Raw genomic sequence first — 123,110 nt, 5'->3', positions numbered from 1 at the left:
AATAGATGAGGTTTCCCAATTAGTGTTTAACTAAGAGACCGTCTCTTGTTAAGTATCATCTTGATGAATAGATGAGGTTTCCCAATTAGTGTTTAACTAAGAGACCGTCTCTTGTTAAGTCTCATCTTGACTCTTCTAGAAGCCCCATGTTTCCCAAGTCAAATAGGTCTCCTTTATTGACTTAAACAACAGAAAAACATGTTTAGGTTCGGATTGGGAGTTGGAGTTTCAAACTTAGTAGTTCCGGATTTGGTGTTCATAGTCAGGAGTTGGTTCTCCGAGCCTACAACTCGAACTAGATCCGAACCTCCAGTTTTTCGAGCCTACTACTCTAACCGATTCCGAACCTCCAGTTCTCCGAGCCTATTACTCCAACCGGTTCCGAACCTCCAGTTCTCCGAGCCTACAACTTGAACTAGATCCGAACCTCCAGTTTTCCGAGCCTACTACTCTAACAACGTTCCAAACCTCCGGTTCTCGAGCCTACTACTCCAACCGGTTCAAACCTCCAGTTCTCGAGCCTATTCCAACCAATTCGAACCTCCGGTAAGAGGATTTGGACTTTAGGTATGTTCGGTACTTTCTACCCACACCAAGACTATATCCAAGCCTTAAGAAGATACCGCCACGTGTTACATATCTATTTGCTAAAATATGCACACACAGATGCCCCCCTTTTTTTTATTCATGGGTTGTGAATCAAACCCTTAAGGAAAAAGGCTGGATAAAAATGTAATCGACGTCTTACACCTCGATTTTCTCTGTGAAATATATTGGTAAAATTTTGCATTACTTCTGCGCAAGGAACTGTAAATTCGGACCTGCTATGACCATGCCCCGAACCTTGTATTTTAGGCCGAACTTGGTGAAAACCGGTCTTGCCATGCCTTGTGATGATCCGGACTTGGGATTACATTCTGGAACTAAACTTCGTTAAATCCGAACGTGTAGTGCATTGTGATGACCCGGAACTGGTCAGATCAATCCGAGCCTTACCAACTCCACTCTGAGTGTAAGTTAGCATTCCATGTTTCACAAAGATCTGGAACTAAACTTCGTGAAAGCAGCACCTATCATGCTCCGTGTTTACCCGGACTTAAGTTGATTTCTAAATCACCTTGACTCGGAAGTGCAACTTGGAACTGGGCCTGGCGAAACTTGAATTGGGCTTTGCCTAATTGAACTGTTCAACATAACAAAATAAAAGATACCCTTCGCTAACTTGCTCAAAACACCTTCTTCTTTCTTCTTGTTCGTACAGGCTACTCCAAGAAACTCGTTGCTGTCGTCGGTAAGAATTGATTAGTATTTTCCACTGAGTGCGATGCTCATGATTCCAAAGTAAAATGATATCAACAAGCTCCTAACTCTTTTCCTCCAACAGCTCATGTTTCCAACTTAAAGATTCAATTTTTTTTTTTTTAGTATCACCATTAATGAGTGGTTGAAGCTTTTTATCGCCATTGACAAGGTTTGGGAGTTGTGGGATACTGAAAGTAAGTAAGTAAATCACCGGTTCCTTTTATTTCCATACTTGAGTCTCAGAGTAAATGCCTTGGCGTAAATGGTATTGTGATCGTCCCCCGCCGAAACCTCCTCCTGCGCTTATGATAGCAGCTGGCTTATCAGCCCAACAATTTGGAGGTCTGGATGCCCAGTCAATCGCATTCTTCAGTGGAGGGAAAGAGAGTAATTGTACTCTGGAGAAGCAAATAGAATACTATCAGCTTCAAGAATTTTTTGTCGAAAAGCCTCAACAACTGGAGGATAAGTTCCATTGACTTCAAGATCCATGTTAATAAATGGTAAAGGCTCAATTTCAATAAACTCTATTTGCTGCCCCGGGATTGACTCGTTTGCTATCTGAACTGCAGAGTTAACGAGGCCACGGCTGTAAGAAGCTTTGCGAAGTGAACCACAAAGTGCCGCAACTTTGATCATTGGTTGAATGACTGCTGATGCTGCCATCTCGCTCTTTTCTTTCTTAAACTTCTCAGAGACACAATGGTTCGTTATAAAGAGTGTTGATTAGTTGAAAAGAATAGTTCCGGTGTTGGTTGGTATTGATGTATCGGGTGTGCTAGCGAGCCTACACGTCTAGGTTGATCAAGTCAGTATCGCGCATTGCTACTGCGTATATAATGTCTCATCAATCAATGTCGGGCTCTTCAATCCACAAAGCTGTTCCGAATCCAGTACTGGGCAATGCAATTGTCGAGGCATGCAATTCCGGATATGTCAAGTTACAATGCAATTCAGATAGGCCGGGTACTGTAGTTGACAATATAGTTTTGGATTCTTTCGTCCACAAAATAGTTTCGGGTTTGTTACTCGAGAGAACAGTACCGAACTTGGACTTTCTGTGTTCCTTATTAGTTAGGAAGTTGAGTTCCAAACTTAGACAAGTTCCGAACGTGGAGTTCCAGGCAAGCTAGGAAGTGGTGTTCCGAACTTGGACAAGTTCCGAACGTGGAGTTCCTAACTAGCTAGGAAGTGGAGTTCCGAACTTGGACAAGTTCCGAACGTGGAGTTCCTGACTAGCTAGGAAGTAGAGTTCCGAACTTGGACAAGTTCCGAACGTGGAGTTCCTGACTAGCTAGGAAGTGGAGTTCCGAACTTGGACAAGTTCGAGCGTGGAGTTCCCCGACTAGCTAGGAAGTGGAGTTCAACTTGGACAAATTCCGAACGTGGAGTTCCAGATTAGCTAAGAAGTAGAGTTCCGAACGTGGAGTTCCTAACTAGCTAGGAAGTGGAGGTTCGAACTTGGACAAGTTCCGAACGTGAAGTTCCAGACTAGCTAGGAAGTGGTGTTCTTTTCTCTTTATTTGCATAAATATGTATACACAGATGCCCCACTTTTCTCTCAAACGATGGTTGCACATTCGACCGTTGAAGGAAAATGACAAAAGTGTCGAATTATATTTTATACAAATTATTATTCGAATCTTAGAAAAACAAGGTTTTGTAGGAAAATAAGGTTTGCCCCCATTGTCAATTCCTCGTAAATACCTTTAGTTTTGTTAAGAAATAAGACTTTGTAGGGCGTAGGGTGTGCCCCTCAGATTATTTCCTATAAAGTACTTAAATGATTTGATATCTAATGTATAAACCGACACTTATAAGCATAAGGCATTAGAACTGCTTGTAGGAGGATAAAATCCAAGTTAAGTTAAACTTTCTCCATCACACGGGAAACAACACATGAGATCTTTCACTCATCATCTCGAAAAAGCTTTCTAAAGGTTCTGATACAACTTTGGCCAACATATGGGATCTCTCACCCAACATCCAAAAAGTATCACAGCAGAAAATTATAAAAGAAACAATGCTCTGAAAAGAGAAATATAACTTTTATTGAGAATTGATTGGCATAGATCATGCCCCCAGTATAGCGGAAGCAGATCCAAATTTGTGAAAATTTTGTCTCTTAGAAGCTAAGAGTAGTATAACATTACTTGGAAACAATACATGTTAGCATCGAGATTCACCGCTGGAGGATCTTTCATGAACATCTTGTTCCTAGTTAACTTCAAAGATGTCCTCATAAGGTTAAGTTAAAGTGGTAAAGTCCCTATCCTGTGGGGGTAATTTATTACTTCCGAACGTGTCACTAGTCTTCTGTCTCTTGGACTTATCTTGATAGGAATTCTCGTCGACTAACTTGTGCTCATTTGTGGTTCCTCGGACTTCCTATTATTATAATGACTAGCGAGAGCCCTACCAACAGAACGGAGGTGACACCGGTTATCACTCTTTTATGAGAAGATTCCCTATCCAATTGGTCTTCTTCTAGTTCCGCATACTTATCGATCCGAGCCTACAACTCATCATGTTCAGAGGGCTCCTCTTTCTTCAAGGACATGTATAGACTAGAAGTGGGATCTAACCCCTTTCTAAAGGCCACAATGGCGAGGGTCTCATCGACATTGTCAATATGCAATTGCACCTTGTTAAATCTTTTGGTGAAATCCCTAATATGCTCGTCCTTTCAGATCTTCATGTCAAATAGTGCATCAGTGGTTTTAATGTAGGGTCGTTTGCAACTGAATTTCACAATGAAAATGATGGATAACACCTTAAACTCGTGAATGCTGCCCTTGGGCAGTTTCGTGTACTAGATGAGTGCCGAGTCTGTCAAACTTGAAGCAAAATACCGACACGAATAATGATCTTTCTTAGAAAGACCCACCATTGCTTGACGATAAACGAGCACGTGAGAGACCGGATCTCCTTTGCCATTAAATTTAGAGAACTTCGGTGGTTTATAATAATGGGGGATGTATCCACTCATAACATGCCGTGAAAAAGGAGTTCCAATGTCTCCCTCGATTGCTGACTGAACAACTGACTCATCCATCTTAGTTGGTTTCAAACCTTGCAATTCCTTCAGTATTTGCGCCTTAAGCTGTGTAAGAGTAGTCGATTAACGAATTTGAGTTCTCTCATTGTTATACCTCAGACCTGGACTCTCGTAGTTCTCATCTCGATGATAACGTGGTTCCGGATCCCAAGATCGAGTGGAGGAGTTTGCAAAACTGGATCGGGGAACTGAGGGATTCTGAGGCAATGAAGGTTCCCTTGGAATTGAAAGTCTTCTTCGTACTGAGGGTGACCTTGATAGTTGTGGATTCCGGGAAAACACATTCGGACGTCCACCCCTCGTACCTCTAGAACTTTGAATACCAAGAGAAGTCAGTTTCGTGTGAACTCGAGTGTCGGGTTGGATCCAATTTCAGATTATAATCCGAATTTGGTTGGTCGCTATGATACCCAACGAAGTAAGGGATATAAGGCGTAGGGACGTAACCCTCACTATGGTCAAGACTTGGTGGCGGAAACCGCCTCCCTCGAAGTTTCCATCAAGAGGGCAACACTACGGTAGTAGTCTTGTAAAAAACGTAAACGAGCCTCTTGTCGACCACGTTTAGCCATCACGGCATCTGAGGCAATGAAGGTTCCCTTGGAACTGAAAGTCTTCTTCGTACTGAGGGTGACCTTGATAGTTGTGGATTCCGGGAAAACACATTCGGACGTCCACCCCTCGTACCTCTAGAACTTTGAATACCAAGAGAAGTCAGTTTCGTGTGAACTCGAGTGTCAGGTTGGATCCAATTTCAGATTATAATCCGAATTTGGTTGGTTGCTATGATACCCAACGGTAAAGGGATATAAAGGCGTAGGGACGTAACCCTTTACTATGGTCAAGACTTGGTGGCGAACCGCCTCCTCGAAGTTTCCATCAAGAGGGCAACACTACGGTAGTAGTCTTGTAAAAACATAAACGAGCCTCTTGTCGACCCGCTCGACCATCACAAAGATCCATGATGGCTTGGTTGGTTATGGCAGATTAGGGAGTATCGTTGTTAGGCTCATCTTCTTCAATTACCACGTCCAAAACGATGATCTCCTCTACGTTCAGATTGTCTTTGAGAAGTAACATGTGGGTTATTGATCTCGTTATTCCCCTCGTTACTTTGATTCACATTGGCTCTTGTAGTAACTATGATTTTGAATCAAAGTGAAGAAAAAAATATTTTTTTTTAAAGAACAACAAACCCAAAAAAAATTGGTGGGTAGAACCTAGAACTGAAAAAATTTCGACCAAGAAATCAAATCAATTCTGTATAGCGTTTCCCACAGACGGCGCCAATTGTGTGATGATTTTTCCTAATCAAGAAACACAAATATTTTGTTGATGATCAAAGAACAACTAGAAGTATTGAATCAATAAGAAGAAGAGATTTATAAGATGATGAGTTGAACCACGTTCTTTAATGGCTGCCTACGTATCCTGTGTATAGGAATCCAACTCCAAGCGTAGTTCAACTATTCTATTTATAAGAATAGATGAGGTTTCCCAATTAGTGTTTAACTAGGAGACCGTCTCTTGTTAAGTATCATCTTGATGAATAGATGAGGTTTCCCAATTAGTGTTTAACTAGGAGACCGTCTCTTGTTAAGTCTCATCTTGACTCTTCTAGAAGCCCCATGTTTCCCAAGTCAAATAGGTCTCCTTTATTGACTTAAACAACGAAAAAACATGTTTAGGTTCGGATTGGGAGTTGGAGTTTCAAACTTAGTAGTTCGGATTTGGTGTTCCTAGTCGAGGAGTTGGTTCTCCTGCCTACAACTCGAACTAGATCGAACCTCCAGTTTTCGAGCCTACTACTCTAACCGGTTCGAACCTCCAATTCTCCGAGCCTACTACTCCAACCGGTTCAACCTCCAGCCTCGAGCCTACAACTCGAACTAGATCCGAACCTCCAGTTTTCCGAGCCTACTACTCTAACCGGTTCCGAACCTCCAGTTCTCCGAGCCTACTACTCCAACCGGTTCCGAACCTCCAGTTCTCCGAGCCTATTCCAACCAATTCCGAACCTCCGAAGTAAAAGGATTTGGACTTTAGGTATGTTCAGGTACTTTCTACCCACACCAAGACTATATCCAAGCCTTAAGAAGATACTGCCACGTGTTACATATCTATTTGCTAAAATATGCACACACAACAACCCTTCTCACAAATGTTGAAACACAAAGAAGCACGGAAGGAATTTCTGAATTTCTTTGGTTCTAGATAAAAGTTTCCTAGATTCTTAGAAGTTCGTTGCCTTTTGGGCAGAGGTATTACAAGACATTTCCTTTCTAATTACTTTTCATGCTAATATGTTTGTTGTCTTAATTGTCTTAGAGGCCAAGGTATTTCAAAGACACAGTATTGCATGATGGACTCGAAACCTCTTCTCCCTATGTAGTATTCAGGGCTGGAATATTTGTTATTCATAAACCTGTTCTTAGTATATAGTGTGCGTGTAACACTTTTACAAAGAAAAAAAATATATAGCGTTCATGGAGATCCAACAGGAACGTGATTGCAACCTTTGAATTGGTGGTGACAAATCTGTAAGTGACCGAATTCTCTGGTGATGTAAGTTACAAATCCATTTAAAGGAATATGTACTACTGTTTGGATTGCAATGGTTTTGTTGATCATGAAAACCCATGGTCTATCTGCGATTGAGGTAATTGAAGTGGGTCTAAGGTTTTAAATTTTATTACAACATTATAACTTCGATCTATCCATAGTACAAAATATCCTGATATATTGTGATATTTGGAGATATTTATCCATATTTCAAAAAAAAATAAAAAATATCACAATATGTTCAGAGATATATCGACTGCAAATATCGGCGATATTTGTGATATTTAGGAATATTTTGTAATATTTGGAGATAATTGGTGATATTTTGTACATATAACAATTTTATTTAATATTTACTATTATATTTCAAATAAATGTAAATAATGTATTATGATATATCAAGAAATACCTATAATATTCATGATATTTATCGATATTTTGAATATATCTACGATATTTTCATGTGAAACAATATCAAATATCTCCAAAGAGTGGAATATATTCAGAATACATATCTAGAAATTGAATATCGATAAATATCCATATCTTGATATTTTGTACTATGGATCAATCTACACTTAAGATTAACATGAGTAACAACTTTAAGTAACCGATCAAATATATTTGTTTTTCTTTCTCATTAAGTTCAATTTTCTCTTTCACTTTAACTACTTGTTGTCCTTCTGTTAAAGAAATACACATTGTTTGTACTACTCTGCAATTATAACTTTTGTAAAACCCTCGTTTTGAGTTTAGATGGAAATTTCGAATGGCGCGAGAAAACTGAGGTGGCATGAGAGCGGTTTGTTTTTTGTTTTTTCATGATTCGGTGGAAGGGTGTTGAAACGGGTCAAACTTTGTTCGGGATTTGGGCTTAAGCTTTCATGGGTCGTGTTCGGGTTTTGGGCTTCCACTTTTAATGAAAAGAAGAGTGTGCGGTGTAACCGGTGTTACTCTGTTCAAGTCAGTTGGGTTTCATTTCTCAAACAATTCCGTTAGCTCAAAATGGGGATGTTAACAAGGAGGGTTTCTTCTTCTGGTACTCTCTCTCCTATCTTGCATTCTCTTTCCTTCTTTTGTTTCAAAACTACTACTACTCCTACTACTACGTATCACCCACGTCAATCATCAACCACTTCTGCCGATAAAGACCACCTTCATTTTCATTTATTAGACAAATTGGTTAGAGATAGTTGTAAATCTGGAACCCTTGAGCTTGACGAGGCATTGGGTTTCTTTAATGAGTTGATTCGGTATCGACCCTTGCCTTCCATTCACCCTTTTACTCAATTGTTAGGAGCCCTTGTCAAGACCAAACACTTTTCTATTGTTTTGTCCATGTACAATGCAATGGCTTCCGCTGGAGTCCAACCTGACATTGTGACGCTTAACACCTTGATCAATTGCTACTCTTATTTCGGTCGGGGATGGATTTTGGGGAATTTTCTGTACTGGGAATATTTTAAAACGTGGGTTTCAACCGAATGGGTTGACCGAATTTTTTTTGTGTTTCAGTTCTCTTCTCAAGGGTTTGTTTCTAGGGTTTGTTTAGGGAAAATCAGCACCAATTTTGGAATTGTTCAACAAAAATAGCCGCAAATGTAGTCATTTGTGGGGTTATCATCAATTGGTTCTGCAAATCATTAAATTCAGATACTGCCCTTCAATTGATGAGCTCAATGGAAAAGGAAAAACTGAAGCCGAACATCCACATATACAATATGATCATTGACTGTATTTGCAAGGAAAACCGGGTGTATGATGCCTTCAATCTTTTTCAGGAAATGGTTGGTCGACAACGGAGTTGTCCCAGATGTTGTAAGTTACAGCTCTTTAATTCATGGACTATGTAGCATTCGTCAACTGAAAGGCGCCATCAGTTTGTTTGAAGATATGTCCAAAAGGAGCATCTCACCTGATGTAGTAACCTTCAACATTCTCGTTGATGCCCTTGGCAAAGAGGGTAAGACCAGTGAAGCACTTCAAGTGTTTGAATTGATGCTTCAAAGAGGTATAACACCTAATGTCATCACATATAATTCTTTGATTCATGGCCTATGCATCTCCAATAATTGGAACAAGGCAGCTGAATTGTTACACGATATGATCTGTCGAGGAATCTGGGTAGATGTGACAACATACAATATTTTGGTCGATACTTATTGCAAACAAAGGATGGTTAGTGAAGCGCATTTGCTATTAGAGGAGATGTTTCAAAGAAATGTGGCGCCTGACACATTCACATACAATGTGTTGATGGATGGTTATGGTTTGCAAGGTCAAATGCAAGAGGCCATAAATGTTTTTGATTCAATGGTGGATGGTGGTGTGGAAGCTACCGTTGTTAGTTATAACATTTTGATTAGTGGTTACTGTAGAGCTAAGAGAGTTCATGAGGCTATACTATTCTTTAACGATATGATCTACAAGGAAGTGAATCCTGACGTTGTTACATATAACACACTTATTGGTGGCCTTTGTAAGGTTGGGAGAGTTGTGGATGCGAAGAAGATTTTTGAAGACATGCAAACTCATGGACAAATTCCAGATATTGTCACATATAATACTTTAATAGAAGGTTTGGGTGCTAACGGTGGTCTTTCTAAAGCAATGGAATTGATTCATGCGATGGAAAGAAATGGGTTAAGAGCCAATGTTGTGACTTATAGCAGTATTATTCACCACTTGTGCAAAGAGGGAAAATTGATGGAAGCCAAGAAACTATTTCAGAACGTCTTTACAAAAAAGGTAGAGCCCAACACCATAACATATAACACAATGATCAATGGCCTTTTTAAGGAGGGGATGCTCAATGATGCTCGAAGTTTGTTCATTGAGATGGAAATGAGGGGTGTATCTCCAAATGACTATACATTCAATATCATGGGTAAGGATTTCTCAAGGAAAAAGATACTCAAATAGCACTCAACTTTCATGAAAAAATGATTGGTAAGGGTTTCTTGACGACTGCAGAAACTATGTCTATGATATTGAATTTGCTTGTGACAGATTAACCGAATGAAGAAGATAGGGAGATTCTTTGTAAGTTTTTGTTGAGTGACAAATAAATGCGTTAGCATGCATGTTGATTGACGGCTCAGTCTCAGAGGACTTATTCTTAAAAACATATCCTTGTCAAGATTCCAACTAATCCCACCAGGATGATGACGCACTCTCCATTTGCAAGCTTACCTACTGCTCCATTGCCTTCTCCAAATAAACCAGTTGGAGTAGAGAGTTGCACGATTTTCTTTACTTCCATTGGACTCAACCAAAAATTTCACCACTTTATTGTATAATGTATGATTTCCAATCTTATACATATTTATTTTTGATATTTTTTATCAGGACATTTCTTTAAATCTGTCATTTGATTTAGTAAGAAACTGGAAAATCTAGCAGTCTTCAGGCATGCACGTTTTTTTTTTTCATTTTTTCCGTATAAAACCAAATTACTATATTGGGTTGATCATATATTCATTTCTCATTTCTGTAGTAACAGGCTAACAGCTCTCTAATCTCTAATTTTTCACCAAGAGTTCTGCAGGGGCAGCAGCGAAACGTACTACTCTTGACGGGCCTTAACAAACAAATTGAAGAGCAGAAAATCATCTGCCTAAACAACATTTGACGAATCCCAACCCCCAAGCAAGACCTTCCATTAAGTTTTAATGAATTTACTCATTGTAACAACTAAAATCTAAACTAATTTCATGAGATTCAATAGCTCCTTGAACACTTCTGATCTTACAAGTTACTCTTGTTAAAACAGAATTAAACTGAAGATCAGCACATCAAATCACAACAATATCGTGTCTCTGAACATACATTCCCCAAATATGCACCCCTCGAATTACAAGTAAAAGTCATAAAGGCACAGAAGGAAATGGCACCATAAATGGGGAAGAGGTAACAAGAATCAAATTAAGTTTTATGCGGGTACCAAAGCCAAAGAACAAAAAGGCTACAAGAAACTAATAACTTCAACAAGAGTACAAGACTCAACCCCAAGGATCAGCTAATGTACAGAAAAAACCTAAACAACTATAAAGTCGTATCTCGCTATATCAGCTCCGAAGGCCACAACGAAAATGATCTGCTTTTCTAGTCAATCAATCATAACCCTACTGTTATCCAATTAATCAGATTATGCCTAGTAACCGTAGTTTGCTCCATAAACTGCACCATACCCTCCGGCATTGTGCCCAGGGGGCGATGAAAAATTTTGTGTCGAATAAGAATTGTAACCAGGGTCAGCAGCACCCCCGACTGGGTTTTGTGATGCAGCTTCAGCCATGAAATTCTGCCAGACAACAAAACGGGCTTATCAGTGAAGGTAAAAAAGAGAAAAGAGTTGATCTAAAAACTAGTGAGTTGCATACCTACCACCTTACCAAAAGGCCATTACCTCTTTTGACTCTAACTTCCCCAATCACTTTTTAGAGTTCAATACAGAATGTATTTTAGTGATGTGGCACTTATGCAACTCTTAATACCAGTAAAGTCTTTCAGAAATAAATACAGGCAGAGGCTAAGCAAGAATTACACAAAAAAGGTCAATAGGAAATAAGGCATGCCTGTATCAACTGCTGCGCAGTTTGGGCTTGTGAAGCAGATCCATTTATCTCAACTGTCATTTCCCCTGGCACGCCCCTTGTTTCCTGTACTGTAATTGCTGCTCCACTGACCCGTCGAATATAGCTAATATTGGCACCCGCATTCCCAATTACCGCATCAGCGAATGAGAGAGGGATTTGCATATGATGTGTGATCTGCAGAAAATGAAAGCAAAACCTCAATGACAATTCAACTGGCTAAGGTGCCAGAGAGGAGTGACACACTCAGCATTGTACACAACATTGATATTAACAGAAAAAATGCCAACACACACCCATGTCAATACGACTTGGGTTATATCTAAACATCCTATTTGGCACGTTGATATAGACTCTTAAATTTTCGTTTTTCTTTTTTACGTACCAATCTAGACATGACATTTTCGCAAAGGGTGCTGCACAGCAGTGACACCCTCCTTGCTTTTATCTAAAGGAGCTCTTTGGGCTGCTGGGCCCTAGTTTTGTATTTTTCTCTTTTTAAGTGCCGACCAAAATGGTACATCATCGATTGCTGCAGATGGTAGTTAGCCATTCTGTGATATTTCATCTTTCTTTTGATTACTTCAGTAATAGACAATCAATCAAGCCATCCATAAATCAATTGATCTTACTACAAACTTAATAACAGTGTACACAACATATTTTTCGATCATTAAAGTGTTATCATGATATGACAAAAGAAATAACCTTTTTATTAATTTTTTGAGATGTGGGAAAAATATGGAGAGGGCAAAAGGATGAAGAATAAGACACAGGAGGGATGAAAGACAAGGTTTTTGTCCTTTGCTTTTATATAGATATATATACATTGATAAGAAACATCCACCTTCTGAAAGGTAGGGTTGGCATGACATGATGACAGTAAATTTTCATTGGAAGAGGATATACAGGACTTGTAAATTATTTCGTTAACATATACCTAGTCACACACAGACACACACGGACACAAAAAAAGTTGCCATTTTGGTAAATCAATGTACCGGTGTCATCAGAGCTGGGGGAGGCTGCACATTAGCAGATGGATGGAACCCCATGGGTGCTTCTCTTCCATACATAGATAGACCCTGGTGAGGCTGTTTATCCATAGGAGGATGGTCATGCTGTGGATAATAATTATCGTGCTGCCTGGGAGGCGGCATATACTGAGGGTTGACCCCAAAAGCAGGACCTGGACCAGCATTTGGGGGAAAACCATGAGGACCCCATGACTGGTGTGGTGGCATGTTTGGCTCCATCTGTGAATTCAGCATTTGCATCTGCAAGACAAAAGTACCAATACAAGAACGAAACTAAATATATATCTGGTTAAAAAGCACAGTGAACATAAAATTAAGGGTAAGAAGAAAATATTCCATCTTAACCATGTAATCAATGATTGAGAGAAAATTTAGACTTACATGCATCTCAAATAAACCAATCACACTACGGTCAACCAAAAACTTCCTCAGATGAGCAGCAATTAGTTCAACTGCTTTGTGCACACCAGCAGGTTCACCTTGTACCTCAACAATTCTGTCATCTTCCAGAGCAAAAACAGGTAGATCTTCTGAAGTAAAACAAGGGATAAAGATTCAAGTGAACAATGATTCAACATATACACAGCATATGTGATTTCATAACTTAAGAAAGGCACATATAAGCACATAAGATTTCACAAACACATTTGTTAGTAAAAAACAAATTTGACAGAGTGTATATACACTGCTAAAAGAAAAGGTTATAGTACCACAGTTGTAAATTCTTATAGGTTCTGCATAAGCAGACTAACTCAATCTTCCTCACTCCTCAAAACCCTTCCAAAAGTATTTTGGGTTAGTTGGCTAACGAATCAGATACGTTAGCAGCAGTAATAATTGTTTTTATACTAGCACTGTGAATGACTGAATGTCTATATCCAAGAAGACTCACAAAAGCCTAAGTTATAAATGTATACTGACGTAGCTAACTTTGATCCAAATTTCATTCTCGAAGAAAAGGAAATAAGATTGATGGCTTTTACATCCATATTACCTAAGAATGTCCAAGTCTTTTATATCAAACTATTCTTCTGTGAGTGGAAGACGGAAAAAAAAAAAGACCAAAAAGAAAAGAAGTACACCAATCCTTTCAAAGAAGACTTAAATATATAAATAGCTAAAAGAAAGACAAAATGAATGATAGCAGTTTAGCATGTGTACTGGGTATGGATGGCAACTTCATTCACTGATTAAACCATGTTCTCGAAGTCTCTCACATACTTACTCAAACTATGATCTCAGGAGTAGTAATTGTGCCCCACGGATGCACGTAGAGTGGATACAAACCAAACATACTTAATAATCTTAAAATTTAAGAACGATTGCATGTCCCTACTTGGTAAAGATTGAAGCACGTCAGGAAAAATAAATCTCACTTGTGAGAAATATGTACCAAATACATGAATTACTTGAATAAAATAAAATATAAAATACATTGGAATTTGAGTGAACCCAAGCTTTATGTCTGTTGAATACACACACACACATTTTGTGGTATCAGGTAAAAGATGCCCGTGATTTGCTACTGAATAATTGAAGGACAATGGTAGAGATGGTTATCAAGAAGATGAAGCAAAAAAAACAGTATTTGTTTGTTACAAATAAAACATGCTTATTACAAGAAGCATAAGTAAAAAAAAAAAAAATGGTTCTTATGAATACATGATCCAGAAGCAAATACAACAGATAAAATTGAAAAATAAAAACAATGAATACCTGATCCAAGCACTCGAACAATTGTATTTGAAGCTTCTTGAATAGATTTTATGGTTGCCCCCTGCTTTCCAATCAAGTTTCCAGCTTGTGTAGCCACCACTAGCAGCCTTGATGAAACTGTCAAACCAGAATTTGGTGGAGCATGGGCAAGATCACCATTTAAACCATCAACAACGCGACTATGAACTCTCAGAAGACCATCAATTGCAGGAGGTATAGAAGCATCGGGCTCCTCCTTTGCTGAAACCATCACCTTTCATTGAGCAAGAAATAAAATTAGTTCAGAGTTCAATTTTTTTTTTAAGGTTTTAATGCATCAATCGGTACTAGTAATAATAGGAACAACTAATGGAAAAATTGAAGGCTTTCGAATCTGTGACTTTTCCAGTTTGCATAATTAAGTCGAATTTATATGTTACCATCAAATTTTAGGTCAGCGGAACTCCTCTACATGCTAACTTGCCTCCACCGTTGCCTCATGCAAACGATGCACATGCTATTCGCTCTGGTCTGAAAAACTATTAACACAGAAATCGAAGAACTTACAGCTCTTTCTTGAGTGCCTGGGGGTGCATCAAGAATCTTAATACGAGCCTTTGTCTCCTCACACATCTTTTTAATTAATTCTCCCTTACGGCCAATGATACCACCAACCTTCTGAACAGGAACCAACATTCTGTAAACATTTTCACCAGGCCATCCAGGCCATCGTTTCTCAGCAACTACAACGCCCGCAACATCATTCTTTTCTTCAATCTGCTGAGTGGGTGAGTACCCAGGGGCAGTAGTAGTTTCTTCATGCTGCTGAGTGGGTGAGTAGCCAGGGGCAATAGTAGTTTCTTCATGCTGCCGAGTGGGTGAGTACCCAGGGGCAGTAGTAGTTTCTTCATGCTGCTGAGTGGGTGAGTACCCAGGGGCAGTAGTAGTTTCTTCATGCTGCTGAGTGGGTGAGTACCCAGGCGCAGTAGTAGTTTCTTCATGCTGCTGAGTGGGTGAGTACCCAGGGGCAGTAGTAGTTTCTTCATGCTGCGGAGTGGGTGAGTACACGGGGGCAGTAGTAGTTTCATTTTCACTAAAAGTCGTTGAGGATGTGAGTTCTTCAGGTGCATCCATAACGTCTTTCACTGAGCTGAACAAGATTGATGTATGTTCATAAACAATTTTGATGAACAAAACTGTAATTGAAGATTAAACAAAATACAGGAAGACCAGTCTACTTAGTTCTTAATATAAAGACAATTAATCACCACCATGTGATAAAGAAATCTACAAACTAAGTAGAAACAAAGCAGTCAAAGATAAAATCAGCAATCCATTAAGTTTATAATAGCTAGAGATAATCAAAATTTACTCCATATGCCTTTTTGGTCAGATTGGCTTCAATCGCAAAATGTGGTGCCTTTTTCCCCAGGCGTACCATCAGTTTGCAATAAAAGGGTAAGATTTTCCAAACTGCACCATCCTAAGGTGCAAATATTGACGATGAAATGATTAACCTGGCTTAACACCCTCACAAATACAAAGTGGTGGTGAATTCTATAATTAAACTTAATGACAGTTATATTCTGTGTTGAATTTGCTCAGGTTTTCCAATTAAGTAGAGTAAAAAGATGTCGGGCAACGAACAGTGAACTTTAGAAGAATAAATCATCTCATCCTAATCAGACTATGTGTCTATGTTTGTATAGGAGAATAAAGTTCACAGAAGATTTCTACTGATTCCAATAACTGCTCATACTTTCCTAAAACAATCATTATAGCAATTCCTAAGCAGATATAACAAGAACTAAAAGATTTAACTTGTATTGCATGACACAATCTTTAACAAATGAGTAACCACATTATCCATTTCAACACAAATGCATATATCTTTAAACCCTAAAACACAAACACACATCTCCCAATTAACTTAATCACAACTAAACCCACAATTAAGGGTTTAGTGAATATTAATTCATTTCTAAAACCCTAAACCCTAAAACCCAACACAAACCAAACTAAAACTACTCTACCTACAAAATTATTCATTACCCATTATCAAGGATTCAATACATACTTACATTAACATCAAGAAATCAAACATGACCTATTAACCAACACAAATAGAAAGAAAGCTACAAGACAAAAACATGAACATGACAAAAGAATTAAAGTATAAAGAAATAAGTAAGAAAAAGGGTGAATATTTACTTACAGTATTAGTGACGTAAGAGTGAGAAGGTTTGATGGAGAGACGAGAATGGCGTACACAGAGAGAGAGAGAGAGAGAGAGTTTTGAGTAGAGAGCTAGGTGAGGGGCTTTGATTTGATGATGACGCTCTATTTAATGTTTTCTTATTTACGGTTTGGTCCTATCTTTTTTTTATTTGACGTAAGCACCCCGGGTTATGAACATTTTTGTGGTCAGTAGGTATTTCAGTATTTGACTATTTGTAGCACGTGAAATTAGAGGCGCATCCTCATCGAGGATTTATTAGTCCGACGAGGTGTGACCATTTAAACTTTTAAAGAGGTACGTAGCCCAGTAGCTATACACAATTGAATTACTAGACATATTCTCTTTTTATTTCTCTGTTTAATATTTTACACCAATTTGTCAGAGGTTTGAAGGTCAGACCGTTACTATCCAAATTACAAAGGAGTCGTATTAACTCTCGACGAAGGTTTTTTACTTGTGCAATTTTCTCTTTCTACCATACTGACTAGTTTTGGGAACACTATTTGAAGTCCCAGTATGGCTCTCCACTTGCGTCATTCTCATTCAAAACAGCATAGCTCCCAGTTTTCGCATTTGGTTCATCTTCTTTTGGGGCATCAACCTGATTTGTGGTCACTCACTTTTGCCTTCTCAGAATTGGGAGACCCACAAACTAGAACAAGAATGTGAGCGTTAGCCATTCATTAGCACTTGGGAAGAAATGCGTGCATATGCTTTATTGAAAATTGATTAACTATCAAATCTCTATTAACAACATGTCTACCAGAACCTAATGCTATTCGCAAAAAATAACGGAACTGATACAGAAAAACCAGCCATAAACCTTCGCATACCCAGCAGATCCAGATTCTACCTTCTTATTGCTGAACTTCTCACCTTGTGCTAAGCATTTTTGAGCTTCTACCTTCAACTTCTGTCATTCAGTCTTCCTAACCACCTCTTACTGCAATATAAACCACATAGATATCTTGGAACTTTACATAAATTAGCAGTTAACCGTGCTCTCTCGTCCCCCCAACCCAGGCTTGACAAAACACACAAGCACAATCAAACAAAAACAAATACAATGGTTCTGGAACATTAGTCGTTATCAGTTAATGCTTTTCCGAGGCACACAATGGGTTAAAATGATACAAAATAAAGATCATTTGTGTATCATTAGATCCTGTCAAGTGTGTGCTATCATATCATTGTCCTGACAGTCATCTATGCAACTATGCCTTACTACGTAAAGAGAGAAGCTCAAGCAAAACCCGAGCAGATACGACATGATGACATGTAGCAGTAAAGAAGAGACAGTACTACTTAACCAAAATAACAGTATCCCAAGAATTTACTGGTTAACCAGAGTCGAAACTCAGCACATTACCTTCGGCATCTGTTTGAGAAGTTAAGAAGCATTTCCCATTCTGTACAATTTGGTTCACCTTCTGCAAGCATGTTCACTAGAATCAATGCAGTTTCTGCATTTAGTTAGAAATCCCTCTCAATCAGGGTTTTGAGAGGTTGAATTGCTTTATCCGTATCATTTTTATGGACTAGGAATCCTTGGACCATGATACTGAATGTGAAAACATCTGGAGCAAAACCATTCTCTTGGATCTCATAGAACAAATCTTGAGCTTCTTCTAAACTCCCTTCTCTGAAAAACCCATTAATCAATGTGTTATATGTCCTAGAATCAGGCTGCAACTCCTTAGCTGAGAGACAATAAAATTGTTCCTTCACCTCACTTATTTTACCTTCTTTGCGCATGCCATCGATGACAACAGTAAACAAGAAGATCAGCTTTCATTCCACTATTTCCCATCGGATAGAACAATTCCATTGCTTCAGCAAAACAACCATTATTGACCAGTCCATTTGGTAATGAACTGTAAGTGAACAGGTTTGGTCTTTCCCCACAAGCCATCATGTCTTTGACAAGCTCTTTTGCAACCAAACTTCTCCACTCTTGCAAAAACCCACCTATCAGGGTAGTATAGGTAATAGTGTCGTGCTTGAATTCCTTACATTGCACATATCCTTGAAAACCTGAATTGCCTTGTCCATCCTCCTAGACTTGCAATAGCCATTGATCAAAATGCTATAGCTAACTATGTCAGGAGCATGACCTCTAGCGAGTATCAAATCAAAATTATTTTTGCCTCATTCATCCGCATTTGCAAACAATATCCATCAATAAAACTATTGTATGTGATTTTGTTCAGTTCCTCGCCTCTTTCAATCATTGTCTGGAATAGTTCAAATGCTTCATCGACCATCCCGTCTTTGCAAACAGCATCAATCATAAGATTATATGTGTGTGCATCTGGTAAAACTCCCCTACCTGTCAGTTCAGTGAACAATCTTACTGCTTCTTTCCCTTTCCCTGTAGTGCACAAGCCATCAATTGAAGCATTGTATGTGAAGACATCAGGTTGTAGACCTCTCTCAGACATTTCCTCTAATAAATAAAAAGCTTCGGTTGTCCTACCTTCTTTGCAAAGAGAGTCAAAGTTATGACATCCAGAGAGATGTTCTCTGTAAACACTTTGTGCAATAAGGATTCCTTCCATCGAACAGATCTGCAGAGACCTGGAACTAAACAATTATAAGTGAAATATTCGGCATAAGCTTTCTCGCGGTCATTTCCTGAAAACGATTCAAGGCCTCATTCACCAAATTCCCCTTACAAAGAGTGTTGATAAGCATACTGTAAATATGAACATCACGAATAATGTTTTTATTTTCCATTGCCCTCATGAAACCAAGAGCAGCAGTAGAATTCACAAATTCCAAATCCCATTCATTAGTATCCCATATGTTACTTTACCCCCGACGCAGAGCCCCTTAAGGAGAATACCGAATGTAACAGCATTCAGTTCAAACACACATTTTAAAATACTCCCTCACACAGAAAACCCGAAATCCACCCGACCCATACGGCAGAAACAATTGATTAAGGTGGCCTGTGTCCTTACCCGGGCATCATAATCTGAGACCTATCATCACCTTGATCTGTCTACTACTATTAGCATAAGCTTCCAAACAATACTAGTTGTTGTCCATACCCCATAGGCATTTGGTAGATCCGATGGTTCAGTTACTCAACCGCTGTGCCAGTTTGCTATGGGGAACCACAGATATAAGAAAAATAAACTTTAACATGGAAAGTGAATTAGGAAATTGACTTTTGGACATGTCACTTTCATGAAATGTACAGCTTGTACCAAGAAATTGAAAAGCATTTTTTCTTTCCGGAATTTTGGAATTTAGTAGAGAATTGCTACTTCTGAAAACCATATCCACTACCAGTAACTTTAAGAGGCTCATCGGCATATCAAAAGTCAAATTTCAGGTGCGGCAAGCTGCTTCCGCAACCAACATTTACACTTTCATACGCCTATATCATTTACGTATCCTCACCGTGTCCATGTCCTAGGTTTTATCATATATGATATAACTTGTGACTATAGGTGAATTTTCTTAGTTCATAGTACTATATAATGGTATCTCACATGCATAGACTTCCCTGAAAACAGATGGAAAATATTCTTAACAAACTATGCATACACATAAGACTGCATACATATTACTTTTAAGTTTTGTTTGACCAAAACGGTACTCCAATAGAACATCAAACACGTCAATGCTCTTAAACAATAGCTCAAGAAATAATGCATAATAAAATACAGCAAACCATAGACATCAAACACGTCAATGCTCTTAAAAAATAGCTTAAGAAATACAAAGAATATGCATAATAATATACAACAAAGTGAGCAAACCATAGTTTAGCACAGAACTCACATTGTGTACGAGCTAATAGTATCCTACAAACAGAAATAAAATCTGGTAAATTCTTTCTTTAACACCTATGCAGAAGATTACTATGTTGCGTGGACACACCATATATTAATAAAACTTTGTGTTGGATACGTACCCGATGTCCGTGTCGGACAAGACACGAACACATATTGTATGTGATATACCTTAATTTTTTATATTTTGCCGTGACAGACACTTCGTATCCGTGTTGAATATGGACACACGTATCCGTGTCAATGTAACTTAAAAAATTAGGCATCCTAAACTAGATCCAAGTTAGTTAGTTTAAGAATTACAAGCACACCAGGTAACAAATTTAATATAAATAATAATTAACTTAGTAAAATCCTTTAAATTGAAGGTAAGATATAATGGATAATACAAAATAAAATAACTTATTAAGTTATCTATTAGAAGAATTTAAAACTTACAAAATTCAAGAACATGGCTAGACGTACTCGTTACAAGAATAATTGCCAACTGATTTATCACGATAACTAAAGGTTGTTTGTCACAACAAGTCATACAGAACAGGATTTGCAACTACAGTCCCAACTGGAGAATATCATATGCAGCTCACCCTTACAACAAGAAATTACGAAGTATATCCAAACTCTCATGATTTGGTTCTTGTGTTGCCAGCAAATTTATAATCATTGACATAGTATTTGCATCTGCTGAGAAACTCCTCACATGCATTGCCTTAAGAAATTGTACTGCCTTCTCAAAATTTCTGTCTTTGAGAAATCCTTGAACCATGATATTGAATGTGCGGTCATTTGGTGCAATACCATTCTCTTCCATCTGTGTGAACATATTTTGAGCATCGATTAACATGCCCTCCTTACAAAATCCATTGATGATTGTATTATATGTTATGGTGTTCGGCTCTACCTCTTTTGTAAAGAGGTTCTGAAATAGTTCCTTGGCTTCCATCAGTTTTCCCTCTTTGCACATGTGGTGAATAATACTGTTATAAGTCACAACATTGGCTCTTAACCCATTTCTTTCCATCGCATGTATCAATTCCATTGCTTCAGAAAGACCACTGTTAGCACCCAAACCTTCTATTAAAGTATTATATGTGACAATATCTGGACTTTGTCCATGAGTTTGCATGTCTTCAAAAATCTTCTTCGCATCCACAACTCTCCCAACCTTACAAAGGCCACCAATAAGTGTGTTATATGTAACAACGTCAGGATTCACTTCCTTGCAGGTCATATCGTTAAAGAGTAGCATAGCCTCATCTACTCTCTTAGCTTTGCAATAACCGTTAACCAAAATGGTATAGGTAATAATGTCAGGTTCCAAACCTCTATCCACCATTAAATTAAAAACATTTATGGCCTCTTCCATTCGACCTTGCAAACAGTACCCATCCATCAACGCATTGTATGTGAATGTGTCAGGCGCCACATTTCTTTGAAACATCTCCTCTAATAGTTCATGTGCCTCACTAACCTTCCCTTCTTTGCAATAAGTATCAACCAAAATACTGTATGTTCTCACATCCGGCCAGACTCCTCGACTGATCATATCATGTAACAATTCAGTTGCCTTGTTCCAATTATTTGAAATGCAAAGGAGGCCATGGATCAAAGCATTAAATGTAACGACAGTAGGCATTATACCTCTTTGAAGCATCAATTCTAAAACTTGAAGTGCTTCGTTGGTCTTACCCTCTTTACAAAGAGCATCAACCAGAATGGTGAAGGTTACTACATTCGGTGAGATGCTCCTTTTGGACATATCTTCAAACAAGCTGATGACTCCTTTCAGTTGACGAATGCTGCATAGTCCATGAATTAAAGAGCTGTAACTTACAACATTTGGGACAACTCCTCGACCAATCATTTCCTGAAAGAGATTGACGGCGGCATTCACCCGGTTTTCCTTGCAAAGACAGTCAATGATCATACTGTATATGTGGATGTTAGGCTTCAGCTTTTCCTTTTCCATTGAGCTCATCAATTGAAGGGCAGTATCTGAATTTAATGATTTGCAGAACCAATTGATAACAACTCCATAAGTGATTACATTGCATGGATATCGATTTGCCACCATTTTGTTGAACAATTCCAAAGCTGGTGCTGATTTACCCTCCGTAAACAAACCCTTGAGAAGAGTATTGAAAGTAACCGCATTCGGATCAAACCCACGTTTCAGAATATTCCCCAAAACAGCAAACCCGAAATCCACCCGACCCATAGAACAGTAGCAATTGATCATGATAGTTAGTGTCACGATATTCGGTGGGACTCCAGCAGAAGCCATTGTTTTGTACATGGACAAAACAGTAGAATAGTGTTTGGTCTTGACAAGGGCTCCTAGCAATTGAGTAAAAGGGTGAATGGAAGGAAAGGGTCGATACCGAATCAACTCATTAAAGAAACCCAATGCCTCGTCAAGCTCAAGGGTTCCAGATTTACAACGATCTCTTACTAAATTTACTAATAAATCAAAATGAAGGAGGTCTTTATCGGCAGAAGTGGTAGATGATTGACGTGGTTGATATGTAATAGTAGTTTTGAAACGAAAGAAGGAAAGAGAATGCAAGATAGGAGAGAGAGTAGCAGAAGAAGAAACCCACCTTAACATCGCCATTTTGAGCTAACGGAATTGTTTGAGAAATGAAACCCAACTGATTTGAACTGAGTAACTGGCACACTCTTCTTTTCATTAAAAGTGGAAGCCCAAAACCCGAACACGACCCATGAAAGCTTAAGCCCAAACCCCGAGCCACCCCAGTTTTCTCGCGCCAAACTAGGGTTTTACAAAGTTATAATTGCAGAGCAGTACAAACAATGTCTATTTCTTTAACAGAAGGACAAAAGTAGTTAAAAGTGAAGGAGAAAATTGAACTTAATGAGAAAGAAAAACAAATATTTGATCGGTTACTTAAAGTTGTTACTCATTTTAATCTTAAGTGTAGATAGATCGAAGTTATAACGCTGTAATAAAATTTAAAACCTTAGACCCACTTCAATTACCTCAATCGCAGATAAACCATGGGTCATGATCAACAAAACAAACCAAATCAGTACTGCCATTGCAATCCAAACAGTAGTATTGTAACTTAATGTAGTAACTTAATTGGTGCAGCCGATCCAAAAGAGAGCGAGAGTACGAGTAAATTGAGAGGTCGCGGTAATGGATTACGACAAATGGCGCCGTCTGTGGAGAAGTCGGGACTTCGGCTGAACTGATAAACTATTTTCAAAGTCAAATACTCGACTTGCATTCGTGCGTGGAGGATGAGGAATCCACCTGACTTTGTCTATGAAAGCAGTGGATCCGGCTGACTTTGCTGATGAAGACAAAGAGAGAACACATAATCAAGGATCGAACCAACCTAAAACAAATGGGTTTGGTTTCAAGTTTCAAATCTCAACTCTCAACAACCGATCGATTCATGGTTTCACGCGGAAGTAGGGAAGAGCTGTTTTTTGTATAATAGGAATGGTAAAGATGGAGTCTTTTAGAGTGGGAAAAACTGGTTCTGCACCATTTTGAACAAAACAGCCTTTTAGTAAGGAATACCCATTTCAAGTGTGTGTCTGTTTCTTCTGCTGCTTCAGTAGTAGTTCGAGCTTCTTCTTCTTCTTACAGGATTTTTCCGTTGAGTATCAACTTTGGAGATTATTTCTTCGTGTGTACTGGTTTCAACAACTTGGCCTTGCTTAAGAACAACAAGGGTGTATCAACATTTCTTATTGTGCAAAGGCGATGAGCAACAACTACAGTTGTTCTTCCCATCATGAGGCAGTCAAGAGCTTCTTGTACAAAGCTCTCTGAGCCTGCATCAAGAGCACTAGTGGCCTCGTCAAGTAGAAGAATTTATGGGTTCTTCAACATAGCTCGCAATGGCAATCCTCGCTTTTTGACCACCGGAAAGTCGGACTCTCACCCCACGAAAGTTGGAGTTATCCCTCACATGAGGAGAGAAACAGAGCTGGAGAGAAACGGAGCGAATTCGGCATCGAGAATGTCGAGAAGGCGCCGCCAGGAGAGCGCTGACTCGCGTGAGTTCCAAGACGTAAGATTTCGCGCCACAAGCCAGCGACGACCAGCCTCGGTGTCCATGTCTTAGCGCGACTTCGCCAGAGGGCGCGCCCAGCCGGTCTATTTTTCGTGGGCTTTGCTACAGTACCCGCGAAATTTGGTTTTTGGAGATAAAAACCAAAATCAAGGTTTTGGAAAACCTAACCAAAACAAGTCAGAAGGATTGGAATCCAGACTAAAACAAAGAGAGAACCTTTACAGAGATACAACCCTGTAAAGAGATAAGAGTGATCTAGTAAGGTGAGAGACTGAAAGGAGAGATTGTAATCTTCCTTCCCACTTTATTAAGAACTGGCTCTTGTGGAAGTAGGCATCATTGGCCGAACCACGGTAAATCTTTGTGTTGTGGTTTGCTTTTACTGCTTTACATTATTATCAGTTGTTAATAGTTGTTTAGCGAGTTGGGCATGTTAGTATAGGTTGTAGTTGATATTTAGATTTTGTCCGGAGTTGAATTGTGTTCAAATACAAGTTATCTGTGTAGTGGGGAATCGATTGGTATTGATATAATCCCCAACAAGTGGTATCAGAGCCTTGGTTAGAATAGCCTAGGGTGTTATCCGAATCTTGGTCAGAAGGTGTTTGACGAAATTCCTGAGAGAAGATTTGAGGTTAAATAACTTGTAGAGATGGACCATTCCGCGGAACACTCATTATGATGAGTCTGAATAGGAAGAACTACACCATCCGAAAAGCCAAGATGGAAGACTTGCTATACTTGCAAGGACTTGGCACTTCCCATTGAGAATAAGGGGAGTAAAACCGAAAAGACGGTCGAAATTTGAGTGGAAAAAGCTTGACGTAAAAGCCGATGGATACATTCGACAAATGGATTGACGACGTTGTCTTTCACCATGTGGCCCAAGAGACTACAGCCTTCAGTCCTGGAAGAAACTTCGAAGACCTTTATGAGAGGAAGTCGGGTGGAAACAAAGTGCTAGTCGTTAAGAAGTTTGCGGACACCGCGGTACCAAGAAGGTTCTTCAATGTCCGAGCATCTTAATGAAGTCTGAGAATATCATCAATCGGATGCATTTGATGAAGATCAATTTGGGAGACGGTTGAGGCTTTGTTTCTATTAGGCTCTCTACCGAAAGTTGGGAGACATTAGCGGTTTCTCTACATGGAGCGCCAAGGATGGAATTGTTACCATGGAGATGGCTACCACGCCTTTGTTGAATGAGGAGACTAGAAGGAGTGCAAGAAGCGGCTCTTCTCACTCGAGATCCTTTTCACAGAAACGGGGAGAGGTCGAAACGTAAAACCATCTCGCTCTAGAGGTGATGACGTAAGTAAATCTAGGGGTGAAGCTAGAACTCCTAAGCAGGCAGAGGCAATGTTACTATTGTGCCCAAAAGGCCACTTCGATATATGAGTCACGAATCAATCAAGAGGGATGAGAAGAATAACCGTGTACATGAAGACATGGTGCGAGGAACGGAAACACAGCAGAGATACTACCGCACTAGTCGGCGACCTAGTGGGAATTGTGGTCGATCATGTGGTGTGTCTTTGCCTTAGTACCTCATGTCGATACGAGTGGGTGATAGATAGATACAGAGCATCCTATCACGTCACACCGCGACAAGGGATTCTTCACTACCTACAACCGTGGTGAATATGGTGAAGTAAGGATGGGTAACGATGGAGTCTCAAGATTATAGGCATTGGAGATGTTCATGTAGAAACCAATGTCGGCTACACCTTGACACTCAAGGATGTAAGACATGTCCCCGACATACGGTTAAGCCTAATTTCGGGCCGGGAAATTAGATGACGATGGCTTTGTAAACTCGTTTGGTAACGGGATATGGAAACCGGCGAGGTTCCATTGTAAAGCCGAGGAAAGAAAAACTTGCTCTCTTTACAAAACACAGGCTAGTTTGTGTAAAGCGCGAAATCGCGGCGAAGAAGCTTCATCCTAACCGGTGGCACAAGAGACGTGTCACATGGGCATAAAAGGGATGGAAGTTCTTGCTAAGCAAAAGGCCATGCCGGACATTAAAGGTACACATTTAAATACATGTACTCATCAATTGTTTGGTAGGAAAGCAACACAGGGTGTCTTTCCAAAGATTCCCGTCTCACGAAAAGGACAACGCCTTGAGCTAGTGCACACAGACTTATGTGGTCCTATGAGAGTGAAGTCCCACCGGGGAGCCGTCGCACTTCTTGACATTCATTGATGATCGTCAAGAAAGATATGGGCCTATAGTCCGAAGACCAAGGATGAAGTACTTGGCGTGTTTGAGAAATTCCACAAAGATGGTGGAAAGAGAGACCGGGAAGTTGTTAAAGTGTATTCGCCGGATAATGGGGGTGAGTACATTGGGCCATTTGAAGAGTATTGCCGAGTCATGGGATTAGTCATGAGCGCACCGTTCCCAAGACACCGCAATGAATGGAATAGCGAGAGAAATGAACCGCACCATTGTAGAGGGATGAGATGCATGCTATCTCACTCTAAGCTACCTAGAAGCCATTGGGTAGAAGCAATGCGTCTGGCCGTGCATGTGATCAACATGTCGCCGGCAAAAGCTCCGAATAGTGATTATCCGCAGAGTATGGTCGGTGCAGAGATGTTGATTATGGATACTTGAGGGTATTTGGGTGCGGCATTTGTGCATATTCCGGCGATGAGAGATCCAAGCTTGATGACAAAGCCAAGCGGTGCATTTTTCTGGGTTATGGAGATGAAAAGTTTGGTTACAAACTCTATGATCCGATTAACAAGAAGGTAATCCGAAGTCGAGATGTTGTGTTCTTAGAAGACCAAACCATAGCAGACTTTGAGGGTGGGGTGAGAAGCTACGAGGCTTTCACCAATGATCTTGTTGATTGTAACCGAAGTTCCTACCGTGGAACGTCGCGAGAAGGCATTGAGAATGCAGAGAACCATGAGTTTGAAGCTCATGATGAGAATCCTATTGCTCATGATGGGATAGAACCTATTGGTATAGAAGATGCGGATGAGATGCATGAACCACCACCGAGCAAGTAGAAGTGCATCCTCCCGAGGCACCGCCAGATGGGGCAAGGAGGTCCGGCGAGAGGAGACTAGCTTCAACCAGTATCCACCACATGCGTCGTGCTACTATCGGATGGTGGAGAACCTATGTACTATCAAGAGGCACTTGAAGGTACGACAAAAAAAAAGTGGTTGAAGGCCATACATGACGAGATGGATTCTTTGCATAAGAATCACACTTATGAAGTTAGTTGAGAAACCCACGGAAGAAAAAGTTCTCAAGAATAAGTGGATATACAAAGTCAAGCATGAGGAGAACAATCCTCACCCAAGGCACAAAGCTCGCCTTGTTGTGAAGGGATTCGGTCAAAGGAAAGGGATTGACTTTGATGAGATTTTCTCTCCTGTAGTAAAGATGACTTTTATCCGGGTGGTATTGGGTATGGCCGCAAGTATGAACCTAGAGGTTGAGCAGCTAGATGTTAAGACAGCTTTTCTTCATGGAGACCTTGAAGAAGATGTCTACATGGACCCGGCCCGAGGGTTTGAGGTCAAAGGCAAGGAGCACCTAGTATGCAAGCTGATAAAGAGCTTGTATGGGTTGAAGCAAGCACCGAGACAATGGTACATAAAGTTTGACTCCTTTATGGCGAAGCAAGGATACAAGAAGTCTGCTTCCGATCATTGTGCGTTTGTTCAAAGATTTCCAGATGGGGATTTCATAGTGCTATTGCTGTATGTGGATGATATGTTGATAGTTGGCCCAAACATCAACAAGATATCCAAGCTAAAGAAAGACTTGAGTAAGTCCTTTGAGATGAAGGATTTAGGTCAAGCAAAGCGGATACTTGGGATCGCGGATCACTTCGTGACGAAAAGAGTGGAAGTTGTGGCTTTCTCAAGAAAGCTACATTGAAAGGTGTTGAAGAGATTCAACATGGATCAAGCGAAGCGGTCGGTTGTCCGCTTGGTGGCCCGCCTCGCATGACCAAAGAGATGTGTCCTAAGGGTGAGCATGAGCGAGTCGGATGGAAAAGATTCCTTATGCATCCGCAGATGGGTAGTTTGATGTATGCCATGGTGTGTACTAGACCGGATATTGCTTTTCGCCCGTTGGTGTTGTAAGCAGATTTACATCAAATCCGGGTAAAAACATTGGGAAGGTGTTAAGTGGATATTGAGATATCTCCAAGGCACTTCCAAATCATGTTTGTGCTTTGGTGGAAGTAAGCCCTTACTTGAAGGCTACACCGATGCGACATGGCGGTGATGTTGACTTCATGAAGTCCACCTCCCGTTATCCGGGTTACTTTTGCGGGGAGCAGTTTCTTGGCAATCTAAGTTGCAAAGTGTGTTGCCCTCTCCACTACAGAAGCCGAGTATATTGCAGCCACTGAGTGTTGCAAAGAGATGCTATGGATGAAGAGATTCTTCGACGAACTAGGGCTAAAGCAGAAACAGTTTGTAGTTCTATGTGACAGTCAGAGCGCTATCCACTTGAGCAAGAATCCGAGTTTTCATTCTAGATCCAAGCACATACACGTGCGTTATCATTGGATTAGAGAAGTACTCGAAGACAAGCATTTGTGTATCGAGAAGATCCATACCGACAAGAACGGGTCGGATATGATGACCAAAGTCTTACCGAAAAGGTAAGTTTGATATTTGTTGTGCTATCGCCGAATGGTAGCATACTCCTCCCCGTTGATTTGGAAATTGCATGGAGGTATTCCCCTCACTGTTCGGGAGGGGGAGATTGTTGGAGTTATCCCTCACACACTACAACAGAAGGGGTTTTTAGCAACACACCCTTTTGCAACACCAAAAAATTGTTGCTAAAAGGTCACCAATTGCAACGCCGTATGGGGCTGCTAAAAGTTTGGTGTGCTATTGTATAGGTTGTGCATGAATTTATCTATTGCGGCGCCTCTTTTGTCGCAAATGGATGTAAATATATTTTTGAAAAAAAAGAAAATGTAATTTTTCGGGAGAGGCTTTATCATTTACAATGCTATTGGTGCGGGTAAAGTGAATTTGACCTTTTATGCGTCACTTGCGTTGTAACAAATGTTTTACTTAATGATTTATATTATTTAGTATAGCATTTGTTGCGATGAGATTGGTGTTGCTAATGGGCTTCTTTAGGCGGTCTTATTATTTTAGGAATTGAACCCGATGGGGCGGGCCTATTTTTACGTTAAGCGCTCGAACTAAAATCTAAAATGTGAAAGCCCTAAAAGACTTTCTCTTTCTTTAACTTTCCCTTGAACCACCGCCAACTTCCCATCTCCCACCGCAACGTATCTAACCACTCTCTCTCTCACAACAATGCAACCATCGGCAATAAGCTTTAACTTTTGGTTACTCCTCCACATCCGACCGAGCTTTGATTTTCAAGGTTGGTTCTCCTGCTTAATTAGTTTTCTTTTGTTCTCTGTGTGTTTACTCTACAAGCTAATTCTCTCAATTAATTTTATCGGTTGATTTAAAGCTGGAACTACTAGACAAAGAAAAAATGAATCTTCAAATTTTAAGGTTGGGTGTTTTTGTTTTTTTTTTCCCTTTAGTACTCATTTAGATTTCAGGTTGGTTTTCTTTAGTTTGTTTGAATTGTTTACTATAATTTGGTTTCAGGAAATGAAATAAAGTTTGGTTTAGGTGTTGGGTTAGTCAAAGCTTCAACTTTTGGTTAATCTCCCCCTCACGTTGGTTAGTTTTCTTAAGGGATTAATATAATTAATCGACTGTTTGGAATCTAATTCTTATACATATATATATATATGTCTGTTTAGGTCTTTTGTTGTTGGATTTTGGCTACATCGACCTCGACAAGTGATTCAATTATTATTCTTGTTTATTTGTTTCTTTTGTAATTACTATATATTTCGAATTCTATTGCATATTGAAAATTTTAATCTTTTATTTTCTTATCTGGAACTTGTGTAATGGGATGTGCTAGATATATATGTAAGGGGGTGCGAAAAGTTCAATCAATCCCATTACGTTTACTGACAGCTAAGGTGGTGGTTTTCTCTCGTGCATCCCCTTTGTCATAGAAATCTTGTATCATGATGCAATGTAGAGTTTATGATTCTAGTCTTGCAAGTGTCAGTTGATAGTTTGTTAATTCGTTTATGATTTCCTTGGCAGAATAAAGAATTGTTTGGAAGCCTTAAAGCTACCGTTTCACTTGGTCAAGTCTATTCAAATGTATGCTCTTCTTTTTCGTCTTTTGGATTCTATGTGTTTGTGAGTTTGCACGCATGTTAGCTTGTGACTATAGTTTACGAAGTGACCAGACTTCATTTTGAGAATCTCTTTGATTAAGCTAGGTAGCTCGATCTGTAATTGATTGGAATTGTAAATAGGAATGCATCTTTTATGAAATAGTTACATATACTTTGCCGCTTGGGCATCTCAATACAACATTTTTTATTGGTTCTCTAGACAATTTAAACCTGACACACAAACTTTAACTTGGTACTTGGTGGCTAACAGCTTAGCACAATGGAACAAACGTACATGGCTTTCATGTTGTAGGACCAAGTTTCAGAAGTTTGTCTTTGTGACCAGCTGGGCACATTTACAATTCTTATGTTATGTGAAATCTTTGTGGTAAGGTTGAGGTTGCTTAAGGGGTTAAAGTTACATAATTTTTTTGTTAATGTTAAAGTGCTTTTTAGACTCCCTTTCAAACTTTGTGGAGAGATTTTTTACGTCCATGCATTTTCCTTCCTACTTTTTTTTTTGGGACCAATAATTTCCTTTGTACTTTGAAGATATTTGTTTCTTTTCCGTGTTTTATTAGCAAACATTTGAAGCTAAAGCTTCCCACCTAAGGAGGGATATACATTTTGTACAAATCTTGAAAGCATGATCAATCTACAATATGTGTCCGTGTTAGTGTATATTACAAATGTAGTGTTATTCAAATAGTTCATGCTTATCTTATGTTTTAACAGTTCCTTGTTTCTTATATTTTCACATAGAGAAACGTCCAGTCTCATCTTATGTTTGCCCGCTACACCTGATCTGTTTACTTACTTACTCTTACGCCGCTAACTCGCCCCTTTGTCAAACAGAAAATTTGTGATTAATGTTTTTCCAAGAGAGATTTGTTTCATGGGATTTAATCAATTTCGAGATAACTATATGGTCGACAGAAGAACTCTTACTTGTTACTAGATGAGATATCACTGTAAGTGAAAAACCGAAACTAGGCCTTCTAAACAGGAACTAACATGTTAAAGCTAAGTTACACATTCTATTGGGGATCAGAAATGACTTGGGAATGGAAAGCAAAATGAAAGAGCGAAGTTGAAGAATTGAATTGGCTACCTTGCTGCCTTTACCGATTTATAGGTATTATTCGTAAAATTACTGAGAAACGCGACTGGGTGAAAGTTCTAACAGCAGGAGATAGTCATTTTAGTTGTGATGTTGTAAAGGAATTTATAGAAAATTAGGTGACAAATTGTGGGACTAGGTTCATTTTTATGGAATGAATTCGAAAAGTGGCTCAGAAACACGTCAATGGAAGCCATTATTTTAAGTACATTAGCCCATTTTAGGCATTTGTTAAATTATATGTTTGTTCACAAAGGCTTTTGATTTCACGCAGCCTTGCCTGGTTCCTGATTTGACAAGGCTTGTAGATCTTCTCAAGGTGAGTATCAATACTAGATTTGTAGGCCTCATTTTCGAATTGCCAAACTATTTTTTTGTTTAACTTCCCCCAATAAAGAATCAAGTAGAAGCAGATTTTAAGTAGTAGCTAATCCATAACCCCAAAGTCCCAATCACGGACTTGATATTCTCGGTTGTTTTTAGAAATGTTGGGGCGACAAGCATGTAAAAGAGATGGCTGAAGATAGAATCGGTGCTCTAATCCATTGCCATCTTCTCTTCCAAAATTTCTTTGAAATAGGCGGAGATATATCCGGGTATCTAATCTTTATATTAACCTCAAGCATAATAAGGATGATAACGATTTGTGGCGGTGTAGATGATGTTGTTCATGATAAGTACTAGCAAGAAGCAAGAGAAAAATATATGGCTATTTTTCACAACGAATCTTTCTATAAATTTGTCCCACAAGGCATACAACGTTGTTTGCATTCGCGTCTGTGAACAGAAATTCCATCTATCAAAATGAGCACAACACTCTTTTCTATGCAGATCGATTTACAGATCAGAGTGAATTTTCATCACATAAGAAATTTCTGCATGATGAAAGTAATTGTACTGTAGAAGTGGAGGCAAAGTTGTGCATTTGCTTCGATTTTGATGATGGTAGTAAAAGCATAAAATGAGGTATTTGAGTTCTTTTTTCCAAAGAAAGTTGTGCGGTTTGATTGAACACTCAAGACATTAGTTTTCTACTTTGGCGAGCTCCAAATGGGATGAAGAGTGGTTGGGTCATGCATGAATTCCGCCTTGAGAATCTGCATATGCCTCCCAAGGTATGATTTTCCGTTGTTTCTTTTCCGCTTTTGTATGTATACATCAAACACCGCACAAGAGATACTAAGCACGCGCGGTGTGCTATGTTTGTAAATGCACATTGGGATCTTGCTTTTCTACTTTCTAATATGAATGTATACACTGACAGGAAGAGTGGGTGCTATGTAGAGTCTTTCACAAAGGCAAGGAAGACCTAAGCTCGAAAAAGTGTCTAGAATATGACACTGACGATGCAATAATAGGTACCTCTTCTCCAAATTATTCTTCGTCTCCTCCTGCGGACAAAGTGATGCCAGCTGGATCTCAGCAGATCAACTCAGTCCCACAATGCTTATATCGTATTTTTGTTTTTATATCCTTAAAAGGATGTTGCCCATTGCCCTTAATTAACTAGTCACATTTGTTAAGGTCAGATCAAACCTTCGCCTGGATTGAAGCCAAGTAATAAGAAAAGTTGAATAAAGACGTATGGGAACGTCTTCAGTGCATTCCTGTTAAATTGGCACTTTCGGGCCAATATTACAAAGAATGCAATCCTAAGCACATTTTTCTCCATACCGGGTCCCATTAATAACATTAATATAGGTCTTAAATGCCGATGATGCCAAAGAACCGACCGAAATTATTATGGGTTTATGAATGTAGGACGAGAGAGACAAGTGTATTGAGAATTGTGGACTGAATTCTTATATATTACAAATTGGGTGAGAGAGTCTGACGCCAATACATTACATGAGAAGAAAAGTAGTAGCGGCAGCAGGGAAATAGAAGCAGCAAACGGGAGGTTGAGCACTCCAGAAGACGCAGGAGGTGGTAGCGGTGGAAGAAAGCTTATGGCAGCGGTCACCGGGGCATCTTTGGTGGCAGCGGATTTTAACAAGGGAGCAGGGGAGTCCCGAACATTCCTAAAGTTTCTAAGTTCAGCGCTTGAAATCCCTTCAGGTAAGATATGCCCCCTCTAAACCTCTGATATTGATGTGCAGATAAAAAAACAGTTATTTCAAAAGCACTGACAAGCAAAACTCTGTACCTAGCTATCTCAAAATGCTATTAGGTATTTGCAAAGATCATTACCAGACGACAATTGCATAATGTTTAGGAGCACGCACGCTCTGTAAAAATGACTGTCACCACGATCTGCACTAATGAAACTTTTATCAATATAGGTTGCTTATTAGCATTTCCCAACACGGGGCGGATCAAACATTATCCCCACCATCCCCATTCCCCACTAAAAAGCTAGTTGGTATTGTAGGCTTTGGGCTTGTAGGAGATAATGTTGGTATATTAGGAGAGAGGGAAAACGTTTTGCTAGAACGGAATTCCTTAGGCACCGGTAAACTTGGTTTCTGATTACAAAACTCTGGCTGTTTTAGTGGCTTGAAGGTGAAAAACCCAAATGATAAAATATCGCGTTCCTTCCTTTCTACCCTTCAAATGGAATGAAGACGCCAGAGTGATGAGGCGACCGCTGAATGGTTCACTGCTTTTAATTAACTTAACCGAGCATCCTTTGATTCCTGTTAAGATGTTTGCTCACCTGCAGTAGGTAAATGAACTTCAAAGACTCCATGTTCATTAGTCTTCACTTCCTTGTTGAAACTTGTTTTGAGTTCCTACCGCCACACTTCACCGCAAATGGTAAGCACCGCATAGATAACTTTTAGTAAGTAGGTGAAACCAAACCAAACCAAAATTATTTTAATTCGAGATGAACACGAAATGAAGTGGTTGGGTCGAGAGAAATCTCGTTGAAAACATGTGTCACAATTACCACGATCCAACAACAATTGCGGATGGAAGCCGCTTCCCATGTTTAGCTTCCGAAAAGATCGATGAAGAGATGACTTAAGGAGAATATCGAAACCAAGGTACTCTACACTCGGCCATTCTCGACTCGGTGTAACAACCCTTGGTGAGTATTATGCTTTATAGTTTATATTGAATGGGTTCGCTACTATTAGTGGTTTTGAAGTTCTCTTGCTTAACTCTGTAATTTATTGACAGTACATGCTATCATAATTTCGTGCTTAAGCAACATGACCCACCATATTCTTTATGTCGATCATGCAAAAACTAGTTAGAAAACCATGTGGTTTTGTGCAGCTTTTGTACAAAAGCATGTTATTACAACTTTCGGGCAACCCTTTGTTCTTGATACACAAAGTAATGGACTACTTGAGTATAGAACAGTGTCTCTGATGTATATGTTTTCTGTAGAAGGTGAGAATGATGGGAACCTAGGGCTTACGGGACATGTTTTCCGGCCGAGGGTTGCGAGAATGGGACGTGATGTTGAATATTACAGTTGCAAGGAGTATCCACGACTTAATGATGCCTTGCATTATAATGTTTGTGGGTCATTGGCATTACCTGTCTTTGAACCATAAAAAAAGTCATGTCTTGGTGTTGTTGAGCTTATAATGATGTCGCAGAAGACAAACTTTGGTCCTGAGGTTGATAAAGTCTGTAAAGCTCTTGAGGTTGGTTTTACTCTATCTATCTATTTTACTAGTGTTTCAGTGTATGGGGCAAGTTTGCATGTGAACAACTGATGTAGCATCCTATGTAGTAGATGCTGACATGTGGGGTTTTGGCGACGCCTGGTCAGAGCATCACTTACAAAAGGGGCAGGGGGTTGGTGGGAGGGCATTTTCATCAAAAAGCTCGTGTTTCTCTAGTGATATGACACAGTTGAGCAAAAGTGAGTATCCCTTGGTACACTACGCACGCATGTTTGGGTTAAGTAGCTGCTTTGCTATATGTTTTACGTAGCACTTACACTGGATTGTCTGGATGTGATGATTATATTCTAGAGTTGTTCCTGTCACCAGGCATGACGGCCTTAAGCAAACATCTGATATTTCTGGACTCCGTCTTGGTGACAATGAAGCAACATTACCGGAAGAACCTCCATTGTTATCCGTTCAAGTAAGATATGCCCCCTCTACCACCTTCCACCAACCTCCATTGCTAATCATCAGGCATAAAATAGGGGTCTTATCAGTTGGTTTCAAGTTGAGCTTGTTTGCTTGATTTACTTGATGTTTAGCCTTGCTTATTTTATTGTTTCATTGGTGATAACTTTATGACACGAGGTTTTTTAATGGTTTGACATTTACATGTACAATTTAGTTCAAAATCTATTAGCTTTTGGCTATTTTGGTCTTCTTATTTGATCTGTACCTTCATGAATGTGATCGAGTTATAACTTTGATAAGTTCTTTCTAAGCTTTTGGTCATGGGCACCAATTTATGCATATAGGAGGTGCATAGTTTCACATGCATTGCCAACTTGTGTATATTAGGTTTATTACTGTTTCTAATAAATTTACTAAAGTGATTTTTTTTTTTTTAATTTGTTGTGCCAGATTGGTCGATTGGTCGCCAGAAGTAGTAGAATCAAGAAGAAGCTCCGAGTGGATGCTGCTCAAATTAGCATGCTATAGACATTATTTGTGGAAGTTTAGTTTTGAATAATTCGTCTAAATTTAGTTGAACGTTGTTAAGATTATGTGAGATGATGTTTTTTCGAAAAAAATAGTTATGTGAATTCTTTAAGATCTTTTGTATTAAATGATTTAGTAATGAAATTCATTTTGTTATGATTTGTGGTGAATTGTTATAGGGTTACTGTGTTCTATAAAAATTGTTTTGGGCAGGATTATGTAAATGAAAATGTACAGGTATATGTATGAATTGCACCATTTGTAATGCTAAATGCGTCATAAATAAAGTGTGTGCTTTTCTGGAATTTATATCATTCGCAACAATTTTGGCGTAGCTAAAAGCTTTGATTCTACCGTAACGTAGACACCTTTTGCCACACTTGGTGTGTCGCTAAATTTATGGACGTCTTTTGCCACGCTAAATGTACAGCTAAAAATTCAAACTTTCCGCACTGTGTAGCCAAATATTTAAACTTTCCGCAACGGAAATAGTGTAGCAAAAGGTTGCCTTTTGCGACGCCTAGTTGTGTAGCTAAAGGTATCACTTTTGCAACGCCATCCTAGTTGTTACAAGCTCTCTTTTGCGGCAAGCCCGCAAATAGTTTGAAATAAATTTGCAATTAATTTAATTTTCATAAATGAAGTAGCAACAGAATTAATGTATTAGCAGCGCCCATAGGCGTCGTAACAAACTAGGAACATTTGCCACACCACTTTTGGCGTTGCATTTGAGTATTTGAGTCGCACTTTTTAGCCACGCCTTTGCAACGCCATCTGGTGCGTTGCGACAGATCTTTTGCCACGCTCAAAGGCACCTTTAGGGATGGGGTATGGCGCTGCTAAAAACATGTTCTGTTGTAGTGACATGAGGAGAGAAACAGAGCTGGAGAGAAACGGAGCGAATTCGGCATCGAGAATGTCGAGCCACCCAGGGGGGCGACTTCGACTTCCGAGTTCGAAGATGTGAAGCGCCAGGCCAAAGCGCGACCAGCCTTCGGTGTCCATGTCTTAGCGCCGACTTCGCGCCAGAGGGTGCGCCCGCGCCCTGGTCTATTTTTCGTGGGCTTTGCTACAGTACCCGCGAAATTTGGTTTTTGGAGATAAAAACCAAAATCAAGGTTTTGGAAAACCTAACCAAAAACAAGTCAGAAGGATTGGAATCCAGACTAAAACAAAGAGAGAGAACCTTTACGAGATACAACCCTCAGAAGAAAGAGATAAGAGTGATCTAGTAAGGTGAGAGACTGAAAGGAGAGATTGTAATCTTCCTTCCCACTTTATTAAGAACTGGCTCTTGTGGAAGTAGACATCATTGGCCGAACCACGGTAAATCTTTGTGTTGTGGTTTGCTTTTACTGCTTTACATTATTATCTGTTGTTAATAGTTGTGTAGCGAGTTGGGCATGTTAGTATAGGTTGTAGTTGATATTTAGATTTTGTCCGGAGTTGAATTGTGTTCAAATACAAGTTATCTATGTAGTGGGGGAATCGATTGGTATTGATATAATCCCCAACACTGAGTATTATCCCCATTCTCTAACAGACTAACACCCATTTCTCATCCCCTGAAACTAGAAAATTGGAAATGAAGAAAATAGAGAGAGAGAGAGGGCGTGCATGTCTTGGGCAGGAAGAAAAGTAATAAAAAAAATCAAGGGGTAGCTTTATTGGGGCTTGGAGAACATTGTGTGCACAAGGAGCTAGCTGATTTTCGTTTTTGAGTTGAGGAATGTCTACTTGGATTTTTGAGTTCCAAGACCGTGATTTATGTTACTAATCAAGTTGAATTCTTACCTAGCTTCTGCTGACCTTATACTGGCACTAAAAGATGGAATGATTATACAATCAGGCAAGTATGATCAGATTCTCGCCGTCTGTACGACTTTATGGAGTCTGGGGTGCACATAAGCGAGCTTTCTCTGGCCAAATGGATTCAACAACAGAGAGAGGGGTAGTAGGTGCTGAGAATGTTAGAAGTATAGATCAAGAAAATGGTGCTTTAGAGGAAAATGAGAAACAAAACATTGATGGTACAGATGAAATGCTTGAGATTAGTGCACAATTTGTTCAAGAAGAGGAGAGGGAGAAAGGAAGAGTTGGTTATAAGGTGGACTGGAAATATCTTACTACATTATATGGAGGTGCTCTTGTACCACTGATATTGTTGGTACAAATTATAGCTGTGTTTTTTCATATTAGAAGCCATTACTGGTTGGCTTTGGAAACTTCCAAGGATGCAAAGACTTTCATATTGATTTATGTTGCTTTGGCCTGTGGAAGTTGCGTTGGTGTGTTTGTGAGAGCTATACTTGTTCTAACAGTTGGGTACAAGACAACCACATTACTCTTCCAAAATATGCATTCATGTGTTTTCCGTGCTCCAATGTCTTTCTTTGATGCAACCCAAGTGGACGGATAATAAGTAGAGTTGCCGGTGATCAAAATTATGTGGATATGAGCATTCCATTTCTATTTGGGACCTTTTTTGTTGTAAGTATACAGCCCCTCGGAGTTATTAGTGTAATGGCGCGAGCAATTCTGCATGGGTGCCGGACGAGAACTGGTATGGTTGGCTGCATTAACTAATGCCTCACTCATTCAGCATTTCACAGAATCTCTATCCGGATCAATAACTATCAGGAGCTTTGATCAGGAGGCAATTAATACTTACTCACAACCTGCATTCCATTATTCGGTGGCACGGGAGTGGTTAGGATTGCGGGTTAGCAGTTACATATGGTCTTAGCTTAAACGGTCTACAAGCATGGGTAGTTGAGTATTTTGGTCACCTTGAAGGCTTGATGCTATTCGTGGAGAGAATTCTACAATACACACGTACTCCCAGCTTGCGCTCTATGCATTTGAAGCCCTTATTCTTTGGAGAGAGGCAAATGCAATCAGTGAGAAGGTGGGGAACTTCATTCATTACTTACCCACATTTCTGGCGGGATTGGTCGTTGGTTTCATATCAACATGGAAACTGGCACTACTGAGTGTGGCTGTAATTCCAGGAATCACTTTTGCTGGTGGCTCATACACTTATACTCTCACTGGTCTTACTTCCAAGAGCAGAGAATCTTACGCAAATGCTGGCATTATTGCGAAACAAGCCATTGCGCAAGTTCGACGGGTTTACTCGTATGTGGGTGAGACCAGGGAGCTTAAATCGTATTATGATGTGATGCAAAATACACTGAAGCTTGGATACAAAGATGGAATGGCGAAAGAACTTGGAATTGGGTGTACGTATGGGATTGCCTGTATGTCGTGGGCCCTTGTCTTTTGGTATGCTGGGGTTTTCATTAGGAATGGGCAAACTGATGGTGGGAAGGCCTTCACTGCAATTTTCTCTGCCATTGTTGGTGGAATGAGCTTGGGGCAAAATGAGTTGCCTCTAAGCCACAAAATGGGGGGATGAGCCCTTCGTGGACCGCTGTGTCCGAATCAAGTTTGGGGCAAAATGAACTGCCTCTAAGCCAGAGAGCGGGGGAGATGAAGTCCTTCGCGAACATGATGTAGAGTTTTACAGAGCGCCGAGGAGAATGGGATGAGACTCTTGCAGAGATGTTGAGTGTTACTAATAAGAGCAAAGGGGTTGAGATCCTTCGGATATATTGTTGAGTTCTACAAATGAGAACATAGGGGATGAGACCCTTTGCGGATACGTTAATGAGTTTTGTGAACGAGAGCCGATGGGTTGAGACATTTTGCTGGCATGGTGCGGAGTAAAAAGAGTGAGAATGAAGGGGATGAAATCCTTCGTGGAGATAGTAGTGAGTTCTATGAAAGAAAGATGGTGGCTGAGGTTAGATACTCTGCAGACATGGGGGCAAGCTAAGCCGTCCTTGGATATGCTTTGCGCTTTCCGAATGAGAACGGAAGGGATGAGACCTTTCCTGGATACAATGCTGAGTTCTACGACAGAGAAACGAAGGGGACTAGACACTCCACGGACATGATAGTGAGTTCTATTAAAGAGAGATGACGGCTAAGGTTAGATACTCCACGGACATGGGGGCAGGCTAAGCTGTTCCCGGATGTACATTACGAAGGAGAGCGAAGGGGTTCGAGAAGACCTTTCGCGGATATGTCGCAAAGCTATCCGAATGAGTGTGGGGGGGATGAGCCCTCTGCAGACCCTCGTGTCCGAATCAAACATGGGGTAGGCTGAGCTGTTCCCGAATGTGCATTCCGAAGGAGAGTGGAGGGGTTCGAGAAGACCCTTCGCGGATATGTTGTGGGGCTATCCGAATGAGTGCGGGGGGAATGAGCCCTCCGCGGACATGAGATCCTAGTCAAGCCTGGGGGCAAGCTTAGTTGCCCCTCATCAGACTCCACTCCAGAGCAGAGACAGCGGGGGGGTGAGCCCTTCGTGGACATGAGATCCGAATCAAACTTGGGGGCAAGCTGAGTTGCCCCTCATCAGACTCCAATCCAGGGCAGAGACAGCGGAGGGGGGGGGGATGAGCCCTCAGCAAGCCGGAGTTCCAAATTGCAATTGGGAGCAAGCTACATATCCAGAAGGAACAATACTATTTAGGTCTACAGAAGAGAAATAGAGGGATGAGGCCCTTTGCGGACGGGATATCGAATTCCATGAGTAAGTGCAAAGGGGGTGAGACCTTTGGCGGATACAATGTTGAGTTATACGAAAGGGTGAGACACTCCGGAAATGGTAGTGAGTTCTAAGAAGGAGAGCATATGGCTAGGCTGAGACATTCCGCAAACATAGTAATAAGTTTTGTGAAGGAGAGCTTATGGCCGGAACGAGACACTCTGCGGATATGGTAGTGAATTTTGTAGAGGAGAGTGGATAGCTGGGTTGAGACACTTCGCTGGCATGAGGATTGAGTTTGAAGAGTGAGCGCGAAGGGAAAGAGACCCTTCGAGGAATGGTAGTGAATTCTATAAGGAGAGCTAATAGCAAAAAGAGAATGAGGATTTTGGGTCACGCGACCAAGGACGTTTAGCAGAGAAAACACCGCGAAAGTAAGACTTCTTCAGTTCCGGACTATCGAAAGATGGATCGCGGAGTAGAGTTTATTTACGGCTGACGCCCGTGGAACTATTAGAGGTTTGCAAAAGAACCATAGCAAAGAGGCTAGAAAGATAGAGAAAGTTTAACCAAGGAAAGGGGTTAGTAGAGATGTAATGTACCTGCATATAACAAAAGCCTATGGAGATCTGAGATACACATAGTTTATCGACTGAGGTTGGAGAACTCGGGTAAGTAGTGGGGAAGGAAGAGCGAGATGAGGGGAGGCCGGACTATAATACAATTTGCGGCCAACAAAGTCACAGAGTCAATTAAGAAAGATGAGAGTGCAAAGTGCAAGAGTACGCGGACAAAGAGAATAAGGACTGAGTACTTTACAGACATACGATCCAGTAGCAGAGTACATGGGTATGAAACGTCCTGAGGAGAAGAAGACTGCATATAGTCTCAGGATACTGTGGATATCTAGAGTTCAGAGAGAGAGACAAAAAGGTTCAGAGACTTCTCGGTCCCGTCGTCGTCATCGCTGCCGAACCCGAGAGGGGGCAAATGTAGTAGCCGTTTTCATAGATGGGCCATAGCATGTATTGGGCCAAGAGATAGGGTCCAAACCACAGTATGTATTGGGCCAAGAGAGTGGGCCCAAGACCACACTGTGGCCCATGAAGTAAACCTAAGAGAGGGATATAAAAAGGAAGAGAAGAGGAGAGGAGAGGGGAGAGAAAAAGGGAGAGAGTGGAGGTGAACTACGATGGCTTGATCCCGAAATGGGTACGTAGGCAACCTAATTGGTGCAGCCGATCCAAAAGAGAGCGGGAGTACGAGTAAATTGAGAGGTCGCAGTAATGGGTTGCGACACTTACATCACCAGAGAATTCGGTCACTCACAGATTTGTCACCACCAAAGGTTGCAATCACGTTCATGTTGGATCTCCATGAACGCTACATATATTTTTTTTTCTTTTTAAAAGTGTTACACTCACACTACATACTAAGAACAGGTTTATGAATAACAAATATTCCAGGCCAATAACCAAATTTATTTATTGTTAAGACGTGTTTTGTCACACCCTCGAATTTAACAATAAATAAATTTCCCAATTACAACATTTCCAATTTGTTAAGTATATCACATGCTAATAAAATCTATAAATAATTATACTCATACATATACTATCATCATCCAAAAACCTTTAATTTATTCTGGTATCAATATACGCTCTATACATACAATATTCATCAAACAATTATGCATGCAACTCTTATTTCAATACATGTAATAGAACTCTTTAGACAAATAAAATAATTACTCCTCCAATCAATACACATTTATTTGAAATATTAATACGATACAAATTTCATGATTATTACATTTTTTCTTGTACAACTAAAACCTACACTAATAAGTTACGTATATTGTTCTATGCATGAGAAATTGGTTAGGACAATTTGACCTTTGTCCATTTTAAAAATTCTAGAGAATTCATATAATCAAAGTTTTGAATTAATTATATCATTCTGAAAATTAGACAAAAAATCCATTTCAATACAAAAATTCTTAAATACTAGTTCGTTTAGTATGTACCCTTAACTATGTGATGGAACAAACCCAACAACTTAAATTCTGCTATTCAATTTTCTGAAGCACTTTCTTGTAAAATTCACATCAAATAGAATATAAGCTGGAATCAGTCAAGGCCAATTGGAAATGAAAGATGACTCAGAGAACTAAAATTGTTTAGTTATTTTGAAAAACTAGTTACATCATCTAATTAGTCGAATTCAAGTCACAAGTCAGTACTTGTGCAGAATTCTGCAAACATATCATCGTTCCAAACGACAATTAAAATTTCAAAATAAATAGCAAACGTTCATAATTAAATATGGAACTTTAATAAAATGATAATGAAGCATTTATGAAGCAAACAAGATAAAAATCACAAAAAAAAATATATATATATATTTGAGAAAAATATATCTACTCACCTTTTGTTGTTGCCATTGAAAGAACAATCATAGAAAAAAATCAACGCCATGTAAAATCCATATATAGCTAGTAATTCACCGTTTAATTTGAGAATTATTCACGTATTATAAGGATTTCCGTATAAAACGAACAAGACGGCGAATATTTGAAAGATACGATTTAATACACGAATTTTTTGGGCTGGGCTTATTATTGCCGAATTATAATGTCCGAATTATTGGAATTAAAAAAATAGGGATTTTATTGTAAAAGTTGGAAACTGGAAATGGAAACTCTCATACTTTAATACTTGGAAAAACTCAACCGACTAAAAAAGTGAAGTTTAAAGAACCCCTAAATGGTTAGATTAAAGAATAAGAAAAATATGTGTTTAGTTCTTGAATGCTTTAAGTCATAGCTAGAAAACAAATTCCACTATTTTTTTAGTTCATGAAGATATAGCCTTGAAGATCAAAACTCAAAAGCAATCTTGTTTACCAATAATGGATGTGTTGGTTGTACGTTTTTAATTTTGTTTGTGTTAGTAATAGTAAGTAGAACTAAAAATTTGACATTTGTATTATTTTTTCATGAATAAAATTGTAAAAATAAAAACAAAAACGTTATATACTTATATTTCAAAGTTTATATATCAAAGTTTTTAATGTAAAATATATAGTCGAATTTCAAAGGAATGCATTCGTATTATACCCGTTTAAAACACGTATATCATATTTTTTCCATTAGCGTTTGATTGGACCGAATATTTAAAAGTTTTATTGTTAAACATTTCAAATCTTAGACGAATAATTTCCGTATCGAACTTTTGCCGTCCACGAATTTACTAGCTGACCATATCACCAAACAATATAAATACTTCATTTATTCATTTTTTTTTCCTCTTATTCTTTTTATTCATTTCTTGTTTTTCTTTCTCTATTTTGTTTTCTTCTTCTTTCTTTTAGATCTAAAACAAACTCAAGACATTTTCATATTTATAAATTCTCTACACATTCTTTTCAAATAAAAACTTTTCTCTCTCCACAAATTATAGACATTTTCTTTCTCATCAAAGTCTTTCCATATTTTCTCTCATAAATTACGAAATTTTTCTCTTCATATTTTTTTATTAATAAAATCTCTACACATTATTTTAAAACTTAAAAACTTTCCTATTAAACCATTTTCAAACTAAACAAACTATTTTTTTTTCAAAAAGTCAAACATACATATTCACTTAAATTAAATAGTCAACTTAAGACATATTCAATAATAAATTAAATGTTGTGAAATAATTAATTTTGGACATTAATAAAAATAGAGGTGTTACATGTTTGATGGCTAAATCAGATAGATTAATTAGAAATATTTGTAATGTAAATCAAAGTGTACGTATGATTTCAATGTGACATGACATCCTTGAAATGCTATAAAAATATTATGGAGTATGTTTAGATCAATGGTGACATAGTGTTGTATGTTATAATTGTTGTTATGTTAAATGATATGATATGTTATGATATCTATTAAATGCGATATTTTTCAGAAATAAAATGTAAACGCTCCATTATTATATTGGTGAGATGCTAGATGAGGTATTATAGTCTTTGTGGATATTTCCAAAGGGATTGTGGTTTAGTACAATAATTTTATTTGGCACGTAAAAGAATAAAATTGTTATGAGATGGATGGTGATATTTTTTGAAACGTTTGTTTTAGTGCAATATATTTTATTGGCACATGATAAAATGTAGAATGATTACGAGATATAATGAAAAGATATTTGAATAAATTATGTAACAAAAATCCTAGAACCTAGCTACCACAACTCATGGGATTAGCCTTTATATGGAACATAGTAATATGATTGGCCCTTGTATATGCTGTATAAGATGCTGATTGACCCATGTGTAGGGCAATCATAGCCGAATAATGGCTTGATTATCTCGTTTGCAAAATTTAGAACGAGACGCGCGATATTTTATGCTTAATAGTAGCAGTACCCACATAATGGCGTTCATGTGAGGGTTACCTGGTATGCAATATCCCGCTTAGGGTAATTACACACGGAGTGGTTCATTACGTGAATGGAGGCATGTGGATGTACATGTTGGGGAGCGATTGTGGTAGCCAGGAAAACTAAGTAAAATATAGAGACGACGTGATTCTAGAGACACTTGAAGAAACTCTAAACAATATATAATTGAGATGATATATCAAAGTGTACGTTAAATCTATAATAAATGATTTATTGTGGTTATGAAATTGGTCATTGAGATTGTTTTTGTTGGTTCAATGAGATGATTGGAATTATGTATATGATATGTTTGTTTTATTGTAATTTATTTTACATTCACAATGGTTTTGCAGAAGGGTAGGTTGAATTGATTATTTATGCAGGTGTGATCCACTCTGTGATTAGGCCTATACCAGTGTAAATATAGAGTAAGTTTTAGTTTTGTTATTTTATTAGATGCAGTTGATCTAGTACGGTTTGAAGCTAAGACGCCTCGGTGGAGGAACTAGCTGCATTTTTTTCCAATAGATATATATATACGCATACAAAAATACGGCAGCTTAGTTCCTCCAATCGGTATGCCTTAGCTATATATATATATATATATATATATATATATATATATATAAGTATGATTTGTATTTTATGGCTACTCATACCAACATTGTTTATAATGTTAACCCGATTTGCATGTTTGCTTATTGGGTGTGTTCATAAAATGAACATAGTCGATAAGTCTTGACAGGATTAGTGTTGAAGAAGGTTGATTACGACTTGTGGTTTGCGTTAGCGTCTCATTACATAATATGCTTTGTTTTCCCTTAAGGTGCAATAGATTTTTAGTTGAGACAATATTTTGTATTTTTAGTTGTAATTATAATTAAAGCGTTGTTGAAAGGAAATTTATAACTTAATCATATTTGTAAATTTTTGTAATGTAGATGATTTTTGTTTATTAAAAAAAAATTATTGGTTTCAAATTATTGGAATAGTTAAATGGATAATGGGTTTTTGGAAGTTGAGAGTGCATCACACCTCGAAAATCGAAGAGTTGGGAACAAATATTGTTTTTGCGATTTTGTCGAAATTCGTGGTGTGACAACATACCTACCATGGCTCCTCTTCTGAGACCGAACATGGACCGTGATATCGTCCCACAGATTAGAGCATGGATGAATGACTTTAAAGATCGCCGAAGTGGTCAATTCAAGGACGCCACAATATTCACTTAGACTGTAACCAACTCGAGACTAGGTCGGCATTGGCGATACAGTGGACACCATGGTTGCATACTCGATATATGCAATTAAATGTTGATGATGTGGAGGGAGATACCATGGATGATGTTTGGTTACGTGAGGCGATTCACTGTGTACGTTGTTCGTATTAAAGGTATAATACGAGGTGGGCCGGGTCAACTGCGGGTCAAATAATGATGGGTCGGGTTGGGGCGGGTCTAGGGGATACAAACCTAGTGGTTACCAACGGGGAGGGGCGGGGCAGGTTGAAGTGTCATGTCTTAGTACCATCACCCAACCTGTTGGGTCAGCTTATGGGGCGGGTTTTAGGCGGGTCATCCGGGTCGAGTGGAAATTATCATTTTAACCCAATTTCACCTAGAAAAACACTTTCCAATTCTGCAAGTAATATATTTCCAATTCACAACATAAACAAAAAAAATATATAATCAATCAATTAAAAAAAAAAAAACTTGAACTAAAACCCAAAACCATATCTGTAAATTTGAAACTTTTTTATCGTGATTTATCATTTGTAAATTGATTATTTTTCATAGCATGATAAAATGAAAATGGGAGCGAAGATCTATGGTACAAAACAATAAAATATAAATTAAAAGAATTCGAAATTAATACAAAGATAAATGATTAATCTTCTTTAAATTTGAAAGTTGAATTTAAACTTTTGATATTTGTCCAATGTTCAAACTTGAATATTTGAAATTGATGTTGAACTCATAAGTCTGTGTTCATATCCCAATGTTCAAACTTGAATATTTGAAATTGATGTTGAACTCATAAGTTTGTGTTCATATCTCTTCAAATTCCTACAAAAGTTAAAAGAAAAAATAAACAAAATACAAAAATATTAGAGTTAGAGTCTTGAAATTGTGCGGGTCAACGGAGTTTGGTCAACGGCTTTTGACACGGTGCGGGTCGGCGGCTTGATGGGTCGGGTTTAAGCATAGAACCTACACCCATATCCCGACCGCGTAAAAACGGTGGTGGGACGGGTTTGTTTTCGGGTCGGTGCGGGTTTGGGTGGCGGGTGAAGACCGGATGCCCTACCGGATGATGGGTCAACGGTTTTTTTTACACTCCTAGTTCGTATGATCTTACAATGCGCCAAATCGTCTTTTTGTTTGGAGGTATCATCGTGTGGTACCTGGGCGATAGGTGTTGGCACCAAATCGTTGGGACACCTTTCATCTCACACACTTTTTCGGAGAATATGTGCCCATTGGAAGAGCTAGTCAGTGGAGGTCCTATCTTATAATGCATGAAGACTTGTGGCCACAAGCTTATCTATATTTAGATGTGAATGGTGACTACGATAGTTACTGGGATCGCATCTTAAGGGGTCCTATATTGCTTGCTAACATGGACTTTGTGGGATATAAGGCTATTAGAAGTGATTTGCATATCCCACACCCTGTTGGCTGTTGAGCCCTACTCTTCATCTCAACGTCCTTATGAGGCTTTTGCTCTAGCTCTTTCCGATCCGGATAACCCATGGAGCTATGACATAGTTACATCTCAGGGAATGCATGTCACCATACCTATACCTCTTGTTGATTAAAGTTATCTTTCAAATCTTGTCCCGGATTTTGACACTCTAGATGAGGTTAGTATTTGGCTTATATTTTGAAACTTGAATTATATTTGGTTTATAGTGACGATTTTTCTTAAAGTTATTGATTTTTTTGTAGGCTACACTTAGAGCGCGATATGTCGAGTCGCAACTAATGATGCATAGGATGCGCGATTCGGTTATGACTACAACCGACGAATACTATCATTATTTGCTGGCCGAGCGAGAAGAGAAACAAAAGTCACATGATAGAGTCGCAGAGTTAGAAGCGCATATTCTAGAAATGACATTGTCAGAATCACAGCGAGGGAGTAAATCAAAGAAAATGCAACTTGGCGAGGGTTCGAGTTGAAGTTAGTTTATTTATTAAGTTTAATGAATTATGTTTATATGAATTATGTTTGTTTAATGAATGAATTTTGGTTAGTTGAATGGATTTGTGGATTGTTGAGTTGTGGAATGAATGGTAATGGATTGTAGAGTGAGTGGAATGGAATGGATATGAATTTGTATATGAAAAGAAGAACAAGATTTATCAGTTTTTATGTCTGCCAGGTACAGATGGCAGAGTTTCTGCCGTCCGTCCATTTAATTAAAACGGGAGACATATGACATAGTTTATGCCGTCTATACATAAATAACTAACAGACGGTAGAAACTATGTCGTCCGTCTCTCGGAACTTATTATAGTAGCTGCTATCGAAGGTCTTAATTTTGGGTGAGTTTTTTACTCCTTCCAAATTTAAGACCTTTTTGGCAGCCCCATTAGAATGACATTTTTGTAGTTGAAATGTTATATAACCCTTTAGTAGCACATATAACACCCCATTGAACTTGCTATTGGCGTATACCTTTTCTTTCAAGGAGTGATATTGGTGGACTCAATTTAAAGATCTAGAAAGCACATCCTATATTCAGATTGTGGATTAGGCATTAGTCAAAGTGTAATATGAAGCATAAACTTCTTTAACCTTTATTAGTTTTCCAAACAATCACTAGTCACAGAAAAACTAAACCAAAAGCCAATGAATAAAAAAGCTAAAAGTAGCTTGCCTGTTCTGGCAGTCCATAGTCAAACACACACAATAAATAACTGAAATCTTCCAAATTAAAATCAATCTGTGTCTTTCATCAGCCCGAAAACAAACCTTGTATGTAAATGCCATTCTTTACCAGAAGGAGATAATAAACAAAGAGAGAAAAAGAAAACTGTAATTGCTGTGAGCAACATGAGATCATGGTTTTTTGGGTTGGTTTTGGTAAGTTTGTTGTTGGTAAATAACCATGTTTATGCAAATCTTGATAGTGCAAACCCTGGTCATCGTTATCCCAGAATTGATCGATGCAAACGTTATGGACCAACATATCCTGGATGCCCGAAAGCTCCACCGGATCTTAGCCATCCTCCCCCGCTTAATTGTCATGATATACATCGGTGTAAGAGTATTATTAACTGATGATGGTACCGATGGAATCAGCCAAACATTGGATAGATGGCGAAATAAAATCAAGCCATTTCTCATCTAACCGACTCTAATATAGTTATATAGATAAAATATATTGTGTTTTAAAATTGTTATATATATATCACTGCTTTTGTGTTGGCTTGACTTCCTTCCTTCCAAAATATTGGTTAAGAATATTGCCCAACTCTATTTGTGCAGACAGCTTTTTTTTTTCCGTGCTCTGTTTATTCCTTGCGAGATTATCATTAATTACTCATTATATACCGTCAGTGTGATTCATGTAGCAACACGAGTACATCACTAATTTCACTCACAATGCTCCACGGTTTCACCAGAACAACTATAACCTTTATCGTTCTTTAGTAGAACCAGTAATAGAGAAGCTCATGAGCTAGCTAGCTAAGTGGGTATCAGGATTTCTGAAAGTGTCCCACCGCATCAAATACCTTCCTACGACTCCTTTTGCAATCCATACACACAAAAAAAAAACCTCGATCCAGCACAGCCAATTACGCCTGAGATGCCTTTCGAATCCCTTCAAACAGAATCTCCAACTCGCCGTCTTTTTCCATCTGCATCACTTTCTCTCCACCACCTATAAACCTTCCTTTCACAAATAGTGCCGGAACTCTCATGTTCTCCCCCAACAACTCCCTCAGTTCCACTGCATAGTCTGGCTCTACCCAAGTGTCGCGCTCAATTATTTGAATTTTATAAAACTGCAACGTCGAACGGACCATGTTGCATTCCTCAGTGGTTCTTTTGATTGCCCCCATTGAAGTCGTGTAAAGAATAACAGATTTTTCACCTCCATGAGGACATATTTTTCCGAATTGTTTCAGTCTCATTTCTGATTCCCTTGCTTTACTAGTTCTGGAAGGTTGCGGCTTAGAACTTTCTTTCAGCTCTTTTCCAGTTAACTCAGATGTTTGAGTACTTGTGAAATGTGGAGAAAGATAATCCTTCTTAAAACGTTCATTGAGCTCGTTCTGGATTGATGCTTTAACATCTGAAGAGCTCTCTCCGGAACCAATGTTGACTATATTTCTTTTAAGATCAACTGGATTAATGCTCTGAAGGTCTGGAGTACTACTACTCGAAACGAATTCCTTATGGTTCGAATTCTCTTCTCGCCCTCCAATTGTTTTCTCCTGCAGGCTGAAAAAATGAAGGGCAATTATTAGTTGTTATTTTGCCTGTTTTGCACAAAATAAAATTTATGGATAGTTTTATATCACATGAAATTCACAATTTATCATATCACCTTTACTAGTTATTCAGAATGTTTTTCTTTGTCATGTGCCTACATAGTATTTGAACTTCATTTTACCAAATAACTTTGGTGCTCGATCAAAGTCAGATTGAGCATCCATGATTAATTTCATACAATGAGAAAAATCTCGTAAGTGTACCTTTTATCGGAGGCGGCCAACGTTGGTAGAGTACGGGTTCTTCTGGGACCACTGCTCAAGCTGCTTTCACCGGAAGACGAGTCATAATACGGAAACGGGTTTATTGTTGGCGGCTGAGGTTCTATATAACCCTCAAGCATCTTCACCACAGTGCTCATGGAAGGTCTCTCTTGCGGATTCCCTTGAGAACACATCAATGCAACCATAGAGAGTCTCTTTGCTTTTTCTTTGTTACTTTCCGCAATGCCACAGTTAGTTAGGACTTTGTCCAGTTGTCCGTCCACAAAATATTCCCAAAATTGTCCTGGAAACCAATCTTGGCCATCGTGATTCTTTTTCCTCCTCAAGATTTCAAATAACATCATGCCGAAGCTGTAAACATCACATTTGTAAGTTATTACTCTTGCTCCCATACACACTTCTGGGGCAGCATAACCCTCGGTCCCTCTGAATCCGCTCTGAGCGACTTGACTTACATTCAAGTTACAAAGCTTAGCCAATCCAAAATCTGTAACCTTAGGAGAAAGATTGGCATCAAGGAGAACATTAGCAGCCTTTATATCATGGTGAATTATTTTCGGATTGCAATTCTCGTGCAAATAAGAAAGCCCTTTTGCTGTATTAGTTGCAATATCATATAAGTCCAGCCACTCTACACTGTGGTGGTTCTTATACAAGATCTTATCCAACGAACCCTTCTCCATGTATTCATAGACAAGTGCCTTCATGTTGGCATCGAAGCAAAATCCGTAGAGTTTAATTAGGTTTTGATGGTAAGTCCTGCCCATTGTGCTCACTTCAGCCATAAATTGTTCTTTTGTTACATCCCGCTTTTGCATTACACCACCAGTCATGTTGTTTTTCAGTACTTTAACAGCAATTTGTGTACCGTCAGGAAATTGACCTCTATACACATCTCCAAACGCACCAGAACCTACGTTATCATCGAATTTTGATGTAAAGATCTTAAGCTGCTCATGTGAAAATAGTTGTGGTTTTTCTTTTGCTAGTTCACTCACGATCTTATTAATTGCTTCCAAGCTGTCATCGTCTTCTTGTAGACTTCTAGAATTCTTCATCTTTGGTGATATGATATAGCTACGAGTATAACTTTTGAACCAAGTCTAAGGCAAGAAAAGCAATGTATGAAAATGAGAGGGACTATTGGACAAATCTTCAATAGTAAACACTGAAGAGAAATCTTTTCTTCAAGGATGTGTTTGATAGCACAAAGAAAGTTTTTCCTGTAAATTCACTTTTTAGTAAATGAGAACGGTGAAACTTTCACCACCTTCAGGAACTGCTAGGCAGGATTCTCCTACTGAAGTTCTCTATGCAATTCCTATGTTTATATCAAAATTGTTCTTGAGAGGTCAAAAAATTTCGTTTTTGATCCTATATCTTATGAAACATACACACTGTAATTTATAGGAGTATGGGACAAAGTTGAACTCCTTGAGCTACTGTTCTGCGAATGAATATTTAGAGAAGGTAAATTCAATTTGAAATTAAATTGCAGTGTCATATGAAGAGGAATAGAGTTGAACTTTTTACGAGGGTGAAAGAGACCAAGTCTCTAAACACAAAGGATCCTAAATAGCTCTTATGAACCTTGAGTTTAGCATGATCTTCTGCTCATCTCACGGATAGCTTAAGATCTACTGACCCATGCATAACTATGTTGGTCAGGTGAACTTGATATACTTGAAGCCCAGGGAAGGACTGAAGGTACCTCTCTGCTAAGTATCTGGTATGTAATGAGTTTTACAGGGGACAAACGTGTACCTGGAAGGATTGACTAGATCAGCTACGTTTCAACAACCATGTCTGCTCCCATTTCTTCATACCTGTTAAAGAAGAGACGTTTACATTTTCTCTTACTGTAACTTCAGTTCATAATAATGGATAACAAATGAAGGCTTGCATAGTTGCATTCACACCTAAGAACCATTTCTGATCTCAACTCTAACGTCTCTGAGATTTGTGTGTTTTGTTTGGAATTTCATTTGTTCTTCTTTCACTTTGGACTAATAATTCCTCTGCAGGTTTGGAATTGAAGCAGGACAAAAAAAGCTTTGTGTATTTTTCTGGTTAAACCAACAGATTGTAAAACAAATAGGAGAGGCACGAACATATCGCCTAAACATGGGTTGTTGGCAATTGGAATAAGTTGAACTTGTTTATTTAAAAACACAAGACGACTTTTTAAGTCAATCGATTCACATCTTGAGTTTTACCAAGGAGTAAGGAATGGCATTTCTTTAATCTTACAGGCATAAGAGTTGGTATTAGTTGATTGAAAATTAGAACTAATTGCCGCTTTCACAAGGCTTCGTTCGTTATATATAAATCATGCAGAATGACCAGTTCAACAGTCCGTCTGTCAGTCTGTGCTATACTCGCGTTATTGATTTAAAGATCTAACATCGATTGAGATATTACGATTGTCCTTAAGCTCAAATGGGTTCTTGGTGCGCAACATATGGGAGGCTAATAATTCATTACGAGTATTGAGACCTCTGCTACGCGCTGGTTGTATTAAGGAAGTAATTATTTAATTAATTCAGGGAGGTACTTATGTATATATTTAACTGAGGGGGCATATTATCAGTAAAATACATAGACACTGTACGGTTTAAAATTTTGGCTCCGAAAGGTTCGTCTATCTTGCAGTGTAGAGGAGTTTTAAATACACCGGACTAGAGTTTTTCTGAATGTTTTATTATGTGGGGTATCGCAAAACCAATCTTCAAAACAGGGGGCAATCGCTAATTTACCCTTATTTTATCGATCCTGTTGCATTGAATTAGTGTGCCTCACTCGTCACAGAACCATCAAAACTAGTGTTATCAGGTGCTCCTGAAGGAATTATATAATATTACTGTTGAATCTATATCAGATATATAAATTCCTTCTATATTTTGAAGTAAAATTACAATCATATATTGAGACTCCACGCAATAAAAACATATTTGTGAGCTTGTTTCCCAATATATTTCTACAAAAATAAACCCTTTCATCCCAAAATCCCAAGAAGAGATTTCAAAAGGTGCTACTTTGGTAATCACTCTTTCAAAGCTTTAGTGCCAAATCACAAACAAAAGTGTGACACCGTGACATCATTTATGGCTGCTCTGTTCTTCATTTTGATAATTGTTGACTCACTGTAGACTAAACAAATTCTCAAAATAAAGTATTTCAACATTTTCAGCAAAACCATGTTCAACGTGCAGAAATATGAAACAGAAGTTAATTGTACAGCTCGTGTAAGACCCAGTCTTAAGTCTTGGAGGCTCGGGCAGAAGGTTTAATTTTGAGTAGTGATTGGAGAACCCTGACAATGACGCTCATGCTCGGCCGGCGTATTCCACACACAATGCTGCCGCAACAGCTAGCTTAAACAACAGTCAGCCACTAGGAGCCATTAGTGGTTTAACGGAAGAAAAACAAAAATGTAGTGCCATTTAGTATTTGAAAACCAACAGGCAGAAATAAAGCACTTCAGTTTTTCTCTCTGACAGTTTGACTGTATTTAGCTAAGTTAGAACAATAAGCTGCTTTTCCCTCGAGTTTAAGGTTTGGAATACACACATAAACTTCAATACGTAGCTTAAAACCATCTACATTTTAGTTCTAGCAAGCTAAGTACATTGTCTTTCAGCTGCTTTTGATGACTTCTTGGGACTAGAAATTACATGTCGTGAACTGCTAAACAGTGGTGTTGACTACAGTTCTCTAATATTTAAATGGTAAGGGGAAGTTCACATGCATGCACCTTATCCATGAAGGTAGGGGAGATGACAAACTTCTTGGCAGGATATCCAGTTAAAATCTTTACAGTGCAGGTTTAGCATGTACGTTATATTTATTACAAATTAATTGAACGAAGTCTTTCATTGATTCAAATAATACTATTAACAGAAATAGTTATATTTCTTTCAGCACCAACAATAGGAGTCCTTTTTCTCACACATTACACTTCTAATCATCTTGCTCTCTTAATTTGCAACTTTTTAAGTCCGTGTTGTTACTGAAACTGCAAACAGTGGCACATTAGCTCACCCAAGTGACAAGGCTCTGCTGCCCCTGAGGCATTGTAAGATCAAAAGGATTCCTCCCGCTCAGAAGCTCCAGAAGAATAATACCGAAACTATATACATCTGTCTTTTGCATTAACTGGGGACTGTGCGAACCTGAAGATTAAACATCAGCTTCGTCACGATAAGTCACAAAATTTGAAGAATCGGCAGAATATTTTTATACAATCGATACACCAATTGGTGTGATATTTTTTTGCAGTTATTGACAGAATGACCAAGATATGATTTTGAAACCGAGTTTTAAAGCCTATGTCGATTTAAGGGATTGACAACCTTGTTCCTCGCAAAGAACACAAACTTTCGCACAAGATTTCATAGAAAACCTTTCAACTCTAAATGGGCAAAAGGCTACAACTCAATTTATAACTTCTACAACTTCCAAAGTAGAAACCTAGTCTAAAACCAATTCTAATTAAAATAGAAACAGGTACATTACATTCGAAATTAAAATATACCCAAAGTAGAAATAGCCTAAAACACTTTAAAACATTAATTAAACTTTATAACTAAAATCCCGAAAAATAATAATATTAATAGTAACTAATTTGGGGATGATCTAGGGGCTGTAATACATCAATATATGTCGAACTTTCAGGGTTGCTAATTAAAATAGAAACAGGTACATTACATTCGAAATTAAAATATACCCAAAGTAGAAATAGCCTAAAACACTTTAAAACATTAATTAAACTTTATAACGAAAATCTTTATTAATAGTAACTAATTTGGGGATGATCTAGGGGCTGTAATACATCAATATATGTCGAATTTTCAGGGTTCTAACTTCTAAGTAAAGAGGCATGGTAGTCAAGGAGCTCATACTGAATGTACAATCTTGAAGACTCCTAAGTTGAAGGTGGAAGAGCATGATATGATGTATGACCTACATAAACTAAACAAAAATTAATCAAAAGTCAACCACATTCTAGCTAGGTAGATGATTTCTATGATATAGACTATGTCAATGCCCTTTCAGTTGATTGTTTGCATTTCCATAGTTGTGTTTCTGAACGTACGTAATATCACTGTTTCATAGAAAATTATAAAGTTTCCAAGTAAAGCTTTGGAAAGAATCAAAATGTCAAACAAGAATGGGTTTTAACAGCATACTCAGGTGCATGATAGCCATATGTTGCTACCACTCCAGAGGAAAGCAGACGAGGCACCATATCAGGAGCTAGGCTGGGGTCTGCAATTTTGGCTTTGAAATCTTCAAATAAGAGCACATTGCTTGATCTGATTTTACCATGTATTTGATTGCTCTTGTGCAGATATTCCAATCCTCGCTGCATCAACGGCAATTGTCACTCTCTGCATCCAGTCAAGCACAGGACCTGGTTGTGTACCTCGAACTCCTTTCCGAACCAGGTTCCAAAATAAATATTATATATGATATGCAATGTCAGTAAAGAAACTGGGGAGGGACAAAACAATCACCAAAAAGCATACCATGCAACATGTCATGTAAAGAACCCCTGGTTGCAAACTCATATGCTAAGACACGAATATTGCCTTCCACACAATAACCAAGCAACTGGACAAAATTGTCATGCTTCAACCTTGACGCCATGGAGACCTAAAGTCGGACAAGAAAGTGGAATGCTAAGTTGTATATTCAATTAAAAAAAGAAGGGTTCCACGGATATAAATTTGACAAGTAAACAAACTTTTCATCGTTAGTGCACTTAGAAATTCTAGGTTAGGTCTATTTTTCTATTTCTTTTCTTGTGACGATGATCTCTTAACTATAAAACCGGTTTTTAGGTTTAAGCCATATCGCTAATAGGGATTTTGGCTTAAGCCCCTTTTAGGTATTAATAGGTTCGGTCCTTTCTGTCTGTGGATGGAGGTTGGTACTTTTTAATGGCTACATATCCTTCTCGTGCTTGTCACATGATTTGGAAATATCACAATCTTATTTTAGGGGACATGTGATGTCATATCAACCGTCCAAATAAAGCGATCCACCGTTGTCTACCTACCTTCTTGGTCAATACATCAACCACCCACTACCACTATCCCACCACCACTGCTAATAACCTAAACCACTACCAGTTATGGTAAACCACAAGAACAAATCCTCCAGGATTGGCTGACATACCAAAACAAATTACAGCCAACAACAACTAGCAAAATACCCATTTCTCACTTTTGAAGGAATGGTTTTTGGTTTTGGTGTAAGAGAAGTGGTTTGGCAAGTGTCAGCGTCGATAAAAAACTTATCCACCACCTTTATCCCTCGTTTATTTTGATCACTTTTAAGGATGAGTATTCACTGTTTCTTCACTCATTTTGTTGATATGTCAGGTGCTAGAAGTGTTTTACTCTCAGTCAAGTGTTAGTCTTGGTACTTTACAGGGTTTTAAGTCCCACAATTAGTCTTGTTTCTTATTCCTTCCTTATTTAGTGAGAGTGAGTCATTGGTATTTGTTTACATAGCTAACAACAATATATCTAAGTGGTTTTAACTCTTTTGCTATTTAATTTTAATTTTTGATTTTTGTGGAGGGAGATTAATATTGTGAAAAAATAATGCCTAAAACAAACAAAAATAATAATAATAAATAAATAAATCTAAAATTTCTTAGTAACAGAGTCATGAGTTGGTTTATGTGTCAAACTAATGTATGTTTCAGAGTAACTACAGTGAAATTGGCAATGTACCTTGGCCAAAAACTAGAAGTCGGAAATGGATGAAGGATCTAGCTTTTTTATCGCCACAGCTTTTCCACTGTCTAGTTTTCCAGAATACACTGAAGCATAACGCCCTTCACCAATCAATGACTTCGACCCAAAATTGTTAGTCTTCTCTTTGAGTTCATCTAAAGTCAAAACTGTGGGAACTTCATTACTAGCTGGAGTGAGCTTCGATCCTTTCTGAGAGCTTCCAGTTTTTGGCTGGCCCCAACGAGGTATAAACAACAAGAGAGAACCCAGATTTGCGGCGTGGCACGTTGGAGATGACGGATTCATCATCTAACAGAAAAAGGTTTAACACAAGATTTATATTTATTACATCTAAAGGCTTTTAGCAGCATGCAACTTGGAATAGAGTTTGGCCCTGTACTTGCATAAACAATAACAGAAACTTCAACCCCGGCAGGACAACTCTCTTCCACTGATTAGAAAGTCGAATTTGATTCCGGTTCTTTGCTAATTATGGGTGGCTGCCTTGTAGCAATAACGACCTCTTCATCAGGTATAGAACTCATTACTTCAACTGTAGTGTCCTTAATAGGTTGTCTCACTGTGAGGTGTGAAGCATATTCCTTATGGGTTGAGTCCTCTTGATTCAGGCTGACATAAAATGATCAATTTAATTGTACATCAAACTAGAAAAGACCAAAGGTGATGTATCTTGTTGGTGGAAGCTTCAACAATTGATAAACATTAATAAGATTTAATAAATCAAACACCTAAAACTAGGGTTTATACCTTCAAACTAGAAGAACAATTCTCAAAGAATTAATATTCAATAATAACCAACCTAATAATGAAGGCCTAGATGATATAATAAACTCAAATTCTAAATCTGATCGGAATCCAAATAGGAAACCATCCTAAATCCTATTCCTAATTGAATTAGGAAACCAAATAAAATAGAAAGTACTAAATAACCTATTACTGATTTAATTAGACTACTAATTAAATGTACTTCCATAGTTACATGCTCATGCATCATAAGGTCTAACACAGCTTGCCTTTTATCAAATAAACGCAGCTTGCCAGCCACAGGATTAACTTTGTACCTCTCATCAAAGGTGGGTGAGACTATGGGGGGTACATTGCGAGTTCTCAAACTGCTTTCACCAGAAGAATAATCGTTGTAAGGAATGTTAGAGTTTGGCACTGCACTTGCGTAATCAATAACGGGATTTTCAACCCCGGGAGGACAACTCTCTTCCACTGATTCGAACATCGAATTTGATTCCGGTTGTCTTGTGGGAATAACGACCTCTTCATCATCTATAGAACTTATTACTTCAAGTGTAGTGCCCTTACGAGGTTGTCTCACTGAGGCATGAAGCATATTCCTTATGGGTCGAGTCCTCTTCATTCAGGCTGACATAAAAGGATTACTTTAATCATACATCAAACAAGAAAAGACCAAAGGTCTAACGCAGCTTGCCAGCTACAGGATTAAGTTTGTACCTCTCATCAAAGGCGGGTGATTCTATGGGGGGGGGTACATTACGAGTTCTCAAGCTGCTTTCACCAGAAGAGTAATCGTTATAAGGAATTTTAGAGCTTGGCACTGTACTTGCGTAACCAATAACAGAATTTTCAACCACGGGAGGACAACTCTCTCCCACTGATTTGAATTTCGAATTTGATTCCAGTTCTTTACTACTTATGGGCAGCTGTCTTGTAGGAATAACGGCTTCTTCATCATCTATAGAACTCATTACTTCAATTGTAGTGCCCTTAAGAGGCTGTCTCACTGTGAAGCTTGCTTCATATTCCTTGTGTGTATCCTCTCATTCAGGCTGAAAATAAAATGGTTTGTTGAAGTCTTACATCAAACAAAACAAATAGATACTGTTTATTAATTAATATAATATAGTGAGCAACTGAGCACCGGATTCACAAGAGAATCATCAACGGTCATAGGGTGAGTTTGTTTTGAGCCAAAACAAAGACAAGGAAAGGAGATAAGGGAGTGGTCCACTTGTGTGTGTGTGTTCATGCATGTGTTTTGGTTGCAAGAGCAAGGATGTGAGGTTTTTTCCAAATAAAGAGCACCTGACGCGTTCATAGAAGAAAAACTTTGTAAGTACCTGATTGTACCTTTTACCATATGCAGGTAAGACTACGAGGGGTAGATGCTGAGTTCTTGTGGAGCCACCGCTTATGATGCTTTCACCACAAGAAGAGTCATAATATGGAAACGGATTTAGACGTGGCGGCCAAGGTTCAATCTCACCCTCGAGCATCTTCACCACGGTGCTCATGGAAGGTCTGTCTTGGGGATAGCTGTGAGCACACGATAATGCAACCATAGATAATCTCTTTGCTTTTTCTTTATCATTCTCCATAATTGATAATGCCACATTCAACAAGAATTTCGTCCAACTGTTTGTTCTCAAAATACACCCAAAAGTTTCCTGGAAACCAATCTTCCCCATCGTGATTCTTCTTCCTCCTCAAGAATTCAAATAACATCATGCCAAAGCTATAAACATCGCATAACCTTCTGTTCCTCTGAATCGGCTCTGTGCGTGCGACTTGACTTACATTGATGTTACAAAGCTCCGCCAACCCAAAATCTGTAACCTTAGGAGAAAGATTCGAGTCAAGTAGGCTTTTATGTCATGGTGGATAATTGTCGGGTTACAATTCTCGTGCAAGTAAGGGATCCCCTTTGCTGTTTCAATTGCAATATCATATAACTGCACCCACTCTAGACGAAGGTGGTTCTCCATGTACTAATTGAGACAACAGATTTTAATCAAGTCAACAGTCAAGATTTAGACAATGATTAGTTATAATTAGTTTACAATTCTGTTTTACTTTAGTTAATCAGTTACAGTGACGTGTATTGTAACCGCCACATTATAAATACTCTAGCAATGTAACAGTTCATTCAATCAATCAATAACAGATTCAGTTTTTCATTCTGTAAAATTATCTTGGTATCGGAGCCAAACACCTTCAATAGGTGACGATCAAATTTTGAGGTGAGTCCTCATTATCAAAATCAATCTCTAAGGTTCAAATGGCACGAACAAATCAAGTCAATGTTCCTTCTTCATCGATCATCGATCGAAATCAACAAAACACCACAACTCAAATTGCTGATGCTTCTATTCCAGCTGAAACTACAATCAATGCCGCATTCGATGCTCAAATTCCGCCTTCAAGCACAATCGCTGATGCTCAATTCTCGGCTTTAGCTTCAAATCCAAATCGAGTTCAAACTCTCAAATTCATCCATCTTCCTTTCAAGAATTTGGTGGTTTTAACAATCAAAATCAACAAATTAATGGTTTCTTTAATCAGAATTATGGTTATAATACTCAGAATCCAAATATTCTTGGTTCTAATGGTGTTCTTGGTTCTAATGGCGTTCTTGGTTCATATGGCGTTGGTTCACATGGTGTTCTTGGTTCTAGTGCTGTTCTTGGAGCAAATGGTCAAGCTAATTCTTTTAGTAATCAAGCTGCAAGTCCAGTTAACATGATGAATATGAATATTCCTATGGTTGCACCACCACAACAATCAGCCTCATACTCTTTTCAGAATATTTCAAATATGGTGCCAATCAAGCTCAAGAAGGAAAATTATCTTCAATGGAGGTCTCTTTTTTTACCAATTTTCAATACATATGATCTTCATGGTCTTATTGATGGTACGATTCTTGTCCCTCCAAATTTTTACTCATAATAATGGAAATGGTAGCTTCACGAATGTTGTAAACCCAAATTTATATTGCCTCGGGTGAAAAGAGATCGATGCTCATGATTTGGCTTAATGCCACATTGTCAGAAGACTTACTTCCATATGTTGTTGGTTTATCCGCCTCAAGGTCTTTATGGTTAACTTTAGAGAAGAGATTGTCTACTATATCAAGGGCTCATGTTAGTCAACTGAAAACAAAGCTGCAAAACATAAAGAAAGGATCAACACCAATGAGTGAGTATCTTCAACGTGATCAAAATACTCACCGATAGTCTTCTTTCTTTCTTGGGATTCACTTAGTTGATGATGATGTTATCTTTCATGTCTTAAGTGGATTAATCGACGAGTATAAACCCTTTGCCACATCTATCGTAACAAGGTCTCGAATGATCCAGTTCAGTTAGATGAGTTACATGGTTTGCTTTTAAGTGAAGAATTAACTCTCAAAACAAGTAACGAGGGTTCTCGGTATGAATCTTGAACGATTCATCAAGCTTTTGCTGCTATGAATCAAGATCAAAGAGGTAGAGGAAATGGTCAAGGTAACAAATGAGGTAGAAGTTACAACAGAGGAAATTATAATGGACACAACTCGTGAAATGGTAGAGGCTATAACAATGGTGGAAGAAATTTTCTTGGAGAATATAATGGATCTAATGGCGAGGTTCCGAGGAAATTCAAATCACTACAATAACAATCCTTCAACTTCCAAGAACAATACAAGTAACAATACAAGGCCGCAGTTGTCAAATTTGCAATAAATTTGGACACATGGCTCTTGATTGTCACAATGTAATGAATCATAGCTATGTGGGGAGAATTCCACCAAACTAAATTAGCCATGCTTGCCGACTTTAATGAGACTTCTAACTCGATAATGGAGGTGCTTCTTCAAGCAATGCAACTCACTCTATCACGAATACAGTCATGACTCTTATTGGTATGCTGACACTGGAGCATCGACACATCTTACACCTGATCTTTCCAACCTTAATCTCCACACTGATTATAAAGGTTCAGATAAAGTCATGGTCGGCAATGGACAAGGTTTGCCCATTCTTAATACTGGTTCTTCATTCTTTCAAACTTCAAATTCTAATCATTCATTTCATCTGAAAAATATCTTACATGTTCCTAAAATCACTCATAATCTACTGAGTGTTCATAAGTTTGTTAGTGATAATAATTGTGTTTTAATCTTCTCTCCTAATGCTTTCTATGTCAAGGACATTGCATCGGGGAAGATTCTTTTCCAAGGGCCAACTGAAAATGGTCTTTATCCTCTTCGCTTTTCTCGAGCAATGAGTTTCCTTTTGCTTTTCATTCCAATAAAGTCATTTGCTTCAACTTGGCATATCGCGGCTTGGACATCCAAATCCCTGCCATTCTCGAGCAAACTCATTCATGGAAAGAGTATTCCAGTTCAAAGTTTAAGCAAAATATCTTTTTGTAATGCTTGTGCTTTGGCAAAAGCACCAAGTTACCTTTCTCTCTTTCTACTTGTAAAAGTGTAAATCCGTTTACAACTTTTACATGTTGATCTTTGGGGCCATCTCCTATTTCTTCTTGTAAAGGTTATAGATTTTTGCTACAATTGTTGATGACTTTACAAGATATACATGGTTCTATCCTATGAAATTCAAGTCTGAGTTTTTGTCACATTTCAATCTTTCAAGTCTATCATTGAAAATTTTCTTTCATTCAAAATAAAATGTGTGAGATCTGACAATGGAGGTGAATTCACAAGTAATGATTTTGAAGACTTTCTTTCTTCTTGTGGTATTATGCATCAATTCACATGTCCACACACACCCGAACAAAATGGTGTTGTGGAACGAAAACACAGACACATTCTTGATATGTCTCGAACTCTCATTGCTCAATCTTACATACCTTCAAAATATTGGGTAGAAATTTTCTCCACTTCCATTTATTTGCTGAACAAACTTCCTTCAGTCTCCTTGCATCATATATCTCCTTGGGAAAACTGTTTAAACAAACTCCGACATTATTCTCTACTCAAAGTTTATGGTTGTAGATGTTTTCCTTGGCTCAGGCCTTATACAGCACATAAGTTGGAACTTAGATCTAAGTCATGTGTTTTCATTGGATATTCTCTTAATCACAAAGGCTATAGATGTCTTGATCTATCAACTGGAAGGGTATATATTTCAAGACATGTGATTTTTAATGAGGCAGAATTTCCTTTCCAAACTCATACTAACTCCAATTTTTCTACTTCCTCTAATGATTTGCTTAACTCTTTTCACAAATTTCCTTCTGATAATATTGAGTCATCTTCAACTTTCATTTCTCCTTCTCAAAATTCAGACAACATTGTTACTACTTCACCGAAGTTACATCATCTTCTAAACTATCATCTCCTCGAAGTTACACCACCTTCCCGAATTTCATCTTTACCTTCGGTTCCTTTAAATGTTCACTCTATGAAAACCGTGAGCTAAAGATGGAATTTTCAAGCCCAAAGTTTTATACAAGCAAACATCCATTACCTCATGCTCTACATGCAACCTTATCTCAGTTACCATCTACTCCTACTTGTCATACTCAAGCAATGAAAGATTCTAAATGGAGAGATGCTATGGTTTCGTATCACAATGCTCTTTCGAAGACAGTACTTGGATATTAGTTCCACCATCTCCATTTTATAATCTAGTGGATAACAAGTGGGTCTTTAGATTAAAACAAAAGGCTGATGGTTCTATTGATAAGCATAAAGCAAGGCTTGTTGCAAGAGGGTTTCATCGAGAAGAGTGGAGTTGATTACAATGAAACCTTTTAGCCCAAGAGCTAAGCTACCACAATAAGACTTGTCTTCTCTCGGCCGCTCAAAGATAACAATTGGGACATAAAAGCGGTTAGATGTCTCTAATGCTTTTTGCATGGTCATTTGAAGGAGGAAGTATATATGACACACCCTAAAGTTTTATAGATCCGGAGAAACCTACCTATGTATGCAAGTTGTTAAAGTCTTTATATGGGCTCAAACAAGCTCCTCGAGCTTGGTATGAGGAGTTGTTTCAAGCACTTCTTAGCATTGGATTTCATACTTCACAAGCTGATCATTCACTGTTTATTAAGAAGGAGTCTACATCAATCACTTATCTTCTAGTATACGTGGATGATATACTTATTACAGGAAATTCCAATTCTGATCTTAATCAAGTCATAACTCAGCTCAGCAGAATATTTTCTATGAAATACTTGGGGTCTGTTCATTATTTCTTAGGCTTGGAAATTCACAGAAATCAGGATGGGCTTTTCTTATCTCAAACCAAGTATGTGTATGACTTGCTTCAGAGAGCTAATATGGTAAATTCTAAGCCAGTATCAACACCTATTTCTACTACATGCCGATTGGACAACACTGCAGGAGAATTACTAGCGATCCTACTACTTATAGGTCCATTGTTGGAGGTTTACAATATCTCACTGACAAGACTCGACATCTCTTTTGCATTCAATTTAGTGTGTCAATTTATGCACAATCCACGAACTTATCATTTGGAAGCAGCTAAGAGGATCTTAAGGTATTTAAAGGGCGGTATAACTCATGGTGTCTGGTTTAGAAAAGGATCACCGAATATTCAAGCCTATACTGATGCAGATTGGGGAGGATGTCCTATGGACAGAAGGTCTATAACAGGTTTTTGTATTTTCTTAGGTTCCAATTTAATATCTTGGTCTGCTAAGAAACAACACACCGCGAGCTTCGTTCCTCCAATCAAGCCGAAAACGATCATTGGCACACACAGCTGCTGAAATTTATTGGTTGTGCATTATGTTTAGAGATATGCATATTCCAATATCTCAATCTCCAATCATTCATTGTGACAACATCAGTGCAATATCTTTAGCCAAGAATCCAGTCTTTCATGCTCGTACGAAGCATGTCGAAATTGATTATCACTACATAAGGAGCTTGTTCTCAAAGCGGTTGTTCTTGAAATTGATATCTATGCACTAAAGATCAAATAGCTGATCTCTTTACCAAAGGTCTATCTGTACAAAGATTTGGTTTCTTACTTAGCAAGCTTTCAGTTATTTCAAATCCCTTCAGCTTGAAGGGGGGAATTGAGACAACAGATTTTAATCAAGTCAACAAATAAGATTTAGACAATGATTAGTTATAATTAGTTTACAATTTGTTTTACTTTTAGTTAATCGATATTCTGATGGCGTTGTAAAACCGCCACATTATAAATACTCTAGCAATGTAACAGTTCATTCAATCAATCAATAACAGATTCAGTTTTTCATTCTGTAAAATTATCTGTACTCATCTTATTAATTTGTTCCAAGCTGTCATCGTCCTCGTCCTCTTCTACTCTACTAAGATTCGTCATCATCTTTGATAACAGAAATGTATTGTTTCGTGTATTGTAAGTTGCAACACTTTTTAGAACTATTTGAATAGTAAATGAAAGCTTGCACGTACTTACCGGATGACCATTCTCATCTTCTCTCGGACTATCAAAGCTTTGCAAAGTCCTCCGGTTTAACCGGGCCCAACATGTTACAAAATCAAGAGAATATCACATTATCGCCTACAAAACTTGAAATTGTGTTATACGATGCAAGCACGAGACGACTTTCCAAGTCAATTGATTAGCTCCTTGGAAAAAAAATATATAGAGAACCGGCTCTATTTGTTGATTTTCAATATGTACTGAAACTATCTGTGAAGGTTAGATTTTTCGAGAGAATATGGGAAAATGGGGGGTTTGGTGTGGATTGACCAGTTCTCCGGTGAACTGGAATCAAGTCTGCCGTAGTTCCTCTTGATTGGTCATTTGAATAGTCAATGAAGATTGATCGTGGAGAAAAAATAATGCTCAGAGTCGAGATGATGATGTTCCCTCATCATTTATATAGCGTGTCACATTTGGTCATTTAATGCAATACAGTGCACGGCTGCTGTTAGCTGCCTTTCCATCTTAGTGTTACAACTAGATTTTGGACCCGGACATACGTCCAGGATCTATTAAATATTTTGTGGGCTGAAAATGTTTTACAAAATGTCTCACACACATTTTCGAATCAGAATATATTTTTATTGAAAATAAACCAAAATACATTAATGACCAACGATTATGGTGCATAAGTACTTGGAAACTAATTAAGATATCAAATTGAGATAGCCTCATCACTTTTTGGTTTAGGATATTAATCCGTAATTTTCAAATAGAATTATCTTAAACTCGATCTATCTTGTATAATAGTTTTATTATATTTATGGTGATTTAGCGGCAAATTTTCGAATCAGAATATATTTTTATTAAAAATAAACCGAAATACGTTAATGAGCAGCGATTATGATGTATAAGTACTTGGAAATTAAGGGATCAAATTGAAATAGCCTATTCACTTTGTGGTTTATGATATTAATCCATAATTTTCAAATAGAATTATATTAAACTCGATCTAGTTTGTATAATAGTTTTCTTAGATTTATAGTGATTTAGCGGCAAATTTTTGAATAAGAATATATTTTTATTGAAAATAAACCTAAAATATGCTAATGAACAGCATTATGGTGCATAAGTACTTGGAAACTAAGGGATCAAATTGAGATAGTCTATTCACTTTGTGGTTTAGAATATTAATCTGTAATTTTCAAATAAAATTATTTTAAACTCGATCTAGCTTGTATAATAGTTTTATTAGATTTATGGTGATTTAGCGGTAAATCATCACCGTTCGGCTTACGTACTAATGTGTACAAATCACTAAAACAGATTGATTGTTTCCATATCCTCAAATAATACACTACTCTCACTTGAAAAGATTTATCATATGAACGTGTCCTACGAACGGGTGCCGTTATATTAAATTATTCTAAAAAATATTAGCAACTATGCATAGTTATGAGATATGAAAATTATATTAATTACTCATTTAAATTTCTTGCACCACTCTCTATAAAAAGGAAGCACCAAATCTTGATAAAACTAATCAACTTTTTTTTTTATTGTTAGGTTTAATAATTGAAGTTTTGTGAGAATGCCCAATGCGGCGAAGATAATATTGAAGATACTTGAATAGCAAGGCATTCCCAATCACAATAAAAAGAATTATAATAAACATTACTTAAAATGCAAAACTATATTTGTCGAGACATTTATTTCCCCTACATAAAATACAAATATGTTTTAGGGTTATTAGTTCAATGCATTTGCACCAAGTTTATGATTTTCCATTAATTATTCTTTGATGTTAGTTTAATATAGTATGTTGCATCCCGTTTCTAATTTCTCATTAATTATTCTTTGAAGTTAGTACAATGCAGTTGCATCAAGTTTTCGATTTTCCAATTATTATTTGAGGTTAGTAAAGGTAATTACATCCACTTTATGATTTCCCTTAGTTATTCATTAAAGTTAATTCAAGACGATAGTTGCATCCAGTTTTTAATGTTTCGTTAATTAGTCTTTGAGATTAGTTCATTGCATTTGCATCCGTGTTCCAATCTCCGTTAATTACTCTTTGAGGTTAGTTCAATATATTTGCATCAAGTTTTGATTTCCCCGTTAATTGTTTTTCTAGGTTAGTTCGATAGTTTACAATTTCTATACAGGGGTTTGCATACATGTAAGAGTCTGCTTTATAAACTCACTTTCGTTTGGGTTCATAATTACTTGTAATTACTCATATGAAGGCTAAAAAGTGGATATTTATGCCTTGAGGTCGGTCGATGCAATTACATCCGACTTTTCGATTTCTAGTTAACCATTTTTTTGTTATTTCAATGCATTTGCATCCAATTTTTGATTTCCGTTAGTTAATCTATGATTTTAGTTTAATGCAAATTGCATTCAGTTTTTAGTTTTCCGTTAATTATTCTTTGAGGTTAGTTCAATGCAGTTGCATATAATTTTAGATTTTATGTTAATTGTTCTTTGAGGTTAGTTCAATGCATTTGCATCAAGTTTCTGATTTCCGGTTAATTATTTTTTGAGGTTAGTTCAATGCAGTTACATCAAATTTATAATTTTCCGTTAATTATTCATTTAGGTTAGTTCAGTGCAGTTTCATTCATTTTTTAATGTTTCATTAATTAGTCTTTGAGATTGCATTTGGATCCAGTTTCCAATTTCCTGTTAATAACTCTTTAAGGCTAGTTCAATACATCTGCATCTAGTTTCTGATTATTTATGCTTTGAGGTTAGTTCGATATAATTATATCCAGTTTTATATTTTCCGTTAACTATTCTTTGAGGTTATTTCAATGCATTTGCATTTAGTTTTCGATTTTCCACCAATTATTTTATGAGGTTAGTTCAATGCAGTTGCATTCGGTTTTTGATTTTATGTTAATTATTTTTTGAGTTAAGTTCAATGCATTCGCATTCAGTTTCCGGTTTCCCATTAATTATTATTTGAGGTTTGTTTGATGTATTTGCATATCATTTCCGATTTTCCGATAAATATTTTTCAAGGATTTGCATTCAATTTCTAATTATCCGTTAGTTACTCTCTGTCATTAGTTTAATGCAATTTGCATAAAGTTTATAATTTCCCATTAATTACTCCTTGAGCTCAGTTATGTATTTGAATCCAGTTTCCAATTTCCTTATAATTATCCAATGTGGTATGTAATACCAACTTCTACTGATCCATCTGTAGTGTCCTTGAAAACATGACATAAAAATTAAATTATGCTTAATTTACTATGTGGGATCATCGAAGATTATCTAGTTTCCGATTTCTCGTTAATTATTCTTTAAATTATGCATGACTCATTATGTGGAATCTTCAAAGATTATCTACTTAACGGTGTTGTTATATTAATTATTCTAAAAATATTTGCAAATATGCATAATTATTATATATTAATATTATATTGATCACTCAACCAAATTTCCTATAACGTGAAAACCTCACTCTCCATTAAAAAAAAACTTCGTCTTTTGATAAAATTCTTCAACTTCATTTTTTGTTTAATAATAGAAGTTTGATTGAATTTTTGTGAGATTGCCTAATAAGGCGAAGTTCATATATATTGAAGCTACTTGAATAGCAAAGAGTTCCCAATCATACGGAAAGAGATAAGATAAACATCATTTTAAATGCAAAACCATACTTATCGAGACATTCCCACAACATATAACCCAACTATGTTTTGAGATTAGTTTAATGCATTTGCATCTAGTTTCTGATTTTTCGTTATTTATATTTTGAGGTTAGTTCAATGCAGTTGCATCCAATTTCCAATTCCCATTATTTATTTTTTGAGATCAGTTCAATGCAGTTGCATCCAGTTTCTGATTGATTGTTAATTATTCTTTTCGGTTAGTTCAATACATTTGCATCAAATTCCCAATTTTCTATTAATTGTTCTTTGAGGCCAGTTCAATGCATTTGCATCCAGTTTCTGATTTCCCGTTAATTATTCCGTGAGATTAGTTTAATGTATTTGCATCAAGTTTTCGATTTCTCGTGTTTATTATTTGATAAAGTTGTATTTGTATCTAGTTTCCGATTTCCCATTAATTATTGTTTGAGGTTAGTTCAATGAGTTTGCATCCAGTTTCCGATTTCTCGTTAATTATTTATTAAGGTTTTGCATCCAGTATATTTTTTGAGATTAATTCAATGCAGTTGCATCCGATTTTCGATTTTCCGTTAATTATTTTTTAAGATTAGTTCTACGCATTTGCATTATGTTCCAAATTTATAATTAATTTTTCTTTGAGGTTAGTTCAATACAATTTGCATCCAAATTTAATTCCCGAATTTAATCTTTTGAAGGTTAGCTCAATGCATTTGCATCCAGTTCGATTTTCCTACAATTATTTGTTGATGTTAGTTTGATGTATTTGTATCCAAGTTTTGATTTTCTGTTAATTATTCTTTGAGATTAGTTTAATGCAGTTGTATCCATATTCTGATTTTCTATTAATTACTTTTTTAAGATTAGTTTAATGCTTGCATTTGCATCCAAATCAGATTTCCGCTAAATATTATTTGAGGTTAGTTCGATGCATTTGCATCCAGTTTTTCGTTCCCCATTAATTGTTTTTTGTCGTTAGTTTCATTCAATATTATATATATATTTTAAAATATTTGTCATTATTGCTTTGCCGTTTTTTTTTTTTTTTTTTTTTTTCATTTTCTATTATATATTTTGTATAATTGTTTTTTAACTATATTTTGAAGCCATGTTAAGGATATATTCGAAATAAGTCGGTGTTTGATCACAGATACTAAAATTGTATGATTTGTAATAAGGAATTAGTTTTATACAAATCACCTATTTTTTAGCAATTTTTTTTTATTTGATAAAATATAAATTAGTTTTTACAAATCACCTATTTTTTAGCATTTTTTTTTATTTGATCAAATATATAAGAATTGGAACACTAAAAGTGTTTGATTCGTATTTCTACAAATCACTTATTTTTTTAGTAATTTTTTTTTATTTGATCAAATATATAAGAATTAGAAATACATTCAAACTCTCCAAATATAAGAATTAGAAATACACTCAAACTCTCGAAAGAGGTTCCATGTACGTGGGAGACTATTAGAAAATATTATCTTTCATAGTAGAGTGCCACATAAGATAGAAAAAAAAACTAACTCTCATAATAGAGTGCCACATAGGAGAGAGAAAATCTTTCTTTAAAGGTCTCTGCTTTAGTATATAGATAGTAGATACCTGGCTGGATCTGGGCTACCACGAGGATATCCCTATAGGGATGAGTGTTCCGAGACCGTTGGATCCGAGATCTAACGGTCCGAAAATCAAAAACAAAAAGGAAGAGAGAGAATATGGGTTTGTTTTTTATTTTCGGACCGTTGGATCTCGGATCCAACGGTCTCGGCTGGCGTCCCTATGAGGATATCCTCGGGGTAGACGAACTCTACCTGGCTGAGGTCTGTATAAGCGACCTGGTGAGTTGTGTTGGACACGTGTATAATATATACTAGTATACTGCTAAGCAGTGGGGGTAAGCGGAGTGGGAGAGGAAGATGGAGGAGTGGAGATGGAGAAGAAGGAGTGGAGATTTATAGTGTCTGGAGAGGGAGAGGAAAAGGGAGAGTGAGAGAGACGAAGAAAAAAATGTAGAAGGAAGATATGAGGATAGATTGCATTTAAACCAACCAAGTTGGTTTTTGTCCGCATAACCCCTCCTTCTCCCAAAATGTTCGCTCCGCTCACGGATTAGCTATGTATATTAGTCTCTCACACAGCCCTTTTTTATTATGTCGTTCCAATTTTGTGGGGGCAACCTGATGAGAGAATAATTCCACACGCGGAGTAGTAACTGAAGATGCAAATGATGTTGCTTTGATAAGTACTGAATTGATCCTAAAAGTGTAGGTCCTCAATTAGTGAGAAAATTGTATATATAGTAGCTCGAGTGAACGTTCTAATTTGGAGATCGTAGTTAATAGCTAGCCTTGAGTTGGCGTGACTATAACTAGCCTCCGTTTTTTGGAGTTTAATTGCCATGTAAAAATGTGAGTAGCCCTAGTTCAGAGATTGACTTGCAATAAATCAAGTGAATTGAACATTCCCCTGTGGCTTTAGCCAACCCCAGTTCGGAGTATGATTGACCTTCAACTTAGTAGGTCGAGCTAGGTTGCTCCTCCATACAGAAGAAAATGGTGATTCCACTGTATGTTGGTGTGAGATCAAAAATTAAATATAACAGTCAACTTTGCACCAAGCACTTTTGTTGGCCTCTAATTTAAAGTTCGAGCGACCTGCAATGGGTTGATAATGTGACAGACGCAACCTCCAACATATCGATCTACGCTGAAATTAAAGGATTAGTAGTAAATGGTAAATGATATATTTCTGGAGCATTCGTAAGGCATCATTGTATGGATACAACAATTGTCGTAGTCCCAAATTTGGAGTGTAACCAACATGTAATAGATTGAGCTACACCATGAAATAGCAGTAGCATACCAGAATTGCGAGTTCGCGTTAGATAACTCCAAACCAATTCGATCTCTTATCAATTGGTAGTGACTCTGAGTGGTACCATGCCAAAGCTTGCTCCAAAGTAACTAGCTCGTGCATGTTGCGACCTGGGACTTGAATCATCAATCTCTTCGATGGTTATTCCACCTGTTATAGTGTACCATTTCGCAATATAGTATGTATATATATAGAGCAGCGTTGCAGTACAAATGTTAGTTCTAAAATTTGAAATGAAAACCTCAATTTCATAGCTTCTCTTGAAGAAAGAAAAATGCCCTCTGCATGGTGTAAGTCAGTTGAAACAAACGATTGAATAGTTGATAGCCTAATAGATTTGGCTTGTTGATTTGTTGGTTTGGATTCTTAAATCGTTGTAATCAACATGTTATAGTTGTAACTTGTTGTTCATAGTATGGTCGACCTATGGAAGATCAAGTAGATTGTTGATGAAGGGATTGATCAAATTAGTCCATTGTCAACAAATTGTTAGTGATAGTTAGCCCTCTATATAATGTATAGTGGATTTAATGAATCCAAATTCAATAGTGTTTGGACCTACGGTTTTTCAATAATCTTCCATATCAGTTCTTATTACAAAAAAGAAACTGAAATTATAGATTAAAGAGTGCATAACAAAAAACGTATGTTGAGTAAACGTCATTGTGTACAAGATACCAAGTATTTCACATGGAAATAAACGTCTGTTGAGTAAGCAGAAATGAAGAACATGCCAACATATAATGTAAAATGAATTTGATGACTATTAAGTCGTAGTGATGTCAGGTCGTCATTCTGAAGTCCAAAGCCAACCTAGTAAGAATCATGATATTGGTTTTCAAAGACAAATGCATTGATAAATTAAGAAGCCCCAGATGAGGTTCTTGTATATGGAGAACGAACATACGACCTGTTGAAATTAAAGACATCTCTCCCTTATTTGGACAAGCCACAAGTAATTAAATGAGGCCAAATATTAACGACTTGATGAGGTCGTGCTCACGTGAAGTCGCTCAAGAGAAGCACAAAATTTCTGCTTCAAACAGTACATATGCATCTTGACTAATACTAAGTTGAAACTGCTCATCTTCTTTTCTTTTTGCACAGAACTAGATGACAGTAAAAGGCACGCTAGCTTGCATGCTAAAAATATTTAGATTCAAAAAAATCTTTTCTAGAAAGGACTAGTTTTAAATTGGTAATTAAATGGTATTAAACCCGTCTTGACATAGCAAAATGTGGCGGCCTTAAGTTTCTAAAGCCATGAATCAAAGGAACAAAAATATGAACAAATATATCAAGAGGGAGATTGAAAGACTTGGTGATAGAACCAAACGACTTTATGTAAGTGTCTTCTAGTACTTCTTAGCTTTAAACCATGTTAAGTTCGATCATCACTAACACCACGCTTCAAGGGCTTGGAAATCATTTGTTTTCTTGAATGGTAATGAAAATGTGAATTTCCAAGAAATTCTCCCCACAGACAGTGTCAATGTAAAAGCTGGATTTATCTAAAGCCTTATAGTTCGAGAGAATAGGGGAAAATGGGGGTTTGGTGTGGATTGACTGAGTTCGCGATAGATGCAAGCTGCCTATGTATCCAATTCTCCGATGAACTGAATCAAGTCTGACGTAGTTCCTCTTGATTGGTCATTTGAATAGGAAATGGAAATTGATCATGGAGAAGAAATAATAATCTTGGAGAGTGGAGAAGAAATAATGCTCTTGGAGAGTGGAGAAGATGGAGAGTCGAGATGATGTCTCCCCACCCTCCTCTGTTTGTTAGTTCCCTCGTCATTTATAGCTTGTGACATTTGGTTAATGTGGCTCTTGAATGAGCTTAAATGCGGATGCAATAAAGTGTATGACTGCTATTACAGAATTGCTATAACGGCTACAGAATTGCTGTAATGACTGCCTTTCCATCTTTGAGCGTTACAAGACCTGGTTGAGGTCTTGGTATAATCGACCTGGTTGAGGTCTTGGTATAATTTTGTGATGAGTTGTGCTGAACATGTGTATAATATACATTGGATGTGTATATTTAGGGGTGTCTCTTTTTTCCGAATAGCCAATTTTTCCGAATTCCGATCCGATATTTTTTCCGAATTTGGCAATGATATTTGTGTTCTGATATTCGAAATTCGATATCCAATTTTTCCGAAAAATAATTGGCTCGGAATTGGATGTGTTTTCAAAATCTGATTTCCGATTGATTTCCGAATTTTTAACATATATCGGTCTATTTCATATAGTTATTAAATTAAAACTACATATAGTTTACAAACTAAATAAAAACCTTAGAGAAGTAGAACATTGTCTCTCACAACTTCAAAAATTAATATTATCATTCTAGTACATGTCTCAATTTATCCCATATTCCTATTCACTGAATTAATGCGCCATTAACATGAAGAAATTTTTTGAATGAACATGTTAAAAGGTCTAAGTTGTTTGCTTAATTAATACATTTCAAAATAATTGCTAAATGAATGTATTAACTGGATAAAAAAAAATATGAGTATTCTAAAAGAGAATCCGATTATATAATTCAAATTTCTAATTTACTTCCATATTTTGCGGATTCTGAAATTTTCGAAAATTTTCCAATTTTCCGAACTTTCCGAATTCGGAAAAAAAATTGACATCCGAAAAATAATTGGATCGGATTTGGAAAGGATATTACCATCTGAAAAAAATTGGAAATTTTTCCAAAGTCCTTTATCCGATCCGAAGTCACCCCTATGTATATTAGTCCTTCACACTATCATGTTGAAGATGTTTGATAGAGCAGTTGAGAATTTGTATGTACTGAATTTGAAGAAAAATCTCATCTCATTGAGTAATGATCCTCCCATGTCGAGTTGATCGAATTGTATCATGTGATACAAATTAGAAAACAAAATCACACACTTTTGGTGTTTCCAATTTCGAGTTGTTACCAATATGATTTTAGTAATTAAAATTGTATTAGGAAACTGATAAATTAGAGAGAGAGAGATTTAAGAATATTTACTTGATTAATTTCTAAGAAGATTACAAAAGTTTATATAGAGATTTACAAGTTTCTAAAATAGGAACTAAAACTAAAACGGTGCGGTGGAAATTTAAATAATACGTGAGGCTCAAGGTGCGCTCTAGTTGAGCGCAGGGTGCGCTATATCTACTGGACTCTTGTCAAGCACGAGGTGCAGGGAGCACTCTAATCATGTTTTGAATAGGTGCAAGGCGCGCTCTAATCATGTTTTGAGTAGGCGCATGGCGCGCTTAGCACTATGACATGAAGAATAACTTCTAATACTCCCCCTCAAGTTGGAGAGTGAATGTCAAGAACTCCCAACTTGCGAATTAATCTCAGAAAGGTGTCCTTGCCGAGAGGTTTAGTGAAGGCGTCAGCCACACCTGATCTGAGGATGGAACGAACATAGGAGATAGTAACTTGGCCTGTATCTTATTACGTAAGAAATGACAGTCCAATTCTATGTGCTTCATTTGTTCATGAAAAACTGGATTTTGAGAGAGATGAAGGGCGGCTTGATTGTCACAAAACATGCATGTTCATCGGAGAAGGATGAGAAATGCCTAAGTCAGAGAGAAGATACTTTAACCATTGAAGTTCACACGCCAAGGTAGCCATGGAACGATATTCGCTTCAGCAGAAGAACGGGATACAGTGCTCTGTTTCTTTGTTTTCCAGGATATAGGGCTAGAACCAAGAAAAGTGCAATAACCACTAGTAGACCGACGAGTGACAGGGCAGCCAGCCAATTAGAGTCACAGAAACCAGAGATGTGTAAAGAACTACTAGCGGATAAGAGAATCCCTTTATTGATCGAACCTTTAAGATAGCGAAGTATACGATGAGCAACATCTAGATGTGGAGTCCGTGGGGACTACATGAAACGGCTGAGATAATTTACAAAATAAGTGATATCTGGACGTGTAATTATGAGATATAAGAGATGCCCAATCAAGCGACAATAGACAGTAAGATCCTGAAGTAATGTGCCATCATCGGTATGGAGGTTGATGTTTTGTTCCATAGGGAATTCAGAAATACGACCACCAATGGTACCACAATAAGGCAGAATGTCCAAAAGACATTTGCGCTGTGTAAGAAATAATCCTTCTTTGGAATGAGCAACCTCGATACCCAAGAAATATTTTAGACGTCCCAAGTCCTTGATATAGAACTTTGTTTCTAAAAATTGCTTCAAGTTCTGAATGAGAGATGGATTGTTGCCTGTTATCAGAATGTCATCCACATACACAAGGACAAATGTAGAATCAGAACCACAAATATTTATGAATAGAGAATAATCTGACTTAGACTGAGTGAAGTCGGCAGTGATAAGAGTGTTAGAAAGTTTGGCAAACCATTGCCGAGAAGCCTGCTTGAGCCCATATAAGGACTTATTGAGGCGACATATCCTGTGCTCCCCCTGTTTGGCAAATCCAGTAGGTAATGTCATATAAACAGTTTCATCCAAATCGCCTTGGAGAAAGGCATTGTGGACATCCAGCTGATGAAAAGTCCAACGTCTGATAGTAGCAATGGAGAGAAGTAAGCGAACAGTGACTAATTTAGCAACAGGTGCAAAAGTGTCATGATAGTCTTGACCTTCAATTTGATTGTAACCCTTGGCAACAAGACTAGCTTTGTAACATTCAATAGAACCATCTGAATGATATTTAATCTTGAAAACCCATTTACAACCAATAGGCTTATGATGAGAGGATGACAGAACAAGAGTCCATGTGTTATTCTGTTCCAAGGCTGCAATTTCAGCAGCCATAGCAGCTCTCCATTCTGGAATTTTGACAGCTTGAGAAAAAGATGTAGGAACAACTGAAGAAGACACTTTAGACAAATTTTTTTTATGACAAGTAGAAAAGTTAGTGTCAGAAACATAGAAAGCCATAGGATATGAAGTGGAAGACCGTGTTATCTTAGAGTCCAAGTGGATGAGGTTGGCCGAATGAGGGACTTTAGGTGCCTTGGTGAGAGTAGGGCAATGATAATCTTTGATGAGAAGTGGTGGGGGATTTCGTGCTCTAGCAGAACGAGGTGAGGTAGGATGGTTGAGTTATGGTGGCTGAGGGAGTTCCAAAATTGCAGGGGTCGGAGCTGTCTGAGTGGGAAGAGTGTCTACTGGAGGGATAGGAGATGATTGAAGGTCGAATGTCTCATTGTCGAGAGATGGGTAAGGGATAAACTGGCAGATGTGATGGTAGGGAAGAGAAATTTTGATAGGGGAAGACATTCTCATGGAAAATCACGTCACGGGAAGTATATATTTTCTTGGAAGATAAATCATAAATGTGATAGCCTTTCTGAGCATAAAGATAACCAATGAAGATGCCAGATTTCCCGCGGTGATCAAACTTATTTTTAATGTAAGGGTTGTGAGCAAAACATAAACAACCAAAACGCGAAGATGGGCAAGAGTGGGAGGTGTTGTAAATAAAAGCTCATGAGGTTATTTGTCATTTAACAAGGTGCTAGGGTTTTTGTTAATGAGATAGCCTACGGTGAGAATGCATTCATCTCAGAAGGATAATGAGAGATGAGCTTGAAAACATAACGCTTGGGCAACGTTGAGTAAGTGACGATGTTTTCTTTCAACAACTGCATTTTGTTGGGGAGTAGCAACATAACTACTCTAGTGGATTTCCCCATGTTTTGAAAAAAATTGTTGCATGGTATGGGATATAAATTCGGATCCATTATCGGATCGAAGGACTTGGATTTCATGAAAATGGTCATCAATGTTGCTATGGCCAGATATGAGTGAATGTATTATAGAATGAAATTGAGTATGAACCATGGCAAAAAAAGATTGTAAATCCATGACAGTTTCAGATTTGACAGTCATAAGATAAGTCCATGTAGCACGACTAAAATCATCAACAATAGTTAAGAAAAAACGAGCATTGGAATAAGATGGTAAATGAAAAGGACCCCAAATGTTACAATGAATCATTTGGAAAGGTCTAATAGTTTTTATTGAACTATGAGAAAAAGATAAATGTGTTTGCTTAGCTTACGGACATATAGTGCAAGTAGTATTATTGGAACTAGAAATGAAAGGAAACTGCTTAGCTAAAATCTGCAAAGGCGTAGAAGAGAGATGTCCTAAGCGATAATGCCATAAATTATTGGTGGTGGAGTTGTGGGATGAGCAAACGGAAGCTAGTTGGAGATGGTAGAGTCCCCCATTAAGCGGTCCTAATCCAATCTTCTTCTTCCATAACTGGTCCTGAAAAAGGCAAGAATCATTAGTAAACATGATAGAGATAGGGTGAAATTTGACTAGTTCACTAATGGAAAGCAAGTTAAAATGAAAAGTGGGAACAAACAGAACATTGTCAAGACGCAATAGAGGAGAGAGAATAACACTACCAACATGAGTAATTAAATGGTCTGTGCCATCCAGAAGTTTAAGAGTAGAATGTGTTAAACAAGTATGATAATGGGAAAACAGATGCAATGATGAACAAACATGATTGGTAGCACCAGAGTCAATGATTCATACGGATTTAGAAAAACACGAGAGAGATATACCTGTCAGATTTGCTTGTGAAGTGGTACTACCTGAATCAAGCAAACTGAGAAGTTGGTTGTATTGTTCTGTGGAAACAACAGGAGAAGTGGAGCATGTAGCAACCGAATTGGCTTGAGCAGGCTTGGGTGGATAATCGTGTAGTTTGTAATATGTACCAATATGATGTCCAACTTCGGTTCTGATGGTTGCAGAATGGACGAATGGCGTGCCGCCCGTCTTGCCCCAGATCGGAGGGCGCGCACGCTCTTTGCTGAGGTGAACCATTGTTGTGCTGTGGAGGTTTAGACGGGCCTGATTTCAAAGAAGAAGCCCAGTTGGTCTTCTGAAAGTGAGTACTCAGGGCAGCAACGCCTGGAGCAGAAGGAAGAGAGAGTGCATGAATATCTTGTTGCTTCTCCTCTTGTCAGATTAAAGAATAAATATTGGACATACGAGGAAAATGATCCATTAAGAGAATTTGACTGCAGATGGATTGAAAACAAGCATCTAGGCCTTGCATGAATTTCATAGAACGACCGTCTTCAACCTCTTTGGCAAAAATAGATGCATGACCACAAGTACAAGCAGGCATAGTAGATAAATAACTTAATTCATCATAGAAAGATTTAAGCAAAGTGAAATAAACAGATACCGGACGATTGTCTTGCTTGAGAAGAGTGACGGAATCCTTCAGTTGAAAAACCTTGGGTGCATTAGTTTGTGAAAAACGACCACCTTGATCTTTCCAGATTTCGGATCACGAGTCGGCAAGATAGATGTTGCCACGGATATCCGAGTAACGAGTGAGAAATCCATGAAGCAAGAAAGTCATCACATTGCGACCACTTGGATTTTTCTTTGGGAGTGATGGGAGGTGTGACAGAGCCATCGACAAAACCAAACTTATTCTTTGCTCGAAGGGCTCTAGAGATAGACCGTAACCAAGTCAGATAATTGTCCCCTGATAACAGAGGAGATACGAGGATAGCCGTGGGGCAATTAGAGTGGTGGACAAAAAAAGGATCATCAGAATCTAGAGGAGAGTCATTATTGGGATTGGAGGCGTCAGCCATTGAGAATTGAGAGGAGGCGGAAGCTGATAGAGTTTAGGGTTAGGGTTTGGATAAAAATTAGGCTGATACCATGATAAATTAGAGACAGAGAGAGATTTGAGAATATTTACTTGATTAATTTCTAAGAATATTACAAAAGTTTATATAGAGATTTACAAGTTTCTAAAATAGGAACTAAAACTAAAACGGTGCGGTGGAAATCTAAATAATACGCGAGGTGCGGGGTGTGCTATATCTAATGGACTCTTGTTAAGCACGAGGCACAGGGCGCACTCTAATCATGTTTTGAATAGGCGCATGGCGCGCTCAGCACTATGATATGAAGAATAACTTTTAATAGAAACCAATTACATTACTTAATTATATGCCCAACGCTTATGGAAATCCTTGGGTTTATATATTCTTATTGATATATGTGTGTGCTTTGTAAGCAAGAGAGGAGAGCCAAAATTGTAGAAAATTGGTGAGAGTCAAAATTGTTGTAAGCAGAATTTGGTGAGAGAATTTGTGTGTTCTAATGAGACTTATGGATATTGGTGAATGTTTGTAATTTGTTCTCTCTATTGGAATTGATTCTCCTTTTGTTAGTGGACATAGGCATTGCCGAACCACGTTAAAATCTTTGGTCTCTCTTTCCTTCTTCTCGTGGTTGATTGCTTGTAGTTTCATTTTGGCTGTGTTTGGTTCAAGGAAAATGGAGGAAAAAAAACTCTTTCCTAGAATCTGTAATCTCTGGTTCGTTTGGTAAACATTGGAAAACTGAAAGACGGAAAACAAATTCTTCAAGTACTAGCAAACAATGGAAAACAACTCACTTTATAAAAAAGATGAAGTTGTTTTCTTCTCTCTGTTTCCTTTTTTTTTTTTTTTGAAGTTAGAGGTTTTGGAAGACTTCAATCTGTATTGATTACCTTCTAAAGTACAAGGTTCCCACCCTATCCATCTCTTCAAGAGCAGTTACTCTTCTATCTAATGGTGGTAGTAGGAAAGAAATACTATCATCTCGAGACTTACAAAGTTTTGAAAGGTAGTCCGCCACCTGATTACCTTCCCTAAAAATATGTTTTACTTCTAGCACCTCAAAAAGGTTTCTTAAAATTGCAAAGGGTGCAACAATATTGTCACAGTACCATGGTGCTATCTCCCTCCCATTCAAGATGTTGATTCATGGTGCTTGATTTTCTTGTACCCCCCAATGGTCGCCTTATTCCACTATAGCTCACCAATTCTTGGCCAATAACTGATTTACCGAACCAAGAACGCCATTTCTTCATTGCCTTGCCAATTCAACATTATCACGTCTTCTTCTGGATTGATCCATTTGATCCATGTAATGTGCTTAGATTGGTAGCTCACTTCAATGTTCAACCTCGACATCAGAACTCTCAATTCAATATAGTCTTCAACCTCTCCTAACCTCCTCTGAAGATACAACTGCATGTCATTCACAATCTTGCTACACAGTTCCTGAGTTGTATACTTCATCTGGTTCATTCTCCTCCTTCCTCTTTCTGCCCAGATCTTGTGTATTGTAGCTGCCACAAATGTTCTCCACACTTCACTCTTTGTGGTGTTCATGTTATTCACAATCTTGCCACCCATTCCTATTACTTTCTTAACCTTACTCCACACCTTAGAAAACGGGCAATCAAAATGGAGGTGTTTAGAGAATTCAGTTGAGCAATCACAAAGGCAACAACTTGAATGGCTCAACACCTTCTTCCTGATTAATCTATCTTGAGTTGGTAGGGAACCGCAAATAAAAGAGTGTTTAGGAACCACCAACTTCCCCCAAACAATCTTGTACCATTTAACCTTCTCCCTAATCTTTCTTAGTGTCATATATGCAGACTTGGATGTATAGGCTCCAGTGACTGAGGGGGTCCAAACCATAGTACAAAATATCAGGATATGGGTATTTATCGATATTCAATTTCTAGATATGTATCGTGGATATATCCCCCTCTTTGGGGATATTTTGATCCAAATATCGTGGATATATCCAAAATATCAAAAATATCATATTGTGGATATTTTTGATATATCATGATACATTATTTATATTTATTTGATATCCTATCCCCAAATATCTTATCCCAAATATCTTTATCTGCCCGATATTTGCGATGTGATGTATCTTATCTACAACATCTTTTATATATCTTTTTCTAATATAGTGATATCCCCAAATGTAGCTGCCAAAAAATGTTTGGACTCTCCAACTCCTCATCCTTATGTTTATGATTCTATCATTCCACCTTTACATGTGGTGTTCATCCCGCATTTGTAAATCTATAAAGGAAAATACCATTGTTTGCACCATTTTGCCAGTGTTTGTTTACATGGTTTTTCAAAATGATATTTCAATTTTTGGAGATATGATCTTCCCAAATTTGCAACCCTCTCCCAGCAGACCAACTCCTTTTTCTCTCTATTTCACAATGTCTGCCATGTCATGGCTTTAGAAGCATTGATCCCATGGTGGATGTCATCCATGAAGCCAAGTCAACATCCTTTGAGATCTGGGACTTGATGTCCACGCCTAACGTGCTGTTCACTTCTCTGGCTACTGTCTCCCACGGAGTTCCCACTGTCAGATTTACCAAAAGCTCGCTTCCACGGTTCACTGCATCAGCCATTCCTGGTGGAACATCTGGGATAACCTGGAGGTGGTCTCCGGGTAAGGAACGAACTGACATGTCCAGCAGTGAACTAATGGCAGATTCTGAGCTTAGCAACTGCGCTAATATTGGAGTTTCATCAATGGTATCGTCTTTAAACTTTAAAAGATTCTTGGCAAATAGGATTTTACTAGTCGCCGTGTTTCTTCAGGTTTTGGGATGAAATGGCCTTCAACCATGTACAAGGGAGGAAGCTGCTCAACCAGAGGGAGAACTTGTTTCATAATTGGAGGGCTAAGGGTCTCGAATTGCTTCATTGCCATTTCGAAACGGACTGTGGGAGATGATATGAGCTGGGAGATAACTGGACCAAAGCTTTGGGCCATTGGCAAATAACAGGAGAATAATGGAACAGCTGTTTAATGACATCAACACATTTCCACTTCGTTGAATAGCATATCTAGCCCCAATTAAAAGGTGTACCACAGATCCCAAAGAATGACCCCAAAAGTAGGAATCACACTATGTCTTGTAAAGATCGGACACATCTGTCGAATTTGAACTGTGCTTCATCTGCAATGCGAAAAGTGATCAAAGCCACTTATGGTGTTCAATCACCAAAACACCTTTTTCTGAAAGTCGCTCAAGAAACAAACGGTAGGTTAGTTGGGGGCAGCCCCAACAAAGATACCACCAATGAAATGGACAACGGATGTCGGTCTTGAATTTCTTGGTCTTAGCACCCAAGCTCCCTCAACTTCACGCCAGTCTCCTGAAACACCCCAACCATCTTGGGACCTCTTTGCAGTTTCTGTCATTAATTTCTCAATCTCACCATAGAGCTGTATTCCAGCGGTCCAAACTACTCAAGTGTGGACGCACTTTAAGGAAACGGTGGTTCGAGGAATTACAGAAGCCATTGGTCTGAAACTGCAACAGCTTTGCTGGATAGTGTCGATCAGGAGTGATTTCAGTAACGGGGCCAAGAAGTAACAAGGATCCTTCTCTCCCTCCCTGCGTCAATTATTCAGCAGTAGCAATTTATTCTTGTCTGAGAAAACTTTTATTGCCAAAGAACCAACAATAACAAATTAGCAATAGTGGCATCCATTAAAATTAAATTACTTTACTTAAAAATTAATTTTACTTGTATGAAATTAATTGTTAAGCAAAGTGACAAAACCATGTAAAATGGTTCTTCAAGAAATAGGCTAATAGCTACCAGATTGAGAGAAAGATAGACTGAGAGTTTGAGAGAGAAAGAAAAATGAGAGATGAAAGATGAGAGCGAGAAGAGAGCGAGTTGATCGAGCGAGAGAGGCTGCAGTGAGAAAGAGACCTTTTCCCACTCTAGTGGGATAATTTGATTCTTGGCTAATAATTACAAATAGAAATACTAACCTTTGTATCAATTAGAAAACAAACACACCCTAAGAGATTTCTAACAGAAGGTTGAAGCCACAAAGGTACCTCTGTAAGCCACGGATCATGCCAAAACCATATATCCTCTCTATTAGCTATAACATACTTGATATATTTTCTAGCTGTTTGTCTATGTTGCAAGATACCCCTCCACACCCATGAGCAGTCACTTGGCACTTTCATTGTCCAGAAAATTTGTCATTTATCTACTGTTTCCATGTCCACTCCACCCAAATTGATTTGTCCTTTATCTCTGTTTCCTGATACTCTTGATTCCTCTCACCCGCTACCAATGTTTGAAATCTCCTCTACCAAACTCTATCGATCTTTTGCTGGGATAGATAAAGATATTCCACCATTGACGTTGTAGGTAGAAGACGAAGTCGAGGGTTTTGGAAGGTGCGAGCTTCAATTAAATTCCAACCATATACTTTCTAGAAATGGAGCTTCAATTAAATTCCAACCATATACTTTCCAGAAATGTTTTCCACAAGAAATAGGAATCTGTTTGGACTACTTTTGGTTAGGAATTTGGTTGTTTATAGATTCCATACACCAATATTGTTGGTTCTACACTTCCGTTACATTGTCTATTGATACAGTTTGCATTGAACTGGTGTGCCTCACTCATCTTGGGGACCATCATAAATCTAGTGGTATCAAGTATCAACCTATCAGGTGCCACTCAAGGAATTAAATAATGGCAGTGTTGACTGTTGAATCTATATCAAATATTTTTTTGAAAGTTAAGTAGTTGGGATTATAGCCTCCCCTGCGTCCATAATTCCATTAATATCACACAGACAAATTCGTTCTCTTTCGTAAATATAAAATTATAATCATATATTGAGACTCCACGCAATAAAATCATATTTATGATTTTGTTTTCCAATATTCTACATAAATAGACTTTCACATGATTTCATCCCAAAACCCAAGACGATCTTTCAGAAGGTGCTACTTTGGTAATCCCCTTTTCAATGCTTTGGCGCAGAATCAGAAACAAAAGTGTGAAGCATGACACCATTTATGGCGTCTCTGTTTTTCATTTGGATAATTTGTTGACTCACTGCATACTAAACAGATTCTCGGGCAGGAGTATTAGTATTGAGTAGTGGTTTGAGAGCCTTGACAACGATGCTCATGCTCGGCCGGAAGTCAGGCTCGTGTTGCACACACAATGCTGCCACAGCAGCTAGCTGAAACAACAGTCAGCCACTAGTAGCCATTAGTGGTTTATCGGAAGAAAAACAAAAATTGTACCAATTAGTATTAGAAAATAGCGGGCAGAAATAACAAAGCAGCTCAGTTTTTCTATCTTTCACTGCATTTGGCTAAGCTAGAACAATAAGCTTTAAGGTTGAGAATACACACATAAAATCGAATGCGTAGTTTAAACACGGCTACATTCTAGTTCTAGCAAGCTTTCAGCTGCTTTTGATGACTTCTTGGGACTAGAAATTACATGTCTTGAACTCCGAAACAGTGGTGTTGACTACAGTTCTCTAATATTTGATTGGTAAGAATCTTAACAGTTCAGATTAAAGTTTTAGCTTAGCCAAATAAGAATTTTTACCAAAGCAAAATAAACACAAATATCAATCTACAAAGACTACCAAAAATTTAATTGGGAAGAAGGTCAGACCTTAGCGACCCCTTTTGGTGGATACTTTCCCATCAGCCTTGGATCTACACATTGCTTAACCTTGTCCTCGCTCAGTTTCGGAGTTGCCTAACCAAAAAAAAAGAAAAAAAAGAAGCTAATATTAGATTGGGAACCAAAAGCATTCGTCACATGCATGCACCTTATCCATGAAGGTTGGGGAGATGGGAGATGACAAACTACCTGGCAGGGTATCTAGTTAAAATCTTAACAGTGTAGTTGCAGGGTATCCAGTTAAAATCTTAACAGTGTAGTTTTAGCATGGCCGTTATAATTGATACAAATTAATTGATCAAAGTCCAATAATGAAACACATACCTACTAATTTGACCTACTTAACCGACCCCTAATGATAATCATTGATTTACATTGAGACGCGCCTTCGTGTATTGAACCAACGCTATCCAAATAGTGAGTCCCAATAGTAGGTAGAAAAAGTAGGTTTGCCGGTGCTCATCAAAGTCTTTCATTGAGCGAGAAACTCTCCAAGACAGATTGGAGGAAAAACTAACTCTCAAAGACACATTTTTTTTTAATCACTCACAAGGACTGGGCAGATGAAAAGTCAAGTATACCCTATACCCTTGACGCGAAGTTAAAAACGGCTCGAGTAAATGAAATGTTAAGTATACCCCTAATACGAAATAATAAACGGCCCAACCAAAACAACCCAGTGTATATAGTATGAACAATAATTGTTCATACCTCATCATGAGCTATGAACAATCAACTTATTTGGGGTATGAACAATTAATGTTTATACCTCAATATAATGTATGATCAGTAAGAACATCTATTGGAATATGAACAATCATTTGTTCATACCTATTTAGGGTATGAACAATTACTGTTCATACCTATTCGGGGTATGAACAATCACTGTTCACACCTCAACTTAATGTATGATCAGTAATAAGAACACCTATTGGAGTCTATCTGGGGTCTGAACAGTCAATATTCATACCTTGACATAATGTATGACCAGTAAGAACACTTATTGGAGTATGAACAATTATTGTTTATACTTCAACATGAGCTATGAACAATCATTGTTCATATCTATTTGGGATATGAACAATCAATGTTCATACCTCAACATAATGTATGATCAGTAAGAACTCCTATTGGAGTTCATACCTATTTAGGGTATGAACAATCAATATTCATATTTCAATATAATGTATGATCAGTAAGAACACCTAATGGAGTATGAACAATCATTGTTCATACCTCAATATATTGTATGAGGTACGTTCACCTATTTGGATATGAACAATCAATGTTCATATATCAACATAAGGTATGAACACTCATTGTTCATAACAAACTGATTGAAAGGGTAAAATTGGAAAATATTTATTCCAAATCCGGACTTTCTCCTTACGAATTATTTTCACTCGAAAATTGGGTTTCCGGGTTATTTACACCCAAAAATTGTCCTTGAGAGTGATTAAATAAAACATTGGTTCTGTGAGTGATTTTCACTCGCAAATGGGCGTTGAGACCAATTTCTTGTTCAAATAATACCATTACCAGAAATAGTTATGTTTCTTTGCCAACAATATGAGTCCTTTTATCACAGATTACACTTCTAATCATCTTGCTCTCCTAATTAGCAACTTTTAAAGTCCGTGTTGTTACTGAAACCGCAAACAGTGGCACAGTAGCTCACCCAAATAACCAGACTCTGCTGCCCACGAGGCAATGTACGATCAATAGGTTTCCTCCCACTCAAAAGCTCCAGAAGAATAACACCGTAACTAAATACATCACTTTTTTGCATTAACTGGCCCCTGAATGCTAACCTGAACATTAAGCATCAGTTTCATCACCATAGATCACAAAACATGAAGAATCGGCAGAATATTCTTATAGTATCGAAAAAGCAATTGATGTGATATTTCTTTGCTGTTATTGACAGAATGTCCATATAGATTTCGAACTTTCAGGGCTCTTCTAAATTCTAAGTAACGAAGCATGGTAGTCAAGGAGCTCCAATTGAAGGTACAAACTTGAAGACTCCTACGTTGAAGGTGGAAGAGTATGATCTGTTATTCGGATGCATGACCTATGACCTATATATACTAAACAAAAATTTGGTGAGAATATCCATAATTAAAAGTCAAAGGATGTTCTAGATAGGCAGATGAGTTTCCATGATTTAGACTATGTCAACGCCCTTTCAGTTGATTGTTTGCATTTCCATAGCTGTGTTTTCTGAACGTACGTAATATCACTGTTTCATAGAAAATTTGAAAGTTTCCAGTAAATTAAGCTTTGGAAAGAATCAAAATGTCAAACATAATATCCTTATATATATTTAGCCACAAGCAAGATTGAGTTTTAACAGCATACTCAGGTGCATGATAGCCAAATTCCCCTTCTAAAACACGAGACGCCGTATCAGGAGCTAGATTGGAGTCTGCAATTTTGGCTTTGAAATCTTCGAATAAGAGCACATTCCTTGAACTGATTTTACCATGTATTTGCATGCTCTCATGCAGATATTCTAATCCCCTTGCTGCATCAATGGCAATTGTCACTCTCTGCATCCAGTCAAGCACAGGACCTGGTTGTGCACCTTGAACTCCTTTTCTACCTACAAATTAAGAACCAGTTTCCAAAATAAATATTATATATGATATGCGATGAAAGGAAAGAAATTGGGGACAAAACAACAACTGAGAAGCATACCATGCAATATGTCATGTAGAGAACCCATGGTTGCAAACTCATACGCTAAGACACGAATATTGCCTTCCACACAGTAACCAAGCAACTGAACAAGATTGCCATGCTTCAATCTTGAGATCATGGAGACCTGAAGTCAGACAACAAACTGAAATGCTAAGTTATAGATAAAATTAACAAAAGGGATATATAAATTTGCCAAATAAACAAACTATGATTGTTAGTTTCCTTAGAAATTCAAGATTTGGCCACCTTTTTGGGACGACGTTCTCCTCACTATAAAACAAGACTGTTTGGCATGATCAGAAGTTTCAGAGTAATGTAATTCTTTGTGGAGGCGATTGATACAGTGATAAGATCAAATATACAACTTTCTTTATGAGTTAGATTAATATATGACGCCGGAACCCTTACAGATGTACATTGGCAATGTACTTATGTACGTTGGAATTTGGAACAAACCAACTACCATGGAACTTAAGTCCAAGATGTGAATGGTGTAGAACACAGCTACTTTCCTTCCTCATCTCAAATGTGTGGAGGGAAGCAAACTTTGCAGCAGATCAGGCCTTGCTTCTCTAGAACAAGTAGAGTACGAAGGCATACCTAACTGGCTAAAACATTGGGAATCACCTAATTCAGTGTACTTTAGAGTTTAGATTCTGCTAAGGTCAGTTGGGGAACTCTACTGTAAGTTATTTTCTTATACCGTATTAATATATTGCTAGCTTGGGGAAAATAAAAAAACAGTACATACCAGGGAAAAAAACTCGAAATTGGACTCAGATGAAGTATCAAGCTTTTTTATCGCCACAGCTTTGCTACTGTTTAGATTTGCATAATATACTCTACCATGAGACCCTTCACCAATCAAATATTGATCCCCAAAATTACCAGTCTTCTCTTTCACTATATCAAAAGACAAAATGGGAACTTCAATAGTAGCTGGAGTGAGCTTTGATCCTTTCTGATCCCCCCCAAAGTTCTGCCCTTCAGTAGCTGGAGTGAGCTTGGATCCTTTCTTAGGGCCCCCAGATTTTGGCCAGCCCCAACTAGGTATAATGGATGAGAGAGGGAACCTGGATTTGAGACCTTGGAGGTTTGAGAAGAACGATTCACCATCTAGAGAAAAAAAAAATAAAGATGAGATTTAATAATTACATCTAAACAGACTTTAAGCTTGCAACTTGATGTACAAATGTAGTTCAGTTTAAAAATATTTTAAAAGGGACATTTCTCTAGTAAAAATGTCTTGCTAATCAGACGTGATGGTAAACATGAGCAGAAATTGTCTTTTTGGCGTGGTATTGACACCTAAGAACTGGGAAAAGCACCCTTTTACGCTTTTTATCAAGGGTACATGCATACAGCAAACAAGAATCTGTCATGCAGATGTGGGATTCCATGCAGGTTTTGAACCTTTGGAGGGGCACTTTTACTGTGAAAATCAGGTAAGGAGCGCCTACTATTTGGTTGATACTACTTTTGTGTGTTTGGGATATGGAGTCCAAACCATTGAAGTAAATGGAAATCCAGAAAGTGTCTTTGGCTCGATTGGTTGATCAAACTCATCAAAGAGGGTGATTTGCTTTCCTGCCAAATCCTAGGGGCACATCAGCCGGATCTTGACGTCCGGATGAGTGGCGGAATGAAAATGGGCCTGGACTTCGCCAACCAAATCAGCCATGTAAGTGGAAATCAGCTAGTAGCGCCCCATTACACCATATATATATAGTGTGGCCCTGTAGTTCAGTAAACATTAACAGAAATATCACCTCCAGAACACATTTCTTACCCAATTCGAGCAACTCTGAATCTGTTTCTTCCCTACTTGTGGAATGCCTTGTCGGAATGACAACCTTTTCATCATCTGTAGAGCCCTTAAGAGATTGTGTCAAAGTGTGACTTGAAGCGAATTCCTTATTGGCTGCATCCTCTACAACCAGGCTGAAAATAAAAAAAGTGGCGTGGCAGAAGCGATATAAGAAGTTCAATAGAACATTAGGAAAAAAAAAAAAAAAAAAAAGATAATTGAAATAATTTTAATTATTAATACTAGAGAATTGATTATAATTTCCGTCCTAAAAACTCTTTATATAGAGAACTCCTTCAAATCGTTCTTAGAAACCTCCTAAAACACCTAAAAACACTTTCCCAGCATTCCTATTTGATAATTATAAACTTCTGGACACTTCTAAATTAGGCTTACAGATTAAAAATGGGATTTACTTGTTTTTAGTAAATTTGAATTTACAAAAACAATTAAATCGTAAAAAAGTTATTAAAAAATATCTTTTCATTGCTAATACTTGTGAATATATACTGTTATTAATTCATACTTGTGTCAAAATGTGACTGTGTAAGCATTGGCTGAAAGCGAACAAAAGAGATGCCGCAACTTATGCCGTCTCTGTATAGTTGTGTTTAAAAATGGAAGCCATTTTGGTTGAGGAATGACAAGGGGATTTATTATGTGCTGATAGATGTTGGTTTATTGGCCCAAACATGGCATCTTGACAATGCCCAGGTACCATTACTGATGCTCTTCCTGAAAATTAGTTCTGTCATTTTTAATTTGGTCAGTTGGCACTAAGATACAGTAGTGCAAGTTTAACTTCAGTTCTGTAGAGAAACATATGATGCTCAAACTCAACTAAAATTGTAACCTACTTAGCATCCAATACTTAGTTTCAAAAGGAAAAACTATATAAGTAGTGATTGTACCTTTTATCAATATTGGAGGAAACTATTGGGGGTAGAGTTCGACTTCTCCTGGAATAACCGCTCATGTTGCTTTCACCAGAAGAAGAGTCGTAATACGGAAAGGGATTTATATGTGGCGGTCGAGGTTGTATCTCACCCTCGAGCATCTTCACCACGGTGCTCATGGAAGGTCTGTCTTGGGGATAGCTGTGAGCACACGTTAATGCAACCATAGATAATCTCTTTGCTTTTTCTTTATCATTCTCCATAATGCCACATTCAACAAGAATTTCGTCCAATTGTTTGTTCTCAAAATACTCCCAAAATTTTCCTGGAAACCAATCTTTGCCATCATGATTTTTCTTCCTCCTCAAGATTTCAAATAACATCATGCCAAAGCTATAAACATCACACTTATACGTTATTAGTTTTGATCTGAAACACACCTCGGGGGCAGCATAACCTTCTGTTCCTCTGAATCCGCTCTGTGCGACTTGACTTACATTCATGTTACAAAGCTTCGCCAACCCAAAATCTGTAACCTTAGGAGAAAGATTTGAGTCAAGTAGCACATTTGCGGCTTTTATGTCATGGTGGATAATTGTCGGGTTACAATTCTCGTGCAAGTAAGAGATCCCCTTTGCTGTTTCAATTGCAATATCATATAACTCCACCCACTCTAGACGAAGGTGGTTCTCATACAAAACCCTATCCAATGATCCATTCTCCATGTACTCATAAACGAGTGCTTTTAAATCGGCTTCAAAACAAAACCCATATAGTTTAATCAGGTTTCGATGGTGAGTTCTGCCCATTGTACTAACTTCCGCTATGAATTGTTGCTTTGTTACATCATGCCTTTGGATTACATCTGGCAGGTTGTTTTTCAGTACTTTAGCAACAATTTGCGTACCATCAGGAAATTCACCTTTGTAAACATCTCCAAACGCACCATATCCTACTTTATTATTGAAACCTGATGTGAAGCTCTCAAGCTGCTGCTGTGTAAATGGCTGTGGTTTCTCTTTTGCTAGCTCACTCACTATTTTATTGATTTGTTCCAAGCTGTCATCGTCCTCTTCTACTCTACCAAGATTCGTCAACATCTTTGATGATACGATCAAGCAAAAAATGCTCAATCAAATCTGAGATGAAAATGGAAAATATATAAATGAGGTGGCCAAAAACTTTAATAATATCCTTTTTAAAAATAACTGAAAGTGTTTCCTTAGCTTGAACAAGCTAGCTAGTTCGGTCTATTAAAGATCAAACGAAATATAATCTTGAATACAAAATACTCTTAATCAAAAAATCAATTGACGAAGCAACTCTTATCTAAAAACCCAAAAACAAAAAACAATTCACGAAGCTACATTTTGCCAACATTACTAATAAATAAATAAATAAATAAATGAAAGCATAGAAAAAGGAAGTAGAAAAGCTTCCATTTATTGTTGTTCTTTGTACGGAATTGAATTCCACAAACCCAAAGAAACAAGAAGATCCCACGAACCTTCAAAGGATAGTTTAAGATCAAATGGGACTCAAACTACAAATTTAACATTCATAGATCAGCTATAAAATATTCGTCATCAAGTTTCAGGACCATGTCTGCAACACTTTATAATTATTTGAAAAGAGTTGAAACTTGAAAGAACGAGATGACTTCTGAAGTCAAAATTTTGACTGTTACATATAAGGCCCATTTCTTCGATAAGGCTGAGTCCAATGGTCAGCCACCCTTCATCCCCATTCCTCAATAGCACAGTGGTATGAGGATAGAGAGTAGGTTTTGGCGAAGCAATGGTTTAAACCATCCTACGCCAGTTCAACTTTGCGGTTTGAAAAAAAAAAAAAACATTCAACGCAACTTCAACCAGCGCAGAATGAAAACCCACATTTTTAACAGACGAAAAATGCCCCTTGCCCCTGCGCGCCTTTTACCTAACCTCTTCCCCATTTTTTTAGAAATAGTGGGGGGGAAATGTACAAATGTAATTAAAAATTTTATAAAAAACACTTCAACACCCAAAACAAAACCATCTAACTATCCATTGTGAAGTGGTTTAATGATAGTGAAAATTTTCAAACCACTCTATTTAGCTACCAAATTTCGTTTTTGCTATTCTCTCCTCGATTTTATTTTTTCTATAATAGAAAGTAATTCTTATAAAATTTAAAGCAAAACCACCGCCACACCCCTCCACTTTTGAAGGGATGGGGGCCATTGCATCTTGATATCTAAGTACAACTTGGCTTGAGCTTGACCATTTGATTGTAAAAATCAAAATTTTCAATAAAAGCCTAGATTCTCAGTTCCGGTACCTTTTTCATAAGGACCCTTGGTCATCTTTGATTTCCCTTCTCTCGGCTCTCGTAATCTCTGATCTCCATGGAATGAAATTGCTTGCAGGTAGTATGACATTGCAGATTTTAAGTCCATACACCCACCCCATCAAGGAAAATTCTTTGTTTGTGCTTGTAATGGGTTATAAACTTATAATATACATTTTGCACTTACTATTCTAGATACTTTTGTGGAAACTGGAAACTCATTTAAATATTGCATAATTTTAGAACAAATGTACGTGTTGTATTATAAATTTGATCTACGAAATTTGACATTGACAAAAACCTAAAGCAGGAAGACCCATATGACTTTTTCTCTTGCACAACCCCCTCCTCTTTTTGTTTTTGTTTTTTTAGCTAACTTAAAAAGGGGAGGGGAAATGTACAATGTGGCTACATAAATATTTTATAAAAAACACTTCAACACCCAAAACAAAACCATCTAACTATCCATTGTGAAGTGGTTTAAGATAGTGAACCTATAGACTACACTGTCAGAAAAATCCAACTTCAAGCCAATGCAGTTTCCTTCCTCTAGTTTAGCTACCAGCTCAGTAGCACTGGCTAACTACTCTATCGGGTTTTTTTTTTTTCGTTGAAAACATGTCTTATAAAATTCAAAGCATAATGGGTACAAGATCTTTGTCCATCCAACAAAAGTCGGGGAGAGTTCAGATCTTGATATCTAGAAGCCCACTTGGGCTAGCTCATGAGCTTCACCATTTACTTGCCTACTAATCCAACTAAACCTACAAAAAGTGAAAGTCCGCATAACTCCCCCCTATTACATCTAATGGAATCTAGTTTCCAATTTATCAACTGCCGCTCACTCAAGTTTTGTGCGACCAAAATAACTTGATGGCCAGCTCTCCTTCAAACAGGCCCTGATGTGCTTCCCGTGGTCCTAGCTAGTTTAATTGTTCACTTCCAAAGTGCCACCATCTCCTCCTCTTTTAGACATATGCCTTCCCAAAGAGCCATGTAGGCTGCTCCCACCATAGTTCCTTCTCTATCCCAAGCCAAAGTCCCTGCTTTCTTTTGCCACCCTTTGTTTCCCTACTGAAAGCCAAGCTTTTGATCAAAATGGATTAATACAATATTTACTTCCCACAATAGGAAAAATAGGATTGTTTTTCTTATCAAGCCAAGTCTTAGAAAGGTAGAGTTTGAAAAACTACTCCCCTAGGTTTCTCTATATGCTTCCGTTTTCTGTATTCCACTCGAAGCATAAACCTTCTCAACCTAAGAACTATCTCTAATCAATTGGGCAATTTGCCCTCAAACTTAGCCTTATTTCTTACTCCCAAAATATCTTGTAAAATATGAGCTGCTAGCAACCATTTTTCTACAAGTCCTTGGTTAGTTGTTTGTGTCCACCCTAGGAAGACATCTAGCCAGTCTCTTATAGTATGGTCAGCATATTCTTCAACTCTAGCCCCCAACTCAGAAGCAAACCAAACCAATTTTGTCCACTCACATTGGAAGAAATGGTGGATGAGTTCTTCTGGGGCCGACCAACATAAGGGGCAAGTATGGTCCCCCTGAATATTTCTGCTTTCCAACACATCCCCTGTGGGAAGTATGTTCATATACAGCTTTCAAAGGAACATCTATGTGTTAGTTGGCATCTGCAATCCCCACAGAGTTTTGATACTCTTGGTATTGAAGGAGGAGGTAGCTCCTCGCCAATTAGTTATAGTGACAAACTTATAGGCAGATTTGACTGTTAGGAGTCCATTATAGGTGTGCACCCATCTGATCTCATCAGTAGCCCTACTGTTAGGTCTGATCACCACTTGATTGATCATAGTCACTATCTCAGGTGGAAATAGAGACGCCACTTTTTGATAGTCCCAACTTGACCTATCCCTTAGCATCAGGTCTCTTACTCTTAGATCCTCCAGCTCAGGTCTGGTAGGCAGCATTTCTTGTAGTGTTATATGGGCATTGTTTTGAAGAAGCCAAAGTTGTTTCATAGCTTTCACCTTGTCCCCTTTTCTAATACTCCAAATAAGCCCTGGGAGAATGCCTCGTGCAGTTCTATGCACCCCTTTCCATAACCAGGAGGCCCAGGGTGGGGGTTCCTCTTTACTATCAAACCACTGTTTTCCATACACAGCTATAAAGGTCTTCGCCCATATAGATGTAGTGTCCTTGAGAACTTTCCAAGCCAGCTTAGAAAGCATAGCCTTGTTCATGTCCTCAGTTTTCCTCAATCCTAAGCCTCCCAAGGCTTTAGGCTTACATATGCCATCCCATCCAATGGTGTGGAGGCTTTTGCTGTCTTCAGTACCATGCCACCAAAATTGTCTGTATGCTTTATCTAACTTATTGCATGTGGATTTAGGTACTTTGTATGTTGTCATAGCATAGAGGAGGAAAAGCCCTAGAATATAGGGGTAGCTATGAGCCCGGTTTTGGATAAGAGTATTCCTTCCAAGCTTGGCTCAAGACTTTTGCTCTCTCCCTAAGAACTTTTATTTTGCCATGGACTTTGTCTACTTCTTGTAATCAAAGTCATCCTTTTTGCTCTCCTAGATATGACAATGGGTACTCCCAAGTATTTATCTCTCTTGTCAAAGATTCTCATCTTCCAGAATCTCTTAAGAATCTTTTTATGCATTCTATGCACATTTTTGCTACAATGGATGCTAGACTTGTCATAGTTTATCCTCTCGGCCCGTAGGTCATTACAATACTTTTCCAATATACCTTGCCACTCTCAGCCAAACTGGCCTTAGTGAACAAGATAATGTCATCTGCATATAGGAAATGTGTGATAGCGGGAGCATTCCTCCTGATTTTGATGCCATGAATCTTCCCATTATTTTCAGCCTTTGCTATCATTCTAGAGAGAGCTTCAGAGACAATGATAAACAGGTAAGGGGAGAGAGGGTCTCCCTGTCTGAGCCCTCTGTCAGGACTAAAGCTCTCTAGGGGAGAACCATTCAGCAAAACTTTGTAAGAGATAGTAGAGATGCATTGGGAGATGAGTTGTCTCCACTTAGCACTGAAACCTAACTTATTGAAAATATTGTCAAGAAAAGACCATTCTACCCTATCATAGGCTTTTGCCATATCCATTTTAAAGCAACAAAGCCATGTTTTGTTTTCATGCTCTTCATATTATGAAAAATTTCACTGGCAAGCCCAATATTATCACCTATGCTCCTACCCTTTATGAAAGCTCCTTGAAAAGGGGAGACTATCTTATTAATATGTGCCTTAAGCCTATTAGCTAGGATCTTAGCAATAATCTTATAGCAGAAATTACACAGACTAATAGGTCTGAACTTAGACATATGATCAGGATTAGAAACTTTAGGAATTAAAGCTAGAAATGTTTCATTAAATCTAGGGTTCATGCAGCCTTTTTCAAAGAAATCTTTAACACAATTTATAATAGCTGGGCCAACCACCTCCCATCAATTCTGATAGAAAGTTCCTTGGAAGCCATCTGGTCCAGGGGCTTTCAAGGCCCCCATCTTCTTAACCACATGCCAGATGTCCTCCTCAGAGGGGCAGGCTGTAAGGATTTCATTCTCTCTATCAGTAATGCAAGGGGAAAACAAGTTAAAGATATTATCATTAATAGAAGGCTTATCCGAAGCATAAAGATCATCAAAATATTCTTTAACAGCATACCCCACTCTTGTCTTCCTTCTTTCCACACACCCACACTATCTTTAATCCTATTAATGTTATTCTTTCTTCTCCTATACACAGTGGACAGATGGAAGAACTTGGTATTTTTGCCCCCCTCTTTAATCCAATATTGACTTGATTTCTGTTTCCAGAAAACTTCATCTTTGTCATACCAATCAAACAGCCTTGCCTTGAGTAGTTTAGCTTTTTCATGGTTCTGGTAAGAGAAAGGTTTATGGAGTACTCTATCAAGATCTTTTTGAGTTTTCTTTATACTATAAAAGATATTATCAAAGGTTTTCTTATTCCAAGTTTTCAGGCATTGTTCAACACTCTTGAGCTTATGGGCCACTTTCCAGTCAGGAAGGCCACTTTCCACTTTCCAAGCCTGATCAATTACAGGCTTACAAGACTCATCCCTCAGCCACATATAATAAAACCTGAATGGCCTATCAGTAACCTCCATCTTGGGCATAAGATTTAACATTAAAGACAAATGGTCCGAGGTAGCATTTACCATATTTTTAACTAGCATATTAGGAAAAAGATTCAGCCAATCAGCTGTGGCCAGAGCACGGTCAAGACGCTCAAGAATATTATCTTTAACTTTCCTATTATTGTTTTAGGTAAACTTAGGTCCCCTATACCCTAGATCAACCAGGCCTAGCTCATCAATCAAATTATTAAAGTCAAGCATGCACTTATTAAAAGAAGATCGACCCCCAATTTTCTCATCCAGGGATCTAATGACATTAAAATCCCCAAAAAGCAGCCAAGGCCCATGAATATATGGGGCAGTTTCTCTTATCTTAGCCCAGAATATATGTCTACAGCTAGCATTTGGTTCTCCATAGATGAAACTAAAAAACCAAGGATTATTACTTTGATAATTAGAAAGTTTACCTGTGATTTGATTTGTCGTGGCTCCCAGCACCTCAAGGTTTACTCCTGTTTTCCATAAAAGTGCCAACCCACCTCGATGTCCAATAGAAGAAACACAAAAATGGTTATAAAACTTTAGTACTTTGCTTAACATACTAATTTTACTCTCCCCCACTTTGGTTTCAGATAAACAGATGATATCCGGTTGATGTTGCCTCACAAGATCCTTTAGATTTTGAACTGCCATGGAGGAACCTATTCCCCAGCAGTTCTAGGCGTGTATCATTTCTGTTGAGGCAACTGTTTGGGGACAGCTGCCGCGAACCCTGGAGGAGGACCACACAGACCTCCACTACTTGCAGACTTACCACTCTCACCATTAGAACTTCCATCACCACTATACCCACTTGGGGAACCTCTCCTCTTCCTAGATCTTACCTCAAAACCCTGTTGCTTTCCTTTGTTTGCTTGTTGTTGTTTCACTACTGTTGAGTCATCAACTGCCAGAGGCTGGGGTTGTGCAAGTTGAGAGATACTCACATCAGAATCAAACTCACCTTCATCATGACTACCTTGACTGAGGTCCAAAGGCGCATTATCCACTGATACTTCCTCCTGAGAGTCAGCATTAAAAACCACCATGTCCAAGTCTTCTTCTTCTGAAGGATCCTCCTCTTCCTCATCAGTGAAGGCATCTGATGGGATATCCTCCTCTGGTATCTCTGGTCCCCATTGATCTGAGTGAACACTTGAGTCCAGTGATTGATTTGAAATTGATGGTTCAACTGAGTTCCTAGAGTCACTGGAGATGGAGACAATCTAAGCTTCTTCCGGAATCAACAAGTGTCCCAATCCTTTTGCCCTTAAGTCATCTGCCTCTCTCTTTGCTTTCTTTGAGAGTCTTTCAGCCACCCTCAAACTGTGTCTATGCCAGCCACCGTCATCCATCTTTTCCAGATCTCCTCCTAAACCCACCTGTTTCCTTTTGCTTCCCACTTTTAAACCTTTCTTTGTTTGCAAACTTCTCTTAGCTCTTCTTCTTTTGGATCCTCAAGAGGCAAAGGTTTTATACCCCCTACCACGTGTTGGTAGCCTAAGAAATCGAAAAGTGAGATTTCCACCCTCAACATGTAATCTAGCTTGATAGCTCCCATCAATCTCGTTATAATCTAGAAAAGGAATGATGGCCTGGGAAGAGGGAGAGCCAAAATACGGCGCGGCGTGATTCTTCAACAGATCTTTCCTAGTTCCCAAAAACCCACCTCCAACAGCTATTGTCTCTAGCATGCCAGCTTTGTAGCCCACTTGTTCCCATTCTATATCTCGATGATTTCCAGAAACTTCATCTTGTATAGGTTCGGGTCCTATCTCAACATCCCTTGGGTCCCCATCTAGATCCATATTTGCAGCCCCCAACACTGGGGTCCAAACCACAATTGATTTTCCATGGGCCTCAGGTCCACCACGCTTATCCAGACAAAATCCTTGGGGGCCCAAACCTTGGCATTTTCCCTGTCCAACCCAACTCTATACTTTATCTGGGGGCAAAGACCCATCCAAATTTGAACCTCCAATGGTAACTGACACACCAGCCCCATTTTCTTTTCTAGCCATTATGAGTTCTGATTCTGAGGCTTCTCTTTCTTCCGTACTCCAAGTCCTGACCTCCGACACCTTTCCAACCGACGTATCTCTTGCCGGGGTTGATAACAAGCCTGTCCCAGCCCATAGTCTGCGTATCGGAGAACCGCTTTTTCTTGCCGACATTTGGTCAGATCTTAGTTTTTTTGGAGTTCCCGATATTGTTACTGAGGCTGGCCACTCCATTGAAACAAACCGTTGCTCTCAACATGAACGAGAAGTTATTCTTGATGTCTCTGGGGGATCCTCCATATTTGCGCAAATCCATGCTATATTGATCTCTCTGTTTACAGTAATGGATATCATGTCCAATGCAGCCACAGAAGTAACATAAAATTTCCAACTTTTCATATTTGAAAGTGATTGGGAAAACTTCCCCATTTCAGTCCGGAGGTCTAGACCTTTCATCAGCCGTTCTTTAATATCCATTCGAACTCTAACTCTAGCTACTGGGTTTCGAACTCCCCTCTGTAGCAGAGATCAACCTCCTTGAGTTTGCCAAGGTTTTGCCCCACACTCCTAACATTCTCCTCATTTATATGGTCACTTGGGAGTCCATGAATCTGTATCCAAAAATCCACCAGATCGAACTTCTGTGATGTAGCCCAATTTTGTAGATGTTTCCCTTTCTTTACTGAGAAGATGAACCCTTGTATCAACCAAGGGCCATTTGCTTTGACATGCTCTAGCTCGTTCATATTTTCAAACTCCATCTTGTAGAAGCCTTTTGATATCATTTCCACCTTTGTGTTACCCCTAGTTTGCCATCCCCTGTGTAGTTCATCAGCAAGGTCTTGTAAAGAGATGAGTTTACCTCCATACAACTTACCGAGCAGTGTAGTACTTTCTCCTATGTTTTCTACCATATTTTTACAGCCAATGTCCACCACCTTTTTCTCTTTAGAACAGAAGAGATTTTGCATTTCAAACTGGAGTTTCTCAATCTTTTCTCTAGTTAGTCCTCCTTGCACTGAAGAACTTGCCATGTCTCCGTGTAAAGATCCCAACAAACACAGAAAGGACAAAACTTGAAAGGAAAAAACTGTGAACCAAGAGGGGGGGGGGGGGGGTTGGGAGGAGAACTCAAAGCCAAAAATAAAGGTAAGAAAACTAAGAAAATTAAATAAGAGAGCAGAGAGGGGGGAAGAGAAGCTCAAGGGGGGTGGTAGTATACCAAACTAATAGCTCACCAAGGGCAAACTGCTGCATACAGCCCACCTTTCTTACAACTGTATCCTTTCTATGGTTCAGATTATCACTACCAAGATTGTCAAAACAAATGGTGTTCACAGTTTCAGACTTTGAGAAGAAGGGGGAGGAGAGAAGTAAGATTTGCTTTAAGCCGCAGGAGAGATTCTTCCAGTATTTCAATTTTTTGCGTTGTTAGTTGGTTTGGAATCAGGTGATCCCATATTCTGTTGGACATCAACTACTTTATCTGGTTAGATCTAGTGTTTGGTGGTGAAACATGGGACTATTTCAAGTTTTCCACCTCCTAGTTCTCTTGCCCTTCTTCGCTTGTTTTTTGTTCGACACAGTCGGGGTGAATTCTCTTTCATCTTTTTCCTTGGCCCCCTCGAGCCTTGAGTTCACCAACATTTTTGGGCCCGCTCATGCGTGGACCGAAGATCGCAAATATCTCCAAATATCACAAATATCACAAATATTGTTAAAATATCACCGATATTTGTAGTTGTATATATCTCTAAACATATCGTGATATTTATATTTTTTTTTTTCTGAAATCAAGATAAATATTGCAATATATCGGGATATTTTGTACTATGCTCACAAGCACGTACTTCTACTTGACCACTTCCTAAAGTTAACAATATATAAGAAGGAAAGCTTCTAGAGAGTGGAGAAATTGCTTCTTCATCATGATGGGCGGAGGAAGGGGTACTACTTCACAAAGGATCTTTAGTTGGTTGCTTAGTTCTGTGAGTTTGTTCAACAACTGTTTAATTATTCTGAATTTGACGTGCGGAACTCACTAGTTTGTATTCCATCAACATACTTCATATTGAAAAACAACCATGATTGAGCTGCAATTTCAGAACACAACGATAAGCATCAATCAGAAAGTTTCATGGTTTACGGGTACAGCAGGCAACCCCGATGCAGTGCCTTGATTTTAGCTGATCCAACGCTCCATACTATAAAAATGACAGTATGTATTGCCCTCCGTTCAAAACCATAATAACATATACAAGTATACAACTCATCTAATGTAGTCAAAAGGAAATTAAAAGAGAAAACATAAGACAAGTCTTTGTATGATTATGGAAGCAAATCATAGATGCTCAAAAAGAGGGAAATCCCATGAAATTTACTCATCACAAGGAAAAACATAATGATCAATTAGAATTCAAGTTTGCATTCCATCTGCAATCTTGACACTGAAAACCTAGATCCTCCATTAGCACTCACACCAATGTACTCGCCTTTGGAATCCCATTGAGCAAAACACACAATGTACCCTCTATTTGTTTTCATCTTCATCATCAACTCCTCCTATGAACTTTCCTTTCACGAAAACTGCAGGAACCACTATTTTCCACAGTGCCTTCGGTAATTCTTCCTTATACTCCACACTACCATAAAGGTGTCGCACAAAAATTTGAATTTGAATTTGACAAGAACCTAGCTTGTTTCCTCTAAGCGTAGAAGTGTAAATAATAACAGGGTCTTCACTGTGCTTTGACTCGTTGAACTCCGGATAAAACTTTCTATTACTTGAATCATATTGCTAGCTCTCACTTCTGAGGTGCCCTGGAAACTGAAGGGTTAGATAAAATCTATTGAAGCCATAAGTTCATAACCTATAATAGATCGAGCATCTAATATTTAGTTTCAGCAACTGAAAACAAAAATCTTAGGGATAGTGATTGTACCTTCCATCAAAGTAAGGCAGGTGGAACTGTTTGGGGACGGAATCCCGTACTTGTGGAACCATTTCTCATGTTGCTTTCACTTGAGAAGTCATGACAGAAAAAAGGTTTGCGTGGAGTCGGAGGGGGTGTCACACCAACAAGAATATTCACCACATCACTCATGGAAGGTCTGTCTCTGGGCTTTACCTCAATACATAGTAATGCAACTATACATAATCTCCGTGCTGTTTCATTGTCTTTCTTCTCAATGCCACAACCTGTTAAAATTTCGTCTAGTACCCCTTCCTTGAACTTCTCCCAGACTTGTGCTCGAAACGAATTTTTTCCTTCAGAATTTTTTGTCCTGCTTATAAATTCAAATAACATCATGCCAAAGCTGAAAATATCAGCTCTGAAATTTATTTTCTTCGTAGCTCCCATTCGTAACTCTGGGGCATCATAATTGCGTGTCCCTCTGAATCCGGAAGTCAATGTGACATGGCTGTTATCTATGTTATAAAGCGTAGCCAACCCAAAATCGGTAACCTTTGGAGAAAATTTTGGGCCAAGGAGTACATTACCAGCCTTTATGTCACGGTGAATTATTCGTTCATCGCAATCCTCGTGCAAATAGGAGAGTACCTTTGCCGTCTTAATTGCAATATTATACAAATCTTCCCACTGTATGCTACTATCCTTCTCACGATATAATATCTTGTCCAAAGACCCATTCTCGACATATTCATAGACGAGCGCTTTCATTTTAGCCTCAAAGCAAAACCCGTAGAGCTTAGCCAAGTTTCGATGAGAAGTTTTGCTCATCGTGGTTACTTCAGCCCTAAACTCTCTTTCCATGTTATTCATCCCAATATCTTTCATTACTTTAACTGCTATTTCCACACAGTTGGGAAACTTGCCTTTGTACACAGTTCCTGACTCACCAAAACCTAATTTCTCTTTGAAGTTTGATGTAAAGATCTTAAGCTGCCCTTCCGAAAACTGCACCGGTTTCCCTGTTGCCACTTCACTTACTGAACTTTTCCATTGCTTTCGAGATTTCATCCTTACTTTGTATTATCACTTTCACGGCTACTAGACTGTTAAACACTCTTTTGTTAAGCTTGTTCTTCGCTTCTATTTTAGTAATTGGATTGAAAATGCTGCCTATTCGTTTAAAATCTGTTTCTATTTCATCTATCTCACCTTCCTGGTCTTTTACGCTTTGTAGCCAGTCGTCCATTCGTGGGTCGCCTCTTTTTGCCACATTATCTCTTAAAGCTTTTAGGCCACTCATCTCTGTAACTAGTGCTTCAATGTTTTGAGTAAGATGAGCAGTACTGTCCATGTCCATGGTATCAGGTAAAATATTGCTACTGGCCAAGTTGAAGACGAGAAAAAAGTGCTAGCATACAATGACTTAATCACGTCTGAGAAAAGAGAAGGAAAATATGAAAATGAGTTAGTTAGACAAACTCTCAAATTCAAAAAAACAAAAAATTCAATAAAAGAGTAGAAAGCAGACAATATTGGAAACCTTTTATACTTTCAAAAATCTCATTCAGTAAGCAATGGGCTAATGTCAAGATATTTCACTTAAAAAGGGTAGTTCTTGCACACTTCAAAAAAATCTGAATTTCCATACCCCAAGCTCAAACTGAGACTGTGACTGGGTTTTTACACATGTTCACTGGAGATAAACATTCATTGCAAAGAGTTAAATCTTATATATTTAATTTAAATACTTCACTTCAAGTTCCAATTGAACATGCATGAGGAACTTGAAATTGAAGTAAAGTAGAAGGAAGAGAAACAGATCCGTTCAACCCAATCAAACTTAATTATCTGGAGTTTCTGCTACTAAAAGCTTATACTACCTATACCTTTCTTTTTTCCCAAGGCTCCACTCCAATTTCATGCAATGATTGTCATTGCTCCCTACGGGTGAAAATTCAGATTACAGAACAAGTTCACTAATATTTAGGGATTATGTTGCAAGTACTGTTTTTTAACTATGTTGAAGTGTAATCTTACTAGTACACAGAGCATGTTTTGACTTTGAACAATTAAATCTGGGACCATCATCCCTTCAGTTCAGCGTAATTTAATTCTCAACTCAAGGGAAGTTAGAGATGCAATGGTCCATATCATATCTACGTGTATCCAAACAGGTTAAGACAGATGAGCGAGAGGTATACTTAAAAAAATTATGCAAGACATGGACAAGTTCTTACCTGGATCAACTGGACTATCAACTACTTTCCAGTCAAGCTAGTTCTATGATGTACGCTCTAGTTCTTTGTATCTGTGAAAACAATTCAGAGACATTAAGTTTTAATCTTCAGATATAATATGCATTTCATAAGAACAACAAATGAAGGCTTGAAGCCTCGAACGAACACTTACCAAATTATATATCGAGAGTCCAGAGTGAATATGTCAATTTCTCGATTGGTTTATTTTGTTTAGAACTGTTCTTCTATCAGTTTGATGGAGGTTGGGATTTGGCAGGAGAAATGAAATTCTGTGAATCCGCCTATATATGGACCTCTCTAGTTTTTGGTATGGCAATTGGAACAAGTTGAAATTGTTTATACCAAGCAGAGAGGCCTTTGTGAGTCAATATATATACTTCCATTCTGTTATCAAACTAACGCGTGATTTCGTTTTCACATGGTTTTAAATCAAAAATTAAAACTTAAACCATTTCCGACCAATCTTCCTAGTAAGTTCAAGTTAAACGAAAAGTTGTTGTGATGAATACAAGCTTCTTTGCCCTATTGATGCTCAATCGTACTTTTCAATTAATAACTGATTGTCTCCCTTTCACACGGTTTATTAGATATACTAGTAAATGGGCACATGCTTGCACGTGCTAGGAAAGAAAATTGGGGTGGATAAAATCAAAAGAATGAACGCATGTAAATTAGAATAGTAACATATTAAATTTGTTTGAATAGATATACTATGTAACATATTTTAGATTAATACAGGTAGAGGTATGACAAAAAACTTCAATAAGAAAAAAACACTTCAATACGCTAGTTGTGTTCTTTGTCCGATTCAATTTTTGCTGCTCTTCCATGGTGCAAATAAATATATTCGAAGAGGTATTTAACAGCCTATAATTTAGTAAATATTAGTGTATATGCCACAAACTAATGTACCAAAAAAATAGGTATTATGTTGATGAAATTCGCAAATGAACTCTTGGTTGTTTGGCATAACTGCAGGAGCATGGAAAGTTAGAAATTGAATTCTTACAAATGATTGATGTAATGTAATAAAGTGGATTCAGCTCTAATGTTTGCCTGATTTTCACAATAATATCTGAGTGTCATTGTTTGTATTTTTACACGGATGTCAACAACAAATTAGTGAAGAAGGCGACAACCAAGAAGAAACAAAGATACCTCGCAAGGACGAATATGGAATATGGAATGAAAGAATTATTCATAATTATAAAAATGAATTTGATTTAAAAAAAAAAACCGTAAACTATTGCAAAAAGCAAAGAAGAAGTTTATATTTGAAGAATATAAGAATAGTAAGCACGACAACTAATTCTTCTTGTACTACTACGATGTACACTTAGATCTCACCCATATTCACCAAATGGCAATAAAAGATGATACTGTAATGGATCGTAATATCCCGCGGTGTCTGGAATTGGAGGAATATGACCTATATATGTTTGAACTATTATATCTCTTGGTTCCAATAGTTTTGGATCATTATCACCAATCAAGACAGCGGTGACTTGCGATTCTTTTGGCAATATGTGTTCGCTACGATCAGTTTTCAATTCTTTAATGATTAGTCTGCATTGTTGTAAGTCATCCCTCTGTCCAAATTGTCTAAACACACCTATAAATGGATTATTACAATTATCCAAGATAGATTTTATCTTAGAAATAATATGTATATTTAAATTTTCATTTTCAACATGACGATTTCCAATCTCATGATCAGTGTCAAAGACATACAGTTGCAAAAATCTAGGTTTGCTACGAAGGTGTTGGTAAGAGGCTCCTTATTTTGTGATAAATAGAACCCCGTGCACGATATAAAAAAACACTTTCCCTACCACTTGCAATTTTTTTATCTAGGTCAACACCCATCGAAGTAAATGAAAAAACATATGATTGTAAGAACGTATGTTTTCTCTAAAATATTGTCCACATTCACTTTGATCAAGAAACAACTCTTTTAGTTCATTAGCTGTTGTTGGCATTGGAAGATTTATTCTACCCAACTAATTTATGGGGTTTCATGAATAAATCGCTTTGCTCCACAATATTGACAATTTGTCGGATGTTAACATGTTAATGTTAGTTATCCTATCGTCCTATGGATGAACTGTATCATAAAGGCATATTTTTGTTTTTGTTTTTTTTTTCTTTGCTAGAATATATTTGTTAATCTTGGCTCAGAAGATATATTTGTGGTCATTGTCAAAAACAGAATTCACTGACATGGAAGTGGATCTTTCACTATCATAACAACAGAATTTTTAATACAATTCAAGAACTAAACGCGAATAAATTAGAAAATTCTGGACCATTTTGGATGCAATTTGCATTATTAGGGAGAATAGAATGCAAATATAAAAAATAAAATTGCAAGCAATACACTTCCAACACAATGCAACCTACTACTACTCTTACTTTGGCTTCTGCTGACAATCAACTTATCATATGCAAACTGGAGACAAATTTCTTGGTGGCTGCAACAGGAACTTTTATAGCAGAAAAGTAGGATGAGAAAAGGTTATACTTCATTGAAAACGGCGGCAAAGAGGTCCCCCTTGATATAATCATTGTCAACCAAGCTCACCAAGTAGTAACTGCTTTGCACCTGTAATGATATGAATACTATGTTAGTTGACCACGTATTACATGACAAAACTAAGAATTCAGGACAGACTATGAAAAGTTCTGCATTGCTACTATTGCTTCTAAGATTTTCTACAAAGGGAGGCTGCCTCCCCTTTAAGTCACGAGTAACTAAAACGAATCAAGAGTCTGGGCGATGTTACAAAGTTCTGGATATGCACCCATGGAGAAATGATAGGTTTTAAATGGTGTTACCTGTTCCAACAATGTCCTTGATGAATCGTCCTCTGGATTGCTTTTAAGTTTTCCCAAGCACCATTGCATAAATCTTTGATGCATCAAGAACCAAATGAGGAAATATTTTCTCATGGAATTGTTTAAGCTAAAGAAATTGAAAGGCATAGTAATACTATGAAATGGAAATGAAAATCATACATCATGAATATCTTCAACGGATTTTAGTGACACAGCCCATTCCTCTTTAAGTTTCTTGTCACGTGAGCATGGTCTCATAAACTGTCACAGAAGTTACAATACATTACTGGATTGTTCTGGATGAATCAATAGCCAGAATAGCAAAAGTATTTGAGACATACATAGAGCAGTAAATAATTATTTATGAATACTTGGAGCAAAGAAATAAGCCGAGAATATCAAAAGCCATCCCAAGTTCTTTCTTATATTTTGATTGATAAGCTAGCAACATTGTGAAAAATCATGGTACAATTTATGACAATTGTACTTCAACTCTCGAGAAAAATCACACAGAACCATTATAGAGCATACAATTATTTGTAATCCACATGACGACCAAATAACACCCCAAAAAACAAAAATCAAAACACAGTTTATGATTAGTCGTTATCCACATGACAACCAAATAAAACCCTAAAAAAATAAGAACATTACAAAATTTAAATGATAAACTCTTCAGAAGACCCTGACTCTGAGATTGAAACATGAAGTTGCGGGTTGCCAGTCTAGGATAAACTGTAGCATTATTTAAATTGAAACAATCCCTTAAAAAATAAATGCACCTCTGAGTATGATACTGAAAATGAAGCGCGCAACCATACACAATAAGCCTGTAACATGCAGAGTAGCGAATACTTAAAGTGGGAAAAGAAGCCAAAAATAAAACCGAAAAGAAAAATAAAATTAGAGCAGTGAAATACATGTATGAGGAAAGCGAGATTGAATAGAGTTGTGTCCGAGAGAAACGAACATCATTATTATTTTTTTGGGAAAATACGGTGGAAAACCCAAATATAGATTCATGGCCGAGAGTTTCAGAATGTTGTTATTTTTTTTTTGGAGAAGAAGAGGAACGGGTTTTAATTGGCCAAACGGTGTGTCTGTTCTGCGAAGATTATTTTTAAGAGTCTGAATGAGGAGAGTTGTGATTTATGGAGTTGCAAGTCTGAGATTGAAACATGAAGTTGCAGGTGGGTTGCAAGTCTAGAATAAACTGTAGCATTATTTAAATTAAAACAATTCCTTAAAAAGTAAACTCACCTTTGAGTATGATACTGAAACGCGCAACCATACACAATAAGCCTGTAACATGCAGATTAGCGATATTAGCGAATACTTAAAGTGGGAAAAGAAGCAAAAAATAAAACCGAAAAGAAAAAAAAAATCAGAGCAGTGAAATACCTGTATAAGGAAAGCGAGATTACCTAGACGACAATCCTATGTTTGGAGTGACCATGAATACACTGCTGGAGACCCTTCTTTCGTGAGACAGTTGTGATTCCACTTTGAGTAATAGACAGATGGGATACTGAAGAAGACTGACTCTCTTAACTGGCCCAAGAGCCTCAGTAGCTTTCTTCCTATTCTTCGCCATAACCCCCGTTCTTCTTGTTCTTTGCAAATCATTGCGTTTACCAAGATCCTGTATTTAGCTGGCTCAGGAGTGAAGCATATCAGTCTTTAATCCAATCAAATAAGACCAAGCCCTAGCGCCAAGAACGAGTGAACCAAAACCAGTTTGGTCTTTCTGTTCCTCCAGCACCGATGAAAGCTCGCAGCATCAACAACAGCAAATGAACTCCCTTCACCAGTGGGCCTTGGATCTCAACCACCAGACCAGTAGGAGAAGCGGAACGATAAACCCTTATAGGAACCCAGCCCCAAGAGAATGGAAGTGAAAAGGGACGAATCTATCCATCCTATTCTTATCCCACCTATCGATCGGAAATCATGATCATCGCATCAAATTAATACAACAGGAAATCATAATAACGAATATGAAGTTATAAGGTTCTAGTACTAAAGGTATGGTATAGTCACAAATCTATAGACTAAAACAACCAAGGCGTTTCTATAGATTACAACAACCGTAGGCCTGTCTTTATACTGTTTCACTAATTCAATTTTAATCCTATAAAATATTTTCCTTATGGTTACATGAAATCCAACATCAGAAGCATAATGAATCCTTAAAAATAAAATGCATGTTAGAAAAAAAAAAAAGTAAAACTAAATAATATTTTAATAAGAAAGGCCATGACAGAGTAGTAGAGTTGTACCTTCAGTTTGGTTTATACGCCGATGATAAGAAAATATAGGCCCAGAAAGTTTATTGAATTAAAGAAGAAATAGTGGCACTTGCACAAATAGGTTTGACTTTTGGGAGCTAACCTGTTGGTGATGACGCAATTCTCTGGAGAAAAATATATCTGCTGTAAATAAAAGCCAATCAAGTTCAAAGTTGCCCAAGGGTACCTGCACCAGAAAAGTACCTTAATGTTATTTGGAGTTCATATTCAACCCAACACTCTCCACATTGATATAAATGTCAAGGCATAGCAATAGATTACATGTGCATATCTTGATAGAGAAATCCTCTCTTTTAACCACTGTGAAGATGCAGCACATCTTTGCATTCAAATCTTTGCAGACCCAATTTGCCAGCCAAGCGCCTGTAGAACACGAAAAATTGAACAGCCAACAAATGTTTGTTACCATATGCATGCCGAGCATATATACAGCTAGGATAAAAAGCAATTGGATGATACTGGCACTGTTTCAAAAGTTTTTTTTTAAAGTAACATTACCTGGTAGTGGCTATCACGGGCATTGCAAGGAATGCTGACACATGGAAAGTCATTCAAAACACCTATCCCGGACTTCAAAGAATTAAGCTTTGGACATTCAATAACACCAATTGTAGGCCCATGATGTCTGTCATAAGAAAATATGTGTGTTACAAACAGATTGAGCATGTAAGATAAAATAGAAAAGCATATCAACGGGCTATGTGAGTCGTGATCATATATGTTATCTTCCAAAACGATATTGAAACAATTCAGTGTCTGCACAGTAAGCAAGAATTATTCAAGAATGTGACTACAAAGATCAACAGAGGTAATACCACTGATATTATATATTGATTGAACAATGAACTTATGAGTGTCTGCTTCAATGGTATGTAAAGAACACATATGACTATTGGCAGCCACTTTGTTATCAGAAAATCCCATGACAGGAAGCATACTCCTATATAATGTATTCTGATAATAATAATAATAAATCATGTAAGGATCATTTGAGCTCTGTGATTGTATCAGAACGAAATTGTTGTTTTTTTATAGTCACGAGCATATACAAATAGAGCATAACAGAAATCACAAAACTGAGTTAAGAGTTACTCTGAACCTATAGAGGCCACATCAGTAGCTGGGAGACCATATACAACCAGCAAGTCAGCACCAACAGAAAACGAATTTACCCAAAGAAACAAACCTACATGAGTACCCATAGATCTCCTTGGAACTACACTTTAGGATGCTATTGGAGGTCAAGCCATTTAAACTTATAGAGTTCTAGATTCATGAGGTTGGATATTAAATTTAAAGAACTGTACTGCTTCTTTTAAGTATTTGGGGATTATTTGGCCCTGTTTATGAAAATTAAGTTCAAAAAACATAAATTGGAGACCTTCGCTTAATTCAATTGCCATTGTGATACATTTCATACATAATCACACATCAAGAGAATCTTAAAAATTGTGAGAATGTACCGGGTATGTGAGGGAACTTGCACGGGAAAAGGGGACACAGTAAGCCTTTCTGAATTTTCACTACACCAGAAATGGCAAAAAACGACGGTTAAATCCGTCCTAAATCGAGATTTACGACGGGAAATAGTGTCCCAGACTCCGTCGCGAATAGCCCTGTCGTTAATATTAACGACGGGAATGAGTGTAGTAAGTTGAATTAGAACTGCGACGGACTTGAGACAGTTTATGCCGTCGTTAAATATAGGACTCTCAAAACCGTCGTATATTTGTTTTCCAATGCAACTACATGTTTTCAAAACTGGAACTCTACTAACCGTCGTAAATTTGGGTCCTTAGTTTAGGACATGCATTTCCGTCGTACAAGTTTAAGGTAATTTTTTTAATATATATATATTTTTTTGTAGAATCTATTTTTCCAGACCCCCGATTTAAGGTTTCTCAGATGATAAAATCAATTAGTCAAACAACATATTAAAACAACACATTTCAAAAATTGATATATACATTGATAATTTCCAATTTCCAATATCTTCAAGCTTTTGATTGCCAACAACTAGGCTTTCAAAGTATACAAAGAAGAATAAAAACATAATGAAAAAACAATTTGAAATTCCTATCTTCATCACCTTTGCACGCACATTTTGTTCTTTCGTGTGAATCACCAGCAGCGACACCACCACCAAGATGCTTGAAAGCACCAAGTCCATGGCAGCGACACCGGCCAGAAGAAAGCACCGATGAGTGAGCACCCGGCCAAAGAGGTCCATGGCGGCAAAATGACACCAGCAAAGAATAAATGGCAGTGTGCACCCCAAACACACACTCCACCCAGCCCGAAGAGCGGCCTCCAAAGACACAAAGACACCACACCACACTCACTCACCACACAAACCACACTCACTCACCACACTAGCACTTGCACACACTCACACACTACCACCCACGCACACACACACTCACATGCCGCCACCTCGCATTACACACTTTCGGACCACGTGCGGCACCACCACCACACTATGACTAGTATCGGCAACACACCGACCATAAGCGGTTGAGCGGCAAAGACTGGTGTGGCTATAAACACACATGTAATCCTACAAAAGTGCTTTTATTAGCTAGAAACCTTGCTTTCTATGCAGACAATGCAATTTAGACCATAAAAGCATCACAATCAATGTTCAAACACCACGGAAATGTCAGATGTTCTCAAGTAACTTGAAGCTAAAGTACAATCAAAATTTTAACAAACGAAAAGTCGACATCTAAGTCTAGCAAACCAAAGGATAGACATAACAAAATGCAATATTTACGGGAAACGGCAAATACATAATCATACACCCGTCAATAATGATTTATATGCATAATGCTAAAGAAAATGTCCCCAAGCGAATCATAGTTCTTCATTCAGTTTTCACAAAAGTAACATCTTATGCTAGTACTAGCACCTCCATACGTTTTCACCTCCTTAAACCATGCCTCTTTCAGTTACCCAACTAGAACTGTTAAACAAGCCTAGTGTAAATTCAGTGTGAGCATGATCAAACCATCTCATTTTTCCTCATTACTCAATAATGGATTCACAATTAAAGGGAAAAAATCCCTATTATGCATATAATTCTAACATTATCAAAGGATCATTAAAAGAAACTAAACTATAAACGTTCAAGGTTAAGCAAATTACCTTCCGGCAAAGATCCATCTCCTTCTCAACCTTTGCACGCATCTCACGCGAGCTCCCACAACCTTTGCCTTCTCAATCAAGTATTTCCACCATACAACATATATATCCACAATTGCACAGCTATAAGAATCGTTAAATGCATTGGAGCCATAAATTTTATGAATCAAATATGTCTAAGAGAACCCACAATGTAATGTAGACCCTGGTGTACCCGTTACCACAACCAATTGGTGTATCAAACAACCAAAAAAAACATGAAAAAATATATGAAATATTATTAGAGCAGAAAAACTATGAGGCTTACAAACACTAACCATGTTCACTAAGTTAGAATTAGTTTAGCACAACTGAAAAAAAAAACTCCATGGGAACAAAACTATAAACCCTAGAAAACGCGAAAATCATGGTGTTAGAAATTCCAAACACCTAAATCAAACAAACAAAACTTATCTTCATCGACTGTAGCAGTATGGAAACCTTATAAGATCGAAAAGAGAGTACAAAACTGTTGGAATAAACAAAATTGCGTCCTTTATTTCAATGGTTCCACTTCCTGTGAAAGTCATTCCATCAAATCGGTAAAACACAAGCCATTGCTTCTTACTGTCCCCTTCAGGCCAGCAATCCGGTCCACTAGGAGGCATGAGAACTCCATCCAACTAGTCCCAAAAAAAGTACCACTTACCAGTAAGACAACCATACTACTAGAGCAAGAAAAATCTTTGTATAAAAAATTGAGCAAAATAACTTGTAAGAAAAACTGGTTGTAATCTTACTTGAAAAACAAATCCTGGTTTACATGGGCCTTAGAAGATAGTTGAGGTGATTGTGAATTCATAATCAGCTAGAGCATAAAGAACACCTGATTCAACTGCACAAGCCGCTTTCCAACAGCACCAAATGAAGTAACATCGAAAACACAAGGATTGTTCAAGTCAGAAGGAATTGGAGGATCTGCAGGGGATTCAGATTCTGGGGGAGGACCAACAGGGGTCCCCTTATCTGTATGCTTAGACTTATCCTTGTGAAAATGTGTTCTTCCTTCCACATTGCTCAAACTGAAGACTACACAGATGAACAACAGCTGACGGGAGATCCCCGTTATAAGTTTGATTCCAAGAATTGAATAACCAAGTTCACTCAATTTTTTGTTGAAGAGCACTATGTTCTACAAAGCAGATATAAGAAAAAGACACAAATTCCACTTTATAGAGAAGTTGTTGACTGCCACCAAGAAAATGGTAAGAGAAAGAACAAGGCAGGAGGAGCACGCAGTCAGGTCGGTCAGTTCCTTCAAGCATGGACCATTGCAAAGTTGGAAGCGATGGCTGTAATTTATACTACTGAATTCTGTTTTAACGAAGTCTCATGCAAACGGTTCACGTGTCATTCTTCGCTTGATTCTGATATCATTGTAATATGAAATGGTTAGATGCTTTTGAAAAACTTTGGGAGGTGCAATTGCTTCTCTTTGCAATATTTGGCCTGATTTGTTTGTTGGATTTCTTTCCAAAGATCCGAGCATCGGCCTTAAATTTTTTCCGGGGCCTTGTGGTCCAGACTTGGGGTGAACATATACTAAGTTTAAGGTTAATCCTCATTATTCTATCTACAAAAAGAATAATAACATATCCAAAATTAGCAAAGAAGAAAAAAGAAATGTTACCTCGAAGTGAACACGTAGAGCAGACCTGTTCTATAGCTAGCCCGAGTTGAACCATAGTCCGTGGAAGCACACATTTTGCATAGACAAATCGATTAGGTCAAAAATCCATTCCAGTTCCTTTACTAGTAAGGGGAAGTCGAAGCGCTTGAGCTAAAAAGAATTAGGAAAGCTCACACTTCGTAATAAAGATCGAATAGTGACCTTTATCGAAACGAAGGGCTTACTTCGGTTGTTTACAAGAAGCCAACCAAGTGAGTGTGGTACAACTCACAAGTCACAAATTGAGCTATCTATCGATGCTTAACACAAGCAATCCAACTGCTACTAGATTCAATCAACTCATCAATCAGGTCTATCAAATCATAACTAGCACTTGCAAGCTAGAAATAAAGTAAACATCAAAATATATATCGATCAAAAGTCAATATCTATAGGCTTGTGACGAGAAATAGTTAATTAACTACTAAATTTTCTAATACAACAATAACCAACAAAGTTCACAGTACATACCATGTTAAAAAGTTGAAACATTCACTGAATTTCTGCCAGTACTGGTAACTACATAGGTTCACCCAAAACTAATAAAGTAAAATTGTCTAATTTTTACAAAACTAATGGGATTGACCTATAATTATCGTAGTCATGAAAAAGTACACTCAAAAGTAATGAGACAACTTCAAAGAATCCCAATAAGGTAAAGTCAAACAATTCAAACATGAACTCTACTATAAATAAAATCGAACAACTATCCAAAAATCATTTTCAAATTTGTATTCAGTATTTACTAGCTGAAAATCAATATCTAAAAAAAACACTCGTCTTTCAAAGTTTTCATTTCATGTACAACAGATACTAGTTTTAAGTTAATCCTCATTAATCTATCCACAAAAGAATAATAACGGATCTAAAATCGAAAGAACAAAAAAAGTTACCTTGAAGTGAACACGTGAGCGGACCCTCTAGCCTTGAAAGCTGAAAATAAAGTAAACATCATAATATATATATCGAAACCCTAGACCGGAAATTTGGGTTTAGAAATTGAGGTCCGGAAAAAAAAAAAAACGAAAATTGATGATAGAGAGAGAGGGGAATACCAAAACTTTAGAGAGAGATGGGGGGTTACCAAACTTGAGAGATACCGATTTGAGAGAGATTTGAAGCTCTCTAAATCACTCCTGCCAAAGCTTTACTTCAGAGCCCACCCACCCAAGCCCTCAATTTCCTTACACTAGGGTTAAGGTTACTGAAAGAAGAAAAAAAAGTATTGAGGCGGGATAGTGAAATATTGGGCTCACCTTCTCTCTGAAAATTCATCTACGACGGTCACCGAAAATGGGAAAGACAATAAATCTCGTCTCTAATTTGGAACGATAACTAATGTCCTGTAGTCAACCTTAGTCAACCTAAACAACAAATACGACGGGGTCCAAACAATTTAGGACGGCATTTCTCATTCTTAATTAGAGACGGGGTATATAGTCCTTAGAGTGTGTCCTATTTCCAGAATTCTGGTGTAGTGTTTCCAATCAACTCGTTGCTTCCAATTTAAGTAAAACCTCATTTTTCTTTGGACCGGGAACCAGAACTTCCACATGCTGCAGCGACCACAAATATATAGGCCGGATCTTCTCCACCGGGTGTAAAAGATCACATTTTACACCTTACAAAAGTAAATTGACACCTGTCCTCATATTTCACACCCAAAACAAAGGGAAGTAACGGTGTTAGATAAAGCTTGAAAAAAAAAAAAAAAAAAACTACAAATCACTAAAAATAAGGAAAGATGTTGCCAAATATCCAAAACAAGATTCGAGCTCTTCTTTGAGATTGCTGAGAACAAAGAAGACTATAACAAGTTCTATGAGGCTTTCAAAAAGAACCTAAAACTTGGTATCCATGAGGACTCCCAAAATAGAACCAAGCTTGCTGAATTGCTCAGGTATCACTCAACCAAGAGTAATAGATCAACACTATTAGTCAGCACTTTGGTGAAGACAAAGTGAATTGAATGAGTAATAGATCAGCACTATTAGTCATCAGCACTTTGGTGAAGCCCATGGGTGTTATCAGTCATGCCTTACACTCAAGCTGCAAATAACATTCAATGAGACATGCATAAAATCATCCCTGTTGTGGGATATATGCAAGGCAAAAGTTTCTGTCAAGCAAGCTAGTTTAGCCTATTTTTGCTTCAAATCCATGTAAAACCAAGTAATTTAAGGAAAACAATGTTCTTAATTTCATTGCTGAAGTTAGGCCTTACAAAGTTACAATGTACTAAGTTGTAAAATTTATGTGTCATTTGAACCTTCTTCTACAATTATTTTTATCTAAAATTTGTGATGAGTAGTGAGGAAAAAATGAATGTATCAAATCTGGAAGCATTTTTTGTGGAGGTTATCACACCTTCTTTTCTTTTTGTTTCTCCATTTTCCTTTGAAGTAGAGAGAGAGAGGGCGAGAATGTGGAGATAAAGTGATAAACCAAACCACGCACGGAATCTCTCTAGTTTGTAGCCGTTTTTTTTTTTTTTTTTTTTTTTTTTTTTTTTGATTTTATCTAACACTGTTAACTTGTCATTTTACACTACTAGTCTATCCACTAAATTGATGCGTCAAGCATTCAGGATAGTCAATAGTGTAGTAAGATGTCTTTCTTGTTCTGTCTGATGGCGAAGGGATCAAAGATGCAACTTAAATTTGTTGGTCAATCCTCCTTGACGTCCTTTTGGTGATATGGCTTGGTCTAACAGTAGTGTTATCGTAAGAATAGTTTAATGTTATCCAACTACTTGAATATACATCAAATTTATTTATTCCCATTTATGTATGTATGCAGATACTGATGTCGATCTCATCGGGAACTCAACGAGGTGACGATCCCACTACAATTGAACCCAGTTTCTTCTTCGTATACACTTTGAACGCTTATGATCTTCGAGGCAGGCTCGCTGATACTGAACAGCAACAACTCATCTTGATAAAGAACTTTGCATCCTCAAAGACGTGCACCCCACAGTATCTCCTTCAGATTGGCCTCAATTCGTCACAAGGCCCACGAGCAAACCTTGTTGTTGCCGACTATGCTCTCAATACCTGCCTCTCCACCCTCCTTTCTTCCCCATCTCCCGACTACAAAATTGTTGCCCTTATTGTGCGGAAACTAATTGGGCTTGCTGGGTTTAAGAAAGTAGATGCAGAGGATGAGGCATATGGTGTCTATAAGCAAGCATATCAGATCATAATAGGGTTGAAGGAGGGGGAAAATCCATCTGAAGAGGCAAAATGGCTCTCCATGACTGCATGGAATCGTGCAGCACTACCTGTACGACTTGGGCAGAAGGCTAATGCAAACAGATGGATGAGGATTGGGTTGGAGTTTTCTCAGCGTATGTCCGAGATGGTAAAGTACACTGGAAGTATGGAGCAGTTCCTTACTAGCTTTGAGCAGAACTTCAATGCCCCCCATTGAATTTAGGAAATTCAATTTGGGCTTTGAGTTGTGGGCTTTAAACAGTGTCTAATTTCAATTTGGGTTTTGAATTGTGGGCTTTGAACAGTGTCAATGGCTAATTTTGTAATTTCCACAGAAAAAGGGTATTTAGGACAATTCATGATCTTTGACCAGTCAACTGACGGAAACTGTTGGTTGACTCCTATTGACTGTCAAATTGGGGGGGAAATCCTAATTTCAATTATTATGGGGGGTAATCCTAATTGCAACTACTGGTGGGGGGGTATGTCAATATAACCCTTTTTTTGTTTTTTGGATTTTATCTAACACTGTTAGTTGGGTAAACTTTTGGGGTTAAATGAGTGGACAGGTGTCAATAATTCTTTGTAAGGTGTAAAATGTGATCTTTTCCACCCGGGCGGAGAAGATCTGGCCTCTTTATTTATATTAACTTCAAGAAAATAAAACAATAACTTTTACAGTTTTTACAAATAAAAGTTACCTTTTAAAAGGCAAAGAAGCAAGAACACCATAACCTTCGTACCAAAACAAGTATGCATAAGTTTACCACCCATAATAGAAGTAACTTTTAGAGGGTAGAAATGGAAAGTTCTAAAAAGATGATTAAATGAAAAAGATTATTAGAAAACGAAGATGAAAAAAAAGTCCTACTTTTGATTCTGAATATGGAAACAGATGTTTGATTTATGTTCATTTGGAAGTTTTTGTGGGACGTGAACTTTTCGGGTAACAGAACTTAATTGGGGAATATCGGCCTAACATTTCAGAGGAAAAAAAAAAAATGAGGGAGAGAGGATACGATTACGAAGATATAGAAATCATCGGCCGAGGGATTGAAGGACGTCTCGCTTTTTTCTTCCGTGAAAGCCGAGAAAAAAAGATCCACGGAGAATCCTAGATTTGAGTCTATTCGATTTCGCTACATATCAAAACTTGAACTCCGGCCGAATCCCTATGAACAGTAATCGATCATCACGACATCCGAACGGAATCACAATCACTTCTAAATCGCATGACGCTTGTCGTAATAAACAATCGGATCAAAGACCGACGCTTGTGGTAATAAACAACCGGATCAAGATTGGTGTGACTTCCATCGCCGCTACCTACCGAAAAAAAACTTCGCTTTAGTGCGGAAATAATCTCTCTGTTCTTTCCACCACCGCTTCCTGGTTCGGATGCAAGAAGATGTTTGGGGAAATACGGGAACTAATTAAAAGAGATAGTGGAAAACCCAAAAATAGATTCATGGGCGAGAGTTTCACAATGTTGTTATTATTAATTTTTTTTTGGAGAAGAAGAGGAAGGGGTTTTAATTGGGATATATTGCCAAACGGTGTCTGTTTTTAAGTGTGTGCTGTTTTTTTCGTTGTGATTTATGGAGGGCGATGGAAAGGTGCGTCTGTTTGGGTTTTTTTTCCCACCGTAAGTTAAGTGATGGAAAGGAGAAATGTATATACGATTTTACCCTTTATGTGAAGAACAAAAAATAAGTGGTTGTCTAAATTTCTGGTACCCTTTCCATTTAAAACTTTGGCATAAAACCGGGAATACGAGAACTAATTGGGAAATCTGGTATCCGCTTTATATATAAGATTAGAACCTACTTAATCCAGCTGACTTGCTCACAATTAATTGTTCAACTGATCTGCACTTCTGGGTTAAGATTAACTAGTATTACCCCCTACTAGATGAGTCAATTAGGATTCCCTCCTACTAGATGGGAAATTATGGTGCCCCCCACAAAAAAAATCAAATTGGGTTGACATTATATAGCTGAATGTTGTATTCAGATATCTGGCTGTAGTTGTGTGTTGGAAAATAGAGATTTCATACTAGTATACTGCTATGTAGTGGGGGAGTGAGCAGAGAGGGAGAGGGAGAGATTGAGAGGGCGTGGAAAGGGAGAGGGAGAGGGACGAAGAGAAAAAAAGAGAAGAGATGAGAAATGAGGACAGACAGAAACCGACCAAATGACAACCAACCAAATGACTTTTTGTCCACATACCCCCCTCAGCCTAGAACGTTCGCTCCGCTCACTTAAAAAACAAAAGCTTGATACCGAATATGCATGACATAGCCAGCAGATAGGTACCGAGAAAGCAAGGAATTTTTGGCATTGAAACACCAAGCCAAGCATGATATTTCAGTATCCAGATACCGAATTTTTATACCCACTATATAAGAGAAAATAGAGAGAGAGTGTAATAGTTTTTTCTTTGTGAGAAAGTTGAGAGAACTTAACCTAGAACAAAAGAGAGATTTGAGAGAGAATATTTTTTGTGAGTGTTAGTGAGAAATCATTCTTAGTGAGTGAAGTGAGAGCTCCTCTTGTAATTTTCTATTTTGTTCATCTAGTAAATCATTGATCTTGCTGTGTGGATGTAGACACATTGCCAAACCACCTTAAATCCTTGTGTTGTGGTGTGTGCTCTTTACTTGTTGATATAATGCTTGTTTGTTGATATTGTTGTTGGGTTGTTGTTTGGGAAATTTATTGGAACATTTGTCTTAGTAGAAAGATCACACCTTTGTGGTTGATCTAATTGTTGTTGTTAGCTTCCGCGTTTGTGTATAATAATTGGTATCAGAGCGAGGTTTACGACTGTCACACCCCAAATTTCTAGAAAATTAAAAATAGGGAATTATCCACACTCTATTCCATCTTCTGAAAACCCAGGATGAAATGAAAACCTAATAACCCATTACTAAACACGATATAGAAAAAATGAGATAAAATTAAAACCAAAAGAACAACTCTTAATTCACAAATAAAAAAAATACTCACCAACTCTATTACATCTGTTTTAAATCAAAACTTTCCACTTCAGAAAACTTAAACCAGAAAGGCTCCAAAAGCGAATCCAAATCAAACGTTGTCATCCATTGCATTCTACCATCTATATTTCCAAGAACACACCCACGTTGCAAAACAAAGCAAACATGGGTCAGCAAATTGAATTTGCTGGTATGAGTAAGACTAAAATAAAATATATACTACTATATTCAATCTTCCAATTCAAATAAATAAATATAACATTACCAACCATTTCAACTTGGAAGACAAGATAGTTCCGTTTTCCAAAATGGCGTGTAGTTTCTTCCCAAGTAAGATTTCAATCCCATTATGTCGTAAATTAATTTAATTAAAATCTTACCTATAACCGCTTACGTGTTAGGGTAGGACAACGTCTCTGCATAAAAAGTTAATAAGTCCTACCCGCCTGCAAAACAAAGTTAGATTTTCCAAAAATAATCCTTAAAAATCTATATTTATTTCACTATCACTGCAACCATCATGGGTATACATAATCTGGCATAATCTATCGCCAATATTAACATTCATGTCACACCACCCTATCCATCATATCACGCTAACCACATTCACGTACATTCCTTTATAAGAAATTATATGCATCCGCTCATCTACTTATGAGAACGAGGAAATCACAACTAGAGAGTACATTCATCCCTCGTGAGTATCAACTCACACAATCCACGTATATATTTTGTGTAAGAAATCATGTGCATCATAATATATAAATATTCATATGCAATAACTCAGTCATATGTAAAATCAATATTTTTACTTTGCTTATTAATTATCTCGTTGACTCATTTATTAAAAGACATAGCCCAACCTTTAGTTCCTACTCTACGATTTGCACTTCACACATTTGCTAAATCACACATATCCGTGTGCCTCACTCACACCGAGTACCACTACAAGACATATGTACCAAGCGGGGATATCACCTCCAGGAACATATTTCCATCTTGTAAACTCGTAACTTGTGAGTCATAGCCATCTCTTGGCTTTCCATACACATAATCACAAAACCTCCTTTGGGCATAACAAAATATCAGGTCATTCATGGCACATTCAATGAATACCTTGGGTCATTCTCGCCACATTCAAGGAATACCCATCATAATACTAACAGGTCATTCATGGCACATTCAATGAATACCTTAGGTCATTCCCGCCACATTTAAGGAATACTCATCATAACACTAACATGTTATTCATGGCACATTCAATGAATACCTTGGGTCATTCCTGCCACATTCAAGGAATACCCACCTACATTCCCGTACATTCAAGGAATACAGCCAACCCGCAAGGTGAATGCATTAGTTCCTCTCTAAGGCGGCTTTTCACATGACTTCATTAGTCATAAGCATTTCATTTCTTTTCTTTTCATCACATAGGCATGGAGAGATCTAAAGATGTGGGCGACAAATTAAATTTTCACCGGACACTTTTACACCAAATTTTAACACTTAAGAGTTCTCATTTATTATAATATTTTCATTACAAAACAAACATCGTCTCAAACAATAGAATAATTACTAAAGATTCCAAACACAATAACTAATCAACTCACCTCATTATCAATTATATAAATCATAGATATCAAAATGTTCAATCAGGAATAACACATTAGTTAAATGTCTCGTGAATACATTTTAAACAACCATAATCACGTACATAATTAAGTACTAATATTGTACACATATAGTTATCACAATAACTAATAACTAATAACTAATATATATTTTTTTTGAATAAAGTTTTTGGGTTTTGGCTGACCCTAACCTGTATTAAGAATGAAAATAAACTTTTCCTATTTTGTTCTCTTCAACATAACATGAGAGCACTGAACTCAAAGGAGGTACAAAATAAAAACATCCATTACAAGATTCCAAGCCCCGCTAGATGGTCTCACCCCTATTTGTTTCCCGAAAAACATGAGAGAAGTCTACACTAGTAAAACTAGTAGTTAGGTGAATGATAGAATTTGCCACGTTCCTACAGTACCAAGGTGCTCTCTCTTTTCTTTGTAAAATCCGTATAGCACTCAGAGAGTATGAAACTACTTTGACCTTGTCAATCTGTGCACCACGACAGCCTTCTAATCCTTGTAAGATCGCCTTTA

General features: G+C 37.8%; 8 protein-coding genes, 3 long non-coding RNA genes and 2 pseudogenes across 30 annotated transcripts; 2 read left to right on the top strand and 11 right to left on the bottom strand.

Moving 5' to 3' along the window:
* Positions 1-1,671: 1,671 nt before the first annotated feature.
* LOC147505631 (NADPH:quinone oxidoreductase pseudogene) lies at positions 1,672-1,968 on the bottom strand (annotated as a pseudogene).
* A 6,580-nt stretch (positions 1,969-8,548) lies between these two features.
* Positions 8,549-10,259, top strand: LOC147505630 (uncharacterized). The gene has a single exon (XM_086558118.1). The coding sequence runs from the start codon at positions 8,681-8,683 to the stop codon at positions 9,842-9,844; it is 1,164 nt and encodes a 387-aa protein (XP_086414244.1). The 5' UTR covers positions 8,549-8,680; the 3' UTR covers positions 9,845-10,259.
* A 389-nt stretch (positions 10,260-10,648) lies between these two features.
* LOC147505629 (flowering locus K homology domain-like) lies at positions 10,649-16,675 on the bottom strand. Of its 3 annotated transcripts, none has more exons than XM_086558115.1 (7): positions 16,465-16,675; positions 14,817-15,399; positions 14,271-14,523; positions 12,936-13,084; positions 12,519-12,794; positions 11,500-11,694; positions 10,649-11,225 (listed from the first exon to the last, which is right to left on the bottom strand). In XM_086558115.1, the coding sequence occupies exons 2-7, from the start codon at positions 15,381-15,383 to the stop codon at positions 11,076-11,078; spliced, it is 1,590 nt and encodes a 529-aa protein (XP_086414241.1). In that variant the 5' UTR covers positions 15,384-15,399; positions 16,465-16,675; the 3' UTR covers positions 10,649-11,075. The 3 variants fall into 3 exon arrangements, with proteins under 3 accessions (XP_086414241.1, XP_086414243.1, XP_086414242.1); XM_086558117.1 differs by having other exon boundaries at positions 12,936-13,081; positions 16,465-16,605; XM_086558116.1 differs by having other exon boundaries at positions 14,817-15,394; positions 16,465-16,590.
* Positions 16,676-17,828: 1,153 nt separating this feature from the next.
* LOC147505628 (uncharacterized) lies at positions 17,829-23,044 on the bottom strand. Its single transcript, XM_086605594.1, has 5 exons — positions 20,884-23,044; positions 18,707-19,055; positions 18,489-18,635; positions 18,344-18,441; positions 17,829-18,276 (listed from the first exon to the last, which is right to left on the bottom strand). The coding sequence occupies exons 1-5, from the start codon at positions 22,903-22,905 to the stop codon at positions 17,962-17,964; spliced, it is 2,931 nt and encodes a 976-aa protein (XP_086461720.1). The 5' UTR covers positions 22,906-23,044; the 3' UTR covers positions 17,829-17,961.
* Positions 23,045-49,140: 26,096 nt separating this feature from the next.
* Positions 49,141-53,167, bottom strand: LOC147505627 (PR5-like receptor kinase). Of its 3 annotated transcripts, none has more exons than XM_086558112.1 (4): positions 52,870-53,167; positions 52,715-52,776; positions 50,930-52,053; positions 49,141-50,675 (listed from the first exon to the last, which is right to left on the bottom strand). In XM_086558112.1, exons 3-4 carry the CDS (start codon positions 52,006-52,008, stop codon positions 50,027-50,029), a joined length of 1,728 nt encoding a protein of 575 aa, XP_086414238.1. In that variant the 5' UTR covers positions 52,009-52,053; positions 52,715-52,776; positions 52,870-53,167; the 3' UTR covers positions 49,141-50,026. The 3 variants fall into 3 exon arrangements, with proteins under 3 accessions (XP_086414238.1, XP_086414239.1, XP_086414240.1); XM_086558113.1 differs by having other exon boundaries at positions 50,930-51,863; XM_086558114.1 differs by having other exon boundaries at positions 50,930-51,863; positions 52,715-53,103.
* Positions 53,168-54,738: 1,571 nt separating this feature from the next.
* Positions 54,739-60,456, bottom strand: LOC147505626 (uncharacterized). Of its 3 annotated transcripts, XR_015193420.1 has the most exons (8): positions 59,808-60,456; positions 59,182-59,516; positions 58,779-59,091; positions 58,097-58,326; positions 57,694-58,005; positions 56,479-56,605; positions 56,140-56,384; positions 54,739-55,122 (listed from the first exon to the last, which is right to left on the bottom strand). It is a non-coding gene; the product is annotated as an uncharacterized LOC147505626 (long non-coding RNA). The 3 variants fall into 3 exon arrangements; XR_015193422.1 differs by lacking the exon at positions 58,097-58,326; XR_015193421.1 differs by lacking the exon at positions 54,739-55,122 and having other exon boundaries at positions 55,748-56,384; positions 57,694-58,326; positions 59,818-60,456.
* Positions 60,457-82,453: 21,997 nt separating this feature from the next.
* Positions 82,454-84,226, bottom strand: LOC147505625 (uncharacterized; annotated as a pseudogene).
* A 612-nt stretch (positions 84,227-84,838) lies between these two features.
* On the bottom strand, positions 84,839-93,785 carry LOC147505624 (uncharacterized). Of its 4 annotated transcripts, none has more exons than XR_015193418.1 (9): positions 93,426-93,577; positions 91,122-92,245; positions 90,193-90,344; positions 89,155-89,519; positions 88,401-88,527; positions 88,062-88,305; positions 87,379-87,942; positions 85,689-85,775; positions 84,839-85,242 (listed from the first exon to the last, which is right to left on the bottom strand). XR_015193418.1 is itself a non-coding variant. In XM_086558107.1 (9 exons), the coding sequence occupies exons 2-9, from the start codon at positions 92,204-92,206 to the stop codon at positions 85,120-85,122; spliced, it is 2,316 nt and encodes a 771-aa protein (XP_086414233.1). In that variant the 5' UTR covers positions 92,207-92,245; positions 93,426-93,785; the 3' UTR covers positions 84,839-85,119. The 4 variants fall into 4 exon arrangements, 2 of the variants coding, with proteins under 2 accessions (XP_086414233.1, XP_086414234.1); XM_086558107.1 differs by having other exon boundaries at positions 87,379-87,511; positions 93,426-93,785; XM_086558108.1 differs by lacking the exon at positions 93,426-93,577 and adding an exon at positions 92,614-92,769 and having other exon boundaries at positions 87,379-87,511.
* A 6,278-nt stretch (positions 93,786-100,063) lies between these two features.
* On the bottom strand, positions 100,064-100,603 carry LOC147505623 (uncharacterized). Its single transcript, XM_086605592.1, has one exon. It carries the CDS (start codon positions 100,601-100,603, stop codon positions 100,064-100,066), a length of 540 nt encoding a protein of 179 aa, XP_086461718.1.
* Positions 100,604-101,774: 1,171 nt separating this feature from the next.
* On the bottom strand, positions 101,775-105,242 carry LOC147505622 (G-type lectin S-receptor-like serine/threonine-protein kinase At1g34300). 3 transcript variants are annotated; one of them, XM_086558110.1, is made up of 4 exons: positions 104,894-105,242; positions 104,722-104,792; positions 102,512-103,917; positions 101,775-102,379 (listed from the first exon to the last, which is right to left on the bottom strand). In XM_086558110.1, exon 3 carries the CDS (start codon positions 103,550-103,552, stop codon positions 102,518-102,520), a length of 1,035 nt encoding a protein of 344 aa, XP_086414236.1. In that variant the 5' UTR covers positions 103,553-103,917; positions 104,722-104,792; positions 104,894-105,242; the 3' UTR covers positions 101,775-102,379; positions 102,512-102,517. The 3 variants fall into 3 exon arrangements, with proteins under 3 accessions (XP_086414236.1, XP_086414235.1, XP_086414237.1); XM_086558109.1 differs by having other exon boundaries at positions 101,775-102,389; positions 104,894-105,087; XM_086558111.1 differs by having other exon boundaries at positions 101,775-102,396; positions 104,894-105,085.
* Positions 105,243-106,958: 1,716 nt separating this feature from the next.
* Positions 106,959-111,408, bottom strand: LOC147505621 (uncharacterized). 9 transcript variants are annotated; one of them, XR_015193413.1, is made up of 10 exons: positions 111,350-111,408; positions 110,385-110,511; positions 110,148-110,249; positions 109,969-110,052; positions 108,979-109,511; positions 108,838-108,879; positions 108,360-108,407; positions 107,758-107,838; positions 107,578-107,650; positions 106,959-107,344 (listed from the first exon to the last, which is right to left on the bottom strand). It is a non-coding gene; the product is annotated as an uncharacterized LOC147505621 (long non-coding RNA). The 9 variants fall into 9 exon arrangements; XR_015193411.1 differs by having other exon boundaries at positions 109,002-109,511; XR_015193414.1 differs by lacking the exon at positions 108,360-108,407.
* Positions 111,409-113,230: 1,822 nt separating this feature from the next.
* On the bottom strand, positions 113,231-114,368 carry LOC147505620 (uncharacterized). Its single transcript, XR_015220637.1, has 2 exons — positions 113,807-114,368; positions 113,231-113,689 (listed from the first exon to the last, which is right to left on the bottom strand). It is a non-coding gene; the product is annotated as an uncharacterized LOC147505620 (long non-coding RNA).
* A 2,880-nt stretch (positions 114,369-117,248) lies between these two features.
* Positions 117,249-118,290, top strand: LOC147505619 (TPR repeat-containing protein ZIP4-like). Its single transcript, XM_086558106.1, has 2 exons — positions 117,249-117,458; positions 117,535-118,290. Exons 1-2 carry the CDS (start codon positions 117,432-117,434, stop codon positions 118,165-118,167), a joined length of 660 nt encoding a protein of 219 aa, XP_086414232.1. The 5' UTR covers positions 117,249-117,431; the 3' UTR covers positions 118,168-118,290.
* Positions 118,291-123,110: the final 4,820 nt, after the last annotated feature.

The sequence above is a fragment of the Coptis chinensis genome, chromosome 4 (genome assembly GCF_015680905.1).
Source record: "Coptis chinensis isolate HL-2020 chromosome 4, ASM1568090v1, whole genome shotgun sequence".
Taxonomy (NCBI): Eukaryota; Viridiplantae; Streptophyta; class Magnoliopsida; order Ranunculales; family Ranunculaceae; genus Coptis; species Coptis chinensis.
Note: the sequence above shows the minus strand (reverse complement) of the source record. Positions and strands in the feature narration are given on the sequence as shown.

Coding starts and splice junctions, on each gene's coding strand:
- LOC147505628 (XM_086605594.1), bottom strand. CDS start 22,905: ATGGCGATGTTAAGGTGGGTTTCTTCTTCTGCTACTCTCTCTCCTATC. Junction 18,636..18,706: donor CCAGACAATGATTGAAAGAG/GCGAGGAACTGA, acceptor CGGATGAATGAG/GCAAAAATAATTTTGATTTG. Junction 18,277..18,343: donor GTTCATTACCAAATGGACTG/GTCAATAATGGT, acceptor GTGGAATGAAAG/CTGATCTTCTTGTTTACTGT.
- LOC147505623 (XM_086605592.1), bottom strand. CDS start 100,603: ATGGCAAGTTCTTCAGTGCAAGGAGGACTAACTAGAGAAAAGATTGAG.
- LOC147505629 (XM_086558115.1), bottom strand. CDS start 15,383: ATGGATGCACCTGAAGAACTCACATCCTCAACGACTTTTAGTGAAAAT. Junction 14,524..14,816: donor CAGGCACTCAAGAAAGAGCT/GTAAGTTCTTCG, acceptor GCTCAATGAAAG/GTGATGGTTTCAGCAAAGGA. Junction 11,695..12,518: donor CCCCAGCTCTGATGACACCG/GTACATTGATTT, acceptor CATTTTCTGCAG/ATCACACATCATATGCAAAT.
- LOC147505624 (XM_086558107.1), bottom strand. CDS start 92,206: ATGTTGACGAATCTTGGTAGAGTAGAAGAGGACGATGACAGCTTGGAA. Junction 89,520..90,192: donor TTCAGAGTTGCTCGAATTGG/GTAAGAAATGTG, acceptor TTTTTTCTCTAG/ATGGTGAATCGTTCTTCTCA. Junction 88,528..89,154: donor ATTTCGAGTTTTTTTCCCTG/GTATGTACTGTT, acceptor GTCTGACTTCAG/GTCTCCATGATCTCAAGATT.
- LOC147505630 (XM_086558118.1), top strand. CDS start 8,681: ATGATGCCTTCAATCTTTTTCAGGAAATGGTTGGTCGACAACGGAGTT.
- LOC147505622 (XM_086558110.1), bottom strand. CDS start 103,552: ATGAAATCTCGAAAGCAATGGAAAAGTTCAGTAAGTGAAGTGGCAACA.
- LOC147505619 (XM_086558106.1), top strand. CDS start 117,432: ATGGCTTGGTCTAACAGTAGTGTTATC. Junction 117,459..117,534: donor GGTCTAACAGTAGTGTTATC/GTAAGAATAGTT, acceptor GTATGTATGCAG/ATACTGATGTCGATCTCATC.
- LOC147505627 (XM_086558112.1), bottom strand. CDS start 52,008: ATGAAGAATTCTAGAAGTCTACAAGAAGACGATGACAGCTTGGAAGCA. Junction 50,676..50,929: donor TTGGCCGCCTCCGATAAAAG/GTACACTTACGA, acceptor TCATTTTTTCAG/CCTGCAGGAGAAAACAATTG.